At 39.1% G+C, this 121,896-nt stretch overlaps 2 protein-coding genes across 4 annotated transcripts; one reads left to right on the forward strand and one right to left on the reverse strand.

Moving 5' to 3' along the window:
• Window positions 1-57,638: 57,638 nt before the first annotated feature.
• On the forward strand, window positions 57,639-68,904 carry shha (sonic hedgehog signaling molecule a). The gene is made up of 3 exons (XM_088322545.1): window positions 57,639-58,319; window positions 63,378-63,639; window positions 67,360-68,904. Exons 1-3 carry the CDS (start codon window positions 58,017-58,019, stop codon window positions 68,010-68,012), a joined length of 1,218 nt encoding a protein of 405 aa, XP_088178671.1. The 5' UTR covers window positions 57,639-58,016; the 3' UTR covers window positions 68,013-68,904.
• Window positions 68,905-75,259: 6,355 nt separating this feature from the next.
• rbm33a (RNA binding motif protein 33a) lies at window positions 75,260-118,913 on the reverse strand. Of its 3 annotated transcripts, none has more exons than XM_088322109.1 (19): window positions 118,665-118,913; window positions 116,354-116,432; window positions 116,132-116,180; window positions 115,991-116,061; window positions 111,201-111,426; window positions 102,850-102,948; window positions 102,598-102,766; window positions 102,315-102,508; window positions 101,867-102,161; window positions 99,257-99,318; window positions 96,476-96,605; window positions 95,731-96,086; window positions 95,030-95,281; window positions 94,547-94,834; window positions 92,752-93,441; window positions 88,937-89,119; window positions 85,846-86,025; window positions 83,597-83,685; window positions 75,260-83,393 (listed from the first exon to the last, which is right to left on the reverse strand). In XM_088322109.1, the coding sequence occupies exons 1-19, from the start codon at window positions 118,681-118,683 to the stop codon at window positions 83,345-83,347; spliced, it is 3,480 nt and encodes a 1,159-aa protein (XP_088178235.1). In that variant the 5' UTR covers window positions 118,684-118,913; the 3' UTR covers window positions 75,260-83,344. The 3 variants fall into 3 exon arrangements, with proteins under 3 accessions (XP_088178235.1, XP_088178234.1, XP_088178236.1); XM_088322108.1 differs by having other exon boundaries at window positions 101,867-102,203; XM_088322110.1 differs by lacking the exon at window positions 95,030-95,281 and having other exon boundaries at window positions 101,867-102,203.
• Between the last annotated feature and the right edge of the window lie 2,983 nt (window positions 118,914-121,896).

Here is a 121,896-nt window from a genome sequence, read left to right on the forward strand (position 1 = left end):
TTTTGCAACAGATGGGCCCTGGCAAACTGGACCTGTTGACCTTTCAACTCCACTGTCCAGCTCACCCCGTCCCCAAACATGCCAGGGAAATTCCAAGAAGATTATAAATGCAGCTGAAGGAACAGGGACAGCTAAACGCTTAATTGCGCTAGTTAGACCTTGCCTTGCTAACATTTGTCCATTAGAATTGGAGGTATGCATCACTTATCCGGTAATAAAAGAAGCTTTTAACTTGTTAAAGCTATAACACAAGAAAGTGGAGGCTCCTCGATGTGTGGATAAAGATCTGATCAAAGTCATTCCGGCCATCTAGTGTTGATTTATCTTACTGAAACCATTCCCAGAGACTTGATACTTATTGATCGGCAGCGCCAAAGCTTTTCGAAAAATGTAATTATTTTTACGTTTTGGCACTCATGGACAACACTTCTGAAAACGTATTTATACGTTAAAGCACTAAATGTATTGTAATATGTTTTTCCACAAAAAGTACAATTTGTATGGCGAGCAACATCCGATTAAAAAGATACAAGTCTAGTTTTTATGGATTTTATTATAGATCCCGCACAATTGTTTTTGGACTGAGCTGACGTAAATTGCAGAGAAACAGGTCGTAAAAACGTAGCAAATGATTTTTATGATTTAAACATAAAATTTTAACAAAATGTCTTCCATCATATTGATTGACTTACACACGTAATAACAGAGTTGTCTGTCTGCACCAGGCAAGGCAGGTACTAGCAAATAAGAGGAAAGTAGTCATTTGGGAAATGCTCTCCTCCGATAGCCTGAAGCTACAACTTTTCGGGTCGGTTTTTATTTTGCATTCCAACCTGCATGCTGTATTATGACTTTAATTTGGGACTTAATTGCATTTATTTGGTGGTTTCGATACACTTGGTGTGATGTTTGATGCATATCATATTATTTAAAATATTTTTGATTATCTTTTGATTGATTTATTTTCTCTTACATTACTTTGTCATTCTATTTTGTTCTCTGAATTATAGATTGGGATACCCTATTTTTCTTGATTTAGAAAATGTATTCGGCATTTATTTATATATTATGTCTGAATTATCTGTTGGTAAATTATTTTTCTTATCTGAAGTTTTTTATAATTTTATATTCATTCATTTGTTATTTTTTCTCTCTTATAGAGTCTAAAAACTGAGTGCCTGTGCAAAAGTTTAAAGAAACTTTAACTAAAAATAAAATTAGAAAAGTTCTCTTATTCTGGCAAATGTTTTCATAAAAACAAAACTAAAAATAAAAAGCAGAATGTCACGACCAGCACACAGGGTAAACCCAATCGCGTAACGTTTTCTCAACATTTTTTTGAAAGAAAGAGGAAGGGCAGCGCCCGCGATCCGATGCTCACTGGACGCTCTCGTACTCGGATTCTGATCCGAACACGGAAGTGGATCTTCCGTAGCGAGCGATGGCGGTGTCACGGACGGAAAAACTGGTCGTAGCCGGGACTGGGAGAGCATGGCGCGGTCGGGGTCGGAAACAAGTCGTAAGCCAGAACGGGAGAGTAGGCGTAGTCGGGGACAAAAAAAGGTCGTGAGCTGGGACGGGAGAGCACACGTGGTCCGGATCGAAACAGGTCGTAGCCGGAGACAAAAACAGAACAGGTGGGAGTCAGGGTCGAAAAAGGCTTGCCTAGTATAGACTGAGGTACGCAGATGGACCAACAACAGGGGACAGACAGGACTGTGTTCAAATAGTGACAGGGAGCCAATCAGAACTTTGGGCGATTGGCGCCAAATGAGCGGGCACAGGTGATTCAAATCTGTAATCATGACACAGAAAGTCTTAACTCTTAATCGTTATCTCAATCATTTAATAGAATAGAATAGAATATACCTTTATTGTCATTGTTACAAATGGGCTAACATATTGTGACAACGAAATTGGGCATGACACTCCAGTTTTACACATAGTGAGGGTATGAGCAAGAAGATAAAGGAACAGAGAAGATAATGTTATAAAACAAGGGGAATAAGGCTATAGTTATAATTTACATGGTATTTACACAACAATGTCAGCATGTGGGATGTTACATACAGGGTTGTCGTGATAACGTTGTATCGTAACGGTTGTGCAATATTGCATTTGGTGCAAAGTCATCATGGTGCAAAAATAGTCCGCATATACATTGGTGCAAGCATAGACATCATAGTGCAAAAAAAGGAAATGGTCAGACATTGTGCAATTTGAGCATTAAACGTAGTGCAGTCGACATGTGCAAGAACAAGACTTGAGTAACATTATATTCGTATGAGGTAGTGTTGGCACGAGTTTTCAGTTTTTGTGCGGTGTCTGTTAAGTCAAGTCAAGTCATTTTTATTTGTATAGCCCTAAATCACGAAGAGTCTCAAAGGGCTTCACAGATTGTTACACTATATTACACAAACTATTTTCAACCGACAAGAGGAGTAGGTTATTCGTATGCAATGGAGTAGAAGTGAGTTTTAAGTTTAGATTTAAACATTTCCACTGAGGTTGCAGATCGAATCTCAGGGGGAAGAGCATTCCACAGCACCGGTGCCCGGATGGAGAACGCTCTCGAACCAGCAGAAGACTTCTTTGCTCTCGGGATCATCAGAAGACCAGCACTCTCAGATCGTAGGCTTCGGACCGGGACATAGTGGCAGATCAGATCTGAAAGATAAGAGGGAGCAAGTCCATGTATGATTTTGTACAATACTAAGAGAACTTTGAAGTCACATCTTTGGCTAACTGGGAGCCAATGCAGGTTAGCCATAATCGGTGTTATGTGATCGTACTTTTTTGTCCTAGTTAAAAGCCTCGCTGCGGCATTTTGTACTAGCTGAAGAGACTTGATTCTGGACTTCGGGAGACCGGAGAGTAGTGCATTGCAGTAATCGAGACGGGAGGTAACAAATGCATGAATTATTGTTTCCGCATCAGACTGAGACAGTATTGAACGGATTTTAGCAATGTTGCGAAGATGGAAGAAGGCAGTTCTAGTAATTTGCTTTACATGCATCTCAAAGGATAGATCAGGGTCAAATATGACACCTAAATTTTTAACTGAGTCACTCTGTGTGATGTGACATTTGTCAATGTTCACAGCAGTTTTTGCGAATAAGTCCCGGCATTTAGAAGGACCAATGACTAACATTTCGGTCTTTTCAGAGTTAAGACGCAAGAAATTGAGTGACATCCACTCTTTTATCTCAGTGAGACAGGCCTCCAAATTTCCACAGTTTAGTGTGGAAGATTCCTCCAACGGAAGATAGAGTTGAGTGTCGTCTGCGTAGCAGTGGAAGCTGATATTGTACTTGCGAATAATATCACCTAATGGAAGCATGTAAATGTTGAAAAGTAGGGGGCCGAGCACTGAACCCTGCGGAACACCGCAGGTAACATTAAAGGGCTGTTGAGCAGTGAACAAACATAGTGCAGACAGCATGTACGTGAGTACCATTTTACATACGTGTGAGGTATTTTTTTTTTTGCAACAGTTTTCAGTTGTTTGTGCGGTGTCTGTTTAGGGTGGTAATGGCTGTGGGGAAGAAACTGTCTCTGAGTCTGTTCGTTTTTGCTTTGTGTGACCTGTAGCGCTTGCCGGAAGGCAGCAGGTCGAAGAGATGGTGGCCGGGGTGAGAAAAGTCCTTGACGATGTTTTCTGCTCTGCTGAGGTAGCGAGAGCAGGCAATGTCCTCCAGACTGGGCAGAGAGCAGCCGACGATTCTCTGGGCTGTTTTTATGATCCTCTGGAGCTTTTTCCTGTCTGCTGCTGTGCACCCCGCATACCACACCGTGATTAGTGTTTGTATGCTATTTCTGTCGCTGTCTAGTCTGCATGAGTTTCCCCTAGTTGAATAAACTGTAGTGGAAATAATTTCAATTGTTGTTGATAAATACTACAATTGATGAAATCTTAGTGGAGAAAAATATAATTTTATAATCAAATCTTAATCTCTGAATCATAACTAAATTTTGAGCCACTGAAAATAACCCAAATGTGGCCCGCAACTTAAAAACTTTAACAACCATTTTCTTGAAAACAATTTTGCACCCGCTGGTCCAATCTTTCATTTTCACGCTCGGTTGTTGTCTTCTGAGGCTGAGTAACAGTTTTTACACCCAGAATTTTAACAGACAAATTAACAAATAGTCATCTTTTGGGGCACACTTCCCCGCGCCTCACAATCTGATGATGATTAACAGAACATTTCCCTTTTGTTGGTGCCACACGTATAATGTTTATATCTAGTAATAGCAATACTTGGTCTCCTCTGTATCACTTTGTCATATGCGTAAGGGATGGGAGAGTTTAATATCAGTCGCATGGCTCAGCATGTGTACAAGCTGGTGTGATTGTACCCGCTTCAGAACTTTAGTTTCAGTTTCAGTTTTTTTAGACTGTTTTTTTTATCACATTTCTGTTCCTAATTAGTATTGTTATCAGCGCTAGTTGTTTAAGAATGACAGCTGTGGACAGAGTCCGCAAACGGGTGTGTTAATCGCGGCACAATGTGTCACTTTTCTGTACTAGACTTTTCCCCGTGGATTTTCCTTGAGTTATTTCCTTAAATTTGTGCATGTAGCTTTTAATGACCAGCGCTCAATGGTCTGGAATTTACGTGCTTTTTATTTAACAGAATGAACGTGTCATTTTAAACTTGTCAAAAAATGGAGATAGGCCAACATTACGGTTTTCCCTCATTTACTCCCGAGGTATCGGATTCCTGATTGAGTCCGTAGATACAAAAATTAAAATCAATATTTTTCTCCTCCCGGCTCTATTGCCAACTTTTTAACCCCAATTTACCCAACGACTTAATATCTTTGACCACCCCCATTGTAAATGGTAAATGGTCTGCATTTATATAGCGCTTTTCAAGTCAATGAAGAACTCCCAAAGCGCTTAACAATGTGCGTCACACATACCCATTCACACACACACTCACACATTAGGGATTCAGTGTCTTCAACACGCAGGAGCCCATAAAATCACAACTGTCTGTAGAAATGCAGACAGCAATTGAGGGTGTCCCCACTGCCCGAAGATAGCTGTGATGGGCTCCAGCACCCCTGCAACTTCGACACGGAGGAGCCGGGAATCGAACCTGCGATCGCTTGATCCCAAGACGAGCGCTCTACCTGAGCTAATGCCGCCCATTGTAACATAATTTCTTGAAAACACTTAGGAACCCACTCGCCCTATCTTCAATTTTCACACTCGATTGTTGTCTTTTAAGCCTGATTACAATTTTCCTTTTGTGAGCATCACACATATAATGATGTTTTTAACTGGTAGTAGCAATACTTGTTCTCTCTATCACTTTATTATCTGTGCAAGGGATTGGGGAGCCTAAGATCAGTCACATGGCTTTGCATTTCTACAGACTGTTGTGATTTTATGGGCTTCAGAGTTTGAGTCAGTACAGAACATTGAGTTTTGTTTTGGAAATGTTTTTTGTCGCATTCCTACGTATGTTTTGATTTCAATTTGTCTGCTGCGCTAATTGATTAAGACCTAATCATGGCACAACGTGTTACTTTTCTGTACTAAACATTGCCCCGCTGATTTATTTTTTTCAAACTCAAGAACTTAAAATCTTTCACCACCCCTATTGTAACATCATTTCTTGAAAACAATTTGGAAACCACTCGCCCAATCTTCAATTTTCACGCTCGGTCGTCGTCTTTTGAGGCACACTTCCCCGCGCCTCACAATCTGATGCTGATTAACAGAACATTTCCCTTTTGTGGGCGTCTCACAAAAGGGCGCCCATTCACCTTTTTTTCCCTCATGTTGCAATTTACTCACTGAATTAGGGGCCGAGAAAAAGTGTCTTGGGGGCCCAATTATCATGTGGCGAGGAGGCGAGCTTTTTTCCGTGAGACACTTAAGCCTTTTCACCGGCCTTGCCTTGTTTCTCCTTGAGAGACTCATGTGTTTTTGCAGACAAAAGGAGGATCTTCAGAGATATGCCAAGAGTCTGGAGAGCGTGTTTGCCGGAGTTGTGAAGAGAGCCCTTTAGGCGGCCCGGCCGGACAATGGCGTTCGGGTACCGGCCGCGTTCTACTTTGTCCGCGCCAAACATTTCACACGCACCCGGGGCAACACGGCGCGTAAACATTAGGATTGGGGGGTAGTTTTGGTGGCGTTGGTGAAAAGGCCCTCTTTTTCATCTTTGTCATCCAATCGGAGACCAAGTCGGCTTGTGTTTGCAAGCTCTCGCCTCATTTATTCTGACTTAAAGCATCCGCTTTTGTTGCTTTGTTAATGACAAATTTTTGGGGTTGAATTATCTCATCTTCCATTTAGGAAGGATATAGCGGAATCACGGTGTTCATGCTTTTTGGTGATTACTGTACTGTATTTATTTGTGTATAGGACGTTTCTTTTTAAACTTAAAAACAGAACTCAAAGTTTTGGTTCGCGTTTTACACGAGGTTTTGAGGCAGGGTTAAATTCAAAACGATCCATTCAAAATGATCTACTCACCTTTAAAAATGGAGATTCAAGGTTAGTCTCGCATTTCTTTTTTTTTAAATGTCCAATTTAGTGGAATCGAATGGTTGCAATGTCTCTCAATATGTTTAATCAACATGGAAAATATGTAATATAACAGTTGAATTGTAATAAGTGTCAACGTCATGACTCAATTTAAGTGAGTCCTTTTTTCTGTTGCGAATGTTTGTGTCCAATGCTACTCTTGTGAGAAATAACATTACTGGTGTAGTACCGATCATTTATTCTGAAAAGATCAAATACCCTGTACTTAATCATGGCAAAGACAGTACATGTTTGGTTAATAATCAAAATTCCAACATATACTTGAATAGTAAATTAATTAACACAATTTTGTCTTTATTGGTCTGTAAGGCATATTGATAAATCCTATTGTTACACGGTGTAAACTTCATAAATATTACATTTCATTTGAACTCTTAATCATTAAGTACTTCTTTAATCATAAGTAAAAAAATCAAGGCCAGTAAAAACATTTATGATTGTAATAAAGATCACCTTTCTTCGACAAAATTTGGAGTTCTCCAATTTGTTACTGCAGCATAACCAACATTGGCATTGATGCTCACATGCTGCTTTTGGCCACAAAATGGTAGCGTTTCCCAACAAATGCACTTTGCCATGATCTACCAGGACTACCTGTGCGATACACCAGTAGATCACGATTTACGTAATGAGCACCACTGTTTTAAAAAATAATTTATTGTATTTGTGCAATGATTGATCAGTTGAAAAGTACGACATGACCAAAATCGCAAAATATTGGATGCAACCAGAATCAAACGTGGATCGATGCGGTGAGAGTACCATATCCTAACTACTGGATCAGCAGTGATATAGCTTGTTTACGAAAAATAATTTTATGTCATCATCACACTGTTTTTATTCACAGTACTAGAGACAAATGTAGAAAATGGAATAAACAGAAAGTCGTCCTGAGAGATATAAAATTATGCAAAAAGTAGCAAAGAGGAAAACAACCCCACTAAATCTGATTAATTTTATACCGATTTTTGTTTTTAACTAAAATTGGGTGCGCATTATATACAAACAAATATGGTATTTAAAAAAGGATGTGGATTGACGAAAAAAGTTTTAATGATTGATATATTGATTTTTGTATTGATTGATTCACATTCTTTCCTCCTCTCACAATTAATCCAAAATCCACTACTGTGATTGAGGAAAAAGAAAGAAAATGTCTGACAGGAAGGAGCCCAAGCTTACTTAGGTAAGTTACCTAGCTTACTTAGGTAACTTACATAGGTACCAGACCAGGGGTGTCAAACTCATTTAGGCTCAGGGGCCACATTGCAAAAAAAATACTCTCACAGGGCGAGTAAACTATTGGCATAAAAAGTGTGCCTTAGCTGTAGGGTTGGGGGTCGTTTGGGAGGCTCACGATTAAATTATGATTCCAGGATGTAAGATTTGATTATGAAATAATTATTGAAGTTTTTTTTCCTGAATATTGTTTTTCTTCACTAAGTTTTAATGTCTCGTAGTGTTTATCAACTGTGCATTTGTTTAAAAAGAGCCAAAACAACAATGGAATTCCATTCCACTACAATTTATTTAACTGGGGGAAACTCATGCAGACTGGAAAGTGACAAATATAGCAAAAAAAAACTAATTTAAATGATTGTTATAATGATGTGACAGCCTTTATGCTTTGTATTTTTTATTTATTTATTCTTTTTTTTTTAATGAAAATATTTACCTGAATCAGGGAACTTCACTGCTAGATTTGATATCAGTTATAGAAAGGAGCTAATGATTCTTTGAACATCTGCAAAAACATCAAGACGCTTTTAAAAAAAAAATATATATATTTTGTATTGCCTTTAACCTTGCATCCATGACTTCTAGTTAGGTCAAATAATACTGGGATGGATGTCCTCTATGTCCTCTGGTTAATAAATGGTAGTCAACAAATACAGCTTGAGTGGGTGCTTTGCAATTGGATTTTAGTTTTAGCAATATCTAGTGGACATATTAAAAACTGCAATTCATTGTTTGACGCAACGGCAGCTCGTTTTTCTCACCGGCTTCTCTCAGCATTGCCATGACTTTGATATTTATTTTTTTGACCATGGTGAATTCAACCATTCCAGTTTATTTTAAATGAAAAATGATAGACAATTGGAAATTGTGAACTTATACAATTCTTGACTTAAAAACCTAAAATTGGACCTATTGTTGACAAGATAGTTCTTTTCTTTTGTAAAACAAACGTTTTCGTTGTCCTCTATGTTAGCCGCCTCTTCCCTGTGACACATATTCCATTGTAAGCGTGTGCATTAAGTGAACAGCAATAACACGCATCAATCACGGGACGGCCATAAATACTTTGTTATGGCACCGATAAGAGCGGCCACTCTGCACATGGCGTTAAATATTAAACTCCAGAGGACGAAAACATTCCTCCGAGACGGCGGTCCAGCCGACTTGAGGAATGCAACGCCAACTTCCTAAAACGCTACTTCCTTTCAAAGAGGAATTCTGGGAAATCCATAAAGTTTCTGTCTTTTATTAGTCTGCAACATAGATGGACTTTGACCTGTAAATTACCTCGACTTTCATACGTGGTCACCAGTGTTGGGAGTAACACTTTACTTACTAACATGTTCCTTTTCTTGGTAACGAGTATTGTAACATGTTATTAATAAAAAATGAAACTTAAAGGTTGTTACAACATGGTGCAACACTCTACTACTTTTTAAAAATGCTTTTCATCCCTATCTAACCCTTAGCAACTCAATCGAGTTACGGTGGTACCGTCTCAAGCACAGAGTGCAAGAATTTCTCCCTACTGATATCCTCCCTACCATTTATATTCACATCCACGCCAACATGCAACTATAAAATAAAAAATACTGAATTCAGGCTATCTACAACATTGGTTGTGTGTCACCAGTAGTAAATGGTAGGCAGCGTGTGCAGAGAGGCCGTGGCTTAAACAGTAAGCAAAGAATTTATCGGTAAATGTGTTCTGAATTTGATTTGTTTATTTGTAAAACTGTGTTTGCAATGCCCCGCGACCCTACTGAGGATAAGCGGTGTAGCTAATGAGAGATGAGATGTTTGCAATACACCACGCCTGAAAAAAAAAAAAAATCTTGGACAGGACTCAGTAATAGAGGAGAAATCTTCAATTGGTTTGAAGCCCATAGACAAAATTGATATGGAGTGTCTTAGCTAAGAGTTCATTTACAAGCTCGCAAGATTGCACAAGCCAAAAAATATGAAGGATTCACTGCTTCCACAAGTTCGTGTGTACATTTTCTTCTATTTTTCTTCTATTTCTCTTAATAGCAGTTTTAAAATGGTCAGCTTCAATGTGAGTATATACGGAAATTTGTCACTACATAGTCAGTATTCCGGGGGGGTAACGGGATTACTTTTAAAAGCAATAGCTAGTAACGGAAAATATTTACTTCAGTAGCTTGCCCAACACTGGTACTCACATGATGATCTGATGCACAGAAAGTCCACAAAAAGACGCACAATTATCAAATTAACCGTGGTGTAATCAAAACAGGAAGTATAAACCCAACAAAATAAAAGTACAGAATGTCATAATGAGAGCGGGCTGGTGTGAAGTAATTAAGACGTGATGTGACACTAAAAATGTGTGTGCGTAATCCCAAAGAGAGGATAGAGATTAACGCCACACCGATGCGTTCCGCTGCTGAGGAGAGAGTGCAAGTAACATAGGAAAAAATGGAAGGGGGCAGATCCCCCCTAAATTAACATTTACATTTTAGAAGATTTCCTTATTTAATGGCCTCCCCTTTTTTGAATATCGTTGATTTGTTGCATGCGATTTAGTGAGGGTGGTAATAGATATTTCTTGATAACTGAAAGCTTCATTTCAATGGTTATCATCTTCTGATTCAAAAAAATCAATTGTTTTCAAATATAGTAAAAAAATGCTACACAAGATCTAAAAATAAAAAATAAAGAATTAATGAGAAAATAAATCAATCTGTAATAAATTAATCCATAATTGCGTGGGTCTGCATTTACATCAAAGGGACAGTATGAGTTTGCAAAAGTCTGTGGTCTGTGCAGCCCTTTGAGACTCCTTGTGATTAAGGGCTATACAAATAAACATGACTTGACTTGACTATCATTTGACCACTAGATGTTGCTTTGTTGTGCCGTGCAACCGAAAATGTGTCAGGACCAGAACGGGGAAGCAGGACCCAATTGCGTACCATACAACAAGTTTTATTGAAGGAATGAGAAAGGGCTATGCCCACGATTCGGTGTTCGTTGGACGCGGGAAGCAAGTTGCTCTCGTACTCGAATTTTGATCCGAACACGAAAGTGGATCTTCCGTAGCAAGCGACGGTAGTGTCAGGGACGGAAAAACTGGTCGGTAGCCGGAGAGAAAGGCATGGTCGGGGACAAAAAGAGGTCGTAAGTCGGGACGGGAGAGCAGATGTGGTCAGGATCAAAACAGGTCGTAGCCGGAGACAGACGGGAGCAAAAACAGGACAGTTGGGAGTCTTGCCTAGTATACACTGATGTTCGCAGACAGACTGACAACAGGGGACTTACAGGACTGGGTTCAAATAGTGACAGGGAGCCAATCAGAACCCGCGGCGGTTGGCGCCAAATGAGTGGGCACAGGTGATTCCCATCAGTGATGATGACAAAATGAGTGCTGAAGGATTCAATTATTTTGTGCAGACATGCAGTGCTATGCTAACTGTTTTTTAACAATTCAAAGCTGTATTGCAAATAAGTTCAATAGGGCTGTTTTAAAGTTGTTTTTTAGGCTTAGCCACCAGACAAAACAAGTACTGACGAGGTGGGGGCCCAAAGTCGAGCGAAGAATCCCCGCCTCTGGGAATCCAGATGGCATGGTGTTTCTCCACAGTCACCTACGCAAGAAAGGGCGTCATCTGAGAACGCGAGGGAAGAGAGCCAATAAGCATGTAAAGAAACAGATTGCAGATGTCATGTAACCAATAAAATAGGAGTGGGTAGTTTTTGCTGTCTGATTTGAATATTGGGAAAAAGTGCCTCTCCCTGATGGCCACAGGATCCGAGCCCCCGATATTGTAATAGTTTTTTGCTGTTAGGAATAAAATCTCGGGTGATTCAGCTGATCGGTTTCCTGGTCCTCTTTCTTACAGAGCACGCATAATTTTTAAGTAAGGTGAAGCTCAGGTCAACATCGGTTTGAATGGTGATTTTATGTTCAATAATTTGGAGTGAGATTATCAATTTGAGTATTGTGAAAGAGACATTTAACCTAACAGTGCTAAAAAGAAAGAAGACACTACAGAGACTAAGAGTGACGAAACCACAACATTTTTCTTTTTTTTTGCCCAGCCTTTTGCACAGAAAGAAAAAAAAATTGAAAAGGGAAAAAATACACAAAAAAGAATAAAAAAGTTAAAAAAAAATGAAAAAAGAAAGTGAAACAAAGAAGTAAAATGCTACGTAAACACAAAGAAAAAAGGAGAAAAAGGGTACCTGTAGCAGAAAGATGGCTGACAATGATGTCAGTTCCATCTAGATTACATCTAATGTTACATAAATAAATGCTAAATATCTCTACCTAAAAATATTCTAAAACATGGATGTTTATTTCATAGTTCAAGTTTTTTCCCTATTTGTTTTAAATCAGTGGTTTTTTTTTATAATGAATTATATTTTTACCACCACGAGGCACTTAATAATACATACTGACCCTTTAGACATTCATATTAAGGCTGGAGCTTCAAACTATCATCCCCCGGGCCGCGAGTTTGAGAACCCTGCTCTACAGCTAGAGTGGTCCGAACACAGCTAACAACCATGCTTAGATTATTCCTAGAGATACATGTGGCACCTCTACTGTCATTCGCTTCTGAGCATTTTTACAGACTCCCTTAATTTGTTGCATTATTTTAAATATACCACATTAAATTTTACATATTTCATTAACCTCTGTTGACTATGTAATCACAAGTCATTCTATGGTTAAGTCAATTTATATAGACATTCATGTAGTACAGTTATTGCCATCTGTTTATTGTTTTTATAGTCTTGTTTGGGCTCTCCTGTTCTCCTTGCAAGTTCAGAATCTATTGATGTCTTTTCTCCTTTTTCGAGTTTCTACTAAACTCTATACTTACCAATGGTGTTTTGAATGTGTTTATGTTTGAAATGTAACATTCTATTGAAAAAGCAAAGGGGCTGTCATCATATTTTCCTACCGTTCTCACCATTTGTGAGCGACAGATCGCACCCCACCAAAGAAAGAAAAAAAAAAGACAAAAAGCAAAAGTAATTTGGATCTCTTTTGTATCGAAATCCCTCACAAGAGCTCCTCATCCTATGATTTCATTATGGGCCTCAAATTACTTACACTAATCCCCTCCGAGTGGCACTTGTTGGAAGCGGCCACCGGAAAAAAAGGTGGCAGTGGGAGCACCAAATATTGCCCAAAAAGTGTTGGAATGTTTTTGGGGATGATCCTCCAGCGCCTGGACGCTTCAGACTGTTTTGATTTCCCACTTGAGGGAGAAGTTGAAGCGTAATCCTCGAGGAATCCCTCCTCTCCAGCTCTTTAGCCGCTGTAAGCCACCATTCAGCCGGCCCCACCCGACATGGGCTCCATACAAGGGGACCGTATTAGCCCGCAGTCGGGGCCCGGGTAGGGGGTGGCCGGATTAATCTGCCCCGGTGGCTAAAGGGGGTCCTGGACGTGGCACATTGAGGGACAGAATTCTTAATTAGTCTATTACCTCCTGGACAATGACTCCAATCTGAGCTAAGATTCTTATTGGTGTTTTTCTTTACGGGGGGCATCGGGATCACGTCTCATGCCGATATTTTCATATGCTAAGAATACTAATATGTCTTTCATTTGTCCTTACCATAGTGACATAGAAATATTTAAATTACTAGCACATCACAGGCAATACTTTTTTTTGTATATATTATTTTTTGTTTATATAACTCCCAAAAGTGTCTCGCAGGCCTTTGCTTTATCAAAGTAATGCCCAGACGAGAAAAAAACTGATGATAACAATGTCCTGCTCGATCTCTTCTTCCTGTTCAGTCAATCGGCGCTGTCCCAATTGTGATAGAGAAGGGCCACATCTCATTTTGTTGTGATTTTGTTAGTTTTGTTTCCTTGTTTTCGCCCACGATAAAAAGTCCCAAGAAAGTGTCAGTCATTGAAGCACTGCTTGAATGAACAATAAATGGTTTAAAATTTTGATTTTATTCCTTTATTTTATTTATTATTTTTAACTGTTATTTATTTTTACCATCGACATAATCAAATACTTATTATTGTTTAGGTACAGTTCATTGTTCATGGATCTTTAAACCACCTGGTTGGCCGGGCACCACGAGGACACAACTTTTAAAAATGTTCTTCACAATTGATGGTTCCTGGCCTGAGTTTGGGTCATGGTACCAGTCTATTCCTTGATGTTGTCAGCAAAGTTCATCTTTGGTTTTCCTCTTCTCTTATCCCATTGGACTGTGCCATGGATCCTGATGATCTTAAGACGTGAGCATACCACTGCAGTTTTCATCTGTGCACAGTTGCCAACAGTGCTTCGTAGGGTCCCTTCATATTTTGGAAAAATCATTTTATATTGGGCTATTTCAAAGCAGTTATAGGTGGTTGTCTTATATATGATGAAGGCTTATAAATGAGTACATAGAGTATTTGAAGTCGTATTGCTTTTGCTGGTCATTTTGTTTTTGGGAAAAAAATCAAGGCTAACATGTTTTACTATCCCTGCTATATCCTGCACAATCATTTCATTCAATTACATTTGAGAAGTGTATTTTTCTTTTTCTTTATTCGTGTCACAACTTGTCATTTGGATAGGATGGTGGGTCCATGACTTAGACCAGTTGAGGACCACTGCTACAAGCTGTAGCACTTCTGTGATCAGATATCTGAGTAAACTATTTAGCAGGGAGACATTTCCAAAATACTTACACTTATTCATAGACGTTCGAAGCATCGGATCAGCGTTCTGACTAATCGACGATTATCTGCCCGGCTGGAAAAGCCTGGCGTGGTCTGCGTCAAAAGATCAGAGGAGGGAAGTTGAGAGATCCCAGGTATTAGCGCCACTTCAGAATTAACAGGATGCGCATACTTGGCCTGACAAGTCACGTCTTAGCCGCGCTGGGCCAGTGAATTCTTCCGTCAAGCCTCCTTTTCTGCCGCTTTCGCAAGCTCCCAATGAGGCCTTAAGCCCTTCGCCGCCAGATGAATGCCGAGCGCTAAATTAATTTCAGGCATTTTCTTTTGTGCCTTGACAAAAAAGACAAAAAGAAACGAGCAGGTTGCTCGGCAGCTTCCGCGCCCGATGACAGACGCGTGTTTGCCCAGGTGTCAGGCCTCCTCGCTTTGCAGACAGCAGTTCACAGGGAAAAAGGTCTTAATTGTAAGCAGCGACTTCATTCAGACCTGGGAGAAAGAATTCCTTAAAAAGTAATCGGGCAGCGGACTAAATAGCCTGGCCCTTGTTGAAATGTTGAAACATGCCCCCCCCTACATTCAAGTGATTGCAGCCTGCAATAAAAGAGACAGGACGCATTCAAAGGAAAATCTGCACTTAGCAGGCTTTTCATTGGACACACCTGCACTATATAACCACCTCCAATACAAGAGCTGCAAAGGTTGATAAAAAGGATACATTAGTTATTACCGAGGATCATTATGTGGCAAACGCTCTCCCACAGACACACCTTTTTATTCACTCTTAAGAAAGAGCACATTTCTATAGCATGAAGAGTTAGTAGGCTTGAAAAATGGATTAATCTCTCGGACCTGCACTGTCTCCCTGTCATTTTAAGTCCAAGGTGTTTTGGGATTATACAAAATTTTGCCCGGAGCCTTCGCCCTGTCTACGAGGGATCCCAAGAGCCAAGAAGAAATCCACAGGTTCGAGATAATTCTCCATTCGGGCCCCGGTGCGTTGGAAGGGTCTGCCCTACTAGATTTGATCTGCAACCACAGTGATTGTTGCACGGTTAATACAATACAATCAAGCCATCGTACGGGCACTTGGACCTGACGTACGCCATGATCTAGAACCTGCTGCAAGATTTTGGATCAGTAAACTGTCAACCGAACATTTTGTTTTTACCAACATTTCATGATGATGTCTGTGTATTGTCTGTTGATGCCCTTGCAATAGATTTTGCAGCCTGGTCATTCTAGCGTGTGTGGCCCTTTCTTAAGGTTTACTTCATTTTACTCATACTAGGGTTTTTGAGTGTTTCCTTGCCTTCATGTAGATATCAGATCTGGGGGTGGTGTAATTGTAGTTTGTAGCCTGTACAGCCCTTTAGGACCTCTTGTGATTAAGGGCTATACAGTGGTACTTCTACTTACAAATGTCCCTACATACAAAGGTTTCAGGTTACAAAGTACCTGAACAGGAAAATATTACCTCTAGTTACGAAGTCGAAGTTCAGTATACGTTGCTATTCGCAACTCCCAGAGTCTCCCGAACGTAAACAAACTGGCTATCTCTTCATGCTCTTTGTGTCACCATCATAGTTCAAAACGTAGCTGACAAAACATAGCCATCCTCCAAACAGCCCAAATTTAAGCATCTTTGGACTCTTCTACAGGGTGCTCTGATTGCAAAAATATATCGTAAGTACTATTATGATTTCAATCCCAGTAAGTATTAAGCGTGTGAAATCATGAATAAAAGCAGCATTCAAGTGGACTTTGAAGGTATACGTTTTTGACCGTTTCTTGTTTTTGTATTTATTTTTGCATAATACTAGACATTTTTTGAAAAAAAAAACTTAATGTAGATGAATATAATGTATGCTGTGACACTAATTATTTCGAAACGAAATAGTTTTTCCCCAGGATCTGCAAGACAATACTGAGATTCGGTTCACTTCTGAAGAGCAGGATGACGCTTGACATTTCAAAAATAACAGCAGCCGGATGATGAAGGTGTTGTATCTGAGTCAGATCAATGGGCTTCTCCTGCAACTGGTAACCATGGAAATCAATTCCATCTGTTTCATGTGGGGAATAGAAAAGAACGGCCCAATAAACGGCCTAGAGATGGATGGTCGCCGCTAGGCTGTACTTGCCCAAGACACACCACAGGAAGTGGTGCACCAACGACCCTAGTGGTTAAGGGATCTGTGAACTGTGAAGACAAGGGACAATGTGTATGATTTGGCGCCTCCTAGACAAGAAACAGTGTCTAAAAGAAGGTAAAACATACACAATGTCCCTTTAAGTTAGTGTTCATCATGAACATACTCTATGATCGTTAACCGATACATTTATTACTTATAGTACTGATAAATATGATTTGTTTTTTAATTCTCATTGAAAACAAAATTAAGGCAGTGTTCTCAAACTCGTGGCCCAATTTTGCTCTTCAGGATGATAGTTTAACGCCCCTTCCTTAATATGAAAGTTACTGGAACAGTGTGTTTATTTGACTACCAGATGTCACTGTATTCTGTCGAGCAACTGAAAATTTGCGTTAAAAGAAGACTTAAAGTAATCATAAAAAGTATTTTTAAATATTTTCTTTGTTATCATTATTATCATGAATGTCATTAAGTGGACAGTTTGTATTATTTGACCACTAGGTGTTACTATATTATGGAAAGCTAGTGCTACAAAGCACAAGGAATAACTATGGAGGCTCAAAATGACCAAAAAGCACAATTTTGTTGGACAATAATCTCATCTCCCTCTAGGTGAGGATCATGTAATGGAAAATTAAAATAGATTTCTTGGCCTATGAGTTTTTTAAGAAGTGTACATTTATATGATGATTGGTGTATTTTTTCTTATCATTTAAATCCTTTCTTTTAATGAATACATTTTTTCGAGAAGATTATGGATTAATTTAAAGCGGCCCCCAAGTCAATTGAGTTTGACCCCTGCTTTAAATGGAAATGCATCCAAAGGGCGTTCCACAGGGCTCAATCCTAAATTCTATGTCATTCACTAAAGTATTTTGACAAAAACTTTAAAGATAGCTTCCGTACTCAGGTTTGCAGATAATCCAAACCCTAAACTCCACCCTCTCCCGTCAAATATTTTCACCGCGAAACGGCAACGCCTGGTATCTTTCAATCGAAAACCTGGCCGTTCTCGCAATCACAGCGTCATTGTTCGCCTGATGTTGTGGAAAACTCCCTTTTGACATGATGAATCACTCACGCCGGGGCTTGTGGGAAAGCGAGGCCTTTGCGATCCCGTCAGCTCGCTTGTCTCGCTTTCTCCGGAAAAAATAACAGCATTCTATTCAGTGTCTCTTTCATGTCGTCTCGTTTAGAAAAATCCATTATTACCCAATTGTCACTAAGCAAATACAAGGCGGGTTTAGCGGATAAAAGACCAACGCTTTTACTTTTTTCACCTGACAAAAATAAAACAAAGAAGCCCAAAAGAAACTCCGCCCTTCTCCTGGTCTGGAACTCTTTCAATCTATTTTTCCTGTCGTCTTACTCTGGGATCCCTTATATCAACTGGAAAAGGGCAAATATAAACTTGCAGGCGCGTTAGCGTGTTAGCACTCGACCAAGCTGCGACACTCCCTTCGAGGGATGAGGCCCCGGTCCCAGTTCACGTCGATTTTGCGTATTTTTACACAGACAAAAAGATTTCTAGGAAAAACATCATAACCAATAATCCATCATATCCAAAGTCCAAAACCAAGAAATTGGTAGTATAGGATTAGCATGTTGCAGAGCCAGCTAACAGAACAGGCTGACCACAAAGTCCACAACCTTGAATTTAGTTGTAGTCTAGCACTAGCATGTTGCAGAACAAGCTAACAGAACAAGCTGACTACAAAGTCCAAAACCTAGAAACGTGTAGCCTAACATTAGCATGTTGTGGAACAAGTTAATGGAAGTGTACCATCATATTCAACTACTGGTTTGCACTTGCTAGCTTTTCAGTCGTCACTCAACCTAGTTCTTTAAATGCAGACATAACAAATAGCTCCCCCCGCCTACACACACACACAGAAGAACTTAAAGCCAGCGACAACGTCAATGTCAAAGCATATGTATTAATTTTTTGGGGTAAAACTCAACTCATTTTGCTTGCTAAGTTTCGAGACTACCTCTCGTCATGGAGTATTAATTCCGATGTGGTCATCTAATACTTTAAAGGGACAGTGGGCATCATATAGCGCCTCAAAGTGGTTAAACAAATCATCAATTAAATATGAAATGAGTGTTTGAGTGTCCATAGATTGTATTCTTCCTGTGATTTTTAGCCCTCACTTTCAGTTGTAAAACAAAATACAGAGACATCTGGTGGTCGAATAATACACACTGTCCCTTTTAAAGGATGATGGTACTGTTTAATTGTTTTAACGCAAGGTAAGTACTGCAGTTCTTGCGTAAATCAGCCATGACTGTGATTCTATAAAAAAGAAAACCGCTAGTTTTACAAGCAAATGTAATTATTAAACCCATTTATATATTACCGCCTAAAAAAATTAAATGAAATACCGTGAAAGTATAACCAGCATGGCCCATTAGCCCAAAGGCTATTTACACAAGGGATCAGAACTAGAATTACCCGGCCATCAATATCAGCACTTTGAGCTCGTAAAACACAACAGCCTGTCATTGAGGGAGTCCCTAATTGCCGGTGACAACAACTAATATTAGAGGCCACTCTGACTTTCATTGCTTGCAAAAAGCACCTTGATATTATTTACCTCTTATCCAAATGACTTATTTTCTTTTTATCCTATAAATCTTTTTTTAATACAAGAAAATTGCAGATAATATGTAATCCCTTGTTAATCTTTTTTTAAATGTGGATCCCTCACCCCTAGCCCTCCCCATTCTTAACAAGCCCTCTGCTGCCCCCTGCTCGTACAAATACTCGACCCGGGATAATGGATTTCAACAGCACAGGTTCTGTTCATTTCAGGCAGAAAGAACAGAAAAAAAACAGTGAAGCATTACTCAAATTTGCACTAACGGCTCGTGCGTTCAGCAATAGTCAACTAGGAATAATGGATCGCGGCAGCACGATTGATATTTTATACGGAAAAAGGAGGCACCAAGCATCACGCAAATTTCCTTTCACGGCTTTTACTTTTAGCAAGTCGACTTGTGGTAATGGACCCCGGCCATAACTATGCAGTTAATTTTAGGCAAGCCAGAGAGGAGAGCTTCGGCAGTTTTAACAATAGTCAACCGGGAATAATGGATTCTGGCCACAACTGTGAATTTCATTTTAGGCGGGCCCGACAAAAGCATCACTTGCTGGTCTTCACTTGTAGCAATATGGGATTGTGGATAATTGATCGCATTCACACAAGTGCAGTTCATTTTAGTCGGAAATACAGTAACGAGGAACAGAAGAGCCACTAGGACAAAAAGTTGTCTGCCGGTCGCTTCTTGCAGTAATATGCAATCGGGGATAAAGGATTGCGGAAATATTTTTCAACCCACGATGCTCTGAAGCAATTCATGAAGTGTGAAGTAGCAAGTGATTACAATACCAACATATGAGTCAGGGTTAGGGGTTAGAGTTAGGGTTTAGGGTTAGAGGGTCAGGGTTAAGTATTAGGTTTAGGGGTTTTCCAAAGGGATGGCAGTTGGGGCCACTCCAATCAAAAAGTTACAAAAAATAAAAAACAACTTTGATTTTTGCAACCTGTGATCAATGTTCCCTGTAATTTTCCAGGGGTCTGAGCGTTCACACAAAGTCGGTGAGCAACGCTTGAAACAACAGTGAGCAACAGCAATCCAAAGTGTGGCAACTAAGTCATTATCAAACATGTCCAAAACTTGACATCAAGTTACATTTTGCTGAGTTTCCGGCAATGCAAAATTATTTTTCTCTTTTGAATGAATTGACTCATGTACTATTGCAAAGGTTGTATGTCCTACAAACGTCGTTTGTTCTTACAATTCTTTCACAAGATATCAATTTCTTTTTATTTCCTGATATATTTTGTCACATAGTATTAACATTTTTGGGGGCTTATTTAGTCGGTTGCACGATACACAAATGTATTTAATCATATTTTTAGTGGAAGTACAATGTTGGCAACAAGATTCACTTGATATAATTGGAAATTATTTGAATGCAACACAAACTTTTTCTTCTTTTTTTACGTGTTTTTTTTCTATTTTTTTTAAATTCCTTTAAAAAATATCTCATTGTTTATAATTTTTCCGAGCTGTTACTTTTTTCATTTTGTTCTCTATTTACTTTTTTCCTACATTTCTTTCTTTTCTTTTTTCTGGCTTTTTTTCTGGCTTTTTTCTCTTCCTTTTGTTTCTTTTTTTCTCAGCTTTTCACTACTTTTTCATTTTGGTATTTTTTTCTTTTTCGTTCTATTCCCCCCTTCCTTTAAGTCATTTTGTGCATAATTTTACATAATATTTGGTCATGTTGGGATTAAAGAAGCAAAAACAACCTGAAGAGCCGTTTAGGACCCGAAAGAGCCGATTCCTTTTAGTGAGCCGAGCCGAAGAAGCCGTTTCTTGTCAAACTACTAACTTTACTCAACTTCGTTCTACTTCGACTCAACTTCGAAATAACGCATTTAGGACACAACGTCAGGGGAACCTGTGTATTTTTACCTTCATGCACTGCAACTTTGACTTATGTCGCTTCTTAATAAGTAATTTTGAGCCCTCATTTTTGTGCGCTGGCTAGATTTTCTTGTGCGCTGAGATTGTGCGAGCAGTGCGCAATTGCGCACGCGCGCAGCTTAGAGGGAACACTGCCTGGGATTGGTTTTACCTGCTTTTTGGACCCAAGCCACTAGGAGGCAGTCTGAATAAAAACAACTACACGATGTGACACAGAAGCTGTAATAATGTCTGTTTTTGCAAAGCATAGAGATTAAATTCTTGTAAATGCTCTTTTGAAGCAGTGAATATGAATGACCAACATTTTTCTACATCAAATGAGAGATGTGAACCAAATGACAGCGCTTCAGGTCGATGACGCCACTCTCCAGAACGCATCCTGTGTTAAAAAAGCTGGCCTTATAAAAATCAGCATCCGCGGAAAAACTTCACAGCGGCCCTTTATGTAAGATTTGACTTAGCTAGCCACAAAAAAATATGTGGCAGAATGTATGCATGTGGTCTCCTGTAATTGTGTCGAAGAGTACATCAAAAGACTGCAATTAAAAGTGAATAAGAAGCGGGGATGATCACAAGATCCACAAAAGTCAGGAAAAACAGATTCAAAATGTGGGGAATTGCAGTCAGCACAAGATCATCTGGCAAGTACACGGAACGGTTAGTTGGGTAGTGTATCGAATGGTAAGATAAGTGGTTGTTAAGTAGGTTGGGAGTGGACTCAGGTGGTTGATTTGTGGGTTGTAGGTCAATTGATAAGGTAAGTAGGTATCTTGTAAGCATGTTTTGGTTGGTGGTAGATGGTCGATGTTGGTTAGGCAGATAAGTCGGTTGTTCATTTGGTTAAATGCCAGATTTTATTTACTTATGGTAGGTAGGTTAGCTGTAAGTAGGTTGGTAATTTACTTAGTCAACTAGTTTTATGTTGTTCAGTTGATTGGTAAGTAGGTATCTGCTGGCTGATTTATGGTTGCTTGGTTAGTTGGCTGGGTGATAGGTTGGTTAGCTGATTGTTAGGTAGATTGATAACTTACCTAATAGTATGATTCGTGTTGTTCAGTTGATTGGTAATTAGGTATTTGTAATCTGGTACGTTATAAATTGGTGGGCAGGGAGTTGGTTGGTTGAAAAAAACTACCTGTTTTTTGTTCTGTCTATAGTTATTGGTCTGGAGAGGGATTGGCATCACCAAAATATGATTGCCCAAGACACACAACAGGAAATCGTGCCCTTACAACCTTAGTGGTTAAGGAATCCACCAACACACCCATTGGTAAGTAGGTATTTGTAGGCTGGTACATTGAAGTTTGGTTGGTTGGTTGATTAGCTGGTTTTTAAGTTGGTTGGGAGTTTACTTAGTAGGTTAATTATGGTTTTATCAGTTGATTATGTCAGAGACCCGCTGATGGTGGCATTGAAGCACAATGGAGAAACACAGAATGTGCAATACTTTTTATTTTAAACAGGGTTCGGCTCACAGGGAATCCGATAGCAGGCCAGTAGTACATTGATCACTAGAGGCAGTAGTCATGGTCAAGAAAGGAGGTAAGCGTTCCGTACACTGGGAATAAACAAAGCGATGAGCAGAAGGCTGGGAACATAGTAAAATAAGCAACAAACTAGCACTGAGTTTAGAAAACATGAGTGCTTAAATAGTGAGCAGGAGAGGTGATTAGAGAGCAATCAGGGCAAGTGACCCCAAGTGTGAGTCCAAGTGTGAGTAAAAATCAGAGCCAAGGAGGAAGTGGGAAAGCGAGAGGGGAGATGGAGAGGAAACTAAACCTGACAGACTGTGACAAATTGGTTAGTAGGTATGCTGGTACATTGTAGGTTGTTTGGTTGGTTGTTTGTTTGTTTGTTTGGTTGGTTGGTTGGTTGGTTGGTTGGTTGGTTGGTTGGTTGGTTGGTTGGTTGGTTGGTTGGTTAGCTGATTGTCAAGTAGGCATTTAGTTTTCTTAGCCGTTAGGTTTTAGGTCATTCAGTCGATTCGTATTTGTAGCTGGTGCATTATAAGTTGGTTGCTTAGCTACCTAAGTTGTTTGGTAGTTTACTTGGTAGGGTTTAAGTTGTTCATTCAAATGATAAATAGGTACAGTATATGTAGGCTGGTACATTGTTGGTTTGTTTGTAGGTTGGTCTGTTGGTCTGTTGGTTGGTCGGTTAGTCAGTAAATTGGTGGGTAGGGTTGTTGATGGTATTTTGGTAGGCAAATATTTAGTTTGGTCATTAATTGGTTCAATGTTAAAGTAGTAAGTATTACAATTTGGTAAGGTATGATTAAAGCATTGTTTAATTGGTAAATGGGTTCTTAGGTTTGTTGGTAGGTTTTTGGTTTGGTTAAGAAATTGTTTTTTTGGGGGAAAACTTGATAAAAGGTACATGTATTTAGGTTTTGTGGCCGCTTGGTAAGCTGGTTGATGGGACAGACGTGGGCCATATAGAGTGGGAGCTAAGCTGATGGATAGGTCTGTCGATAAGGTTGCTAATTTTTGATGGTAAAAAGTTTTTTTTTTAAGTAACTCTATCTTGATATGATGGAGGAGTGATAGATAGATACAAGCTCAAATTGTGTGCTTGTCAAATTTACGTGGGGCCTAAATAATTTTGTGGTTCCCTGCTATCCCCAAACACATCCTCGCCAATTGTTAACAAGTCCGGTCCTGCACAACCTCGACACGTGGACGAACTCCCACGTCCCAACATAATTAATGCACTTTTTTGTGTCGCCATGACGATCTGAAACCAGCGAGAAGAAAACCACATGTGATTGAGAGCGGCTAGGACGCCAAGTGTCGTGTTTACCTTCATTATGAAGGCGGCAAACCCCAAATGCTCCCCCCATCAAGCCCAACAATCACGCAGACTCTCCTCGCCTTGCAATTACACTTGACTTTCTTCTCAGGAAAGGCGCCATACACAATAATAACCATGATAAGAACCATTCATTTGATAAAAAATCTACAGCTAGCACCGTTTTGTATGTCCAGGAAAAACATTTTGCAAAAATTCCCCCCAAAAAATGACATGTCAAAATGCCCGCCCCATGAAATGGATAGTGAAAAAGACTAGCGTTGTTAGCTTGGTGGCAGGGGAATATAAAGGGACGATTTATATTGTTTAGCCCCTCCCAGTGGTAAAAAATCTTCTTTCATTAAATAAAAATATTTTGTTTTAAATGATAAGCAAAAGTACACTGTCTATATAAACATGCATTTTTTATATAGTCTTAGGTTGAGAAATTTGCAATTCTTTGACATAAGATGAGGCTCAATGAGACCTCACATGTTTGTCATATTGTTGGCAATGGTACCCCAAAAAACAAAAAAGAACCCCTCTTTTTTCTATTTTCATGCTTTTTTATTTTTCTTCCTTTTTTTGCTTGTGTCGTCCTTTTTTCTTAGTATTTTTCATCCTTTTATCTTCTTCTATTTTTCTTCTTTGTCTCCTTTTCCATCCATCCATCCATTATCTGTACCGCTTATGAAATGTAATGAAAATGAAATGATCTGCATTTATATAGCGCTTTTCAAGTCAATGACTTCCCAAAGCGCTTTACAATGTGCTCCACATTTCCCAATAGCACCCTTGCAGCCATGTAAGGCGCTAACCTGCTTATTGGGGGTTTAGTGTCTTACCCAAGGACACTTCGACATGTAACACGGACGAGTTAGGATTCGAACTGGGATCCCTTGATCCCAAGACGAGCGCTCTACCTCCTGAGCTACTGCCGCCCCATATCCTTATCCTCATTACGGTCGCGGGGGTGCTGGAGCCCATCCCAGCCATCTCTGGGCAGTGGGCAGGTCACCAGCCAGTCGCAGGGCTTGTCTCCTTTTATTTTTTCTTCTTTCTTCGTCAATTTCTACGGTATGTTGTACCTTTATAAGCCACGCACACTCCATAACATGCTACCATTCACTACTGGTGAAACACAACCAAATATGCGCATATAAGCTGACCCCCTGATTTCAAGATTTTATTTTATAATTGTAAATTTGGCTTACAATTGAGTATATACAGTAAGGAGAATATCTACATGAGGTTAAATTCAGCGTCTTTGTAATATGTGCTTGAGGCGGCAACATTACAACAGTGTTTAGTTGTACTTTGTTGGTAGATATAATCAAACTGACCCAAACGACAGAGGTTGTATGTGACAATATGAGTGATGCAGAATTGTTAAGCGGTCGGAGATCATCGCACCTCATTATCCACATTAAATGAGTATCGCAGCAATGGAAGTTGAGTTTTATTAGTAACAACTAGGTCTCCTTCCACCAGAGGGCCCCAACCAGGATTTGAACTGGGCACAAGTGTGTCTCATCGCCACACAGCTGTGCCCAATTTTCCTGAATCCTTCATAAGGACATTTTGATCTTCACATGATGTTTATGCCATTGTCATACTGGTCATCAGGTTTTTTTCTTTGTTCCATGCATTTTACAGTTCCAGTTTTGGTCTTGGTTTCTGGTTTGGACATTTCCTTGTCTTGTGAACCCATGTTTGTTTGTGACTTTGAACCTCCTTTTTGTTATTAAATTCAATTCCTCTTTTTGAGCACCAGGCCTCCAGTTCCCGCATCCCCCACAAGGGTCCATCTTCCTCTAAAACATAACAGGGTTAGAGTACAGAGAAAAGGTAATTGCATTCCTACGTAAGACATTACTTCCACCAATGATCCTGATTGACGAATGAGAAAACGTTCGGCTGTTGTGATTCAACTTGTGAAAAACTCCGTGACTCATCAAAACATTGTGCCGCGTTCCGTCATGACCTGGCAAATTATTGCCAAGTGGAGTCCGGTTGGAATCCTAATGGCGACATTTTCACAAGCTTCGACCTTGTCTGCAGAACAGAACAAGAAAGTAGTGGCCTGATCGTGTATTTGTGTTTTTGGATGTGTGTGTTTGCAGCAACGTCACATAACAGAGCTTCTAAATCAGGCGCCACAACTGTTTTAATCTCACAAATTGCTTTCTTTGATTTCCAGCCCGCCCTCGGCCGCTTTCCCCTCCGTTCCTTCAGACGCCGAGAAAGTATCGGATGATGTCATCGTCTCATCCTCTTAGCGTAGGTTCGCTTATGTGGACGGTACGGGATGGATGGAAGTACCACCTAATGCTTCTCAAATTGAATCACGGCTCAGCTCGTTGGGCTGTTTTACGGCCAGTGACCCGGTGAGACCGATTTGGTGAGATTTCTACCGATTTGGAACCACCAAAACTTGAAAATTGTAGACCCCTGGGATAGGATAACTCGGACTTATCTTGTTTTTACTTTAGTGTGTAGTACGATAATTGTTTAACTCCCTTTACAGTATTTTCCCCACTATACAATATCAACAGGGTTGGGTAGGGTTACTTTAACTTGATTACTTTCAATTACATTTGGATTACTCCAATACCAAATATGCTAATAAAAGACAAAATAAACTAAATATGAATAAAATTATGACTCACAACACGTGGTAAGCTTTCTCTCCTGGCTTTGATCTCTTTGATCTCCGGCAAAACTAACATAACATGCGACAGAAACAAAATGAAAATAAATCCAAACAGCTTTTTGCCGTTCCATGTATTCCGTTACTCCCCAAGCCTGCACAAAATGTAGTAATTGTATTCATGTTTAGTTTCTTTTGTCTTTTATCAACATATTTGGTATTGCAGTAATCCCAAAGTAATTAGTAAAGTAAAGTAACCCCACCCAACCCTGAATATCAACATAAAATAATTTTGCGTGTTCAAAACTTGCTGTGTTTGTGCATATGTCGGGTTACATCTCCAAGATGTCTTTCTGCAATTGGTCAACGCCGTTAAAGATGCTAGTCTGCTATTGGTTTACGTCATGGCATCGTGGTAATAACAGGACAACGACTCTAAACATAAAGCAACATCTACAATGGAATTGTTCAAAACTAACAGTAAAAGGTGTAAGAATGGCCAAACCCAAAGTCCAGACCTCAATCATACAGAGCAGGGGTGTCAAACTCATTCAAGCTTGAGGGCCACACTCGTAAATTAATGGCATAAAAAAGTGTTAACTACGCAAATCCTTCTTCCTAGCATCGGTAGTAAAATGACTGGAGACCTCTGCTCCACTGCCTTTTCATATGTTGTCTGTATCACTGGTGATCTAGTAACAAAGTGTCATCGCTCTCTTCACCACGATTCCTGCTGCAAACAATGTTTTGCGATTTAAATCAGCGTTACTTATCAACTAATTATTGCACTATTGTATACCGTAGGTGTATACAGTAGAGAGCCCCATGTTTGTACAAACATAAACACGCTGGCTTTTACTGTAGCCAAAATCTAATGTAGCTGTGTGCCTTACATAGGAAAAATATATGACAAAAGATACATTTTTAGGGTTGCCTCTTATAATCGGGTGGGCCTTATTAGTACAGTCTGTACAGTACTTAGAAATCTATTTCATGCACCTTATAGTTCAGTGCGCCTTATGTATTAAAAATATATGACAAAAGACCATTTTTTTGCGTTGTGCCTTATAATCTGGTGAGCCTTATAGTGTACTATGAAATCAATTTCATGCATCTTAAAGTCCGGTGCGCCTTACGTATGACAAATATTTGAGAAGAAATTAATTTTTGGGGGTTCGCCTTATAATCCTGTGTGTCATATTGTGGAATATATTGTACTTCCAAATCAATCTTAAAACTATTTTGTCCAATAACTTGCAAATACGAACGACATTTACCCCACGAAAACATGCAAGTATTTTTATTCCCGTTTCTAAGTGCAGCACGGCGGCAAAATGGTAAGGTATTCGCAACCCGACGGAGGTTCCCCAGCATCCGTCGGCGTGGAGCACGGATCAGTGCTTCTGTATGGCCTGCCTGGAACAGCCTCTTGTTCTGCGGCTTTAACATTCCAGGTACACGTAGAAGGAAGGAAAAAAAATCCGGGAGCCGGGCCTCCTTCCTGGCGCTCGCCCTGTGTGGTGGCGAGTGACACGCGTCTCGCTCGTCTCTCGGGCGCATAATCAATCTGCTAATTGGTGTCGGAGGGTCGGATGCTGTTGAAGCGTCCAGTTCTCTTTCTTTGGCTCGTTCGTCTTTGTCATGCTGCATTAGTTGCGTCTCTGCCCATACACACACACAATAGGTAGACTGTGCTTTGCTCACCTTTTTCCTGGGATGCATGAATCACACAAAAGGGTGAGGTTCAATGTTAGTTTCCATTGCATCCATTGCTGTTATATACATATGTACAGTGCTTTCCAAAATAGTTGACCCCATTTTAAATGTTCATATCTACGAAACTACTTGATGGAGCCTATTGAAACTGAATACATTTTATATTGTAGATCATAGGCTCATTGTTTAAAATTACAACAAATGGTACGGCGGCTTGGTGGTCAGCACGCAGCCCCACGGTGCACAGGTTCAGGGTCAAGTCCAGCCTCCCAGTGTGGAGTTTGCATGTTCTCCCCATGTTTGCGTGGGTTTCCTTTCGAGTACTCCGGTTTCCTCCCACATTCCAAAATCATAGCAACTGGTCCAGGGTGTCCCCTGCCCACTCCCCGACGATAATTGGGGTTGGCTCCAGCAGCCCCGCGACCCTAGTGAGGATAAGCGGTGCAGATAATGGATGAATAGATGGTTCCATTACAGATTTTCATAAATGTTTAATATGAGCTCTACCAGCGACTCTGCACATATCAAGTCGATACTACTCACTCCAAACTCATATAAACAGTCCTTTACCTATTTAAATGTTTGGTACTGTGTCCAAATTTGTAGTTGGTGCCTTCTTTACCATATTTCTGAAGAAGGCACAAAGCACTGTCCTTGGTGATCTTTTCCTTTGAAGATAAAGCCTTTAAAATGGAATGGAACATTTTGGAATATATATATATAATAATAAGAATTTCCTTTGTATTGTCATTCTTTGTAACAATGTACACAGAACGAAATGTCGATACACCTGACCCGTTGTAGCGAGTCGGTGCAGCCGCAGCCAGAGGGCGCCGCCATTATACCAATTAGGTATGTCTCGGTCGAGGCGCGAACCAGCGACCTCCCAGTCTCAAAGCCGGCACACTACCATCTAGGCTACTGAGCTGGTATGTATATATATATATATATATATATATATATATATATATATATATATATATATATATATATATATATATATATATATATATATATATATATATATATATATATATATATATATATATATATATATATATATGTGTATATATATATATATATATGTATATATATGTGTATATATATATATATATATGTGTATGTATATATATATGTGTATATATATATATACAGTGGAACCTCGGTTTTCGAACGCCTCTTACCAATAGGGCGGCATTAGCTCAGGAGGTAGAGCGCTCGTCTTGGGATCAAGAGATGGCTGCATGGCCGCTATTTGTGTGTGTGTAAATGAGTAAGTGTGAAGCACATTGTAAAGCCCTTTGGGAGGTCTTCATTGACTTAAAAAGCGCTATATAAATGCAGACCATTTACAATTTACCAAGTAATAATGAATAGAAGTAGTGCAGTCAACCACTAAAACATCATATCAGATAGTATTCAATGTACTAGAAAATTGCAAGGACTCTGATGAGCTATTTTGAGAACCGATTCCCCAGGCTACCAGGTGTTCTGCAGCACGTTGGAGACCCCTTGAACATAAACTGGAATCAGGTAGTCTTTATGGTTAATAATAGAGCTGCTACGAATGGCACAAATTTGATTTTTTTGAAACCTGTTCCCACCAATGGTCGACATGACATAATGGATCACAACGCATGGATGCTAGAAATTTTACGCCGAAAAAATGGGAAAAATAGCTGCCATGCATGACTCTAATTTGCTTTATCAGCAACAGTTCACCAGGGGTAATGGATTGTGGCCACAATAGTGCATTTAATTTTGGACGGAGAAGTATGACACACCTACTGACAAAATGCCTTCAGCTGGGTCCTGCTCACAGCTAAATGCTATCGGGGCTAATGGATCAGGCCAACATGTATGCAGTTCATTTTAGGTGGAAATAATGGCAAAAAATTCCTGCCAGGCCCAACAAAAGGGCACTTTGCAAGTTCTTACATGCAGTAATATGCAATCGGGGATAATGTAATGCGGCCGCATGAGTGTAGTTAATTTTTGGTTGAAATAACGGCATGAAAAAAAACGCCACTCCTGACAAAGTGCACTCTGCCGGTTCCTCCTTGCAGCAGTACGCATTCGGGGACAATGGATCATAGCTGCTCGTGTGTAATTCATTATAAGTCGAAAAAAAAGCCAGACTAATGCAAGTGTTTTTCCCATACCTGCTCGCAGCACTAAACAATCTGGGATAATGGAATGCGGCTGTTTGAGTGCAGATTATATTATGCAGAATTAACGGCACAAAAGAGCCGTCAGGCCCACAAAAGTGCACTGTGCCCCTCCCGCTCACAGCAATATACGATCGGGAATAATGGATTGCGTTCGCCCGAGTCCAGTGTGTTTTAGGCATAATTAACAAATTTAAAAAAACATCATACGTGCTGTTCACTTATTTAAATGATTATTTTTCTACCTGTAATGCCTTAGGGCCACAAAGTGCGAAGTGGCTTATACATATGTATACTATGTAAATACCAAGGTAGCAAGTTCAGAAAAAAAATCGTCCATAGGTAAAAAAAACAACAACAGGAAACAGAACAAATGATTTGATTTCTTCCCGGAGCCGTTTGAGGGCCACTTGACTTGTGAGTGATTTACCGCGGTGCCAATCAAAGCGTGATTACATGTTACTGATGGCGACCTCTCAACACCCCTACTTATTTTTTTTTTTGATTGCAGGACGAAGAGAAAGAAAATGACTCGACTTTGAGCCTCCATAGACAAGAGTAGTGATGTGGATTGTGGAGGAAAGCACAGCAGAGCCGCAGATGGTAAGATTAAGCCCCCCAGTGCCCCCTATAGGCCCCCCAAATCATGTGTGGAGGATTTGCAACACATTACATGAGTTTTGTGCAACTTTCAAGGGAGTTTTCTTCTTCTTTTACAGTTTCTTTGCATCGTATATATATATATATATATATATATATATATATATATATATATATATATATATAGAGTATATTTTCAAAAAATAAAAATCAATCATTATTCCTAACCTTAGCAATGTCTCGACTATACCTATTATTTACTTCGCAACTCATTTAATAAATTAAAAAAAGTGTTACTTTTCATGGAAAGCTCACTGTTGTAAATAAATTACTAAATCCCAACCCTCAAATTTAAATAAAATAAATTACAATAGGTCAATTGTCTAATTTTTAGTACTGGTTTTAAAACAGCCAATAGAGGGCGGCTCATCAGGATATCTGCCATCGTGGCGAGTACCGATACCATCAAACAAGACTGATTTGGCACGATGGTCGAGACCTGGTTGATTTTATCAGTTTAAAGCTGTAATCTGGTGATTCTGTGCTTTTTTATTGTGAAATATGGGGGTTGTTAGTTTACCAGCCCAAATATTAGGAAAAACTCCAGAACTAGTAACCTGGTGTCAAAGGTTAAAGCAAAAAATATTTAACTCTGAGTTGAGCAAAAACAGCTTTTACCTAAGAGTTAAAACTTGAACTCAAGATTAACTCCATAATTACAGTGGCTTGCGAAACTATTTGGCCCCCTTGAACTTTGTGACCTTTTGCCACATTTCAGACTTCAAACATAAAGATATAAAACTGTAATTTCTTGTGAAGAATCAACAATAAGTGGGACACAATCTTGAAGTGGAACACACTTTATTGGATATTTTAAACTTTTTTAACAAATAAAAAACGAAAAAGTGCAGCAAACTCTGTCCAGAAGTTCAGTGAGGATCTCTGAATGATTCAATGTTGATATAAATGACTAACAATGAGAAATGGAATCCACCTGTGTGTAATCAAGTCTCTGTATAAATGCGCCTGCACTGTAATAGTCACAGAGGTCTGTTTAAAGCACAGAGAGCATCATGAAGAACGAGGAACACACCAGACAGGTCCGAGATACTGTTTTGGAGAAGTTTAAAGCTGGAGATGATTCTACACAAGAAATTACAGTTTTATATCTTTATGTTCGAAGTCAGAAATGTGGCAAAAGGTCACAGAGTGAAGGGGGCCCAAATACTTTCGCAAGCCACTGTATGAGAGAAAACAGATATTTTGTTTGAGATCTTATTAGTAGCTTGGTGTTAAAGGTTCAAGCTTTAACCATAAATTTAAGCCTTAGACCACCTTTAACTCAAGATTAATTCAAGAATTAAAGCATCCTTAAGGATTAAAACTTTAACTTTGACCCCACTACCATCAAATAGGACTAGTGTCGGCACTAACTCAAGATTAACTCCATCTTTATGAGACAAAACAAAACTTTTTGTGTGATATTTTGCTAGTAACGTGGCGTGAAAGGTTGAAGATTCAAAGTTTTATCTCTGAGTTTAGGCAAAGTGATTCCCGCCAGACGTTTAAGGGAGCCGTGAATACTCAAGAGTAACAGGTTCAACTCAAGATTTTGAGACGCAAGACAGAAATTTGGGAGTGATAGCTTATCAATAGCTAAGTGTTAAGTTGAAGCTTTAACCCCGAGTTTAAGCTTTAAACTAGCTGCCCTCTAAAGAGTTAAAGCTCTAATTCAAGATTAACTCAACAGTTAAAGCAGCTTCAAGGATTAAAGCGTTAACTTTGACACCGCTACCATCAAATAAGACTGGTGTCGGCGCTAATGTCGAGACTTGGAATGATTCCGTTAATTTAAAGTTAGAATCTGGTGGTTTTTATTGTAAAATTTGTTTTTTTTTTTTTTTTTTAACGTATTAACTGTTTTTCTTTTTAATCAGAACTGCGTGCAACAAACTCTGAGTCGCAGGCTGCGTTGGGTTAAAAGGATTTGAAAAGCAGCCAGAGAAAAAAATGGCTAATTAGTGTATTTAATTTTTTGTGTATGCTGATGAGGGAATCTTAAATCTGATACCATGGCAATACATGGGAAATTAACATAACACAGGCCAATACATTTATTCTCATTTGCATTCACCTGTACAAGTTGCGTTTCAGTGTCTATTTGTTTATTAAGGGACCAATCGGTTTTGAAACACTGGAAATACAAAAATAAATATATTTATTTTCAGATAAAAACTTTGACTGGAGGTAATAGTTAAGTACTGTCTACTACACTGGATCATCTACCTTGAAATAGGGCTACTTCAGTTGTGTTTTATTGCATTAGATTTAATATTTTGATGAATAAAATTGATTTGAAAAAAAGCACAGTACAGAAATACGTTGCAAACTACTTGAATGTTGGCCATGAGTGCAACAAAAAGTATAGTTTGTCATGGGGGTACACAAAGGGACACAGGCTAATAAATCCAGTTGAGTGCAATCGTATTGCTTTAAATGGAGACTTCTATTTTAAATAATATAGCCTCGGGTTGGGCGTTTTCTCAAATTTTCTCTACAGTAGGCTGTTTGGAGTGGCACGTGGCTTTTGCGACATCCAATGGACATATTTAAACTGCATTTTTTGAAGAGAAGCGGCTAATTTTTTTTCCTTCGCTATCCCAGTAAGTTGACAGGCCTGATCCGGCCCGCGAGCCGTAGTTTGCTAACCCCGGCCATAGAATTCAATCGGAAAAAAGACAGGACAAATACAAAGCAATCGCCGCCCGCATGCACAATACTTGCACAATGAGCAAGAAGTTTTAGTACCACGAACGGCCTTAATGGCCTTTTACAGAGCGGCAGAGCGGCGGCGGGTTCAGAGTACAAGCTGATAAGAGCGAAAACATAAGCGGGAAGTCCAAGTCCGGACAAAACTCGAGATGTTATGACCGAGCCCGTCGAAATTCATAAATTCACAGTCCTGGAGAAGGCCTCGTTCCTCCCCCTCCCGCCACCTTTTCCGGAAAAGCAACCAAAGTCGGTACATTCAACATGTTTTTGTGTACGCGGCCTCCGGTCTAGCAAGTGGGTGAGCTTTTACGCACCCCTGCGTCACTTTTCGGGATGTGCTCGAAAAAAACCTTTTCCAGCTTAGTGGAAGCTCACCAAGTTGACGGAGGATTTGAATAAGCAATTACCCGTTTGACCTTTTCAGCTCTGCAGGCAAAAAAACGGATAAATGATAATGAAAATACATGCTTGCATGTGTGGTGCATTCCAAGGCAGAAGGGCGGCGCTATAGGTTGTATTCATGAGGCAGTTTTAGCCATTCACAAATGGGGATGTTTAAAAACTGGTTTAAAATTCCTAAGGGGCATAAAAACGATCATAATGTTACGAGAACATTACGAGAACAAATTCGGGGACATATTTTTTAATGTAATAAAAGTATATATAAATATTTTATAATAGATAGCAGTAGGGTGGTGGTGTAGTACTTATGAGGCCATTCCAACCGAACATAAAACGTGAAAATGTAAAGGTTGGTTTAAAATCACAGTGAGAAGTAAAAGGAATCATAATGTGTACAAAAAAATACAGAAAATTAATCCAAGCTCTGAGTTTTTAACACATTTTGAAAGTTACTAAAAGTAAATATATTCTAACAGATGGCAGTAGGGCGGCGCTATAGTACTTATGAGGCTGTTCCAACCAAACATAAACATGGAAAGTGAGAAAATAGTTTAAAACCACAACGAAAGAGAGGTAAAACAAATAATAATGTGTACTAAAAAATTGGAAAAACTAGTACAAATGTTGGGTTTTTCTAGTACTTGGGAGGCCGGTTTAAACAAAAATAAACATGGAAAGTGAAAGACTAGTTTAAAACCACAACAAGAAGTAAGACGAATCATAATGTGTACAAGAAAATTTGGAAAAACTGATACAAATTTTGAGTGGTTAGTAGATTTTTAAAGTTATTAAAAGTAAATATATTTTAACAGATGGCAGAAAGGCGGCGCTATAGTACTTGTGAGGCCGTTCTAACCAAATATAAACATGGAAAGTGAAAGACTAGTTTAAAACCACAACTAAAGAAAGGTAAAACGAATAATAATGTGTACAAGAACATTTGGAAAAACGAATACAAATGTTGGGTTTTTATAACTTTTTTTAAAGCGTTAATATATTCCAACAGTAGGCAGTAGGACGGCGTTATAGGTTCCACTCATGACGTTTTTCCAGCTAATCACAAATGAGGAAGTTTACAGACCAGTTTGAAAAGCTCAATGAAAGTAAAACAAATTATATCGTTAATGTTGAATACGAGAAACTTTATAATAGCTATATCACAGCATTTGGGGGGATTTTGAAACACATTTTCATAATATTAATAATATTCTAATATATTCTATCGCGGGCAGCACGGAGGCGCAGTGGTCAGCGCGTGTGCGGCACAGTTCTAAGGTCTCGGGAACCTCCTGTGTGGGTTCAAATCCAGCTACCGGACTTACTGTGCAGAGTTTGTATGTTCTCCCCGTGCTTGCGTGGGTTTCCTCCGGGCAATCCGGTTTCCTCCCACATTCCAAAGACATGCATTTCAGGTGGATTGGCCGGTCCATAATTGTCCCTAGGTGTGAATGAGCGAGCTAGTTGTCTGTCCCTGTGTGCCCTGCGATTAGCTAGCAACCAGTTCAGGGTGTCCACTGCCCGATGATTGCTGGGACGGGCTCCAGCACCCCCGCGACCCTACTGAGCATAAGGGGTGCAGATGATGAGATGAGATGAGATATTCTATCGCGGTGCAATAGATTATACTCAACAGGTAGTTTCAGCCAATCACAACATTTTATGGAAAAGTTGAAAATTTAAACAAAAAGTAAAACGAATCCTAATGTTATGAGAAAATCTAGAAACACACAAAATTTAAGAAGAAATTTGGAATCACAACCACATAAAATGTGGAGATTTTTTAAAAAACACATTAAAAAAACGAAACGTAAATTTATTCAAATACAGTGGCTTGCGAAACTATTTGGCCCCCTTGAACTTTGTGACTTTTTGCCACATTTCAGATTTCAAACATCAAGATATAACTCTGGTGAAGTATCACAATAAGTGGGACACAATCATCAAGTGGAACACACCTCATTGGATATTTAAAACTTTTTTAACAAATAAAAAATGAAAAAGTGGGTTTGCAAAGTTATTCAGCCTCTTTACTTTCAGTGCAGCAAACTCTGTCCAGAAGTTCAGTGAAGATATCTGAATGATTCAATGTGGATCTAAATGACTAACGATGATAAATGGAATCCACCTGTGTGTAATCAAGTCTATGTATAAATGCACCTGCACTGTGATAGTCTCAGAGGTCTGTTTAAAGTGCAGAGAGGATCATGAAGAACGAGGAACTCACCAGGCACGTCTGAGATACTGTTGGGGAGAAGTTTAAAGCTGGATTTGGATACAAAAAGCTAAGCTTTAAACATCCCAAGGAGCACTGTGTAAGCAATAATATTGAAATGGAAGGAGTTTTAGACCACTGCAAATCTACCAAGATCGGACCGTCCCCCTAAACTTTTAGCTCATACTGGGAGAAAACTGATCACAAATACAGCCACAAGGCCCAGGATCACTCTGGATGAACTGTAGAGGTCTACAGCTGAGGTGGGAGAATCTGTCCATAGGACAACAGTCGTATACTGCACAAATCTGGCCTTTATGGAAGAGTGGCAAGAAGGAAGCCCTTTCTTAAAGATATCCATAATAAGCGTTGTTTAAAGTTGACCACAAGCAACCTGGGAGACACACCAAACATGTGGAGGAGGGTGCTCTGGTCAGATGAGACCAAAATCGCATTTGTTTGGCAACAATGCAAGACGTTATGTTTGGCGGAAAAGCAGCACAGCTCATCACCCTCAACACACCATCCCCACAGTCAAACATGGTGGTGGCAGCATCATGGTTTGGGCCTGCTTTCTTCAACAGGGACAGGGAAGATTGTTAAAATTGATGGGAAGATGGATGGATCCAAATACAGAACCATTGACACTGGGATGGAGATTTGTCTTCAAACAAGAAAATGATCCAAAACATAAAGCAAAAGCTAAAATGGAATGGTTCACCAAAAAAAAAACATATCAAGGTGTTAGAATGGCCAAGTCAAAGTCCAGTCCTGAATCAAATTGAGAATCTTTGGAAAGAACTGAAAACTGCTGTTCACAAACGCTTTCCATCCAACCTCACTGAGCTTGAGCGGTTTTGCAAGGAGGAATGGGCAAAAGTATTAGTTTCTCGATGTGCAAAACTGATAGACATTTAACACATCTTTGAAAATCGAAAAACATTTATATTAGGGGTTTAAGGATCAAGCTTTAACTTGGACCTCAAATGTTGACACCAATGTTAGTGACCCAACAAACATATACTGTAGATTTAAATTTTAATTAAATTGATTGAATTACATTAATTTCAACATTTAATCAGCCAACCTTGTCAACATCCAACTTTTATCATAGTGTTTCCACTGTTAATCAATTCAAAAATGTCTTAATAAAATTCATACCTGTCAACTTATACGATTTTCTCTTTATACCTTTTTTATTTTTATTATTTTGAATAGTGTACACTGAATAAGCATTTTTGTACGAGATTTTGCTTTTTCAAACTGCTTTCTTTGTTAGACCGATCTCGTCTTGCCCATCTTAGATTATTAATAATGTCGCAGTACACTTGAAAATGGTATCCTTCAGCATTTGTTTTAAACTGAATTGTGACGATTTCTCTTATAGAATAGAACCATTTGTAGAAAAGAGTCTAGGTATAGTAAAAAACGCAAAATTTATTGCCAGTGGGGAGCGAACGAAGATGCTTAAAGAACGGTCTTTGTTATTTATTTGGTAAATAAAATAAACTTGTTTACACAAATTACATTTGTCTTTCTTTTACATAGTCTGTCTTGCTGTGAGTAAATAGGTGCCGCGTTATGTTTGTAAGGTTTATCATTAGCTTGCGATTAATATTAAGCTGAGTTTGACAGTTATGAAAATTAGTTTGGAATCTATGAATAAAGCTTAAAATACCTGGTAAAATTCGACAAATTGATGGATAAGCATTGCACAAGATTTAAGGTAGAAGTTCTTGTGGTTTACTGAGTCTTTTAGCTCCGTTTCTGATATCACATTGTAATAACATAGTAATAACATAGTATTAACACAGTAGTAACATTACTGAAATGCATTTAAAACTGGTGGCAGTATTTTTTTAATTTGTACAATTGAAGCTAATTGTCAAATTCTCATTAACGTTGTGAAACATTGTATTCTACAAGATTGGACATGGCACTCCAGGGTAAACATGTAGTAAAGGCTTTCAAAAGGCAAAAAAAGATAAAAGACAATCAGGACAGAAGGCAGTAAAATATATTTACAATGTAGTGCTTGGAGACTGTCCTTAGTTATAATAATAGTGCGATGTTTGGAAAACGGGCATGGTAACAAAAGTGCAATAATATTGAGCAGCAACAAAAAAACTAGAATAAGCCACAAAGGTAAATATTTTCATAGCTTCATGGAATAACATTTAGCAGCAACAGAAAAAAAGAAAAGAAAGGTGGTGACCAAGGAGGGAAGAGTCTTTTATAATGTTGATGGCTACCGTATCGGAATCCCACAATGTGCTCTAGACTGGGCAGAGAGCAGCCGATGAACTTTTAGGCTGCGTTAATTACTCTCTGTATGATTTTCCCGTCTGCTGCTGAGCTCCCGTATTATGAAAAGAAAGTCAGAAAAATCAGATGCTCTCGTAATAAACATCAAATAAGTCGGCGAGCAAGTAGCATCTGTGAACTAAAAGTGAGGTTTTGATCAGGTTACGAGGTCTAGGCCACTAAAAAGTCAGTGGGACACCTGCGCCTCCGGCCTCTGATGTCACGGGGAAAACTTTGCAGCTTTTTCTTCTACTTTCTATTTTTGCTCGGAGGCAGAAGAGATAAAGGGCGCGAGGAGTTTCCCACCTGCAGAAGAGGGGGCGGGACTAAACTCACCTGAGATCAGGAGGGCCCAAATAGACAACACTTGTGCATGTTGGCTATTAGCAGCTATGAGAAGTAACTAGTTACTCGTCCTGTACTTGAGTACTTTTGCATAGTGTCTGCACTTGAATATCTACATTATTTTTTCTACTGATGATTCCGCTTGAGTTTTAGAGAATATTGCATTAATCCGATATTTTAAAAACATTTTCTGAATATTACTTGAATTAAAATGATTTGTATCTTTTTTAGCTTTGAAAATAAAAGTCTTACAATATTTTGCCGGATTTTATTACGGAACCCTTTCTTTTATTCTTATTTTATTTTTATTTTTTATTATTCAAAAAAGGGGACATTTATTATACTACTTAGTTACAATTATTATGATATTATGAGTGTCAACAATTCAAAAGATCATTGAAACATGTTTTAAGTAAAATAAGATTTTTTAACTTAATTTTATTGTACTTTCTCCATTTCTTTTGTAACATACAACAAACAAAAGAAGACAGAAGTAAAATAAATTTAAAAAATAAACAACAACAACAACAAAAAGCAGACACAATGACAATCTATCTTAGGCTTAAATCTTATTTGTGTGTATGTATATATATATATATATATATATATATATATATATATATATATATATATATATATATATATACTGTATATATTATATATAGTTCATGTCATGGGAACCTGTCGTGGGTTCAAATCCAGCTCCAGACTTCCTGTGCAGAGTTTGTATGTTCTTCCCGTGCTTACGTGGGTTTCCTCCGGGCACTCCGGTTTCCTCCCACATTCCAAAAACATACATTTCAGGTGAATTGGCCGGTCCAAATTGTCCCTAGGTGTGAATGAGCGAATGAGTTGTCTGTCCCTGTGTGCCCTGCGATTGGCTGGCAACCAGTTCAGGGTGTCCCCTGCCCACTGCCCGGAGATGGCTGGGATGGGCTCCAGCCCCCCCGCGACCCTAATGAGGATAAGCGGTACGGCTGATGAGATGAGATATATATATATATATATAATTTCCTTGGCGCCCAATTGGCCCCGCGCCAGCTGCAGCTCATTAACAGATTGGCTTTCCGTCTTTTTAAGCTCAGTGCACTCTCTCTTACTTTGTCAGTCCATCAACGAACCCCTGCCCCGCAAGACGTGGGTTCAGACCCGGTCCTGTTTTCCTGTTGGTATTTCCAGTCGGGTATTGTTCCCGTTTATTTTTGTCCTGTTTAATATCGGTTTCCAGTTTCGTTCCCGTCTATTTTTGCCCTGTTCATTATTCTCTCCAGTTTTCGTTCCCGTCTTGTTTGTCCTTTTCATTTTCGATATCCTGTTTCATTATCTATCCTGTCTGTCTGTTCCATCCTGTCCGGTATCGACCCCATCTGTCCGATAACAACTCAGGCAATTGGAATCGGTCTCTGGCTTCCTGTCTTTCCACGCCAGACCGGCTCCCTAACGTGCATGACTCCCCATTTCCCGTAAAATAAAAGGCTCGGGCGGCATTAGCTCAGGAGGTAGCTCAAGAGATTGCAGGTTTGATTCCCAGCTCCTGCGTGTTATATGTCAAAGTGTCCTTTGGCAAGACACTGAATCTCAATAAGCAGGTCGGTGCCTTGCGTGGCTGCATGGCCTTTATTGGTGTGTGTGTGTGTATGGGTAAGTGTGAAGCACATTGTAAAGCAGTTTTGGAGGTTTTCAATGACTTGAAAAGCGCTATATAAATGCAGACCATTTACCATTTGTGTGAGAACGTCACTTGATTGGGTCCTGATCCTGTTCTTGTGCCTGGCAATTATTCTATTTCATATTAGAAAAATAATAATGGTTTAAATGCATAACATGATCATATCTTTACCAGGTAACTAGATACATTTATTTTACTTTTTTTAAATTTTATTTATGAAATATGTACATACAAAATAACAGGTTTTATACATATTTAAATATCTTAGTTTTAAAATTATATGTAATATAATATGTAGTATAGTATATGTAATAGTATATGTAATCCTCCCCCCCCAAAAAAATATTTTATCCATCAAATAACATAATAATAAAATAATATATTTCTTTTGTATATACTTTTTTAAAAACCATTTAAGTTGTCTCATCTCATCTCATCTCTTTAGCTGCACCGCTTATCCTCAGTAGGGTTACAGGGGTGCTGGAGCCCATCCCAGCAATCATCGGGCAGTTGGCGGGGGACACGCTGAACTGGTTGCCAGCCAATCGCAGTATTTAAGTTGTAAAATTTTATATATATATATATATATATATATATATATATATATATATATATATATATATATATATATATATATATATATATATATATATGTACAGTGTCTGTGTATATAGACAGACTGACCGCTAGTACAGCGACCTTGGCTGTCCTGAAAGGCGCTTTGAAATACTATGTATTATTATTATTATTATTATTATTATTGTTATCGTATGGATGTATAGATATAGATATGGTTGATTTGAAATATTTTATTTATGAAATGAAACTGGCATACACATTTAATTGATATCCAACGCTATATTATTACAAAAAAACAATATAAATACAATTTCAACATAACGATTCAAGTAAAACAAGGGCCTACATAACTAAAATGAATGTTTTTTTTTTCAACAGCAGCCAAAAAAAGGTAAAGATGAAGTGGCCCTCGTCCTCTTCTCGGTCCATTTTCGGATGACGCCGACAAATATGGCAACGTGTCCCGACACGACCGCACCCCCCCACTCAATTTCTTGTTTGAATTGTAGCAAGTTGTGAAAGCGCGCGTGTTGTTTGGAAGCAAAGCGGCTTCGGGATTAGCGACGCTTTGCAGAGAAAAACACTCAGCGGACGGCATGTTTCGACTAATTTAGGCTCAGCGTCCTTTTGATGGCGCACCGCTATTGAAAGCTGCCTCAATCCATGTTTTGTTAGCCGGCGGAACAAACTGAAAGGTTGCAAAAGTTGTTACTAGTAGGGCTAAAATATTTGGGCTGACACGCCTCGTAATCATGTAGATGAGCAGTTAGCAGAGGCTAGCTTATGAGCTCATTTTTCTTCAAGATGGCAGATGGGTCAGCAACATTAGCTTTGAAATTGGCTTGCTAGTGAGACAGTCAAGTGTTCCCCTGCTAGTTTTAACAAGTGAAAATAAAATAAAAGGATAAATAGGATATATGAATGTTGGAAATTTGTGATGGATTAGCAACATTAGCCCAGAAATCACTCTGATAAGTGGCTAGCTAGTAAGCTCGTCATGTGGTTCCCTGCTGGCTCTTTCTCAACAAAATGAAATAATTTAAAGACAGAATAAAATAATTTATTTTTGTTATATATATAGATAGCAGGTAGATTAGCAACATTAGCCCAGAAATTGCTCTGATAAGTGACTAGCTCGTGAGCTAGTCAAGTGTTTCCCTGCTATTTAAGGGCTAATGTTGCTAATTTACTACAATCTTTTATAATAATCATCGTTTTTATTTGTCTATCCCTTTCTTGAAAAACAAATGGCAAGCACTGCTAATTGCTAATCCATCAGCAATCTTTTACAAAAACAATCTTAGATTCTATTTTCCGTAATAAAATCCGGCTAAATACTAGGCTAGCTAACAAGCAATTTCTGGGCAAATGTTGCAAATCTAATTGCTATCTCCAAAAAAAATCCTTGATGTTATTGTGTCCTTAAGTTTGTTTGTTTTGTTGAGAAAATAAAATAGCAGGGAAACACTTGACTAGCTCACAAGTTAGCAATTAATTAGAGCAATTTCTCGAATAGCAACATGGCTAGATGTCTTGTTAAACATCTGAAGTTAGCTTGATAGTTAGCTATGAAGGTAAACATGTAAAAAAAACTAAAAGAAAACTAGATAGATAGCTAAAACAGTAAAAAGAAAGCTCAACAGCTAGATAGAAAGCTTTTGTAAAAAAAAGCTAACTAGCTAGCTAAAAAGCAGGCCAAAATTCAGCTTGATAACTAGCAAAAGTAGTAAAATGTTAACTGTATAGCATGCAACAAAATGTCAAAAGATTGCTAGTTAGCTTGTTGATGGTTACAAAGGTAGGAAGACAGCTAGCGACAAAGCTAAAAAAAAATAACTCCATATTTTTTTGCTACTTCCCTTTCTAAAACTCGTGAATTGGGATATTGTTTGTTGTATATCCTGTCAAATTAATCAATAAAAATATCAATAGATACATTTGTTTAATACATGAATAGATTCTTATTTTATTCTCTTAATTAACTTCTTAAAAATTGTTATCAATACTTGAATATTTTTTAGTCCATGAAACCCTTGAACCACGTTGGAGACCCCTATACTACGGCCTTTTGCCGTTGTAACAAAAAAAATACACTTACTTTTTTTTTATCTATCGCTTTTTCAAATATAAACAACAAAAATAAAATCCTGACAGATTGTTTTGTGTCAAAACAATAGAGTAAGCGATAAAATTTGGTGCTTTTCAATATCAAAAGATTGGCCTGTATAGAAATCTTATATTTCATTTTTTTTACTTCTCAAAAAATCTTTTCATCAAATTTGTTTTGAAATATTTGGAAATTAACACAGTAGTAAATGATTTCTCTTTTTAAAGCACAAAATTTAATAACATGCATTGAAAGACTCGAAATGCAAAATGGCAGGCCCAGAATTTGTTTTTCATTTTTTATTTAATCAATGTTGATATTTTGATGAATTAAGTAAATACATGATAAAAAATAGCAAGTAAAAGTGTAGCCCGCTATTTGAATGTTATGGACACTTAGGACAAGAGTGGCACAAAATAAGCATGTTTTAATAGTAGTACTTTTACCCGTCGTTTCATACATGTTATCATTATTGTCATGATTGCTGATTCGGGGCACCTGCGACTGCCCCGTTGGCGCCAACAGCCACGGGATATCTGATTGGCTGTTGAACTATTTTCAAACCCCCTTCTTCCAAGAGGAAGCTGTCAGACCGTCCGCGAACCTATGCTCTCAGCTAGGCTAGCTTTGTACCTTCCGACATTATCCTGCCCTGTTTTCCTGTCTGATACCTGTTGCCAACCTCTTTCTGGACCCGTTTCTGCTTCTGCTCCTCTGTCCCGACCATCGACCTGTTTTGCCCTGTTTCTTGCCTGATACCTGTTGCCGACCTCTTTTCCGGACTCGTTACTGCTTTTGCTCCTCTATCCCGGCCATCGACCTGTTTTCCCACTGTCTACAACTACCCTCGCTCGACACGCAAGTGCCACTTCCGCGTTCCTGCCATCAGCTGCCCGTGACCGCCGATCATCGGATCGTGGCTTCAAGCACTGGTATCTTTCTCGAGTAAAACGAACGCTATTGGGTCCTGTCTCCGTTCCTGGCTGTGACAATTATATTTCTAAGTAAAACTAGCCTAGCATTTGTCTTCAACTCCTAGTGGGGATAAGCAGCTGATATAATGCTCAAGGCTTACAGATTGTAGTGGCGCCACTTCCTGTGGTGGGTCTTGGGCAAGTACAGTCTGGCGGTGCCCATCCCTCTCCAGGACGTTTTTTTAGGAGTGTGCTACCCCACATTAAACAGATAGTTCTGGTTTCCATGGGGACCAGTAGCAGGAGAAGCCTCCTGATCTGACTCAGATACAACACCTTCATCATCTGGGCGCCGTTGTTTTTCGGTATGCAGCGTCATCCCACTTTTCAGCATGGTATTTGTACAATACTCATTGCTTTGTTTGTGGCTTGACTCGAGGGTGTATAACCATCTAGTATTTGTAAGTGTTAGCTAGAACGTTAGCTATTTTGCTAATGGTGGAAAGCGGCATTGAATCTGCCCACGTGCAGCTATTTTAAAACTTTTTGTCGAATGTCTGGTTTCAATGTCAAGTCAGGTGTAAGTCAGGGATTGACTTACCTGCATGCACGCTATCTAAGTGCACGCGCTACGTAGCAAAAAACGTCCCCGCCGCCCTCGTTCACCTGAGTTCAAAGTGGCTGTGGCTGTCTAGCCTTGGCGTTTAATGTTTAAGTATTGGGAGCGGCCCCGAGGAAAGCAAATAAAAAAGCCTTTACACGCTCGGCACGGCCGTGATTCTGAACTTTACTGTATTGTGACATTTCTATTGTGAGCTATGTTTCTCTTTTGGGCTAAAACGTTCCTCAGGTTGTTCGGAAAATAGAAGCATTCAAAGTTTATAAGCTCTATAAAAAAAGAACACGATGTTTTGTGTTTAATTATTCTGTTTACTTTTTATTATTATTTTTAAATGACATCTATATTGTAACTTAGTGTCAAAGGGTAAAACTTTAAAGCTTTAACTCTGATTTTAAGCTATGAACAAGCTTTCACTCAAGTGTTCAACCTTTAACTCAAGATTAAATCCATATTAACAAGAAACAAGACACATTTTTATGGGTCATATCTTACCTGTAACATAATCTCAAAGGCAACATTTGAAACTTAGACAGTTTAAGATAATAACCAGAGTTCACTCAGGAGCTTTAACTTAAGATTAGCTCCATATTTGTGAGCCACGAGACAACATATTTTGTTTGATATCCTACATGTTACCTGGTGTAAAAATTTAGAGCTTTGAAGTTTTCATCCTGAGTTCAAGATGTAAACCAGCTTTCATCTCATCTCATTAGCTGCACCGCTTATCCTCAGTGGGATCGCGGGGGTGCTGGAGCCCATCCCAGCAATCATCGGGCAGTGGGCAGCCAATCGCAGGGCACACAGGGACAGACAACTCGCTCGCTCATTCACACCTAGGGACAATTTGGACCGGCCAATTCACCTGAAATGCATGTTTTTGGAATGTGGGAGGAAACCGGGGAGAATATACAAACTCCGCACAGGAAGGCCGGTAGCTGGATTTGAACCCACGCAGGAGGTTCCCATGGCCTCAGAACTGTGCCGCACACGTGCCGCCGTGCTGCCCAGCTTTCATTCAAGAGTTAAATCTTTAACTTCAGATTAACTCCTTATTTATGAGTCACAGGACAAAGATTATTGGGTGATATCTTACTAGAAACTTGATGTCCAAGGTTAAAGCTATAAAGCTTTCACTATGAGTTTGAGAGATCAACCAGCTTTCACTCAAGAGTTGAAGCTTTAACTCAAGATATGAGACATTTGAAAGATTTACATTAGACATCTTACTTGTAACTTGGTGTCAAAGTTTAAAGCTTCACTCAAAGTCAGGCTCTAACTCAAGATTAAATTTTTTATTGATGAGACACGTGATCAAATTTATGTGTGAAATCTTACTCATAACTTGGTGTCAAAGGTTGAATTTTTAACTCTGAGATGAAGTTATGAACTAGCTTTTACTTGAGAGTTATAGCTTTAACTCGAGATTAAATACATATTGATAAGACTCGAGACAAATATTATTCTTACTAGTAACTTGGTTTTGAAGGTTAGGGCTTTAACTCTGAACCTGATAAAAAAACTTTTAAGTTGAGTTTAAGATGTAAACCAGATTTCCTACACAGTTAATGCTTTAACTCAACATTAAAAGCATCTTTTTGAGACACAAGACCGATATATTTCTTTGATATCTTAGTAGTAACTTGGTTTCAAAACTAAAAATCTTAACTCTGAGTTAAAAGTCTGAATTGCTTCTATTCAAGATTGACTACATATTCATGAAATATAGATATATCTCGCTTGTACCTTAGTCTCAAACAAAATGTTTGAAGCATTTAACTATGAGTTCAAGCCAAAACAAGGCGTTCACTCAATTAATAGATAATACACGTCATGTTGCAACCTGGACACATCGTCAGTGACTCTTCCAGGGTCATCGTTTGTTTGGGGTCTTAGTCAGACACAATCACCTAGGCGACCCCGCCGAGGGATATTAATCCCCCAATTTATGTCCAGGTACCTCACTATGCTAGTTTTGTGTTATATCTCACCAGTAACTGGGTGTCAAAAGGTCAAGCTTCAAAGCTATAACTCGGAATTTTTTCCATAAACCATCTTTCACTCAAGAGTTAAAGCTTTAACTCAAGACTAAATACATATTAATTAGACACAAGACATAGATGTTGTGTTCTATTTTTCTAGTATCTCAGTGTGAACGTTGATGCTTTAAAGCGTAATCCCGAGTTCATACAATTGACCAACTTTCACTCAAGCGTTAAAGCTTTAACTCAAGATTAAATACATTTTAATGAGACATAAGACGGATATTTTGTGTTCTATCCTTCTAGTAGCGCGTGTCAAAATTGAAGATTTAAAGCTTTAACTCTGAGTTTATACAACAATTCAGTTTTTACTCAGAAGTTAAAGCTTTAACCAAAGATTAACTCAAGCGTTAACCCAAATTCAAGGATTAATTCTTTGACTTTGCTAGTACTACTTTTACCATCCAACAATATTGACCCCAAAACAATTTAAAAGTCTAAAATGTACTCTAAAATTTCTCAATTAAATGTGTTGCCACAATATTTGTTTAATCAGTGTATAATACTATTATTCTACAAGATTTAAAATTTCACAAGACTAAAAATGGTAAACCTGATCAGCTAGCGTTGCTTTGATTTTGATACTATCAAGTAATTTCATTATAGTCTTGTGAAATTCGAATATTGGCTAATGCAAACACACACAAAAATAATCTTGTTAAAGATTGAAAATAAATCAGAATCGAACCGTTTTCAGATAAAGTAAAAACAATATAGCAGCAGGCTAAAAACAGTAACATAGTAATATAATATCCTAAGTATCAGTACTTAGTTACTCGCACACACCGCCGCGGATTCTCGTGGCGAACAGGAAATCCTATTTGCCGCCAAGACAAACAAGCCAAAAGCCTGATACTTCTTACGTGTTTGTGCGCCATTATTCCTTCGTGGCTAATCCGTCTAACAATGTTACAAAACATTCCAACATGAGAAGGCTTTAACGTGCTAATTGGGAGTGCGGAGGGGGTGTAGGGATGTGGGGGGAACGCAACCTTACACGTACCTTTGGAAAATATTTCACAAAAATTTGTGATGTCACCTCACGGCTAACCGGACGCTAACCGCTAACCAATGCAAGGGATTCACCTACTACTTTCAGAAATCGGCGGATAACTTCAATTTGTTCGAATAGTCATAGCTCAAAAAGCTGCTAGCAAAAGAATGGATTAGCTTGTTAGCAAGAATGCTATGGTAATGACCTCAATCTTTCGAGAAGCGTTCTGAAATAAAGCTGCCTAACATTTGCTGCGTCACCCCGTTAGCATCTTAGAAAAAGTGTGGGAAAGAAGAGGGCCGTTGTGACAAAAGAAAATCGGCCATTTTTTGCTTACTTGTAATTAAACAGCTAGCATTTGAAATGTTCACGATTAGTAGAAGCTAATTTCTAATAGAATTGCATACAATATGTTCTCAACGTTGATATCAATTACAATAAAAAAATAATTCATTCAAAAAAATGTTTTAATAGTACAAAAATGTGCTATCATCCCCAAAAATCAATGTAAACAATATTGAATATTTTTTAAATCTGTAAGTAAATTAGCTGCCAGCAGGTAATAACTTGTTAACTAATAAATTCAAGATGATTTTTTTCAATTATTTAAATATTAACACTTTGAACACATTTCACAACAGAGAGCTAGCTTTCTGCCCCATAGCTTAGCACTTAGCATCACCTGCTAGCAAAACTTTTCATGTCAGGAAATAGAACATCAATACAATTTTGAACTCAAAATCCGACAAATCCAACACCGTTTTTTTAGGGACTATTAAAAATGAATGTAGCGACACCGAGCTAGCTTCCTGTCTCTTATCTTCGCTGGCAACATAATGTATTTCAGCAAATAAAAACTCAATCTATATTTTTTAAAAACATTTCCAATTGGAAAATGAATGAATTGAATGAGCAGGCGAGTTGTCTGTCCCCGTGTGCCCTGCGATTGGCTGGCAACCAGTTCAGGGTGTCCCCTGCCCACTGCCCGATGATTGCTGGGATGGGCTCCAGCACCCCCGCAACCCGACTGAGGATAAGCGGTGTAGCTAATGAGATTTCCAATTGGTCAAATCTAACGTTGTTTTGTAGGGAAGGATTAAGAACAAATTTACACCAAGTTAGCCTTCTGTCTCTTATCTTTTCAGCTAGCATAATGCAAGCCAGCAACATAATATATTTTAGCAAATATAAACTCCATACATTTTGAACCTTTTGGTCGTTTTTACGGACAATCAAGAACAAATCTAGCTTCTTTCTCTTATTTTTGCAGCTAGCATAATGGAAGATAGCAACATAATACGGATAGATATATATATATATATATATATATATATATATATATATATATATATATATATATATATATATATATATATATATATATATATATTTATATATATATGTATATATTTTTGTTTTTGTTTTGTTTTTTCCAGAAAAAATGTACTCAATACATTTTTGAATATTTTTTTTTTCGAAATGGTCAAATGTGACAGTTTTTATGGACTACTACCGTTGCCAAGCTAGCTTCTTGTCTCTTATTTTCCCAGCTAGCATCCCGCCTGCTAGCAAATGGTAAATGTAAAATGGTCTGCATAGCAAAATGTATTATGTCAGAATATATTAACTCAAATCATTTTTAAACTTTTTTCTATCCATCAAATCTTATACTGCTTTTCAGGGATTATCAAAAACAAATTTAGCAACGCAAAGCTAGCTTCCTGTCTCTTATCTCTGCTAGCATCTTGCCTGCTGGCAAATTAGCATATTTCAGCAAATAATAACTTGTTACATTGTCGGATTATAGTTTTCATGTGGTCAAATTTGACACAGTTTTCTAAGGATTATTCTGATTCCAAAAACAAGCTTTATGAAATTGTACCTGCTATTTATTTATGTATTTATAAGTTGGGGGAGGGGGTGGTATTAAATTTGAATTCCTTTTATCTATCCAAGTATTTCTTTATTTGTTCATAAATTCGTTTGTTTGTGGGGAGCATGACATTGAATATGCACTTTTTGGATTTTTTTCATTTTTATTTTTATTATTTTATTTATTAGTCGGGGGTTGAATTAAATTTGAACACCTTTCTTTCCTTCTTTCCTTCTTTTCTTCTTTCCTTCTTTCCTTCTTTCCTTCTTTCCTTCTTATCTTCTTAGCTTCTATCTTTCTTTCTTTCTTTCCATATTTGTATTTATTTATTTATTATAAGCCCATTAGGTTAAGGTGGTGGATAAGTTCAGGTTTTTGATCTCTGGAACCCAGATCCCAACAATTTCGCAACAACCAATTAAGAGCCTGTGGAAATCTCTTTGACTCAACTCTGAAAGACTCAGCAGCCATCCAGGAGTCTGGTGAACAACTTGGAATGTGGCTCACCAAGGTGGACAAGTCCGGCCTGCCTGATAGATTTAAAGCCTGGATCTACCAGGACTGTATTCTACCTGGAGTCCTGTGGATTCTTTTGGTCTATGCAGCCCCGCTATCAACTGTAAGGTTACTCGAAAGGAAGAGCAGTGGCTTTCTTCCGAAGTTGCTGGACTTCCCTGCAGCCGCAACAGCACTGCTCTGTACGGGAAAAGGAAAAATGTCCAGCTACCTTTTAGTGAGATTACTGAGGAGTTCATGGTGGCACGTACTAGAGAGGTGATGCAGTATCGGGATTCCAAGGACAGCTAGGTGTCAACAGCTGGGGTTGAAATTAAAACCAGAAGGAAGTGGAGAGCAGAGAAGGAAGTGGAGATGGCAGAATCACGCCTGAGGCAGAAGACACTGGCTGGGGTTGTGGAGACAGGGAGAGCGGGGCTGAGCTTCTTCCCAAAGACGCATTTGAGCCAGGCGCAGGGAAAAGAAGGACACCATCTTCTCCAGGAAGAGGTGTGGAGGAAGAGCTGGTAGCAAGGCAGTTGGACTCAAGATGTAGGGAGCATGGACAAGATGGAAGAAAACAGTACACCACAAAGTGACCTGGCCAAAAGTCATAGAGCCAGAGTTCCACCGTGTCCCGTTCCATGTGCAGGCAGTTTACGGCGTCCTACCAAGCCCAGAGAACCTTTATGTGTAGGGGAAGAGTAGGCACCCTGCTGTCCCATTTGCTCTGAAAGAGGCTCCTGAGAACAGTTCCTCAGCAGTAGCTTATGGTCCCTATCGCTGGAGCCATGACCAGGTTGTGAAAGCAGTAGCTGAGAGCATCGCCCTGGCAAATAACACGGGCAAATACCATCAAGCCCCAAGCAAAGCAGTCCCCTTGATCAAGGCAGGAGAGAACCCCCAGGCATGTGAACAGACAACAGGAATCCTCCAATCTCCCTTTGATTTGCAGTTGCATGTCGACCTTGGAAAACAACTAGGGTTCCTCCAGAACATTCCACCAGCTCCGACCAGACATGATCATCACCTCTGAGACTTCGAAACACCTGATCATGCTGGAACTCACAGTCCCGTAGAGAGAGCGCACTGAGGAAGCGAATAAAAGGAAACCTTCGGGAACTGGTGGTTGAGTGCAGGGGATGGAACAGGTTCTTTGAGCCAGTAGAGGTCGGCTGCAGAAGTTCTCCTGGACAATCCTACTGATCTAGGTCGACTAGGTTGGGTGTAACAGGGGCAGCCAAGAAGAAAGCCATTAAATCTGCCTGCAAGGCTGCAAAAAATAGCCACCAGAGGGCTATGGTTCAAAAGGCAAGGTCCGTGGGCTGCTATTCGGCCGCAAGTCGAGGCGTGATCAATTTTGGCTGGGTCACCTGGGAGAGAGTTTCAGATCTTGCGAGACCCAAAACACTCAATGAACCCGGGATACATCTTTGATGATGTGCCCCAGATGCCTCCAGATGTTTCTTTCAAAAAATGTATTTATTTATTGAGTTATGGATTTAGTTATGTTGGTTGGTTGATTGGCTGGTTGTTTGGTTGGTTGGTTGCTTGCTTGGTTGCTTGCTTGCTTGCTTGGTTGGTTGGTTGGTTGGTTGGTTGGTTGGTTGGTTGGTTGGTTGGTTGGTTGGTTGGTTGGTTGGTTGGTTGCTTTCTTGGTTGCTACTTGGTTTGTTGGTTGATTGGTTGGTTGGTTGGTTGGTTGGTTGGTTGGTTGGTTGGTTGGTTGGTTGGTTGGTTGGTTGGTTGGTTTATTGGTTAACTGGTTGGTTGGTTGGTTGGTTGGTTGGTTGGTTGGTTGATGGTTGGTTGATGGTTGGTTGGTTTCTTTCCTAACGCCGGACGTGTTTTAGACATTTTTTGGACGTCTTTTGGACGCTAGATTTAGGCTAAATCTGGTTTAGTCCTTAGTCCAAAAACAGACATCTACAATTACGTTGTGTTCAGCTCATCCACCATAAAGCAAATTTTGTCCAAAAATAGTCATTGTTGGATTTACCTTTTAAAATGTGGTCCAAATGTATTCCCCAAAAAATGATCTCGCATTTCAAATATTTTTTCAAGCTCTTTTGTAAACATAAAAAAGTACTTCAATGTCAATCATCTAGTACAAGGGTTTCAAATTTCCAGCCCTGGAGTGATAGTTTGTAAGTTAAAGGGGTACTAAGCCTTATTTGACCACTACATGTTGTAGGATTCTATCGTGTGACCTGCAAAAATTTTGAATGAAAATTATAAAGACTCAAAGTGACCATAATGCAGGGGTCTCAAACTCAATAGAATTGGGGGCTGCTCAAGCTAGGGTCCGGCTGAGGTTGGGCCAAATGGTGTTTTCCACAAAAACAGTGATAATGAGAACCGCTGTTCTTAAAGGCACAGTGTTTTATATTTGTCCACTAAATGTCGCTGTAATGTGGAGTGCAACCAAAAATGAGTCCAAGGAAGACTACCAACCACGGAGACTGAAAGTTAGCCAAACACACACACCCTTTTCTTCCAATTGTTTACCTAGCTTTTTACAAAGAAAGACAAAACAGAAGAGATTTTTTTTAATAAAAGACAGGAAAGACGAAATAGACAATGAGGCAAAAAAAGAAAATGGGTATAATAAAAGTAGGGAAAAGAAAGCAAAAAAAAATAAAAATAGAGAAAAAGAAAGAGAAAAAAAAAGATAGAAAAGAAAACGAAATGAAAAAATTGAAATTTTAGCCCTTTTTTATTTACATTTTTTAATTTTTCCATTTTTTTTTTTATTTTTATTCTTCATTTTTATTGAGTTTTATTTGCTGTCTAAGTTCTTTTTTTTTCTTTCTTTCTTCTTTCTTTTTCTTATTTCTTTTCTTTATTATCTTCTTTTCAAAAGTAATAAGGTGCATTTTGGGGACTCGCTGTATTTTGACTTCTTAATTGTGCTTTAAGCACTCGTTTTTGGTGGCACAACATAATACTTTGTGGGCAAATAATGCAAACCGTCCATTTAACTTGTATATTAACACAGGGGCCTCAAACTATCATCCTCGGGGCTGCAATTGGCCCCTAGGCTGTGAATTTGAGACCACTGCCTCAATAGCTTTTTTCTTTTACTTTTTTTTTGCACAGCCTTTTGTTTTTTGGTAACCTGGAGCAGCAAAACGGCAGACAAAAATTTCATCTCCCTCTAGATGATGTCAAATACGTCAATCTCGACATATGAGTATCTTAAAGATGTACATTTTGTATGATACTTGTATGATATTCTTTACTTAATTTATTTTTGTACCATTGGGGGAATTGAATAATACACACTGTCCCTTTAAGACACTGCAGCCCTGGCCGAGTATATGGATCTATTTATTTTCATATTTATACTTTTTTATAGATCTTATTTTGTGTAGTGAGTTAAAAAAACTAGATTTGAGAACAGTGGAATTTGGACCCTAGCCCCTGCAGCCCCCAAAATAAATTGAGTTTGTGACCCCTGTCTTAAACCAATAGAAGAAGACCTATGGGGGGAACCTCTGCATGTTTTCGAAGTCTTTCAGACGTCTTTTCAACGTATTTCGATTATTTTGCTTGGTAGGATATCTCTGGAAATTCTTTATCTTTTTAACGTCAATTTTGAAGTGCCAACTGGTTTTAGACCCACAACTTCTGATCCCCCTGTGAATATTGAGTCCCCGAAAACACATCTTTTCGACGTCTATAAAACCACCTTTTTTCAACTTTTACTTGCCATAGTGAACAAAAAGAACATTGGTTTAAAAAAGGGGCCAAAATTGTGTAGTTTTTTTAACCCAACAAAAATACATATTTTGCTTCTAAGACCCCCAAAATTTGGTCATTTAATTGCTTATTTGTTTATAACCTAAAAAAGGGGCAAGGTTTTAGTGTACAAAACAGCAAACCTAAGATGGTGTTGTATTGTACAAACTAACCCATAAATAGCCTAAATTGATACAAGTAGTAAACTGGGCAGTTTTTGACCCAATTTGGAGAGTTTTCAAACATTTTAAAGCTGGAGTGTCAAACTCATTTTCACCAAGGGCCACTTAAGCATATGTGGCGTTCTCCAAAGGTCTGTCAGTATGTGACTTATAAATATATTTAAATGTGGAATAAATGTAACTAATCCTTCATGCAAAGTAACTCCGAATTTAAAGATTATTCAAGTCACAAACATTACGTTTGTATTCAAAAAATGTCACTCCGCATAAACAATATCTTATAACTTAAATACAGTGATACCTCTACATACGAGCTACAAGAAATTAGACGTACGAGATGTCTTTTGAGCAAAAATCTATCCCAGGGGTGTCAAACAGGCGGCCTGCAGGCCATATCAGGCCCGTTAAGGGATTTAATCCGGCCAGCGAGACAACGCTGAGGGAAACGCAAGAGAAAAACGAGCTGCAGGTTGAAATATGTCCACTTGATGTTGCCAAAGCCAGGTGCCTCTCACAAACGCTGTAGTTGTATTTCTTTCTCTCTCTCTTTCTCTCTCTCTCTCTCTCTCTGTCTCTCTCACTCTATTACTCTCTCTGTCTCTCTCTATCACTGTCTTTGTCTCTCTTTTTATCTTTCTTTGTTCCTCTTTGTCTCTTTCTCTGTGTCTTTTTACCTTATTTTGCTCTCTGTTCCTTTTTTCCTTTCTCTCTCTCTCTCTCTCTCTCTCTCTCTCTCTCTCTCTCTCTCTCTTGCTAGCCCCTTCCCTTTTTCTCCCCTTCTCTCTTCCCCCCCCCCTCTTTCTCTCTTTCTATTTCTCTTTGGATTTCTTTCTTTTTCTCTTTCTACCCCCTTCTCACTCTCTTTTCTATCTCTCTCCCCCTTTCTCTCTTTCTTTGTCCCACCCTCTCTTTTTTTCTCTCCCTCACTTTATCTCATTTCTTTCTCTCTTTCTTTCTCTCTAATCCACTAGTACGGCCCCCGAGAGAATTTTTGTTCTATCATGTGGCCCCCGAATTAAAATGAGTTCGACACCCCTGATGTAGCCGGACATAAGAAAGGAAATCCAATTAAAGAGATTTTCCAGACATTGTCACTCGAGACTGGATGGCATTTTACTATCATCTTATTTACCTTATTACTGTTTTTTATGTATAATTACTATTTCAATTTGGTTTAGCTGATACCTGGATGCTTTTGGGGGCTGGGAATGAATGAATTAGTTTTCAGTTAAAAACGGGTCAGTAGCCGGGACAGGAGAGCAAAAACTTACTCAAGATATGAGCAATTCTAGATACAAGAATGATCTTGGAACAAATTCATCCTGTATCTAGCGTTTTCAATGTATAGCATGATAACAAAAGCTTTTTGACATTTTTCAGATCATTTATTTCTAAATTCTACTCATTGGCATCAAAATCAAATACTGTTGACTTTTAGATGTCATTCGTAGATGTCGTAATTGATGGGCATCAGTATTTTGGTCAAAGCAGTCTTTTGACCTGATCATTTTTAGAAGTTCATACATTTTAAGCCTGGCGGGCCACATAAAATGATGTGGCGGGCCACATTTGTCCTGCAGGCTATGAGTTTGACACAGTCAAGTGAAAATCCTTTTTTAGCAATACAGTACCTGAGTCATAATTTTGTTTTTTTCTGACATAAAAAAATGGAAATAACACCACGTTTGATCCCTAAGTGGTCGTAGTCGACCTTGCTGCCTATTCAAATGTCAACTAGTGTGCCGGGGCACACTACTGTGCCGTGAGACCTTGTCTAGTGTGCTGCAGGAAATTTCCCAATATTGTCTTTGCAAAAAAGCATGCCAATGTTCAGTATCTGTCGTTTTCTTCCAGTGACGCCAAATATACCAGTAGATTCTGTCATGAGTACTGAGGTGAAGCACCTGTGCCCGCTCCTTTGGCGCCAACCGCCGCGGGTTCTGATTGGCTCCCTGTCACTATTTAAACCCTGTCCTGTCAATCCCCTTTTGTCAGTCCATCTGCAAACCCCAGTTAATACTAGGCAAGCCTTTTTTGACCCTGACTCCAACCTTTTTTTGCTCCCGTCTGTCCCCCGGCTTCGACCCGTTTTTTATCCTGAACACATCTACTCTCCCGTCCCGGCTTTCGACCTCTTTTTGTCCCCGATCACGTCTACTCTCCTTTTCTGGCTTACGACTCGCTTACGACCCCGACCACGTTTTTGCTCTCCTGTCCCGGCTACTGACCCGTTTTTCCATTCCCGACACCGCCATCGCTCGCCACCGAAGATCCACTTCAATGTTCGGATCACCATCCGAGTACGAGAGCGACTTGCCTCCCGCGCCTAGCGAACACCGGATCGTGGGCACAGCCCCTCCTCTTTCCTTTAATAAACCTTCTGAGAAACATAACGCAAGTGGATCCTGTTTTCATTCTGCTCCTGACAGATTCCTATTATTTTTTTCACTTTTTATGTATTAATTATATGCTCATGATGTAGTATAGGAGAATGTTTTTCAAAACGTTTTTGTTTGATGAAGCTTTTTAATATTGCACTGCAAAATAATTACTAACATTAATTAATTAAAGGGAAAATGTTGTCCATAATTTCACTCATTTTGATTAATATTTCATTATTTTAAAAGGTTGATGTAGTAAAATTAAGTTTTGTTCTACTGACTGATCTTTTTGCTCATTTTAAGTATTATTACTAGAAGAAGAAGATACAAATGTAATGAAACCTGAAATAGCAAAATATAGTAAAATCCAAAATGACAGTAAAATTATTCACCAAAATAAATAACCAATCTTACCTTTAGAATCCACCCCAAATGATGAATGATAAAATACAGTATTTGCACTGTCAATTTAGGCAACAGGAAAATGTAATCTTTAAAAATATAAACTGGTACTTGGATTTCTCTTTTATGCCTCGAAATCTTTTCAACCCAAAATGGTCTCCCTTGGCTCAAAATACCTCGAATAACGCTGTTTTTTCAGAAGACTTTATAACGAATTTTAAACCTTTTTTGCTGGGTGGGTTTGGTGCGCAATGAGTGCGCACGCGCGCGTTCTCCCTCCTCGCCTTGTGCCACTTACGGAAGCTTTTACGCACGGGACACATTTGGGGGAAAAAAGTTCACTGGGGGGTGCAGTTTAGGCAGGAGGAGCTTCTTTTCTTTTTTTTCCTCTCCTTCTTTTTATAATTGATGTTTTCCCATGGAGGAGCCCCTCCCAGCCACGCAACACATGCAGGTGGAAGGAATCTTTTTTTTTCTTTTTTTGTGTGCGTGGGTTGGTGTTGGCTAACGTGGAGAGGGCGAGCCAATCAAGTCCCTCCCCTGCTATAGATCGCTGCTATAATACAAAGCAGTAAAAAGCGGGTCGCCTCACACAAGCTGCAGCAGCTCGACTTGAAGATACGTCCCTTTGCTTTTATTTTCAATTGCATTGAGCTCTTTATTGAAAGAAGGAGTGGATCGAAGGCTCCTTTGATGTCCTCCCTTCTTTTTCCCCGAGACGCTCTTTTCCGCACCTGCCGCGCAAGAGAACCGGAGGAGTGGAGGGGGGTAAGAGCGACAAGGGCACCGGGAGCGAGCCGGCGAAGGCGCACCGTGAGGCGGACGCACGAGTAGCAGACTCCCCCATAAACCCACCAACCTGAACCCTCCGCCCCCCCCCTCCCCTCCCTACCCTTATCCCTCCCCGCCCTCCCTCCCTCCCTCTCCTCCGCTCTCGCATCAACATGCTGCCGTGGACCAGAATAGTCCTGGTGGCCGCAATCTGCTCGTCCTTGGCGGTGTCCCCCGGTGAGGGATGCGGGCCCGGCCGGGGATACGGACGCAGGAGGCACCCCAAGAAACTGACCCCCCTGGCGCTCAAGCAGTTCATCCCCAACGTGGCCGAGAAGACGCTGGGTGCGAGCGGCCGCTACGAGGGCAAAATCACGCGCAACTCGGAGCGCTTTAAAGAGCTCACGCCCAACTACAACACGGACATCATCTTCAAGGATGAGGAGAACACGGGCGCAGACCGGCTCATGACTCAGGTGAGGCTACTTTCGCTTTTTCCCGCGGTCCTTGAACGCACCGCATCCTGTCATCCCGATTGTGCACCAAGGAAGTGAAGTCTTTTTAGCCTCCTGGTGAACTCTGCGCACATAAAAACCAACGCTTTTACTTATTAATACCTTATCTCACAATTTCTTACCATATATGTCTTAAGAAAATAAGTACAAAAGCTGCTGCGCGCACACGGCCAGTCAGGGACGCACGGCCTTCATGCTCTGTGACAGTGGATTTAAAATATTCATGCGCAAGCCTTGTTCCTCGTATCTATATTTGTATCCTCCTACAGCTGCCGCCTTAATTAAAAATTAGTGAGTCGGACAGAATTTCTTTTAAGGGTATTCCCTTTTTTTCTGTTGAGCAAAATAACGTGTAGTGTTCTTTCCCACAATGATGCAAATATGTTACAAAATATCCCACTCGTATCAAGTTTTCCCATATGGCGTGTTTCCTATAGAGCTTCCCTTTTTCGGGTGCTCGCCCATTACTACATCCTCGACAAAAACTACCAAAACTTTGCTCAAAACACTCATAACCTCTTTGACAAATTAACATGTAAAAGTATACGACAATTGGCTAGCTAGGGTGCTGGTGTTCCTCCGAAGATGTCACAGTTCACAAAGATAAGACATGTTGTCTTCAGAATCCATTATTTTGGAAAATAATGAAAAATATATTGCTATAAGGCAAATCCAATGTACTATTTCATCACATTTTGTATGTTTTAGAACTTAGGGATACCTTTAAATACGCACTTCTTGTGCATCCTTTTCAGTTAACACTTTCGGGGGGACATTTCTTTTTATCCTCACGTTGATTAATTATTCACAAGTTTCGGCTTGCAGTGGTCCTGATGCAAATGCTGGTGGTCCTGATGCGGACCGAACGCGAGCTGAGGAGTCGAGATGAAATATTCACCGTGTGGGCGCACGACCGCTCCAGTAACGCGAACTGTATCCTCTCACTCCCGTTGCCAAATTCCAGGGTTTCAGCTATAAAATAGATATTTGATGACAGCCGAATAACTACACCAAGCCTGACGCGTAAACTTATTTGGCGTGTGATCAATTTGTGCCGTAGTCAAAGTGATTTTCGTTGGTTTTGCGAGTTTTCCCAGAATCTCATTCGAAAAGACGTACAGCGGTGCGTGTTTAGTCTTAAATGAGCAGTGGAGACGAACATGGAACTACTTTGTTCGTCCACGGCGTAATCGCAGTCACATGAAGATTATTAAAACAGCAGCGCAGGTGTAGCGCAGCTTTACGCAAGAAGCGGCTCGCCGCGGGACTTTTACGCACGGGGTTTTACGCGCAGATTTGGGAGGCTTAAATCAGGCGTTAAATACATATTGTGTCCGTGGGTGCACGCCGAAGGCTTGACGAAAGCGTTTTAACCGGGATTGATTGCATAACGCCTTGAGTTCGTTCGTTTTAGCTTCAGTGGAATCCAAGTAAATATTTAATTGGTCATTTCGTGGAAGGAGTTTTGTTTCTTGGTATATTGACAAGAGGTAATTAAGCATAAAATTGCTCCTCAAAATGAGAGGTAGCCGGGAAGTGTTTCTTCAAACCAAATCATTTGTGAAACAGATTAAGAGGTTGGCTGTTAGACAGCTTTAACCCCCTCCCTCCCGGTGGACAAAGTCCGTGAGTGCATGCGGGAGGGACATTCACGGTTGGCTGAACAGAATTGGGCTTGATTTGCGGCACACGACCTGTTGAATTAATAAATAGGGACGATTTACGGCTCACTAAAAATGCCCCTAAACAACCCCAACCCCCCTTTTTGTTTCGTGCAGCGCATTCTACAAGTGTGAGATGCTCATAAAGCAGCTGCGACAGTTGATAGATGTGCAAGAGGGGTGGTGGGGGGACCTTGTGGACATTTTGCAAGTCTTTCAGTCAGCAGGAGACTTAAGTAGGCGCGTCATACACCCCCACCCCCCAAATAACCCCCCCCCCCCCATAAGATTTTGCAGGACCAGAATAATAAAATTAGTCCACGAAAAGCTCCTTTGTGGTGTTATTTATTTGACGTATCTTCTTGGAGAAGGTGAAGCATTGGGGGAGGGGGCAGGTTGAGAAGAGTGTGTGTGTGGAAAGGGAGGGGGGGGGGAGGTTCATTGGCTAAATTGCAAAGCAATTCCAAATAAACACCTAGATAGATAGATAGATAGATAGATAGATAGATAGATAGATAGATAGATAGATAGATAGATAGATAGATACTTTATTCATCCCCGAAGGGAAATTCACTTTTCACCTGCTGTTATAATAGGGGATGTGTTGCGTTCAGGGGCACATCAACAAACTGGAGAAGATGATGATGGTTGAAAGGGAGGGGGGGTTGTTAGATGCTACTCGCGCCATACATGTTATAGAGCAGTGAAGCGAATGTGGGGTCTTATCAATATTTCATGGCGGGCTTTTTCTCTCTCCCCCCCTTTATCCGAGACGTGCCCTCTGACGCGAGGGGATGAAAATTGCAAGCTCACTTTTCAACCAGAGGAAGCTTACGAATGTGAAAACGTAAAATGAAAGGTGACAGATCAATCCTAAGTATCAATTCGTGGATTTTATGGTACATCTCTTGAGAAGAGCATTCTGCACCAAAACATATACTATACCGGATCTGATTCAAGATCTTCGGTTCCCAATCTTAATTCTGGGTCCATGGCACTTCCAAATACACAGTAAAAGAGGTTGAAAACTTTACAGTTATTCCTCCAATTTGGTTGAAAAAAAAGACTTTTAAAAAATGTCTAAAATACGGCAACAATTTGTTATGGTTACTTGTCGAAACATATTTTTAAGAGGACTATTTTGGAGGATTAAATTTTGACCACATCAAAAGAGGTAAAAAACAAGCACTGACTTTTTTTAATTTTAGCTTAAATTCAGCTCTAGATGTTTATTTATGGACTCAATCATTTTTAACCCAGAAGAAAACAGATTTACCCCGTAATCCTACATCCCAAAGACTAACTGTCTTTTGGGTGGAAATTGTAGTTATCCTTCTAAAGAAATAGAAGGAAAACAGGGAAGGTGAAAATACATTAAAACGACAAAAAAAAGACATCTAAAATACGTGCAAAAGATGTCAAAAAAATGCCAAGGTTCCTTTTTCTTTGTAGAAACACATTTTTCAAGACGCCAAATTTTGGAGATTTAATTAAGACCACTTTAGAGGAGGTAAATACAGTTATGCCTCCAAATCAAAAAGTGGAAAAGACATTGAAAAGTCGTAAAAAATGCAGCAGTTCCTTGCTCCTTATAGAAACTTATTTTTCAAAAGGACTATTTTGAGGGCTAAATACGTATGGAGCACCTTAGGAGATGGAAATACAACAAGGACTAATACTAGACAAAAATCCAGCATCTAAAATACATCCAATACTTGGTGGGATGTTCCCAATCTTAAATCCAGTGTAGAAAGTCTTATTTCTTAAAAGTGTCATGGCCAAATGGTCAGAAATTCAACTACAGGTCTATCCCTGACATGTTAGGTTCAGGGCTGTATCTTCATTTCAGGACATAGTCTATTTGTCATGATTTCCGATTTGTGCCCGCTCATTTGGCCCCAACCGCTGCGGGTTCTGATTGGCTCCTTGTCACTATTTGAACCCAGCCCTGTCAATCCCCTGTTGTCAGTCCGTCTGCAAACCTTTGTGTATACTAGACAAGCCTTTTTTGACCCTGACTCCCACCTGTCCCGTTTTTGCTCCCGTCTGTCTCCGGCTACGACCTGTTTTGATCCTGACAACGTCTGCTCTCCTGTCCCGGCTTATGACCTCTTTTTGTCCCGACTATGTCTACTCTCCCGTTCTGGCTTACGACTCATTTCCGAACCCGACCACGCCATGTTATCACAGTCCCAGCTACCGACCAGTTTTTCCGTCTCTGACACTGCCATCGCTCTCTACGGAAGATCCACTTCCGTGTTCGGATCCCAATCCGATTGCGAGAACAACTTGCTTCCCGTGTCTAGCGAGCACCGGATCGCGGGCGCTGCCCTTTCTCTTTCTATCTCAATGCACTTGTGAGAAACGTTACACGATTAGGTCTACCCTTTTTTCTGGACGTGACACTATTGTTGAGAAAAAATATCCAATATTCAAATTTTTCAAGATTGTAGTTTCTGGATTTTAAAGTACTCATCTTTCGTAGATTCCAAAAAGGTGAAGGTACCAAGCTCTAAGGTACCAAAAACTATTACCTAATCTGGTATTGCCTGTACACAATCCAGGTGTTCATTTGGATCCAACAACATGCTAGCACTTCTACTTATCAGACTCTAAGGAGAAGACACATTCTTAACCCTACATACCCTATCTTTCCTACAGTCAAAAAAGTACAGATCCCAATCAAAACTACCAAACGATTCTAGATTATAGAGGTACAAACCTCTAATCAACAACTGTAAATCTGGTATACAAAGTTGTCGACTAGTTGATCCTTGCATAGTTTGAGGTGTCCCTAAAAAGTTAAATATTTTCTCTAATACGTATGTTTTTAACAATGTCCAGTTGAGTTCGAAGAGCCTTTATAAAGTTTTTTCCACCGCGCCAATCTGCTTTTATCTTACTTTTACCCTCGGTATTCCGGCCACAGAGCACATTAGGCTGCAGGAAACGACGAGGCCGGGGGTGGGGGAAGAGAGTGATTTCACGTGCTTGCTGGCAATATTCTGTTATTCTACGATGAAAATGGTGAAAGTTAGAAAAGAAATGCCAACCCAAACCTCGAAAAAGATATATGTTTGAGCACATTTAAGACTTTTACATACTTCATGTACAACAAAAGGAGCTGCAATGATGATTTTAACCAGAAAATGACATCAGCCAGGACAATATTTTGATGTTATGGACACCACCTTTAAACATACAAGCAGTTGTACTTACTGACATAAGAGACATATCAAGAGTACTGAAATATTTTCAAATTACATAATAGTTTCTTGCCCTGGGAGTCTAATATCACGACAAAAACGTGGAATATAGCTTCACAGACCAACTCAAAACAGATTGTGTTAATCCTCAGCGTTGCAAAGACAAGCTGAACTCTCTGGCCATCTCGGTGATGAACCAGTGGCCCGGCGTCAAGCTCCGGGTGACCGAAGGCTGGGACGAAGACGGACATCACTTCGAGGAGTCCCTTCACTACGAGGGAAGGGCTGTGGACATCACCACGTCGGACAGGGACAAGAGCAAGTATGGGACCCTGTCGCGACTGGCGGTGGAGGCCGGCTTCGATTGGGTCTACTACGAGTCCAAAGCCCATATCCATTGCTCTGTCAAAGCAGGTATGATCCCAGACTTAATGTTTAGTGATACAAACTGAACTACTGGGAAAAAAATGCTTATTCGGGCCAAAAATTGGGCCGACATTGAAAGGTCTACTACGTACACTTTGGAACTCAAGCAAAACTGGTGTTATTTAAAAAGAAATGTGGCAAAAAGAACATTTTTGGGATTCGTATATTGCCAAAAAAAGATCTCAACAAAGACATAATCTAGTTGAAAACTGCCCAAATTGGGTCAAAAACTGCCCAATCTAGTACTTGTATCAGTTTAAGCTACTTGGGGGTTGTTTTGTACTATATGCCACCATTTTAGACTTGCTGTTTTGTTCACAACAACCTTGCTGCTAACCATGTAGTTTTTTTGGGGGGGTTAAATACATACAATGCTGGCCCTTGTTTTAAAGGAATTAAGTATTTTGTACAAGAGGACCCATTATTCTGGTTAAGAATAGCGCCAAATCACATATGATGGGTTTTGAAAAAAAAAAAAAAGAAAAGAAAAAAAACACAATCCCATTGTTTTAAGGGAATCATTCAGAATTTAGGGGTTGTTTTATACACCATGACTTAATATTAGGTTGAATTTGGGATTTTTGGCTGATTAAGAAGAAAATAGCATATTTTTGGGGTGTCTGAAACATCCCAACACATTTTTTAGTTCGGTTAAAAACTGACACACATTTTGGGATTGTTTTTAACAAATTATTGCAGTTTTTAGGAGGCTGGAAAAATGCAAACCCTTTTTTAGCTGACATAAGTTTTGGGGGGGTTCACTAAATTTTGGGAGATTTTTCAGACAAATTACCACATTTTTGGGGGGGGGGGGGGGGGGGTTAAAAAGTTACACAATTTTGGCTTTGTTAAAAAAATCATTTACATTTTGTTTTATGTACAATATGACCCATTTTGAGTTGATTAAAACATGATTTTTATCTAAATTATTTTGGAGATTTTTCTAAGAATTTACTTGATACAAGAGGTTTTAAAAATGCACAATTTGGGGCATTTTTGAAAAGAAAATGTACATTTTGGGTAATGTTGTTGAGCATGAATTTTTCTTTTTTTTACATAATGATTTTTTTTTTTTGATAAACCGACCAAATTCTGGAGGTGTCTATAAATATTAACTTGATTTGGGGGTGTTTAAAACTTTTTTTTGTTATTTTAAACAAAATAATCTATTTTGAGTAATTTTTTAAAAGAAAAACAAATTTGGGAGCTGTTTTGCCAAAAGAATAAAATAAAAACAAAAGCTGGGTCAAATCAATTACTAGTCGAATGATGCAGACTTAAGTTGGGTCTTTTTGGCTTGTTTATAGGTAAGTTAAGCCAGTGTTTTTCAACCAGTGTGCCTGGGCACACTAGTGTGCCGTGAAACCTTGTCTAGTGTGCCGCTGGAATTTGCCAAATTTATCCTTCAAAAAAATCACGCCATTATTCAGTATTTTCAGATGAGGAACTGTAATAGTCATCCATATCAGTAGGTGGCAGCAGATTTTTATGTACTTTTTATATACTAATTATCTGCTCATGAGGTAGCACAGTACATTTAAAAACTTAATTTGTTTAACAAAGCGGTTTATGACTGCACTGTAAAAAATAAAAACATAAATAAAGCACATCATTCTTTTTTTATTTGAAGTATTATTTTACTCTTTTTATATACTAAACATCTGCTTATGAGGTAGTACAGTGAAATATTTGACATAACTTCATTTTGAAACTTTTTCGACGGATGGTGTGCCTCGGAACTTTTTCATAAATAAAACACTGAGTTAAGCGGTAAAGGGAGAATGCAATTCTGTTGTTTGGCCACACGTGGCAGTAGCAACTCAAAATCCTGACACGGTGCAGCTTTAAGATATAATCAAGACAAAGTTCCAGGCACTGATGGTCACTCACAAATCTTAAGTGAGCCGATAAATCCGTCATTAATCATTCAACGCACGCTTTGTGAGATCACAGCTTAGGCCGGGCCCCCGACGTGTCATTTTGGGGTCAGGCCACTTTACCCAAAGGATTTGCCAGCCCAACAATGTCCAGTCAGACGGGCCGAATCTGGTTTGCTGGTTGTCGCCTTATTTCATGCCCGGGAATCCTAAAAGAAGATTAAAAGCACCCCCCAAAAGGCAGAATCCTAGAGACAAGTAGAGCTCCCACCAAGGCCAAAATTATTGTCATCAGATTGAGCCACAAAAGCAAATGTCCAGGCTGGTGTGGGGGAGAGTGGGTGCAAGTATTTAGGAGTCCGGGGGCCCGCATTTAAATTCAAATCTACAAGTGGAGAGCCTGGCAGGGTAAATAGTCAGTGGCGAGTCGCCTGCTTGTGAGAATTGCCACATAGAGGTCCTTGCACCTGAGCAAATATAGAAGGGAGGGAGAATCTTGAAGGGAGGGGGGGTCGCATAAAAAAAGTGTTCTTTGCCTGTCCACAAGCTGGTTTTGAATGACAATGGCTGCTCTTTATTGGGTTTTTTAATTAAGAATAGATGAGCCAGAGCTTCTTATTTTACGCATAGAAGGGCAAATAGGCCGAGGAATGCTCTTTTTCTCTTTAAACTCCATTCCTTGTGTGTCAGCAAGCATCTTAATTGAAATTTCATTGAAAAGAAAACACACCCCTTTTCAACTAAAGAAAAAAAAAACCTGAATTTATGTGAATATGAAGAAATTAGGATCACGGCAATCTATAGTCACCTTGCTAAGCTAAACAACAATATCAACAATGAAAGTTGCATTCTTTTCCAACAGTTTGTATGTTTTATTTCAATTTGTATTGTTATAAGTCCAGAATTATCATATTTAACCCTGTCGCTAACCAAAACTTAGAAAATGTGAAGTATGGCCCCCTGAAAATCAGTTTTTATATCTATTTTGGATTTAATATATGTTTTCAAAATAAAAGCCACATTCTTATTTTAAAAAAATAAATAAAAAACATCAAGCTGCCACATCTGAAGCAGTTTGCTAACCAAAACAGCAACACGTCCATAGGATGAAATGAAGAATTTGGCCAAATATTAGTAGTTTATTTTAAATTTCGTATTGTAGTGTTTAGTGGGAACCAAAAAACAAAAACATAAAAATAATTTTGTTTGGAAAAAAAAAACTTAATCTAGCAACCATTTTGTGAGCAGAACCTACTTTGCAAGTATAAACTATAGTGTGAATTGGTCCATTTGGGGTTGGGGTTTAGAGGGGGGGGGGGGGGTGGTGCGTTATAATTAGACCCAAGGTTCCCGTTTGAAACACAAGACTCCAAAAAAAACATCCAGTTTTTAATATAAAATGTAATTTAAATTGTTGAAAATAAAATGTGTTATTTTATACATTATTTTACAACTTTTCATTATTATTATTCATTTTAAGGTCGTCCAAAAAGTTTCATTTTAAGAACTGTGAATGTATTTTTCAAAGATGCCACCCTAAAATTAGGTCAATTTGAGTAAAATGACCCCGAAACGTTGTGATAAATAAACCTAAAAACTTGTCTTTTATAAAACAACAAGACAGTTGGATTAAATTGATCCAGGTAATGGATCAGCCACATTTTTACTTATTTTTGATCCAAGTGTTTTTGAATAAACAATAAAGTTCTATAGTCTGACTACATTTGCAAAAATACATCTGACCAGAACGAAATCTAAAATGATAAAACTTCAGTTATTTGCTAGCCAAAACGGCAGCACCAAATGCTAACGAATCCACGCACGTCCGCAGAAAACTCCGTGGCAGCCAAGTCGGGGGGCTGCTTCCCGGCCTCCTCCACCGCGACCCTCCAGGACGGTTCCAGCAAGCCTCTCAAGGACCTCCAGAGCGGCGACAAGGTCCTGGCGGCAGACCCGGACGGCGCGCTCCTCTACACGGACTTCCTGACCTTCCTGGACCGGGACTCGAGCACGCAGCGCCTCTTCCACGTGGTGGAGACCGCCGCAGGGCACCGCATCTCCCTGACGGCCGCGCACCTCCTCTTCGTGCGCGACAACACGACCGGGGGCGGGGCTTCGGCGGTCTTCGCCAGCCAGGTGCGGCCGGGACAGCAGGTGCTGGTGCCGGACGGCGCGCACCTGCGGCCCGCCACCGTGGCGCGGATTTCCACGGAGGTGCGCCTGGGCTCCTACGCGCCGGTGACTGCACAGGGCACCCTGGTGGTGGACCGGGTGCTCGCGTCCTGTTACGCGGCGGTCAGCAGCCACGAACTGGCGCACTGGGCCCTGGCGCCCCTGCGGTTTGCCCATTGGTTGCTCGGCGCGCAGGCCGGCAACTCCACGCGCGGGGACGGCGTGCATTGGTACCCCAAGGCGCTGTACCACTTAGGGACGTGGCTCTTGGACCCGCACGCCTTGCACCCGCTCGGCATGACCACCAGCTGAAACCCAGACTCCAAAACCAGACCCCGTCCTCCCCCCCAAAATACAGATAAAATAAACAAACATAGAACTCTTCAGTAGATGAAATAATAATAATTAAGAGGAAAAAAACGCCCCGCCCGTGCAGATATTTATTATTATTATTTCTGTGACTTTTCTATATGATGACAACGCCCCCCCCCCCCTTCAAAGAATGAACAGAGCCTTAAAAAATGAGTAATTTATTCTCACATAGACTTGATGGCTGCAGATGAACAAAAGTGTGCATAATCTATTTTTGTATGTGTCCGATGCAAAACAAGGAATGAAAAACTACAAAAAAAGTCATAAATGGCTAAGAAGACGAAGCTAACTCTTGACAGGTTGTAATGTTCATAATGTGCATATATATAGATATAAATATAAATATATGTGTGCAGCTGACTGTTATATTTTTGGGGGACGGAGAAAAACATTTAGCGGGGGTTCCACAAATGTCTATTTTTCTACGCAGAATTGTAAATTAGATTTTGACAGACCGAATTTGAAATAGATGTAAAGATATGAGAATATATTTTAATTTAAATACAGTAGTATGAGGAAAAGTGTTGGAAAAAGAAACTTTAAAAAAAAAGTAGGCATATTTTGGGAGTTGGGGGATCGAAATTCTGCCTCGTGTCTGCGTTCTTATTATTGTTATTATTTGATGGTTTGTTTTCCTCTGAGATAATTGAAAATGCGGAGAATTTTCGGTAACAGTGTGGAACTGTTTCGTTAAATAAATGAATAGGTGACTCATGTAGCCTACATGTACTAAAATGTATTTTTTCGCTCCTCTTTGTTTTCTTCCATATTTTCAAATAGGAACATAGTTTTATAGAGATTCGGCAGACGCACAGTTGAATTGCGTGCTCTATATATATATATATATATATATATATATATATATATATATACGATGGCGGTGTGTGTCCAAAACAAATGTCTAGAGTTTATTATTTATATGTTTATTACAAAAAAACGCTGATAAAGAAAATGTGTGGAAACCTGGGAGTTGTTATGTCTGTGATTGAATAGAGGTGGGTGTGGTCATTGGTACACCCCCGCCCCCTTAAAAAAAAGAATTCGAGAACAATCTGTGAGAAAGAAAGAAAACAAAATCTCAGTTTGGGGAAAAAGCTTTCGCGTGCTTGTGAAATGTTGCGCGCTCCCGTCAAATGTGACGAGCTTTGCCCTCTGCAAATAAGCTGGGCGCACACAAGGCGTGTTTGTTGGCTTCTCTTTGAGCACTTTACAGGCTTTTGAAAAGCTCCAGGACAGTTTGGACGTCACCAATCTCCCATTTGGAACCAAATTAAGGCTGCAAAGTGGTTGGGGGGATAACGGTTCAGTGGGTAGGAGTTTAAGAGCGTTCGGTGTTGAAAAGTTGGACAAAAGCGACACGGTGTGGAATCTTTTAGTATTGCACCAAGGGGCACTTTTTTGTATTTCAACAAAAAATACGAAATACTGTAGTGCTAAAATAATTGATCAAAAACAAGGGGAATATAATCGGTAATTCAAGATGACATACTTTTTAAAAAATCTCATTTGTCTAATTTTAAGTCTTTTTACATGTCTATCCCGGAGTGCTTTGTCCAATCTCGCTGCATAGGTATTAATAACAACAACGACATTTGTTATTCTAAAACTACTTCGAAAAGTTTTAAGTGCAATTTGAGAAAAATTGGTAGTATTTTTTGTAATTTGAAGTATTGTAGTCATTTTCTGATTTTACTATATATTATTAATTGTATTTTACGCGATACTGTTTTATTATTAATTATCATTATTATTATTATTATTATTATTGTAGTAGTAGTAGTAGAAGTAGTACTAGTAATCATGGAATTAGTATTAACCAACGTTTTACAATACAGAGTAACTGAAAAATAGTGGAAAAAAATGAAACAATATTCGAAAATTGCTAAATTAAATATTACGGTCATTTTTTTCATTTTACTTTATATTTTTCACATTTTATTTTATGTTTTTCTTTACAATAACCACACTATTTGCAGTGTGGAGCAACTACGGAAACGTTATCATATTCAAAATTTGCTAATTAAAGTATCAGGTTAATCTTAAGATTTTACGAAATATTTTATGTTTTTCATGATCATTAACCGCAATTTTTCAGTTTGGTATTTAAGGAATGGTAAATTAAAAAAAAATATTGAAATGATATTCAAAACGTGAAAAAATATTCTTACAGAATGATAAATAGTAAATGGTCTGCAGTTATTTTATTATTTTTTTAAATAATAAATTGCTAAGTGTATTACAACTACAGGTACAAATCCAATTATAGTTTATTTTTGACGATTGTTTTCCTTTTAAATTAAAAATATTTTGATTTTACGATTCTCACCCGGAAGTGAGACACTCAGAACTCGCGGTGCATTCAAAGACCACACTCGTCCTCAGCAATCACAAACTTTTAAAGAAAAACCTCTGGTGCGTGGATATTCAGTATAAACATTTTTTTTTCTCCAGTTTTATCGTAGAAGTTTGACATCAAAGTTCTTTTATGTTATTACAAACGAACTTCACCTTTAAGTGATACTTAAAACACATAAAAAGTATCCCCCAAAAGATACACAAAGCGATACGTTTTCTTATTTTACAACAGTGTACATATTGCATCGATAAAGCTTTTGTTTTCTTTAGCAAAATCTAAAAAAAAACATTTTACGCTGACAAAATTTAACGACATAGAATCGTTATTATAAATATATAAAACGCCCATAAATACTTTAAAAATACACAAAAATATATATTTTCTAATGAAATTACTTATTCTTTCCCACGTGCAAGCATGCAATAAATAGGGCACAATATAAATAACAAATAGCAGCAAGGCAGGGGGGTAAGAAGGGTGAGGGCAGGGAGAGAGTACTGATAGCCTGATGGAAGATGTCCTTGAGCCTGCTGGTTCTGGCTTTCAGCAGGGTTTTGAACAAGCATTACATACGTTACATTACATTATTAAATCAAATGGCTTTTTTTTTTTAACTGACAGATTTTTTTTCCAAGCATTCCAAAAACGATTAAAGGCAACCCTTCAAACAAGGTAAACGAGACCACTGAAAACACGAGAAAGTGTCGCAACACGAGCAGGAATTCCACGTCTCGCTCTCAAGTCTCCCACATTGTGTGTACATGTTGATATTGTCAAGTGGAAACTTTTTTTTGTGGGGGCGAGGTGGTCCGTCTCAGAGTGTGACCTCGGGGTCCCTGCACCAGGATACAAAAGCGCCGGCATTCCTGGGAACAGGTAAACAGAACCCCCTCCTCGGGCCCTCCAGTCTAATCCCTCCAGGGGCCCTGAAGTCTCGCCTCCAGTTCGACGAGAGAAAGAGAAGTTCTTCGGTAAATGTTGACTTTCTGCTAGCGAGAAGCGTCTGGCATTCGGAGGGGAAAAAAAAAGAAAACTCTATTTCCAAGAGCGGGACACACAAAGGAGATGCCTCTTTCGCTTTTTTCTTTCCGCCTCCGGGCAACCGTCGTGATGGATGGGGCTTCGATTGACTTAAAAAGAAATTCCCTGCTTAAAAGAATCAGATCTTAAAACTGATGTTATTATCCCACAGTCTATGTTATTGGTCCTGGGGCTGCTTTGCGACTACAGAGCCTTAACAACTGTCTTGAAGAACAGGACAATATACAGTTAAGGGTTAAGGTGTTTTCACGTTACGATGTAGGATAATATATTTTCAGCTCCTCGTTACAGCATTTTCCCTTCCATAAGACATCAACAATAAATTATTTGGCGTGACCAAAAACTCTCACAAAGGGATCCCAACCCCTTTTAAGATGAAAACTACTTTTTGTAACTGGTAAGTGCTTCCATTTCTAAAATAATATATTTGCATAGTATTACTATATTGTTCATATGTTATTACTAAGTTATTAACGGCTTGCACTTCTTAAAAGTAGGTTTAAAAAAGGCGGCTTCAAATACTAAAAACATCTCGTTGGTTAGGAATTTAATTTCCTAGAAAATCACAATGCTTGAGACCCCCTTCTTTAACGTCTCTAAGAAAGAAAGAAAAAAAGGCAAAAAATAGACAAGCTATATTCCATTGGTATTTTCATCGATTTAAGGAAGGCTTTTGACACAATAAATCACAATATACTACTTCAAAAGCTAGAGCAATATGAAATAAGAGGAATTGCTTATCACTGGGTAAAATGAGATCTCTCAAATAGATCCCAACATGTACAAATTGGTGATAGCAATGCAAATCTTACAAGAAATAGCTGTGGAGTACATCAAGGTTCTGTCTTAGAGCCTTGATTGTTTGATTGTATATTAATTACTTATGCAATGTATCATCAAAATTAAAATATATTCTATTTGCTGACAACATTAGGCTCAAGTACAAATCCACAGGAATTGCAGGCAGAAATGACCGTGGAAATGACCGTGGACACACACCGACCGTGGTTTAATAAAAACAAACTGTCATTACATTCATCAAAAAGGCCTTTTTGCTTTTGGTCAACGTCATATAAGATGCTGGTCTGCTATTGGTTTGCATCACAGCTTTGTGAAGATGCCGATATGCTATCGGCTGAACGCTCTCCAACAGTCCTCCATTTATAGCTCTAAGTTCAGTTTAGAAACTCGTGAAAAAAACTTGATTTTTTTATGCCATAGGTACCAAAACCTGCAGTGATGTTACAGGGAGAAGCAAAAAGACAATAACCATGAAAACAAAGCTTGTGATTATTGTGAAATACAAAGAAAGCGCACACATTGTTACCCTGGCTAATGAATATGGGCTTATCCAATAAACAATCAAGAAAAAATATTAAGAATACGGAGGCAATTTATGTCATAAGCGCATATTAATAAAGTGGAAGTGGAAGTTTTCAAATCTGTTTCTTCAATCCACCCTCTACTCCACTCTACCAGCCCATGTCACGCAAAAGGTATACTGTATACAATTTCATTTTTCATTAGCATTTAAATTTATTTTCTTAAACAGATATATTAAATATAAGTAGAACTGACTCTAAATTAGTTTGTTACTATGATTAATATGTAAATACGATTTTATTTTTTTAATGTAATTTTATGGTTTAACTTTCATGTTGTAAATATAAGAGTTGAAAAGTTGGACAAACGTGACCCCATGTGGAGAATGGTGGTAATGCAGCGAGGGGCGCTTTATCAGGTTCTATTACTTGGGAAAAATGAAAATAATGATAATAAATACTAATTAATATAAAAAAGACGAAATATTCTTGGTAGTTTAATATATAAACTTGCAGATGCAATTGGCAGCAAAAATCTGTTGGAAGAAATCTTAAAAAGGAGTATTACTATACAGTACATGCTTTCTTATTCTATTCATTTTTTAAATTCCGATTAAACATACTTTTTGAAGTACGTAGCACGAAAAGGATGATAAATTACAAAAACACAATTTTTAAAACATGCAAAAAATACCTGGCAAAAGAACAAAACCTTTTAGATTTTAGAATTTAAAAAAATCAGCGAGAAAACGGAAAACAAAGGATGTGACGTCAAATTATTTTTAAAAAGTAAAAGCAAAATTATAAATCTGTCATGTTTATGTTTAAATCTCTGTGTGTGTGTGTCTTTCTAAACTGTATTTTCAAAATAAAATTAAGGAAAAAAATCAGTCATAGAAAATTAATTATTTATCCGTGCTAATGTTATAGAAATGGTTAATGTAAACAAAGGGATACAAAAGGTTTTTTTACATGTAAATAACACTCAGGAGGTATGAAAAAATGAGATTAATTACAATTAAATATTTTAATCGCTTGACATCAATATTTTTTCATGCGACCGAGTCGAAAAATACAGTGATAATTCGGAACAGAGGTTGTTTCAGGTGTGGGGAAATTAGAAATGATAAGGGGCATGTTCTTAATTCCTGACATTAGCCATATTAGACAGCCAGAAATGACAAAAACCTGTTTTTGAGTTGCTAAAAATACTATTATGAATATTACTGTAACTAGAACTATCAGCAAGTGTGTAATATCAAACAAAATCTATGTTTATTCCACAGTATGGGTCTAAAACTCAATTGACTTGGGAGTCACTGGAACTAAGGTCTGGGTGAGGTTGGGCCAAATGTTTTTTCTCCACAATAAAAGCTTTAATAAAAGCTTTCCGCTCTTCTTGAATATTGTTCCTTAAAACTCGCTTCAAGACATACCCACTAAAAGTAAAATAAGAATTAATATGATGGTAAAATCAAGCAGTAATAAGTGAATATGGAAATTACGTGGGCCACACTTACATTAAAGGGACAGTGTGTATTATTTGACTTACAAGTCACGTTATTGTGAAGCAAAACTAAAAATAAGTGCTACAAAGAAGAAGACAAACTACGGAGACTCAAATTGACATTTTTTCTTCAATTTTTTTTGCTCTGCCTTTTGCAGAAAAAAATGAGAGAGAGAAAACAATAAAAAAGGAAAAAAAGAAAAGGAACAATTAAGGTAAAGAGAAAAAAGGAACAAAAAGGAATATGGAAAAAGAAAGAATAAAGAAATGAAGAGAAAATGATAGAAAAACAAAAAAGGTAAAATAGACATATAGGGAAAAAAAGAAAAATACAGAAAAAGAAAACAAGAAAAAAAAGGAAATGAAAGAAAAGGGTTAAAAGAAAAAAGCAGGAAACAATAAATAGGGAGAAAAAAGAAAGAAGAAACTAAGAGAAAACTAAATACAAAGAAAAAAGGAAGAAAATAGAAAAGAAAAAGGGAAAAACAGAAAGAGAAAAAGAGAAAAAAGGTAAAATAGGAAAAGAGAAAAAAGAGGGGGGAAATAAAATAAAAAGCTAAAACACAAAACACAAAAAATAAAGCAAAAAGAAATGACAAAAAAGACTGGAATTGGGTTTTGAGGGTACCTGTAACAGCATCATATACAACAGCAAATACACATTTCTCCACATACACGTATTTATGTTTTTAACCTACAATCTATATACATATAATCTGTATTCTAGATTCTGCATTCGATAATCTGTAGCTCTAATCTCTCTCTTTAGGTTCTCTTTTTTTAAACACTACTGTTTTTTCAACTGAACGTTGTCACAAAACTAGAAAAGTACACACTGTCCTTTTAGACTTTTATATCAAAGCAGGGGCCTCAAACTATCATCGCGGGGGACGCAATAGGCCCCCAGGTCGGAGTTTGCGACACCTGGCACACACCAAGAAGAGAAAATGATCGCCAGACGTGCATTTTTCAGAGTTTTATTTCTTTTCTTCTCACTTTGTGATCTCAAACATGACTTTAAAATACTTGGTCGTAAAATAGGACTCCATCAATGTCCAATAAAAAAAGCAACATACATGGATTTTGTAGTTTTTCAAGTCAAAACATCACAGTGCGAACATAAGGCAGAATATATTTGGCAGTTTCAAAATTGAAAACTTGTTGTTTTTTTCCACAAAGTGACTCGAGTGCATTGTCTTAGGTTTCACAAAAAGATCGAAAAAAAGGAGTAAAAAAATATCCAATGAGCACAACGCCGATTGTCAAAAAGTGTACACAGGCCGCTTGCATCCAGTGTGGCGGTCCGGGGCCCGGGGCCACCCTGCTTAATGCACAAGTTTTGAATAAAAAAGGAAAGGAAAAGTGAAATACCGGAAAATAGAAAAGTGTGCAGAAGATTTGCGCCGACTCTCTCCGCTGTAAAGTGATAATGGTTAAGGCGGGCAAAAAGTGATTTGGGAATCTGAAGGAAAGGGTGACACTGGCAGGGAAATAGCGACATCTGTGGCCATGAGTGGCCATGACAAGTTAGAGTGAGAAAATGACGGTTTAATACAAATCACTTCAATTTTATTTATGACAAAAATAAAACTGGATTTTAATTTGGGCGAAATTCATTTATGAACCGATTACTGAAAAACCGAATCTAACGTTTGAAAAACTGTATCTAGGATTTTCACAAGGCGTGGTAGGTTTCAGGAATGTGTAACATATTCAAAATTAAATTTGTATATATATTCATATATATATATCTAGATATATATATAGATATATATATATATATGTTAGTAAATGTGAACTAATTTTTAACGTGTTTTTGTTTTTTGGAACTAGAAAAACAGATTTTAATTGCAATATTTTAAGAGTTTATAGTTGCGAATTTTTTTGCAAGGATATATTTTCGAGGAAAAATGCAGAACATTTTTAAATACCGGCGGGGAAAAAAACAACAACTTTAAATTGCAATCAATTTGGAAGTTTCTATTTGGGCTTAAGTTTTCTTTGAAAAAAAACTTCTCACATACACACGCACACAAAAAACTCACACACACACGCACCTCACACACACACACACACACAAACACACACACACACACACGCACCTCCCACTCACTCACACTCACTCGCGCACCTCACACTCAGTCACTCACACTCGCTCACTCACGCACTCTCTCATACGCACGCGCAAACACGCAAACACACACACACACACACACACACACACGCACCTCCCACTCACTCACACTCACTCGCGCACCTCACACTCAGTCACTCACACTCGCTCACTCACGCACTCTCTCATACGCACGCGCAAACACGCAAACACACACGCAAACACACACACACACACACACACACACACACACACACACACACACACACACACACACACACACACACACACACACACACACACACACACACACACACACACACACACACACACACACACACACACACACACACACACACACACACACCCTTTAAATAGGTTTGTTTTATTTTTGCAACAAGAAAAACTGTTTTGAATAAATAAAAACGTAACAAATTTGCCAATATCTGACCCAAAAACCCCCCCGAATTTTTAGGTTTTAATTGCAATCTTTTTAAGAGTTTTTCATTGAAACCAATTTTTGGTACAGAGAAAAATAAAATACGGCGGAAAACGTTTGAATTACAATGGTTTTTGAAATTTTACTTCATGTTTTTGAGGTTTATTTTTTGTAATATTCTCTATATAAAAAATACAAATACACTTTTTTAAATTTAAATCAAATTTTAACTTTTTCTTTCAAAAAGAAAAACTGATATATGTTTAATTGTCATTAAAACCAAATGTTTAATTTTGACTAATTTTAATCGTTTGCGGTTTTGGAATAACATTTAATTTCCCTATTTATAACGCTATTATTTCTTGTGTTGTCAATCACCATAAAATGACACAAACGCCTTAAGAATTTGTGATTGAAGTTATCTCCTACACAGCAAAATCACAAGTGTTAAATTGACACAAGAAAATGTTTAACCCATCCACAACCTTAAACTATTTCTTTACTCTGCACTAATGTTGCTCCAACTGTCAAAAAAAACATTCTTTCCAATGCAAATAACTGAAAAAACAGCTCAAGGAGGTAACAAAATAAAATCCCACGTTACTTGTGAGAATAAAACACTGGTGCTGTTGCTGTGTGGCAGGTATCGATGCTCCTTTATAGTACACATTTCTATTTAAACAACAAAAAAAGAAGAATACGCTCACAGATAAAATAAACAATAACAACACCACTGCATTTAAAGATGACCATAATTCCTCACATAGTGGCATCGGCGAGGGGGAATTTTAATTGATGGTGCTCAAATTTATCCGAGGGATTTTTTTTTTTTTTTTTTTTTTTTTCAAATGTTCTGCCATTTTTATTAATGAAGTCAATCCCAGGTTACGGCGTCCCTACCTTACAGTATTTTCACGTTACAATGGAATTTGCATTTGGCCCTTTGTTTTGACATTTTCCCGTCATAATCAAAACAATTACTGTGCCCCAAAACTTATAAAATTTAATATTTGCTGTGTTGATCCGTATGATTATGCGAGTTATGACCATCTGCTATTGGTCGACATCGTATGAGATGCTGGTGTGCTATTGATTTGTGCTTCGTGAAGATGCCAATATTCAAATGGCTGAAAATGTCCCCGCAATGCCTTTTTTGTCCCTTTGTTCAAACCAGAATCTTCGGTGTTTTGCAAAGCTTTGAATTTTTTCACTTTGTTTAGCTATGGGCCCCAAGACTTGCAGTGATGCTAAGGGGAGAAGCAAGAGGATGACAACCATGAAAATGAACCATGGAGTTATCAGGAAATACAAAGCATTACTTTCATTAGGAATGTCTCCTAAAGGCATGACAATCCTCACAATCAGTTTTAACTTGAATACGCCGTCTCATTCCCCTTCTGCATCCACTCACTAACTCTAAGATGCCAGCCCAGGTCAAGGTTGATTCAAATTAATGTCTCCACTAAACTTACATTTATTTATAATGTTGATCGTATACACATTCATTACATACAAATAGTAGTTTAGTTTTATTTAGTTTGATTTGTTAAATATCTAACACTTTAAATGTAACATACTTGACTTTTAATTCACTTTTTAATGTTTTTGTTCTGCAGTTCTTTTTATTTTTATGATGTCAGTGTTTCCCGAGGCAATCTGCCGCATTCCCTATCAGTGAGGCTAATCCTCCCTCAGGACCCTTTCCTCACTTGGTTTAGTCTGTGCCTTTCCATTATCAGATTTCATTTTTATTATTTATTTGGTTTTTATTGTATTCTAACTATTGTGTATGTGTATATGGTCTTTTGGGTTGGGATAAAGGAGGGGAAATTATTGTTTTATTGTCTCATAGTACACTGAGTGTTTTTAAATGAAATGAAATGATCTGCATTTATATAGCACTTTTCAAGTCAATGACTTCCCAAAGCACTTTGAATGTCAATTTATTGCCTGTAAAGTGATCAACAAGTTAATTTAATTTGATGATTAGTCGTTACTATATACTGTTTTGCGGTTTAAATGTTTTAGTCTGGGGCACTGGTGGTTTAGAACACAGGACCTAATTATCATAGGTTTCTATCCTGCGCCTTACAGCAATTTTACCAAAAACTCCACCCAGAACAGATTAATGCCATATTCCGGGGGTCTACGGCAGTAACTCTGGAAAAGTAAAAAAATGGGAGGATTATGTTAAAAGTTGGGGCCACTATTTGAAGAAATACGGTGTTGTTAAATTCACCATTGCGCAGATTCTTGATCTGACCTAAAGAAAATAAAAGCAGATTAATATTTTAGCAATCACTTCCTGATCATCAGATGGTCCTGTAAAGAAACAATAAATGTTATTTGACAGTGCACAGGGAAATATTTAAGAGCCAATGCCAGGGTGAACAGTGCAAACTTAAGTTTTTGGGGTTTCAATAACCCTTCGAGGTAGCATTTTGAATTAAACAAATCTTGAAAAACAAAATAAAGTGCATCAGGGAGGTACAAATAGATTCAACATGAATCAGTTAAGGACTTACGAAAGCATCTGTCTCATCAGATGAACTCCTACGACTGGCATTGTCAGTACTTAATTTAAAAGATACAAAATAAAAAAACGAATAAATTCAACACAACATAAAAAAGAAAAGAAAATGAACCTTTGTAATATCAGTTCAAACTAAAGCGAAAAGGGATAGGGGCACCAGAGAGTAGGCATTCAGTTCATGACAACAAATATACAACATACACAAATCAAGTTTCACATGCACAATGGAAGTGATTCCATTTGAACTGTGATTGGAGGCAAATCTGAATAACGTGTTTTTGGTACTTGAAGGGAAATGCCACTAAATAATTGAAGCCAAGATTAGTCGGCTAAAAAGTACATTCACACATGGAAGTGAGTGACCACCTGTTCTTATACTATTCATGAATAATAACAAAATTTGTCAGCGTGTGATTCTAAATTCTTTAAGACCAGTGGTTCTCAACTGGTGGGTCACGTACCGGTTTTCAGTGGGTCGCAGACCTTTGCTATGGCAAAATAATGCTAATAAAAAACAGGGGGTCAATCACACTCTTTAATAGTAAATGGCGATAATTCCCTGCTCGATCTGTTCTCCCTGTTCAGTCAATCGGCGCGGCTCATTTTGTTGGTTCTATTTTTTTCTGCCCAAGAGAAAAGTTAGTTGTAAGAGAAAGGAAAAGCAGTAAAAAAAAACAATTAAGTTGAAGGAGGAAACGACCAGGAAATATGAAAATGGTGTACGAGTTGAATTGAAGCGCAGCTGGAAGGCACAGTAGATGGTTTAAAATGTCTAAATTTTTACCTATTTACAATTATATTCATCTTAATTAACTACATAATTGAAGAAGCATATGAATAACCATTTTTTTATGTTGACAATATCTGTGTATTATTTGCCCTCATTTAGGTTTTAGATCAGGGGATGGTGTCATAATATTCTGTAGTTTGCAATACAGTAGTCTTTGATCTGTGCATCCCTTTGAGACTCTTTGTGATTAAGGGCTATACAGATACACATGACTTGACTTGAAATAATAATCAATGTTTAGATACATACTTTTTTAATATTTTGAAACCTTTTTAGTATGTAGCTATTTTAAAATAGATTTAGGAGGTCACTTAAACACGATGCAGGCTTATACGCGAGTATACATGGTACTTGGCCGATCATTTTACTAATTTTATACCAGATTGTTATTGCTTTACTTTCCACATATTTTTAGTAAAATATAAAAAAGACTTGTACTTAGCAGAATCAGTTTTTAATAAAATAAACTTTTACTTAAAAAGATTATTCTTTAATCTATTACATGTTCATAACAGAGTGTTTTGGTCAGAAGAAGTCTTGTGTTAATCCATGTTAAATAGGCACAATTGGATCTATTTTAAGAATTGTGTATTCTTTTGATTAGTAAATTAGGTGTCCCATTTTTTTTGAACATATCAGTTGCAGTAAGAGTAGATTTCTTCATTTTCCTCATGTTTGTTTTCGAGTTTTTCCTTGCCCTCATGTAGGTTTTAGATCAGGGGATGGTGTAATAATAGTCTGTGGTTTGCAACAATCTGTGGTCTGTGCAGCCCTTTGAGACTCCTTGTGATTAAGGGCTATACAAATAAACATGACTTGACCACTTGAAGTCGTTTTGTTATTACAAAAAAAGGTGAATATATTCTACTGCTTTTAACGGCAAAATCCTTCCATTTGAGAAGGTGGCAATCTTCTCTTGATTTGGGTTGCCGCTAATCATTGGGGTGGAATGGTGGGTCCTAAAGTCAGACCAGTTGAGAACCAGTGCTTTAGACGAGCTAAACACGATATAATCCAACACATGACAAATACAATACAGCACGCGCGTTCTGATCTTTTATGACTGCATACACCAAACACGACCATTGGTTCATGGCCAATTGGGAGAGAGCAGTTAGAGTACCAAGCAAGGGCTATAGAGGCAGCACAATGACTAACACAATCCAGATTGCCTAAAAACAAAGACAAGGTCGGCTCGGCAAAGCGTTTTGGTATTTCTGGTTAAAAACAAACAAAATAAATAAGTACATGGCTTCTTGAGTGGTATTTATTGCATTTTCCAGACTATAAGTCACGGGTTTTTTTCCTGATTTGGTTGGGGGTCTGCCCTATATTCATGCGGAAATTGTTTTTTAATGCATCAGTTTGTATGTTATTTCCACAACAAAATGCAAGAGAGTGCTCAAGGAAAGCGTTGGCATTTTCAACATTGTCCCAATGCTGTGGACACACCTTCTTAAGAGGGGACAATTATTTTATCCAAGAATTTTCCCTCAAAAATTCGACTTATAATCCAGTGCGACTTGTATATAGTTTTCTCTCTTTATCATTCTTGATGGCTGGTGCGATTTGTACTCTGGAGCAACCTATAGTCCGGAAAATACGGTAACAATCGTAAATTTTAACTAACTTAACATTAACCAAGATGGATCATCTTTGGGAAATCCGATAAATAGGCCAATCAAAAGAGCAGTATGCAAATCTGTCGCATTTGTCGGAAGGGTTACTAACAAATTATTAGTATTGGGAATTAAGACTTTTTGCTCACTTCCTGTGTGTAATGTACAAAAAGCCCTGACAAACCAGACAAAAAAACTTGCCAATATTTTCAACAAACATCGGCTGTAATTTGCAACATTAGTGGCATTCCCATTGACTTTTTTGAGGTAGAAATTGTCAAGAGGTCAGAAGAGTCCTCGTTAAATAGACTCAATGTTGGAAAATAGGAAAAAATACAAATCAATGACATCAACCTGCTAAAACACAGCGAAAACATGGACGTCACACACAACGCTTCAAGTTCAACCGGCTTCACATACCCGCTCCGTCACGGTTATATTGGCCATCTTTTTTATTTTTTTTCCTCTTTGAGAAATCTCCCCCTCTTCAATCCTCAATCACACCCATGTTCTTTTGAACACAAGATAATAGTAAAACATAAACAATCCTGGATATTTTACATTTTTAAAAATCCGTCAACTTGACACAGTTTCAGCAAGCAACGCCAACGAAAAGCGTCCGTGCTGGAAAATGTCCAATTATGTACATCACATTTCCACACGGATAATGGTTGCCCCCTCAATTTCCATGTCTTAGTCATAAACCTGAAACTTATTAGTTAAAAAAAATATGTGCTCACTCTTCACTCAGGACTTGAGTGGTATGTAAAATGTCCATTCATTGTATGTTTCGTAGTCATGTTGTTGTGGCTCACAAATATCAAGTATATAAATATGTTGTGTGAGTGTACCCATTCATGATAATACTCTTGAGAGAAGCAATCCAGTACTTAAAACGCCAGTTTCCTATGGCCTATTTTTATTAAAAGTATCAGTACACAACAGTTCATTTCTCTGTAAATAAAACTATACATCACATATCAGTTAAAAGAAACTTTTGGTTAAATTACCAATGGATAGAAGCTAAATAGCGCCACTTGGCGCTCAGAGAGAAAACTATACGGGCCATTTGTTGTTACAGACCCCTGTAATTGATCTTTTCCCTTGAAATAAGTGAAGCATTGCTGCCACTTACAGCTCAGCACAGACTAATGCAACCTCCAACAGGATGGTGAGGGAAAACGAGGGGATGTTATTGTCTTTTGTACACTGAATGTTTTTTACACATGTGGCATGTAATCAGCTATTTTAACGAATTAATTAAGATTAAATTTAATGAGAAATAAAATGACCATGTTAGTTTGTTGTAAAGAAATTTTCTTATGAAACGGAGCAACCATTATCCTGTGTCTTAGTGTCTACGTGTACTGTACAGACAAAACTAGATATAATTTTTGTAATCAAGCATGCCATGTTGTATGCAATTGGTCCAAGTTCCAAGGATAACGTTTGCATTAAGAAGTGGTGGCAGACTGACCCCAAAAACGGAGGAGTTCGGAGGGCGTGGGGCAGGGCTAGAGAGGCAGAGCTCCTCAAGTTTGACATTTGCTTCTCATCCTTCAATCAGCTTCACATTAATGTGGGACAGATCAATCATGTGCCTGTGTGGTAAGCGAGAAAAAAAAACACATTTAGGGGGAAGCAAACCACATATTCATAAAATTACACGAGGCAGACAGGAGGATACTAAACATTGTCACGTGGCACCTCTAAAGTCAAAGACAGGTAACCGTATTTTGGGCAAATTTGCCTCTAGGAGCTCGCAACTCTTGATGTAAATAGAAGTATCGGTAAGTCTAATTACCTGTGGAAGCTTGATTGAAAACTTGCGGCGTGTTGGGGATTGGAAAAGGTGGCGATTGCTTTTCTTTGCTGAGGTATCATTTTGAACATCTGTAATACAAAAATGTGAGTGTGAATTTCAACAAAAACAGAAAAAGAACCCATAAGAGAAGAACTAAATGGTGAATGAAGAGCAGCACGATTCGACCAGCAGATGGTGCTGTGTCACTTCCCAGGTAAAACGTTGAGATCAACGAGGACAATTGAGTTTTAAATACATTTAGACGATTAGCATTCTAATTATATTTTTACCAGTAACTGCTGATTAGTTGCAACATTTTGACAGATGAACCTCAAAAGTTACCGTTTAAACATTTGGGGTCTCTAAGAAAACGCTAACAAATGTCATATTTTTTGAAGGAAAAGATTTTTTTTAATAAGGATAACATTAAACTAATCAGAAATACACTCCGTACACTGTTAACGAGGTAAATGACTATTTTATCTACTAATGTCTGTTTTTTAATGCATTATTTACATAGGTGAATGGAGGCCCATTTCCAGCAAGCAGCACTCCAGTGTTGGTTTAGTATATCATGTTTGCCAATTGCGTTAGAAGGCTTACGGAAGAAAAACAACACGCAATGATGCTAGCATAGCTATTAACAGTTTAGCTGGTTAGAGAAGCTATACAATCCCTAACAAAAAAAGTATGGAATCATCAGTCTTGGACAAGTACTCTCTCCCAACAGTTTATTCTGTAGAAAAAACTCAGATCACTAAAACAATCGTCACATAATTCCAAAGTGCAACATACTGGCTATCAGAAACACTAAAATAAACTACCAAAAAACATTGCAATGGTCAGTAAATGGTACTTTTGTAGAGCAAGTGCAGGGAAATAGATATGGAATCATTCAATTCTGAGGGAAAAAAATCAGGAATCGGTGCATTCTGAGTAGAAAATAAGGACACACCCAGTCAATTTCCTTCCTTTATTTGGGCACCCGGCTTAAATTAACTGCTCGTCAGTCAGGAGGGCTTTTGGACAAAGGCAAGAATCATGGCTACAACAAGAGAGATATATCTTTAGACCAAAGACAGGATCGTCAAATTTCTCGAAGAAGGTAACTACTCATATGGTTACCAAAGATTTGGAATGTTCACAGTCTGCTATATCAAAGATTTGGTCCATTTTCAAACAGCATGAAAAGGCTGTTAAAGTCAAGCGGACTGGTAGGCCAAGAAGACATGTAGGCGTCCAAACAATCAACTATAGGCCATATGTCTTGAAAACAGAAAATGCACATCAAGACAAAAGAAAAGGAAATGGGAGGAAGTTGGGGTCAATGTAATTGACAGAATTGTGCAAAATCACTTCAAGCAAATAGGATTTTCATACAGGAAAGCTAAAAGGAAACCATTGTTGACGCTCAAACACAAAAGAACAATACTGCAATAGGCTAAGGATAGGCAATATTGTCTGTTTTTTCCCCCTCAGAATTGAGTGATTCCATATCTATTTCCCTGCACTTGCTCTACAAAGTAACATTGATCAACCACTGCAATGTTTTTTCGTAATTTATTTTAGTGTTTCTGAAAGCCAATATGTTGCACTTTGGAATTACCTTACAATTATTTCATGTTTGTGATCTGAGTTTTTTCCTACAAAATAAACTGTTGGAGTGAGTACATGTCCAAGACTGATGGTTCCATACTTTTTGCTAGGGGTTGCAAAACTTAGCTTCCTTTAAGCTAGTCGAGGATCTGGAGCATCACATTTGTGGCTATGATTAAACTTTCAGAATGCCCCAAAAAATAATTTCTGTGTGAAACTCATACAACAGTGTGTACTACTACCTAAAGAGAACATTAAATTGGCTTTAACCATGGTAGAAAGAAAAGTGGGAGTACAGTACATTAAAGTCTCTAGTTGGACAAACGAACACCTTACAGGTCATCGACTAGCGTCTTTGTTAAAAAGCACTTGCAAAATACCAGTGTCAACATCTATAATGAAGAGGTGATTCCGAGATCCCGGCCTTCTAGGCAGAGTCGCAAAGGAAAAGCCATATCTGAGGCAGGCTAACAAAAGAGGGGCAATTAATACGGGCAAAAGAGCAGATATTGGACAACTAATCTGATAATCTAAAGTGTGACTTTTTTATGGAAAAGACTCAATTGTCTGGGTGACCCCAAACTTTTGAACAGTACCGTATATTCTCAATACAGTCATGTATGCCAAGTTATTGTAATGACGTTATTGTTAACCTCTATTGGGCCTATGGATCTTAAAAGGCTTTGTAGCTGCACATCGGTGGTGGATGACGAGAGGCCCTCAATAGTGACTGTGCGCCGTTGATTCTCGACGATTATCTGGCCTGGTCGGGCGCTAGCTTGAGCCCCTTGACCGACGTGAGCGCCCCCTCTTCCACGACCGGATACCACAACCTACAAAAAAAAACACAGAAGTTAATATGTGTTATACATCCTTTCCGCAAAGTTGACATTTCAATCCTAGTTCTATGAGTGACTGTGATCCCTTAAGGAGAAGCTTTTTTTTGTTCACACCTCAGACACAGTTGACTTTCTAGTGATTGACTTATCATTTTTTTACCCCCAGAAAACATCACGCAGGCTGCACGTGCTAAGGCAAGTCTTCATGTGAGCGAGACGTATATGGCATCAGATGCAGAGAAAGGTGGGCGAGTGGCAGAAATAAGGGGGCCGGGGAGGTTCGCGTGCAGTGTTCTGGTAGCTGCCGGAGCCTGTCAGCATCAGTGAGTATGACGACAGCCTGCCGGTGACAGGCGCGTATGGAGAGGCCAGGGGACCTTGTGTACAACGCACCCGTGAAACACTGCTTTCTGCTTGTCAATACACTTGGCATGCCGTGTCATCTCATGACTACCACAGTATCATGTAATGTAGCTGTAATGACTAGATTCAGAGCAATTCTCTACCAACACTTAAATACTTAAAATTGAATTTGGATTAACTTGGATGCCGGGTGCACGGCAGCAGGCAGGAAAACCCTAGAAAATTATCAGTTGCTCTCTGCACAGTGTGGAAAACACTCCTTGCTACCACAGCACAATGAACAATATTACTAAATACTCCTCTCATCCCAGCCACCACCTCTCTGAAGTTCTGCCTTCTGGCAGATGCTACCGTCCCTTATAACAGAATAAATAACAGGCACAGAGACTTCCCTAAAATAACACACAAAACTGTAAACAAATATATATATATATATATATATATATATATATATATATATATATATTTTTTTTTTTTTTTTGGGGGAAATGAAATGAAATGTTTATTGAAGGTATTGTTGGATACATTAATCAAAACATGACACAAAAAGAAAAACTAATGCTGAGAGTAAGCATGGCCAAATATGGTCACCTTACGCCCCCTCCCCTAAGGAAATTTGACAGATCTGTTTCTGCCAACCTTTGCTTAAAGGTTTGCACCGTATTTGCACTAATAACCCGGTCAGGCAAAAAATTCCAAATTTTTGGTATCCTGAAAGAAATAAAGTTTCCATGCAAGTTGCTGGTAGGTCTAGGCACCCGTAACTTATATCTGTGACCACGTAAACCATTAACACGACAGAACTCAAAAAATTGATCAAAAGGCACATCGATCATTCCATGCAGTACTTTGAACACAAAAATTAAATCAAATCGAATTCTACGGAGCTCCAAAAAGTCCAAGTTTAGTCTTTGTAGTCTTTCCGGATATGACAAGCTGTGCATCCCAGGTATCCGCTTCGTATACCGTCGTTGAACTCCTTCCAGTAGGTTAATGTCCTTGAGTAAGTAAGGGTTCCACACAACGCTGTTATATTCTAACCCGGGTCTAACATAAACGCAAAACATTCGAACTAAGAATGCTGGGTTCTTGTTGTAAAAGTTTCTGTAAATGTTTGATGCTATGTTATTGGCTTTGTTGGTAATTTTGGCGATATGCGTGATAAACTTTAAGTTTGAAGTAAGAGTGACACCCAGATCCTTATGTTCAGTAACAACATGCAAATCATGATCATTAATGTTATACAGCGGAACAGAACCATGTAAAAACGACTGTGCTAAGCATTTATGAGATGACAATTGCAGTTGCCACTTTTCGGACCAAAGAAAAACTGATTTAATGTCATTTTGGAGAGAATCAGTTGTTCCTGTCACCTGGGTTTTTGGTAAGAAAGCCGACAGTTTAGCATCATCGGCAAAAATTGAGATGTCACTACTTTGAATGGCCTCAGGTAGGTCGTTCACAAAAAACAGAAACAATAATGGTCCTAGTACTGAGCCCTGCGGTACCCCACTACAAACTTCCGACCACGCTGAAAGAACTTCATCAATTTTTACGCATTGTTTACGATTTGACAAATATGCTGTTATCCATTCAAGCAGTTTTCCCCTAATACCATAGCATTTCAGTTTTTGTAAAAGCTTGTTATGAGAAACTTTATCAAAAGCCTTGCAAAAGTCTAAGTAAACAACATGACCAGCCATATTGTGAACAAAAAACATACTGGTAATATTATTCAAATGAGCTATTAAGTTAGTCATGGTAGAATGTCCGGACCTAAACCCATGTTGTTTAAACGTAAAAAGATTGTGCTCCTGTATAAATTTCCATATGGCATCTGAGATAATTTTCTCAAACACTTTACAGACGCAGCTAGTCAAGCTAACTGGTCTATAGTTGGCTGCACTTGTTGTGCTCCCCCCTTTAAAAATCGGTATGACAATAGCACTAAGCCAGTCCTCAGGCAGCTGTGAATCCTCAAAAGATCTAGAGAACAGGTAAAATAATGGTTCACATAAAAAGTCAGCTAGCTTTTTAAGCAAGAAATTTGGAATTTTGCCAGGGCCGGCTGAAAATTTGCTGGGAAGTTTTATCAAGTATCTATGAATTAACTCCTTTGAAAGTTCCACAGAATTTATTTGACAATGTACATACACACACATATATATATATATATATATATATATATATATATATATTTCACATATATGCATTCAAAATTTTTTCTTCACTCCTATTTTTGCACCATGTTTATGCTAATGTCATTTCACTTTTTTCTGAGACACACCATTTAGTCCAATCTGCACGCACTACCCAGAAAATATTAACAATCCATTTTAATAGTCTTTATCTTATTTTTATCTTTTAAGTCTCTTATTCTATGTTTAACCTCAGGGTGTAGTGTCTAATCTCTTAAAAATGGGACACTACATCGTAAACAAAAAGAAAGACAATTTTATTCTATAATTATGCTGTGAATAAATTAAAAACCCTTAGCATTCCTTAATATTTACCTTACTCAGTTAATTCCAGATAAACATACCCTATTCTGCTGCGGGATTCTGATGCCCCCTCGGCCGGCCTGTTGCATCCCGCCTGCACCTTGCAATGGTTGTCCCAACACGGTCACCTTCCTTTGGACTCCCTGCTTGAGAGGGTTGTCTGCCCAGGCACCTTGCTGCTGCTGTTGTTTTGGGAAACTCGTGGTTTCAGGGCCTTTTCCTGGCTGCAAAGCAATGCAAGATATTCCAATTTTATAGAAAAGGTATAAAAGAATGATGAAGAGACTGAACACTTCTGTAAGAAGCATAAAAAAATGAAATTTAATGAACTTATGCACCCTTCCACCCACAAAAACATCCCAAATTGTCAATATTAAAAATCAAAACTGTCATTATGCTATTAAAAAATATTTAGGTCAGGGAGCAAGCTACATTTGGAGAATGCTTTAAGCACTACACCAACTCTTAATACTCTAAAGCCTTGGTAACAATTGACTGGATTGAAGTGCTGGTCTCATTCTCAAATTAAGTCATATGTTTGACATGTGAGGAGAAATTGAATGTTGCACATTAATGTGACAGATTAATGCGCAGGAAGAAAATAAATTCGCTACTTTTGAGAAAATCATGGCTAAATTCAGCATACTTCACAATAACCTTTTAGATTCCTCCAAATCTGCAACTTTGCCCACAGGTAGAAAATCTGCTTAACCACTCCCCCAGAAGGGACTGCATTTGACAAGTTCCTTGTTCCTTTTCCTCGTCTTAAACTTAGTCTTTCAATTATTAACAGGCTCACTGGCCACAAAAAAAACAGATCTACTCTGGGAAGCTGTGATGAAGAGAGTAGATACTGATTCAGACTAAAATTGTCAAGTAAACTCAAACTGTGGACTGTGCAATACCATCTCCAGCCAATCACACCCACAATTTCGGGTTTTTCTCAACATAATCTCTAGGGCGAGATCTTCCAAAGTATTTCAAAAATATATGGCACATCTGTCAAACTAGATTATGTGATAGCATTTTTTGGAACATCTTTAAGTACTTCAGAAATAGCCAAAACCATACAAAGACATCATCGCCTTTTTAACCCTATTAACACACCGTCTGATCCAACTAAGATGGAAATCTGCAGCCCCACCTTCCCACAATATGTGGATTAAATTTACCCTACAATGTTTACATCTGGAAAAAAATAGATACTCACTTAAAAATATTGTGTTTCTACACAAGATGGTCAAGTTTTTTTTTAACCATGTTGGAAAAATGTATTTTCCAGGTATCTTGGATTGATTAACCAGCTTGGTGGAATCTTTACTTCCTCATGTATATGAAGCAATACAAGGTTAGTGTTCTATCTATTCTATTGTTTTTATAATTAGGCATTCAGGTGTGGGGAGCCACCTACTGCAATGGGTTTATTTACTCTTTCTGCTCTTTTTAGGTTTGACAAGGTACGGTTGCTTTTCTGTTTGTTTTCGGAGTTCCACATTCTTTTTTCTGTTGTTGTTGCTGTCCGTGTAGTGGGGTGACTTGTTTCATTTTTTCTTTTTTATTAAAGTCTCAACCTGCATGCTGTATTTCTATTGTATGAGCTCAAAAAAATTATGTTTGAATCCATGGTGATCAAAAATCCAATTGGGGGAAGAAAAACAAGAGGAATACCTGTGACCTCCCCCTTACTACAAACGGAGGGAGTGAGCGATTATTCCTCTTCTGAAATCAAAACCCGTTTTGAAATCCCAGCTCCCAATCATGCCCCATCAAATACTAAGCCGCATTACAGTGGAACGACAGCAGCTGGATGTGTACCCCCATCCCCCTTCACATCTCCACCTCCTCCTTTCAGGTCTTTGTGCCTTGATGAAAATATACTTGGCCTCTTATCATTTTCCCTAAGCCATACAAACCCAAATCCTCCTAAGTAGCAACTTTCTTAGTGCAGGTATTATATGCCGCACACCCGTCCTTGCCACCCCCATGCTTTTTTGAGCAGCAAAGATTAATTACAAGGGTCTTGGATTGGCGGTCCTTTGTTGCCTCGCACACCTGAGGGACGGGTCGACGTGGGGGGAAGTGACGGAGGGAGGACTAGGAGAGGAAAAGAATGCCGATAACATTGTCAAGCACTCCATGAAGACAGCGGAACAATGACGGAAGGAAGCAATCTTTGCCGTTTACATCTCTCAGAAACCCCTCCCCGCCTGCCTGCCTGTCTTCCAAGATGTGGCGCGTCTGATAGCTGCCTCGCAGGTTTCCATTAAGGCGCTGACACCCGGTTATCTTTATCTGCAGCCAGTGTGATCCGCCGGGATGCGAGTCAGGGAGAGTCAAAGCGGCTTAATCCAAACATCAGTATGAGTGTTTAACATGCTTGCCTTTTGTGATTATTCAATAACGATTGTAATTAAAGGCACGGTAGTGACTTATCAAACGAGCGGAAAATGGCGGGTAGCGTTAAGACTGATGGGCTTTATTCAGGCTACAGTCACTCTAAGACAATCCCTGCCCATCCCCCATTTACAAGCCGTTCTTATGAGAGGATGTCAACCTTTAAAAGGCACAGATGAGGTGCCGTACAACTTTGGAGATAAATGTCACACGCCAGTGTTCTTTAAAAGTATCAGTTTAAAAATCCTATCGTAGGAAAAGATCAATTGAACCAAAATGACATTCAGACTACCTCACACCAACCCTATTGATTAGAGCTACAGAGTAAATGAGAAATAGAAGTTCAGTTAAGGATTTTTTATATATTCAGTACACCTTTGTCAAGTGAATTTCAATGTTTTGGATTTATATGACTATCATTATCATTGTCTTCTGTTGTAATAGATTCAGGTGTTGAAATAGCTCAGATGATAATTGCATTTGTTATGTACGGTATGCCACAAAAGTGAGTACACCCCTCACATTTCTGCAGAGATTTCATCGTAGTGTTCAAGAGAACAACACTGAAGAAACATCACTTTGTCACAATGAAAGGTAGTCTGTGTAAGCTTATGAAGGAGTGTAAATTTATTTTTCCCTCAAAAACTATAGACATTATTAGCTAGTCCCCTGGTAACAAAAGTGAGAACACCTTTAAGTTAAAGTTCCTGATGTTCCACCATGATTTTGATGAACCATATTAATCCTCCTGGCCATGGATTTTACCAGAGCCTCACAAATTATCACTAGAGTGCTCTTGCACTCCTTCATGACATGACAGAGCCGGTGCGATATTCAAGATTTTGTTTTTCTCTACCTTCAGCTTGAGGATGCCCCTAAGATGTCCATTTGGAGTTATATCTAGAGACATGCTTGGCCAGTCCATCCTCTTTACCCATAGCCTCTTAGAAGTGTATTTGCTGGCCTGCGACCCATTCCTGGAGGGAGGTAATCATTCTGTGCACTATTATTTTACAGTATAATTTGAGTTTGCGTTCCCTTAATGAAATGCAACTCCCTAATTCCAGTTGCACTGATGCAGCCCCGAACCATGTCATTCCCAACACCATCCTTGAATTTCGGCATGAAGCAAACTTGTTTGTACTCCTCACCTAAATGCCGCCACTCATGCTTCACCCCATCTGAGCCAAATCATTTAATCTTTGTCTCCTCAGACCAGAGAATATCTTTCCAGTAAGCCATCACCTTTGTTTGCATACTTCTTTTCATTGTGTCAAAGCGACGTTTCTTCAGTGGCGTTATATTAAACATTATAATAACATTTCTGCTAAAATAAGGGGTGTATTCACTTTTGTGACATACTGTATTCCAGCTAAGGGGACAGTATGCGTTTGTAAATATCTTCACTCCCCTAAAAAACAGATACAAATGGATGGGAAAGAAAAAATAAATCTCTTCTCACCACGCCAGAAAGTTTGACCACTCTGACTTTTTGTGGCACCTGCTGGCCTTCACCATCTGCAAGCTTGGCCCGCTGCATAACTGTTCTTTTCGCCCCAGGTTTAAGTACTTGAGCCTGGGGCTGGCCAGGCCCCAGTGAGGGAGTCACAGGGAGGTTTTTGAGGGGGATCTGAACAGACTGGTTTTTAGTGCCGGGATTGTTTGCATTCAGTGGGCCACTTGTCCTTCGCTGCTGCAGCACAGGGCTTTGTGGGGGCTGCTTACACTGTTGGTCCGGACCGGGCCTGAGAGTTTGTAGCTGCTGGCCATTTCCCTTTCCCATCTGTAAGCGTGACTTGACATTGGGACGAGTTGTTTGTACCTGAGCCGCGCCATTGGGATTACCAAGTGACTGATTGAAAGGCTGCTGAGGTCGCTGCCTTTGTTGAAGCTGTGGGGGCTGTCGTTCAGGCGGCAGCGGTAGAAGCGGGAGTTGAGGAACAGGAGGTGCCGGCTGGTTTTGCTGGGTTGCTGTTTGCTGTTGGCTTTGGGTTGAAGTTGGAGTATTGATCCTTTCTAGAAGTTCTTTCTTCCGTACGCCGGCCAGCATCTGCCGCCTCAGCTCCTTCCTCTTCAAGATCTCCTCTCGGAGACGCTTCTGCTCCTCGATCTTCAGACGGTACTGCCGGGTTTCTTCATCCTCATCTGGGTCCTACAGAAAAAGATGTGGTGGAAACGCAAAAGTGACAATCTAAAGTTTTGAAAGGGCATGACATTGAAAAGTAAGCCAAGTTAAAATTCCAGACGTTATAGCAATTATTGATCGGTTCCCCCCTATTGTAAAGAGGCTGCTACCATTAGCGACCAAATGATTAGGTTTTTAATAAATGTGAGTCACATTCTGGCACACTAATATGCTTGACTGATGCAAGCAGTGGATAGAGGGAGAACGAGGCTCATTGCTTATATGTTCTTTTTTTTGAGGGTGTTGTATATAAAGGGGTCCAAAAACAGAAAATAACTTGGGCAATAGGATACTGTATATTCCGCACTATGAGGCACATCTTTTTGTAATATTTTTTTTATGTAAACACACAATGAGACTAGAAGGCGCATGTAATTAAAACTACAGTAAGGGCTAGGGATGCACTGAAAACAAATAAGTACCATATTTGTGCATTGATTGACCATTTGAAATATATTGCTGATCACAGTGGAAAGAATTGGATGCAGCATGAATCTAACCCATATCGCAGCGGGAGAGCGCAGAATCCTATCCACTAGTCTACTACAGATACAGATAACACATGTTATGGCATTACGTTTTATGTCACACTACTATTATTATTATTATTATCACACTATTTTTAGTCATATTACCACGCTGTTGATGTTATTATTAGTCCAGGCCACAAGAATATTGTCACACATTATACCCATCCGTGGCACAGAGAAGGTTGGGGACCACTGAAATACAAAACTATTTTGTCCCTGTTGACCGCCAGCGGTTGTTCTATGAAGCATCTAGTACTGTGACGAAAAATAAGACCAACTATCCTTGTGGTAAGGATATGGCGCTCTTACAATTGCTATCTGGATTTGATCCCCATTGTCACCCTTGTGATCTAATTGTGGCCAGCTGTAAATATCTACCAATCAATTATTGCACAAATACAAGAATACACCTGTATGCATTTCTATTTCTTTCCGTACATAAGGTGCACCAGCACACGTCCAAATTTCTAGCTTATTTGGCGTTTTTTGGGTGCGCCTTATAGTCATGAGAATACTGCTTTTTTATTTATTGAAAATCTAACCTGCGATTCTGTGCTACTAGGAATTTCCTTGGAAATCACAGTTCTCCCCGCAGCCACGGTCTGTGCGGTGGGTTTGGCAGGGACCTGGCCTCTCCCTCTGCCACCTCCAGGCACCGTCTTTGCAGGCTGCATGGGACGCACGCCTGACATTGCCTTGGCAACAGGCCTGATATTGGCGCCAAGGGAACCAGCGGGGCGGGGGGCAATGTTTGCGTTGCCAGGTGCTACGGGGAGCTCCCGTAGGTTGCTGTTGCGCTGAGGGTGCATTTGCTTGGAAGCAGGTGTGCTCTGCAAAATAGGAGGGGGGAAAGATTCATTTTACAGAAAAAATATTTTATCGTTACCATGCATCAGGGTTCAGCTAAATTTTTGAAACAGCCACAACTTTTTTGTCAGAAAAGGCCTGCAGTATCTAAAATATTGTAAATCCATTCCAAATACAATCATCATAAATGTAAAGTTTTAATGCGAAAAGTGTCCCACCATCCTTTGCCTGAGGGACGCGTCGTGTGGTTGCAAGTTTTGGATGCGGGGGCTTGGTTGTCTCGGGTTGCCGTGTGGTGGTTGTTGCTGGAAGAGATTCTGTCCGTGGTGCAATAAGTGGGGAATCTCATTGTGGTTTAGCTGTCGTGGTTGCTGCTGATGGTGTAGCTGGTGCTGTTGGTGCTGATGTATAGGTGGATGGGTGGGTAAGGATTCCTGAATTGGTGGCTGAGGCGGGCCATGTACCAAGCCCTGAAGAAAATACTTACGTTACTACAACTTTATGCAGATGTACACAATAAAACAATGTACACACACAATATCTGAGTAGATTTAAACAATACCATCGTTTCAGTACATGTATTTATTTGATTTTTTCCAGCTTTTTCTTCCCCACAGCTGTGACAACAGGTATTTAATCACAAGAGGGCGCCCTAGTCTAGCTGACAAGCTGTGTAATGCATTCCGGAGTATTTTGACTTTTCGTTTATGCTTCACTTGTACTGAATATCATTACTTCCGTTATTTGTTGATGTAAACAGTGTTCAGATATAACAATCTTAAATAATCAACTGCAAACATGATAAAAACACAAGACTAAGTGTTGGAACTGCTTTTAAAATAGAAATGATTAAAAACAATGAGGAATTAAACAAAATAAAACAACAGATGTTGTTTATAAAAAGTGAATGCGCTTGTACCTGCATGCCAAACTGAGGCTGTGGCGGAGGAAAAAGGCCACTCGGCTGGCTAAATGGTTGACGAGGGGGATTCAGGAATTGCCTGGCTTGGTTCGGAGGGGGACCTTGTTGATTCAAGCCAACCATGCCTTGGTGACCTTGGGGTGGGGGGAGGTTAGGTCTTGGCGGCTCCCTTGAAAATATTCCGGGTGGGCCCTGTGGGCATGGCTGGCGGAACGACGGTGTTGGTGCCCTGAATGCCATGTGGCCCTGAGCTGGCATCGGCTGCTGCAGGTTGGTGTTCATAAGCGAGTTGGGGCCCTGGTGGTCAAACATAAGTTGCCCTGGAAAGCTCGTTGGATCTGTGTGATCGGGGCCTGCATCACAGGCAAAAAAACAAAAACAAAAAAAACAAGCAGATTAGAGGCATTTTAGAGTTTTTAACCTTCAATAAGCCCCTTTGCGGGTGTAGTACGTGTGGGCTTCAATGAAAGCTGAATGTCATATCAAGGTGAAAGAGTAAAATACAACAACTACTGCATTTAATATTGAAAAGAAAAACGCAACGTGAAGTAATGTGTGTATAATGCACTTTTCCCACAGCTCAACGAAATGAATGCACAACATATGTGCAAACATGCATTTAACATGAGCGTTGCTTGTGGGGCACACCCTGTAGGTACAACCGCCAGAGGTAATGTGGAATAATATTAAATCTGCCTGGAGAAGCATTGTAACCTTTGTGCGAGTTTGGCAAGGGACTCACCTCCCATATAGAGGGGTTCTCGTTCCAAAGGGCCAAGGTGGGGTTGACCCCTGAAGGGTTCCATGGGATGAGGTGGCCGCTGGGGCTGACCAAAATTATTCGGCATGTGCTGATGAAAACCTCCCGGACCCTTGAAAAACGAGACTTGTTTAGGATCACAATGACTCAAAGGCATTCCATAAATAGTACTCTATTCAATTACACTAAGTTATTACCAGACAAGGATTAAACTGACAACTTCTGACTCTTAGGGATGACATCCTACCACAGGTAAATCATCGTTATTAAGTTTTTTTTGGGAATACGGTAATCACATTCAGTTGAAGAAAAATGTAGCGTCAACGTATGCGGTTCCAGTAACTGGAGAAAGGTGCCAATCAGTATTATCAACTTTAATGCTACTAGGGCCTTGATAAAGCTTTTGAATGTTGAGGCAAACAAGCCAATAGAATTTCAAAGAGGGATAAATGCCCCTTCATCATTGTTTCAAGCACTTGAGCTTTCTGGCCATTGCATATTTTCCATCTATTTTCCATGGAAAAGCTGATAACAAGCGTCTAATCCCTTATTCGAATTCAATTACCTCTCATAACCATCCCCATTGTTCTTTCAAACATTCATCAGTATTGAAAAATTAACCTGCTATTCAACACGTGGCACTTCCACAATTGGGATGCTTGCCTCTTCTAAGCTGATTGTGAAATACTTAAGATGCTATCAAAGCTTAATCCATCTTCATTCTGCAACGGCTTGGCCAAGTTGGAGCATTCTGCAGAAAGCTGAAAGGCACGCCGCGTCCCAAAAAGTTGCTTAACAGAAAGTTAATCAAAGCGGCTTAAAGACAGGAGGGATCATTTCGGGAGCACCTTCAACGTTTTTGAAAAGGTTAAGACAGGCAGGTTTTCACAAAGAGGACGCAGGCGTCTATATAATGGACGCGGCTCATCCTCAGGTCTAATCCGCCATAAAACTGACTAAGGGCATGTTCAATAAGTGAGTGATTGTGAGCTTTTGACAGGCAAACGCTAACCAAGAATAATCACAGGTTCAAGAATGCAAACAGTGAACATGGAATTATTTTTGGGAATTGTGCCTGTTCCTAAAAGGCTGCAAATATGCCATATTCAGCAGCCACAATAATCGGATATTTGATTAGCAAATTTGATAATTACTCATGGGGAGGTTTGGAACTAAGGTAATGAAAGTAGAAAATTATTCAGATGATAAAATTAATGACAATGGACAAAATTAAACAATGTTTATTTTTTTTAACTGTGTTTCTGTTTGCCATTTCTAATATTTAATCAAATACAAATATTGTTAATCTCTAAAATTTATTATATGTATTATTTATCATTAAAAAAACCCTTGTTGAATTCACATAAGTAATTATTACTTATAATGAGAAAAAAAGACCTAATGTGACGGTGATTTTTTTTGCAAGCTTAAATACCTTTTTCTGAATTAATCATCAGATTGCTGTAGGGGCGGGCTGGTATTCCATTTTTAATCTAAACTACATGCCAAATTTTTGGCTGTCAAGGAAGCAGATTGAAAAGCTCCTGAATGCATGATTGTTGTAAATGTAATGCCTGTTATCATTTATGTAAATATTATGTAGATGTTGAGGTACCAAATGTCCAATTTTTGTCTCGTAATTAAAAACTAGTAATTTCAAAACGATGGTAATAAAAAATGTGTTCAATAACTCTAGAGCCTGAACCCACACCCTACCCCCTAGCAATTGGCTCTGATGGGATGATAATGTATGATAATCACGAGCAATCACATGTCCACTGGTAAAGGGAACGATCCCGGCTGATATGACGTGAGCATTTCAAATGGTGTCCTTGGCAACCGCTGCCAAAAAATTCGATTGGCGGCTGGAGGATTGAAACCGCGCATTTCATTAAACTGCTTTCATGCACTGCCTTGCAATGCCTTTGCTAGCATCGCTGGCAGATTAATAGAAAAGAAAGAAATGAACAGCTCCCTGCAGTTACGCTATCACTAACGCAGAAATGAGCCACTTTGGGAGCAGGAAGGCAAAATAATGAAGCATGACGTTGGACGGACACGGAAAATAAAAACATACTTATGTTTTGACATGGATTGGCCTGAGTAGAAAACCGGATGTTAACACAGACCAAATATATTAAAAAAGGTGCTTTCTGGGCAGAGGTAATGGCCACTGCCACTTAATTCCCAACAGTCACTAAAAGGATGAGCAGTCCCCTTTCATAAGAGTGATGACTTTAAAGTCACGTCTGTCATCCCTTGTTAAAATCCTTAAGAAACTGAAATAAAGCTTCTTTTCTAAAAGGGCACTCAAGATATCGGATGTGAAATTCCGCTCAGGAATAAATGCATGTTACAAAGGGGCGAGGGGCCCACCCACCCCCTTGAGCTGTGAACATATCACAATCTTTCATTAACTCAAATACCACTCCTCATGCCTTTGGGACACTTGCAGAAATGGAATTTGAACTGGTACTGTCACTCAACTTCCATTATGTGTTCAGATGACCAGTCTGAGCTTGTGTCCATCTGTGAAAAGCTGGTAAGTCCCAGCGTGGCAGGAACCTCTGCCACCCATCAAAAGCTCCTATAGTGCCTGTTCCAGTTGTGCAGCTTCTATTACTATTTACAAATTGGCCTGAAGATTGCTGGGTCAACTCTACTTTGTGAAATGATACTTTGGCACAACAAAGCTTGCTAGTGTGTCGTGGCAGCTGCCTGAAGTGCTGTCAAAAGGAAGAGAGAGGAGCAGCTGCTACTCACAGGGAATCGTTGAGGACCCAGGGCAGGTCTTGGCTGGCTTGGAGTAGGAGGCATCACGGGCACTGCAATGAAAGGGAGAGTTGGCAGGGAGAGCAAAAACAAACGCGTTATGGTGACACAGAGGTCAGAGAAAATGGCCATAATATGTTGCACAATCAGGGTTGGGTAAGGTTACTTTAACTGGATTACTTTCAATTACTTTTGGATTACTCCAATACCAAATATGCTAAGAAAAGACAAAAGAAACTTAATATGAATAAAATTACTAAATTTTGTGCAGGCTTGGGGAGTAACGGAATACATGGAACGGCAAAAATGATGTTGGCAAGCTGTTTGGATTTATTTTCATTTTGTTTCGGTCATATTTTATGTAAGTTTTGCCGGAGATCAAAGAGATCAAAGCCAGGAGAGAAAGCTTACCACGTGTTGTAAGTCATAATTTTATTCATATTTAGTTTATTTTGTCTTTTATTAACATATTTGGTATTGGAGTAATCGAAAAGTAATTGAAAGTAATCCAGTTAAAGTAACCCTACCCAACCCTGCGCACAATTTAAAACCAGATTAATAAAAAAAGCTGCGTGCAGAGCTTAACACTAGAAGAGAAAATTTAATATTGTGCATTATTGCTGAACACTTGCGGTGCCCCCAAGAGAGGAAAACACAAAATTTATAAATTTGTTCTAATCATTCTAGATTATTTTCAATTTGGTAAAAACTTGTGAACGCCTTTAAAAGAACACAGAATTGTTGGAGTAAAAGCTTAATAATAAATATTGAAAATATTAAAGTTGGAGTGTGTATTGTAAAATTCAGACAGTAAGCTGCGACTTTTTTCCTGAGCTTTTAACCCTGCGGCTTATGCAATGATGCGGCTCATTTTTGCATTTTTTTCTAACGGTCACCTAGGGCGCCACCCGCGCACTAAAGGTAAGATATGTCAAATATATGTGTTGAAAAAGATGCAAGTTTAATGCAACTTCATGCGTTGTGCATGAATAAAACTAGCATGAACACACCCTCATCTGGGAAAAGGTGTTGATCGAAAGGGGGGCGCTAACTACCATATTGGGAAATTCTTTACGAGTATGTTTATTTGTAAACGGAAATAAAGTGGCGAAACGAATTATAAGGAGAAACGTCCAACGAAGCAGAAAATGTTGGAGGCAGATTCCTATTTAACTGTCGGCATTTTCATGAGTTTTGGAGAAAGTATTTGACACAGTTGGATTCAATTGATTGTCCTTGATGTAACAAAGCCATTTTCGTGAACATTCAAAGAAGTTGAAGACGGCCAGGGGTGATTCATCTCAGCTTTATAATTTTTTATCTTGTTTCAGACTGATCGTGATATTTCTCTCTGATGAGTATATTTTGAAATAGTCATCATATTTTAATTCCCAATATGAGGCATGACGTATTTCAGTGACTAGTTACATCGTACAGACACTTATTTGTTTACTAAAAGTCTACCGGCCCACCGGCGGGACCTCGGAAATTTAAGGGGCCGTATATAATTACAATTCTTTCTGTGTACCATCTTTCTTTGCAAATGACTCATATTTCAAAGTGGGCAATTGCAGCTTCTTGTCAGGTGCGGCTTACGACAGTGTTCATTTCACCTGTGAAAAGTGATGAGTCCCGGGGACTCGCGTGCTCAAAAATCTATAAGTCCCAACAGATATCTATGGGTCCCCAAAATTTTGTGTTATCGAGGTTAACATTGTAAATCGGTGACAAATATATAATAAAAATCTATACATTCATTCAATTTTAATCATCAAATTATTAATTCATTTTCTGCATCAAATTATTGTTGGTAATATACCAATTAAAGGGATAACCACAAACCTGTCTTTTTTTATTTTCTCCTTTTATACTTCCTTTTTTTCTTAAACTTCTTTATACAACATAATAATTCGTAATATAATGCATCAAAGCAAGTTAGCGGTTTGAGAGCCGGCTCTCTTGAATGAGTTGAGCCGAAAAAGCCGGTTCTCTAAAAAGAGACGGACTTTTCACCACACAACTCGAGATCGGCGTGCAGACGAAAACTCGAACCGCGAGACCAAAACAACATCTGCCAGACCTGCCTGATGAAAAGTTTGGAGTGCGGTAAATCTTTGTTTAAAAAAATGTAAATCAGGTAATAATGACAATTTTGTGTCAAAAAAGTTGCGTCCCGGGACGCACGTGGATTTGAGACTATGCGTCCCTAGCAAAAATTATGCATCTAGGACGCAGGGAAGCGGGCAAACGAGAACACTGTTACGTATGTACAAAATGTTTTTTCCTTAAAAAATGTACTGGGTGCGGCTTATAATCAGGTGTGCTCTCTAGTCTGAATTTTATGGTAGACACCTTTGACGCAATGAGGCGGTGGGCACCAGCACACAGGTTTTTTATTCCAATTGCATGGGGGGTGGGCAGCTGATCCAGTGGGCTCCATTTACAATGCAAAACATACGCGAGAGCCTGAGGCAGCCAGTAGATGTAATAAGGAGGAATTGGTTTGCTAAAACCAGAGCGGTAAGAAAGTAATCATGTATTATCTTTACAGCACTCTCACTGTATGAAAATTGTAGGTATTATACCATTTTGAATACCAACCTGGTACAGTGGATGGGGCAGAACCTCTAAAATGGGGGTTAATGTGGATGTTTTTCGGTTGTGAAGGCTGCTGTTGCTGCTGCTGGTGGTGGCCGAAACTAGGTGGCGGGGAGCCCATCAGTCGGGATGTGGGCGGCAGAGGTGGCTCCATCTGGGGCTGAAGTGGCGGCGAACGGTGGGTCATGTGTGGCGAGATGTGGGGCGGTTGTCCATGAGGACGCCTATGCTCGTTGAAAGGGTGTGGTCCCCGCGGCCGGGACAAAAGATGGTGGTGGTGGTGGTGGTGGTGCTGCTGCTGCTGTGGATGGGGAAGATGGAGGAGAGGCATTCGGGAGGACTGGTGATGTATGGGGAGTGATGGAGAACAAAAGAACAATACCGGTAGCTGTTTATTTTTCACTAAACATTAAAACGGTATGTTATTTTTTAAAATATCATCTAATTTTACCCGCATTCGAATGTTGCCCCTTGGTTGGAAGTTGTGGTCATTTATTCTCCCCCTGTGTCCTCCTCTCATGTGATGCATTCCAAATCCACTGTAGCCACCTCCCCTACCCCCCCGGCTCCCGTAGCGGTTTTGGCGTTTTTGTCGTTCTTTTTGCTCGTGCTCTATGAGATCCCTTTTGGCCTTCTCTGAAAGTTCTGTTAAAAAAATAAAAATAAATGTAAAGGCGTCCCGTGTACATTTTTTGACATTTGAAAAATTAAAAAAAACTTCAAAATTACTGTACCTAGTGTTTCTGGTATATTTCTCCGCTTACTGCCAGCGTCAGCCAAACGCACAACTACTGCGTCCTTTCTCTCTGATTTGAAGCGGATGCGACCAGAGTCTCCGTCTTCATCCTCGTCGTCGTCAGAGTCCTCCTTTTGTATTGCATCAGGGTTGGCTTCATTTTCAATCTGGGAATACATTAACCATTGTGACATTAATTTTTAATGGAATAAAATTTCTTATGTTATTTTAGTGGTAGTTTAGGATATACCTCTTGCCTATCCATCCCTTGCTGCTGTACATTCCCCAAATTTTCCTGCCTGGGGCCCGATTCCTGGTCTTCACCCTCATAAGCCTGATATTCATCGTCCTGCAGACAATGGTGTTAAATGTCCCATGAGAATTTCTGCAGATTTAAAAAAAGGTCTTCGTCCTCGTAAGCAATTAAAACTATCATTTTTTTGCAAAGAGGCTAACAAAAATGTATAGATTTTTAGAAGGCGTGGTGTAAAACCCCACCCGGCACATCTTCCAAATGCTAATTAGCATAACATTAGGAGCATGGCTTCATTACCATTCCTGACAGCATTTGAAAGTCAATGAGATGTAAATGATGGTTATGATACAGAAAATGTGGGCTAAGCTTAAAAAAGGCACATAAACCATTGCAATCAGCATTTGACAAGAACCCACAGTATATTAATTTTGTGGTACTTCATAAATGACATCACACAACTGGCAAACAGCATAGCATGGGAATGGCTACAGCTCACTTGAGGTGACTTAAGAGGTTATTTAGCAAATTATGTGCGTAAAATACAAATACATATATAGATATAAATATATAGATATACACACACACACATATATATATACATATATATATATATATATATACATATATATATATATATATAAATATATATATATATGGGACAGGGAGGTTGTGGTTCAAGCCTCGACCGAGTCATACCTAAGACTTACAACATTGGTACCCATTGCCCTTGGCGCTCGGCATTAGGGGGTTTGGTCACCTAATGACTCCAAACATATCAGTTGGGCTGAGCGAGGGGGCTGGGAATCCCCTCCTCTGTATCAATCTCCCAGACAGAGTCAGAAATGACTAGCCACCTCCCAACTAGGGGGATATGGCTGTGGTATATATATATACTGGACTGTCTCAGAAAATTAGAATATTGTGATAAAGTTCTTTATTTTCTGTAATGCAATTAAAAAAACAAAAATGTCATACATTCTGGATTCATTACACATCAACTGAACTATTTCAAGCCTTTTATTATTTGAATATTGCTGATTTTGGCTTACAGCTGAAAAAAACTCAAAAATCCTATCTCAAAATATTAAAATACTTCCTCAGACCAAGTAAAAAAATAATTTTATAACAGCAAAACTAAATCAAACATTTGAAAATGTCCATTGATGCACTCAGTACTTGGTTGGGAATCCTTTTGCACGGATTACTGCATCAATCCGGCGTGGCATGGAGGCAATCAGCCTGTGGCATTGCTGAGGTGTTATTGATGCCCAGGATGCTTCGATAGCGGCCTTCAGCTCATTTGCATTTGTAGGTCTGGTGTCTTTCATCTTCTTCTTAACTATACCCCACAAATTCTCGATGGGGTTCAGGTCAGGGGAATTAGCAGGCCAATCAAGGACAGTGATGCCATGGTCAGTGCACCAGATACTGGTGGTTTTGGCACTGTGGGCAGGTGCCAGATCATGCTGGAAAATGAAATCCTCATCTCCATAGAGCTTTTCAGCAGATGGAAGCATGTAGTGCTCTAAAATATTTTGGTACACAGTTGCATTTACTCTGGACTTGATGAAACACAGTGGACCAACACCAGCAGCTGACATGGCTCCCCAAACCATTGCTGACTGTGGGAACTTTACACTGGATTTCAAGCAACTTGGATTTTGCTCCTCTCCAGCCTTTCTCCAGACTCTGGCGCCTTGACTTCCAAATGAAATGCAAAACTTGCTTTCGTCTGAAAAGAGGACTTTGGACCACTCTGCAACTGTCCAGTGCTTCTTCTCCATAGCCCAAGTCAGACGCTTCTTCCGTTGTCTTGAGTTCAGAAGTGGCTTGACCATGGGAATACGGCTATTGTAGCCCATTTCCCGGACACGTCTGTGAACTGTGGCTTTTGATACCTGGACTCCAGCTTCAGCCCACTGTCTTTGAAGCTCCCCCAAATTCTGGAAGCGGCTCTTCTTCACAATTTTGTTAAGGCTGCAGTCATCTCTCTTGGTTGTGCAGCATTTCCGGCCACATTTTCCCCTTCCAACAGACTTTTTGTGGATATGCTTTGAAACTGCACTCTGTGAACAGCCTGCTCTTTGAGAAATTTATTTTTGTGTCTTACCCTCCTGATGGAGGGTATCAATGATGGTCCTCTGGACATCAGTCAGATCAGCAGTCTTCCCCATACTTGTGATTTAGTTTATTGAACCAAGCTGAGTGATTTTAAGGCTCAGGAAACCCTCGCAAGGTGTTTCGAGTTAATTAGATGATTCAGGTGATTAGTTGAATAGCCTACTTGTATACTTTTTCATGATATTCTAATATTTTGAGATAGGATTTTTGAGTTTTCTTAAGCTGTAAGCCAAATTCAGCAATATTCAAATAATAAAAGGCTTGAAATAGTTCAGTTGATGTGTAATGAATCCAGAATGTATGACATTTTCGTTTTTTTAATTGCATTACAGAAAATAAAGAACTTTATCACAATATTCTAATTTTCTGAGACAGTCCAGTATATATATATATATATACATATACACCGTATTTTCCGCACTATAAGGCGCGCCGGGTTATAGGGCGCACCCCCAAAAAATAGTTTTTGGTCCTATATCTTCCATAGATAAGGCGCACCGGATTATAAGGCGCTACAATGGGAACGTCGACAAAACAGTCAGATGATTCAGTCAAACTGATTACCCCCTTAACATTCCCAAAGCTTGCAAAGAAGCAAATACGTGTCGTAGACACGTGCGGATGCGGTGTCCGTACGATGTCACTCAAATGCATCATTTCAAATATCATTCAGAAGGTTAAAGTCTTGGGATTCAAGAAATGCCAACCATTCCTTAGTTTCTATTTTCTTTTTCGCTCGCAACTTTACTGTGCATATGACAATAAACACTTGGAATTGAGTTTAATTCACTCAACTCATCACAGCAACATCAAGATCGTTCTAAAACAAGATACCGGGAAAATATAAAGCCGCATAGCTCACCTAAGTTCTCACGTTCAATAATGATACGCAATCATGGTCTTCTTACAACCGTGAGTGTAGTAAATCCAGGAGAGTAAAATGTTTACAAATACAGACTAATGAAACAGGTTTCTTTATGGCGTAGTTTAGCAAGCTTGCCATTCAGTCATCTTTTTCGGCCAGTTGCAGGGTTTCTTTTGGCCCTCTAGCCTATCCGAGGCTCCGAATAACTTCAGCCAATAGCGATTGATTTAACGGATGATTGACACATCTTTTTCGGCCAATTGCAGAGTTTGTTTTGACCCTCAAGCCAATCCGAGGCTCCGAATAACTTCAGCCAATAGCGATCAATTTAACGGATGATTGACACATCTTTTTCGGCCAATTGCAGGGTTTGTTTCGGCCCTCTAGCATATCCGAGGCTCCGAATAACTTTGGCCAATAGCGATCGATTCAAATGATGATTGACACATTGGTTAGCCAATGAAACGCCAGTATATAAATCCCAGCATACACCGCGGACTACTCCACGTTTGGGAGAAAATCGAGTCGGCGGCTGTTGCGTAAGTTGCGAGACCTTGCGATTTAATATTGAGCCATATATAAGGCGCACTGTATTATAAGGCGCATGGTCAGCTTTTGAAAAAAATTAAGACTTTTAGGTGCGCCTTATAGTGCGGATATATATATATATATATATATATACATACACACACATATGCAAAGGTTTGCCCCCCCCCCCTGATCATTTTCAAGATTATCCTTTATAAATCATTGAAGAGTGGCAACATGGAAGCCTCAGAAAAACTGTGAAATGACCTGAAAACAATGTTTGCTCAACATCATGGTTTAGGGGAAGGGTCTTAAAAGCTAGCTCAGAGATTTCAGCAGTCAGTTTCCATTGTGAGGAACAGAGTGAGGGAATTGGACGTCCACAGGCACAGTTCTAGTTAAGGCCCAAAGTGGCAGGCCAAGAAAAGTATCAGATAAGCAGAGGCGAAGGGTGGTGAGAAAAGTCAAACTCAACCCACAGACCAGCTCCAAAGACCTACAACATGATCTTGCTGCAGATGGTGTCACTGCGCATCGTTCAACTATTCATCGCACTTTGCACAAGGAGATACTGTATGGGAGAGTAATGCGGCAGAAGCATTTTCTGCGCACATGCCACAAACAAGAGTCGCTTGAGGTATGCAAAATCACATTTGGACAAGCCAGATTTATTTCGGAATAAGATGCTGTGGACTGACGAAACTAAAATTGAGTTATTTGGACATAATAAGGGGCGGTATATGCATTGCGGAAGAAGAACACAGCATTCCAAGACAAACACTTGCTACCCACAGTAAAATTGGTGGTGGTTCCATCATGCTTTGGGGATGTGTGGCCAGTGCAGGTACTGGCAATCTTGTTAAAGTTGAAGGTTGCATGGATTCCAGTCAGTATCAACAGATTCTTGCGAACAATGTTCTAGGATCAGTGACAAAGCCGAAGTTGCGCTGGGGCAGGATACTTCAACAAGACAACGACCCCAAACACTGCTCAAATTCTACTAAGGCATTCATGCAGAGGAACAAGTACAATGTTCTGGAATGGCAATCTCAGTCCCCAGACCTGAATATAATCTGTGGTGTGGTTTAAAGCGGGCTGTCTATGATCGGACATCAAACCTGACTGAAGTGGAGATGTTTTGTTATGAAGAATGGTCAAAAATACCTTCAACCAGAATCCAGACCCTATTTGGAAGCTATAGGAAGCGTTTAGAGGCTGTTATTTATGCAAAAGTATGATTTACTAAGTATTGGTGTAATTATTCTGTTGGGGTGCCCAAATTTATGCACCTGCCTACTTTTGTTTAAGTAAACATTGCATATTTTCTGTAAATCCTATAAACTTCATTTCACTTCTCAGATATCACTGTGTTTTTCTACTATTTTTTATATTTAACTGAAATTGCTGATCCGAACAACCAATGATTTATAAGGAAAATATTGAAAATGATCAGGGGTACACATATACACATACATATACACACACAAATACATATATATATATATACATATATATATTTAAAAACATATACATATTACATACATACATACATACATACATACAGACAAATTGAGTGCTCAGCCGCTACATATTCATTGATGCAACTGAAACGCGGAATCTACCTGATGGCAGGCACACGGCAAAACAATAGCTCCTCTGTTCACTATGAATCAAGCAGGAATAAAATTTAAAGGAAAATGCTAATTGGGATTTTTAAATGTATTAACATTGTGTTTATTTTTACTAATTTTACTTTGTGTCGTGTTGCTCTTTCACGGATGCCTGTAATCAAACATCCCTAGCATTCCAATCCAACGTTCAAATGGTGACACAATGAGTACCCTTCATGGCGGCGTAGGACTTGCTTGTAATTAAAACATTGAGTCTCATAAAACACACCCTCAAATTGGCACAAATAAGGGCACGCGCGCGCACGCACGTGGTATGTGTATGGCGACACGCTTTGATAGAGTTCCCAACAATGGTAAATAAGAGTACGAGATAAGAATAAAGAAAAACACTAGCTCAATCAGGCAGATGGACAAGTATGCCCTAGGGGAAAATGTGCTCTGAATTAATTAATTTGGGTTTAAGTTATCGATGACAAGAACAGTCAAATTGTCAAAGGCAAGTAATTCAGGGACCTTGGATGGATTCATATTAAAATGATCATCTCCTCTAGAATAAAATTGAAGTACTTAAAACCTAATGGAGATCTATGGTATTCTTTAATAAGACGATTCGGCGCATTCGGGAAGAGATTTCTAATGACGTGTAAATACATCACGTCAACGATCTAGAAATTAAAGATGCGCGGGATTGTGGCTGTCTAGGATTTTTTTTTAGTTTTAGTGATTTGTCACTTGATCATTTTACACAGCTAGTGAGTACGGCCAAACCGACTACCTGCCTGTTTGACCCACTTCTGGGCTTGCTGATTTAACATTTTTTCGGGGTCTTTGGCCCTTCAGTTCGAAATATTATCAACATATTGCTCTCCTCAGGTGTGCGACAATAATGACAGCGGCTTTTGGGTCCACTGTCATTAAACCTATGCTTAAACGACGCAACCTTGACCTGAAAAGCCTATGTAATTATAGACCTATCTTTTGAAAGTACTTAAAAAGTTGTGGCACAGCAGCTGGATTATTTTATGTCTGAGAATAATCTTTTTGAATTTATGCAGTCAGGATTCAGGGCTAATTACTTTACAAAGACAGCCCTGTTTAAAGTAACCAACGATCTTCTCCTGGCAATGGACTTCGGCGCTTCATCACTGTTGCTGCTGCTGGACCTCAGTGCTGCCTTTGACAATGTGAACCATAAAATCTTACTAGATTGACTGGAAAAATGGATTGGTCTCTCAGGAACTGTACTCTCAGGGTTCAGATCTTACCTCCCAGATAGGATGCATTGTGTTAGATATGGTCATCTGACATATGAGCCCTACAGTGTTACCTGTGACGTTCCCCAGGGCTCACTACCCAACTGTACCTCCCAATGGAGGAATCTGGCCCACTAAATTATGAAAATGTGAAGGACCTGCTCACTGAAATAAAAAGATGGATGACACTTAACTTCTTGAGCCTTAACGCTGATAAGACTGAAATGTTAATTATTGCTCCATCTAAATGCTGTGACTTGTTCTCAAACACTGCGCTGAACATTACCAAATACCACCCAGAGTAAATCGGTCAAAAAATATAGGTGTTACATTTGACCCTAATGCGTCCTTCCAGTTACAGGTTAAGATTATCAATAGAACAGCTTTTTACCATCTTCGCAAGATTGCAAAAATGTGCCCTATGCTATCCCAGCCTGATGCTGAGATTATAATTTGTGTGATTGTTACTTTCCGTCTTGATTACTGTCATGTACTACTCTCCGGTCTCCTGAAGTCTAGCATCAAGAGCCTGCAGATGGTAGAAAAAGCCATAGCGAGGCTCTTAACTGAGACCAGAAAGTTTGATCACATTACCCCGATTTAGGATGTCCTGCATTAGCTCCCAGTCATCTTAAGATGTGATTTAAGTTTTCTGTTAGTATTATATAAAGCTATTCATGGAGTTGTCCCCTCATATCGTTCAGATTTAATTTCCCCCTATGTTTGCTCAAAAAATGCTGGTCTACTGGTGATCCCAAGAGCCAAGAAGAGCTCTGCAGTTCAAAAGGGTTCTTCATTTGGGCCCGGGTGCTGTGGAATACTCTGCCCCATTAGATTTGACTTGCAACCTTAGTAAAACAGTTTAAATCTAGGCTTAAAACACACTTATATTCTATAGGTTATGAATGACCTATGTTTCATGTTGACAATGTCTGTGTATTGTTTTGTTGAAGCCCTTGCAATATCCATTGCAGCCTGGTCATCCTGGAAGGGGGATTACCTTATGTGAGGTCTCTCTTAAGGTTTCTTCTTTTTTCTCAAGCCGAAGTTTTGACTTTTTCCTTGCCTCCATGTAGGTTTTGGATCAGAGGATGCTGTAATAATAGCCTGTACATCCCTTTGAGGCCTATTGTGATTAAGGACTACACATATAAACATGACTTAATTTTTCTGAAACTGAGATTGCCAATCCATCTTTAAATTTAGAAACTTGTTTGAGGCCAGGCGTCCCAATACTTTAGTTCAAATCTATAAATTGCCTAACAGGATGGCATCTTGGTTTAATAGACCATGGCGGACATCCACACACGGATCGACGCTTATCTTTGATCCTCTTAGTGTGGAGGGGAGCAAATAAAGAGAAGCTTACCATCAATCATTGGAGACTTGTATAGTGGTGTCCTCATGAAGGTCAATAATCTTTTCACCTGTGTGACGCTGTTATCAGATCCGCATAAAAGCCCCCATCAAACAGGCACCCACCCTCTTGCACACATTAACCTCTGCAACTGGCACACAAAGCGTCTCCTCACTCACTCGGAGATACCAAGGCCCAAGGTCACAATAGCTCTCGGTTGAGCATTGCCTCTGCCAAACAAGTCGTCAGCGGAAACGTTGTTGGTGTGATGGAGAAATTAACTGGCAGCGAGAGGAGATAGCAGAAAATAAAGCAGAGACCGACATCTCCTTCTACCTAACAGATTTTCAATCCTCCGTGTCACCTAAACTGGGAAAGAGATCTCTCACAAACACAATAAGCCTAAAAGCCTTCCATAAGTTTAAAGAAACTAAGATCTCGACATCATCATCTAAAATACAACGTAATGGGAATAAGCATGATACAAAATGGACAGTAGAGAAGTCCTAGATTTAAATCCCAGCAAAACTACTCTAGTTTTTTCCGTCCATATCAAAAAGCGGATTTGGACTGATGTGATCTGAACTCACTTGAAATTCTCCATCGATGGGCTCATTGATTTGAATGTCGAGCACTTCATCTGCGGTGTAATCAACTCGTTCTTCAATCTCGTCGTCTCGGTTGTAGTCCTCGGTGTATTCCTCTTCCCCTTCGTCTTGTGCGTAATCAGGCACCTTGCCCATATTTTCGTAGTCATCAGCGCCGAGATTGACAGCGTCGTCCATGTAGTCCGTCGTTTTCCCATGCATGTTGAAGCTATATGATTCGTTTAGGTAAGACAGTATAGTGATTCTTAACAATGAGTCTTTTATTAGACTGTGTACACCAAAATAGTTAGTCAGTAAGATTAGAGTTAAACAGGATCTACTGTCAGTGTCTGAAACAAAAAATAAAGCTTTTTAATTATGAACACATGTATTAAAAGGTAAAGGTAAACAAAAAATTAAGTAGGTTAAAAAAAACAGGGCATTTACCGCAAATGTGATAATCAGACTTCCTAGTTTGATAATGAAATTAATTTCTGTTTCGCTAATGTTAACATTTTAAAGCTCCAATGTGTAATATTACACCACTAGATGTCCCTGTGTTGTCTGGTACAAGCGAGGTCCAGTCATACGCTGCAGAGTGTGGCAGCAGGATGCCAGAAGAACATGGCGCTAATCCAAGAAAGGATTCCACGGTGTAAAAGAAATACAAATTTCTTGACCTATATTATATATTATATATATATGTATATATATACATATATACCAGTAGACATTGGTATGATAGTGTATTTTTGTCTATTTTAAAAATCTTTGGAACGGTGTGGCAGGTAAGTCAGTTGTTGTTTGCAGATGACACAGCGCTTGTGGCTGATTCTGATGAAACATTGAGAAGGTTGGTCATGGAGTTTGAAAGAGTATGTGATAGGCTTAAGTTATGCGTGAATGTTGGGAAGAGTAAGGTGGTGAAGTGTTCACGTGATGGAGTGGGCATGGCGTTAGAAATAAGGTTGAATGGACAGGTGCTGGAAGAAGTTGAAAGACTTCGGTACTTGGGGTTGTGATGTGGCTGCAGTTGGTGGAATGGAGTGTGAGGATTTATTGCACAGAGTGAATCAAGGAAGCAAGGTTTTGGGTGCTCTGAGGAGAGTGATGAGCAACAAGACTATGACTATGGATGTTAAGAAGGGACTGCATGAGAGTGTGATTGTGCCGACTGTGTTGTATGGTGCAGAGACTTGGAGCCTGAACGCAGATTTGAAAAGGAAATTAAATGTTTTTGAGATGAAGTGTTTGAGGAGTATGTTAGGAGTGAAAAGATTGGATAGATTGAGAAATTAAATTGTGAGAGACAGAACTGGAGTAGTAGTGGTACTGAGCAAGCGTGTGGATAAGAGAGTACTCGGGTAGTTTGGACACATGGAGAGGATGGATGAGGAACGAGTGTTGAAGAGGATCTACGGAGCGGAAGTAAATGGAAGGAGACAAAAAGGAAGGCCGCGATTGACGTGGATGGATGGTGTTATGAGTGCACAGCAGGAAAGAGGTCTAAATCTAGTGAAAGCTAGAGTTATTGTTGGTGATAGGAATGAGTGGAGAGGTGTTGTAAAAGGATAGTGGGATGTTTGGACGTGTTCTAAGGGATAGGCAGGGCACCTTTATGATGCGGCAGGGGCAAACCTGTGAAAGCTGTCGGGCCCTGCTGTTGAACAAAAGAGTGTGTTGTGTCACCCTGACCTGAGTGACATGGCCACTTTCGTGTGTCCCGTTTCATCTGGAGGGACGAAAGCATGACTAACTTGGGTGCCGAGGTCCTTAACTTGTTTGGGTATTTGGGCATTTGGGTTGGCTATGGTCCAAAAATGTTTGTGTGTGTTTTTTGCCATTTTTTCCCTTTTTATTTTCTTTGTTATTGTATGTGTTTGGCTTGCTGTCGGTCACCCCTCTGCACGGATATGACCAAGGTAGATAGATGGATAGATTAGAATCAATGTTTTTTGTACCACTGGGAAGCCCTTAATATTACACACAGTCCCTTTAATTACATGGGCAAATCCTGAAACCAGTTTCCTGACTTTTCAACACAACAGTTGATTCCACATCATTTCAGAATTTATTACAGCTTTTTATGCAAAAGCTCACCATGGCCTCAAGGCTTGCATATATTTTTTTCAAAAAATCTATCCAACTTGGAATTTCAACTTGCTGTTTGCAAGACCACGCGGGGGTTGAGGATTTGTAGAGACTAGAGCAGCAACAATGAATCGATAGAATAAAAATCGATGATTCAAAGCGTTGGCAACTAATTAGTTCCTCGATTCGTTGTGTCGGGCGATTGCGTCACTCAGCATGTAGCGGAGCTAGTCACGTCAGACGCATCGCGAGTCAGCGAGCATAACAGAGCGGGGTGGAGTGAAAACTCAGGCACTATTTTCAAAGGCTACGGTAAATTCAACTCATGAAACATGGCAGACATGGAAAACTGTTCGACCAAAGTCAGCAAAAGTGTGGAAGAACTCAACAAAACACAAAACCAAAGAAGTAATATAGCACAGGAGCACCACAATGGTGAGGCAGCAATCCAAATTTAAACCAAAACATGGAGTTACTGGGGAGGATGAAGTGGCCGCGTGAGCCACTACATTACGGGGTGGCAGTGGCTCAGGAGGTAAAGCGCTCGTCTTGGGATCAAGAGATCGCAGTTCGAATCCCGCGTTACATGTTGAAGTGTCCTTGGAAAAAATAAGACTCTGAACCCCTAATGCCTCCAATAAGCAGGTTAGCGCCTTACATGGCTGCACAGCCGCTATTGGGAAATGTGAATCACATTGTAAAGCGCTTTGGGAAGTCTTCATTGACTTGAAAAGCACTATATAAAATGCAGATCATTTCATTACCGGTAGTTGCTTTTATTCATTTGTTATTTGCATTTTTAAGTGTGGAAACATAACCCCGTTTCTAGTAGCTAGCTAAAGTTAAAGTTTGCATTTCAGCTGATTAAGTACTGCGCTCGTGTGTGGGAGATTTTTTTTTAGCTAAATCATCTTAAGCAGTGCTTAATTGTGCTACATGAAAAAACTCAATTTTCACACAATGGTGATGGATTGAGCATCAAGTTTTAATTTTTATATTTTCTGTGAATGATTAAGTGAGGAAACAAAACATTAGTCTCTGGTCACTTGCCTGATGTGCTAGTGTTTGCCTGTTAGCTTAATAGTGTATGAGGGCGGTACTTTTTATTTCATTTAATGAAAGAATGAAGTTTATTTGGGCACAGCACCAAAAATCAGTACCAACCACTAATTAACAAAAGCGAACAGCAAATTATTTGCACCCAACACAAGAAAAGAAATCAGCCGAACAATACAATAATATCATAAACATGTGCCCGAAGGGAGTAAGCTTAAGCAGTGTTTAATTTTGCTTTATAAAAAAAACTCAACTTGCATACAATTGTGTTAATAGGTTTAAGATTAAGCATGAAGTTCTACTTTTCTGGCAAAGTCTAGGTGATTAATGTCTCCTTGTAAATATTGCCATAATAATACTTGTACTGTGTTCTTATCTCAATGGAAAACAGCAAACAATGACAAGCTTCATGATGAGAAAGACACATCATGCACGCCTCAGCAAGTAACTGTAATCACGGAGGTCCTCATTGAAATGCTCATATTTGGGCATTGCAAGGCAAAGTTATCAAAGAAGGAAGAGTGAGTGAGTTAATGAGCAAAAGCGAAAGTTGTTACTTTTTGCTTTTTAATGTTGAAAATCACATTACTGGGGTTTCACATTTGCATTTGTTTCTTGTTCCAAAATAAATTTTATGTATTTTGTTTGTTATTTGGCAAACATTGGTTTTTTTATTGTTTAATATTGTGGAATATTCTGTTTGGTGCACTATTTTCTCATTTGTCCACAAAAATTTCAACATTTAAAATAAGAAGACGATTCATCGAAAAAATAATTGTCAGATTAATTTATTATTAAAATAATCGTTAATTGCAGCCCCTAGTACAGACCGACCCAGGCACCGAGGAGACTCACGAGCCGCCGCCGTCAAGAGGACGGGACAGAATAAGAGGGTCACGCACCCCCCTCCCCTCAAACTGGAATTGTCCGGGGTGGCGGAGCAGCACGCTGCTGCAATGGGTTAATGATGACAGCTAGGTGACGCCATGAAGAAGGTCTGCACCCGACTGCTGCGGTTATCACCTCAGCGCCCAAACGCCCCCGCCACGACAGGTTGCGGACATTGGCTGGGCGACCCCGTGACGGAGGTCCGCGCCAAACTGCCACCGTTACCCTGCAGGGTGCACCACCGCCACAGCAAATAGTTTGGGCTTCAGCTAGAAGACCCCCTTCCCACTCAATTCCTGGTTCAACCAGATCTGGATTTTCTGACCGGCACATTGCTTTTATCGGTCAGAGATTGATAAAAGTCAGAGAAAATTAAGAAGAATTTTACGATACAACATTAGATTATTTTGTTAGTTGGTTTATTATACAGTTATTAGCTTTATCACGCAGATAGGACAAGGGAAAATAAGACGTTTGAGGGTTACATTTAAGACTTAAAGAAAAAATTTAAGACATTTTAAATGCCTTACTTTGCGGTTACCCAATTTAAAACTTTTTAAAGTTTTTAAAACCTTGAGGGGAACCCTGAAAATGTTTTAAGCAGCTCAATTATTAAAATTAATTTGTCTTTTGCCAAATAAATAATTCAGACAAGATCAACAAAAAAAATGTCTGCCAATTTATGCCTATTACCAGCCCTAACTGTTGAAATTCAAGGCGTAAACTTTAATCTGTGAGGAGGCAATCAACAGACTCACCTTGTGTGTTCTTCATCGTCACTCTGTAGAAGAGCATCATTCAGCTCTTCGTCTTCATCTTCAGAAAGATTCTGGAGGAGAAACAGTGTTTAAAACATGAATGGAAATGTAAACATAAACTTCTTAGGCTTCGCGTATTACCTTTTTACCAGATGGTGAAAATTCTTCCAGCAAATCTTCTTCAAAGTCACTTTTGATGAAAAATCCATTAGAAACAGATTAAGTATTTCAAACTTCTGAAAATGATCATTGTCATTACAAATCTTTTAATTGCAATTTCACATAAAAAGCCCATTTGGATCATAGTAATTTTGCGTAACTCATACAAGACAAAAAAAGTTTCGACCAGTGGGTGTGACTTACCTTTCAATGTCGTCATCTTCACCCCTCCTCCTTCGAGAACGCTCTGTTCCAGGCTTGTCATATTCGTCAAATGATAAATCTACACCAAAATAAAACACAGTAAGATGCCCTCCTTACAGACACTACATGTGTAAGATTATATACAATTGACACAATGTCAGCTTATCCTTTTAATCAGCGCAAAATATTCACGATTTTTGATTTTACCAAATCTGCAAATAACAATTATTTGAGGTTTTCACAGAATAATTTGCATCAAACCAGTAATACAATATTTTATCGTTAGCGTAGATTGAAAAGAACCAGCGCTCAACTTAAACTATTTCAATATGTATCTGCACTGGAGATCAAAATTAGAGAACAATTTACAAACAATTGAATAATTCCAAAAAATGCCATCTTCACTGCTCAACAGTTTAAGGACATTTTTTTGTGTCTATATCATGCTATTACAACACTTTTTTAATCAAATTTAAGGGATTTCAACAAAAAAAAAACTGTATTTTGCCAAAAATGCACTCATCAAAATTAGAAAACACTTCCAGGTGCCTCCCACTTAATGGTGCTTATCTAGCACACAGTGCTAATTTCCTTTATTATCTGTCAATACCTATTTAACTAGCTTCCTAACTGCATATTTCACTGACATTCCAAGATGTCGGGGTGTTCTAAAGTGACTGAAAGCCTACGGCAGGAGGTTGTCCACATAACAACAAAAGGGACGATCCTATTAGCCATAGCAAGACAAGGTGATTGTTCCAAATCTGTGATTTTAAGAATATTGAATCGTTACGAAACAACAAACTCATTCAAGTTGCCCAAGAAACCTGGTCGTCCACAGAACACAAATGCAAGAGAGGACAAGTAACTGCAGAGGAAGCCAATGGGTAATCGTTTCCACACTGCAGCTGAAATCGCTTACCAGTTTAGTGCTGAACATTGTAAGGATTTGTCTCATCATTTAAGAGCATTTGGACTAAAGGCCCACTCTACAGTAACGGAACTCTTCATTAGAAAAAAAAAAAAAAAAAAAGCTTGACTGAGCTTTGCTGGAGAGCATGTTGGTGAGAATGTTATGAGCAGAATTAAACCAGAGCTGTGTGGGAGACTAGTGCCAACCTGTGGCCGCCATTTACAGCAGAGGCCTGTACACTTCTTAATAAATGCTGACTGTTGTAACTTTCAGAATTGTTTTCCATGCCAAAACCGTTGTTATTCTTGAGTTTTTATTAGTGTGTTCCATAATTTGTAACTATTACTGTGGAACTGTGCAGCCATTTGAAACCATTTGTGATTGAGGGCTATACAAATCACTGTGGCTTGGTTTAATTTTGACGAGTGCGTTTATTAAAAATGTTTTTTGTGAAATGCCATTATTCATTTTGTGAACAAAGTGTCGTAGATCCAAGAAATAGACACAATAAAATGTAATTTTACTGTGGGACAGTCAAAATGACATTATTTCGAAATTGTTCATTTTTTGATGAGTAGTAATTTTGATCTCCAGTGTATCTATCTATCAATCTGGACCACATTTATATGCGCTCTGTGAATATGATTACATATTCAGTGACACATTTAAATAGTCGAACACACACACACACACAAATAAATATATATAAATAATTATTTTTTCCCCCCTCATATATATATATATATATATATATATATATATATGTGTGTGTGTGTGTGTGATTTATAATGATTTATTTTCGTTCTCATAAGCCTTTCCTGCCATTTTTGTGCAGTCGATTGAATAAATGTTCTGTGCAAACAGTCCTTGACTTCCGCAAAAACATAGCATGGTGCATTAATCTGCATATTTTTGTTTCATAAAACATTTATCATTGCACATTTGCTTTCGATTTTGCATGACTTAAATATCGTACATTTCAAAGTGAACGTGACATACAACCTGGGCAAGACAGAAGTGCTGAGGTATTACTTCATACTCCACGTACGTAAACGTAATACAAATATAAACAATGCACTGAGCAGTAATTCAAAACTGACAACTTAAAAAATAACCATTATTAGTTTGGATGAGGCAATAGCAATAAAACAATGAATGATCAACTATTAAATGACAGTTCGGTATTTTAACAACGTTATGTCAAACAAGATACTTGATTTAATTTCGAAAAACTAAATCTCATCCACCTGCTCGTATACTAAAAAAATAAAATACCGGACTGAGTTTATATTTTAGACTTAGGTTTATTCCTACAAGCATATATTCGTTTTATTTGTTAACGTTAGCCTCTAGGCTAAGGTAGCCTAGCATCCCTTAAGGAAGAAAAGAGCCGCTTACCCTCGTCATTAGCCGACATAATGCTTGAGCGCTTTCCGTTTGCAGAGTGAGACTACACAGCTTGGGGTATCATTTGGTATTTGCTTAGAAAGACCACATTTCGATAAGGAGAATATTTCTAAGAGTGGCCCTTGAGACGCGACGAGGGAAAATTTGCGCCGCTCAAAATATGCTAAGTGCTAACTAGCAGTGCACAAACAACATGGCAGAGCACTGTGCTTCCGTTCCCAGCAAACCATTGTGCGTGGGAAGCAACAGCGACCTCCCTCGGCAAGGCGAGGAAAACCAGACAAGTTAAACCAAGGGCACACAACCCTTTTGAAAAGGGGTGTCACATAATACCAAAAAAACGCTCTCAGGGTGCAGGCGATAGATTAGAGAGAGAGAGAGAGAGAGAGAGAGAGAGAGAGAGAGAGAGAGAGAGAGAGAGAGAGAGAGAGAGAGAGAGAGAAAGAAAAGAAAGAACAGAAAGAAAGAGGAGAGTGTGAGAAAGAGAAGAGAGAGAGAGAACAAAGTATAAAAGGGAGAGAGAGGAAGAAAGAGACAGAGAGAGAAAAAAGAGAAAGAAAGACAAGAAATGGCCAAGGAAGCGAGAAAGAGACAAAGAGAAAAAAGAAAGAGGGAGACATAGCCGGAGAGAGAAAAAGGCAAAGAGAAAAATATATACTGTAGAAAGAAAAAAAGAGAAGGAAAGAGAAAGAGACAAAGAGAGAAAGAATGAGAGAGACAGAGAAAAAGAGAGGGAAAGAGAGAAAGAGAGAAATAGATAGGGAGAAAAAGAAGAAAGAGAGAGACATAGCCAGAGAGAGAAAGAGGCAAAGAGAAAAATAGATACTGTAGAAAGAGAAAGAGGGAAGGAGAGAGAAAGAGACAAAGAGAGAAAGAATGAGAGAGACAGAGAAAAAGAGAGGGACAGAGAAAAAGAGAGTGAAAGAGAGAAAGAGAGAAATAGATTGGGAGAAAAAGAAGAAAGAGAGATGAAGACAAAGAGAGAGAAAAAAAGAAAGAAACAGAGAAAGGCACAGAGAGACAAAGAAAAAGAGGGAAACCAAGAGAGAAAGAGAGACAAAGAGAGAAAAGAACGAGACAGGGAAATAGAGGACAAATAGAGAGATAGAAAGAGAGAGAAGAATAAGAAAGAGGAAAAACGGAAAGAAAGACAAAAAAAGAGAGAAACTGAGAAAGTGAGATAGAGAAGGATATACAGCTACAGTGTCTTTTTTGAGTGGCGCCTTGCTTTGGCTACATCAGGTGGACATATTTAAAACTGCTGCTCATTTTTCCCTTGCATTTCTCTTAACATTGTCTTGCATGCTGGATGCAATCTGTTTGTGGTAAAAGTATGTTGAATTTTTGCCATTTTATTTGTAAAATTGTTTTACAATACATCATACCTGGAGAAAATAAAACTCTTGGACAGTACACAGAACTCAAGAAGGAGATCTTCAAGTTGTTTGAATCCCTGAGACAAAATGGATATGTAGTGTCCTAGCAAAGTTTAACAGAAACAAAAGATAAATTAAATTACGGCACACTCTCCAGATTGGACAAGCCAATAAACATGTAGGGTCAACTGCTTCCACAGGTCGATGTTCATGTTTCCTTCAATTTATTTTAACATCTTTAATGCAACATCCATTGCAGCCTGGTCATCCTGGAAGGGGGATTACCTCATATGCCATCCTTTCTCAAGGTTTCTTCATTTTCCTCAAACTGAGATTTTTTTTAGTTTTTCCTTGCTCTGATGTGGGTTTTAGATCAGGTGATGGCTTGATAAGAAAAATCTGTAGTATGTGCAGCCCTTTGAGACTCCTTGAGCTTATGTAATTATAGACCTGTGTCAAACCTACAGTTTCTGTCAAACCTGTCAAACCTACTTGAAAAAGTAGTGGCACAGCAGCTGAATGATTTCATATCCGAGAACAATCTTTTTGAATCAATGCAATCAGGATTCAGGGCTAACCACTCTACTGAGACAGCTCTGATTAAGGTAACCAATGATCTCCTACGGGCAATGGACTCTGGCGCATTATCACTTTTGCTGCTGCTGGACCTTAGTGCTGCTTTTGACACAGTAGACCATAATATCTTACTAGAATGGTTGGAAAAATGGATTGGTCTCTCAGGAAACGTCCTCTTATGGTTCAGATCCTACCTTTTAGATAGGACGCACTATGTTAAATATGGTGAAATGACATCCGAGCCCTTTAGTGTTACCCGTGGTGTTCCGCAGGGTTCTGTGCTTGGCCCCCTTCTCTTCAGCATTTACATGCATGCATGTCAGGTTAATTGGCCGGTCCAAATTGTCCCTAGGTGTGAATGGTTGTCTTTCTTTGTGTGCCCTGCGGCTGGCTGGCAACCAGTTCAGGGTGTCCCCTGCCCACTGCCCGAAGATAGCTTGGATGGCCTCCATCACCCCTGCGACCCTACTGATGATAAGTGGTGCAGATGATGGATGGATGGTTATTACTACGTTGTTACTGTGTTGTTATCATGTTACATGTCGTAATTATTAGAATTTTGTTTGAAATAGGCTCTGTCAATTCCAAAAACCTCTTTTATAAGGGCAGTGAGTGATTTACATCATAATGTAATTTCGAAAATAATTTTGGAAGAATTGATCATGTGTTTAAAAATGCTGATCACGTCAACGCTATCAATATTGATAAAATCTGTTTATGTGGCTAGTCAGAATTTTGCCCGACTCATAACAAGTTCTTTATAAGGAAAATGATGCATTAAAAATCAGAACATCTGTTTCTATTGATATATTTTTAGAGAAACATTGATTAACCTCCTTGCTGATCACTTTTATTGTACAAATGGAAATTTGCGAAACCCAACCAAGTCAATCAATAAATCAAGAGTAATTTACATATATCAATCACAGGTTAATTTTAAAAGAATAATGTTAATGATGTCTCATGTTAGTTAGAAATCAAATTTCTCTGACATTCACAATGACCCATCACTGGTGTGCTTTTTTTAAGAATTCTCAGGTACTCTTGTGTTCTGAAGGGGGTACTCTTGTGCCCCCTGCTTAGACTAAATATAAAATGCTCTTTTTTTGATGGACCAAATATTTTTCTCTGATATACGTGCACTGATATGTTTGTTTACATATTTTCAAAAGGCTAAATCTAATTGAAGCATAGTATAATTGTAAATTCAGGAGAAAGGACATTGTCTTCTTCTACACTTGCAATGAGTTGAAGTGCTCGGTTAAAGGTTA

The sequence above is a fragment of the Urocampus carinirostris genome, chromosome 18, assembly GCF_059441175.1.
Source record: "Urocampus carinirostris isolate Australia breed hairy pipefish chromosome 18, RoL_Ucar_1.0, whole genome shotgun sequence".
Lineage (NCBI taxonomy): Eukaryota > Metazoa > Chordata > Actinopteri > Syngnathiformes > Syngnathidae > Urocampus > Urocampus carinirostris.

Bases quoted from the DNA above. Each gene is read 5' to 3' on its own strand.
- shha (XM_088322545.1), top strand. From the start codon at position 58,017: ATGCTGCCGTGGACCAGAATAGTCCTGGTGGCCGCAATCTGCTCGTCC. The intron at 58,320-63,377 runs GTGAGGCTACTT...GTTAATCCTCAG, and splicing joins CAGACCGGCTCATGACTCAG to CGTTGCAAAGACAAGCTGAA. The intron at 63,640-67,359 runs GTATGATCCCAG...GCACGTCCGCAG, and splicing joins CCATTGCTCTGTCAAAGCAG to AAAACTCCGTGGCAGCCAAG.
- rbm33a (XM_088322108.1), bottom strand. The intron at 111,427-115,990 runs GTGAGTCTGTTG...CGAATCATATAG, and splicing joins GACGATGAAGAACACACAAG to CTTCAACATGCATGGGAAAA. The intron at 89,120-92,751 runs GTGAGAAGAGAT...ATTGCTTTGCAG, and splicing joins TGGTCAAACTTTCTGGCGTG to CCAGGAAAAGGCCCTGAAAC.